The sequence below is a fragment of the Halichoerus grypus genome, chromosome 1 (assembly GCF_964656455.1).
Source record: "Halichoerus grypus chromosome 1, mHalGry1.hap1.1, whole genome shotgun sequence".
Taxonomy (NCBI): Eukaryota; Metazoa; Chordata; class Mammalia; order Carnivora; family Phocidae; genus Halichoerus; species Halichoerus grypus.
In genome coordinates, this window is record NC_135712.1 from 152,043,297 (window position 1) to 152,187,475 (window position 144,179).

General features: G+C 41.1%; 2 long non-coding RNA genes across 2 annotated transcripts; both read right to left on the reverse strand.

Moving 5' to 3' along the window:
- Positions 1 to 5,147: 5,147 nt before the first annotated feature.
- Positions 5,148 to 53,393, reverse strand: LOC118528507 (uncharacterized). The gene is made up of 3 exons (XR_004913698.2): positions 53,072 to 53,393; positions 21,650 to 21,817; positions 5,148 to 7,784 (listed from the first exon to the last, which is right to left on the reverse strand). It is a non-coding gene; the product is annotated as an uncharacterized LOC118528507 (long non-coding RNA).
- Positions 53,394 to 59,011: 5,618 nt separating this feature from the next.
- Positions 59,012 to 104,103, reverse strand: LOC144379993 (uncharacterized). Its single transcript, XR_013443628.1, has 3 exons — positions 104,018 to 104,103; positions 101,608 to 102,724; positions 59,012 to 59,240 (listed from the first exon to the last, which is right to left on the reverse strand). It is a non-coding gene; the product is annotated as an uncharacterized LOC144379993 (long non-coding RNA).
- Between the last annotated feature and the right edge of the window lie 40,076 nt (positions 104,104 to 144,179).

The window sequence follows — 144,179 nt, forward strand, 5'->3', positions numbered from 1 at the left end:
GAAGAAAACAATTGGCTCTTTGTACATAAATAAAGTCATTTCCTTCAATGAAATTGGTGAACACATTTACCCATGTAGTCTTTACGACAGATCTAAGGACATTCATTGACATGTTGCACTAGACTGTGAGTTCTTTTTTTTTATCATGTTATGTTAGTCACCACAGAGTACTTCATTAGTTTTTGATGTAGTGTTCCATGATTCATTGTTTGCATATAACACCCAGTTTTAATAAGGTGTCGGAAATGAATTCTCCTTTAAAAATTCTCTGGAAATACTTCTCTGACTCACATAGGATAAAATTCTAATCTGTATCCTTCCCAAAGTATTCATTCACACCATGCTGTGTATCATCATACAAACCATGACTGGTGTCCAAATACAAGACTTTCTTGAGAAATTTCTCTGGACTTTGCTAGGGAAAATGTGTCTTCTGCATTACTGGTCTACTTCTTTTATTGGACAATAAGAACTATACAAACTAGATGAATTGGATTTTTTGCCTGTTTATCTTTTGTTTGTTCACCTTGTCTTTTAAGAAATTCAAAGCCTGAGCATTAAACTCTATTTCATTAGCCCTCATCCCAGTTTTCTGGTATAATTACCCATCCCTGCTGACACTACATGATTTCTGATCTTCATTTAGCTTTATTTCAGCTTTCCCATTGTTATAAGCTTTACACTCATGTTCCGGGAAATTAAAGGATGGCTCCATGAGAAACAGAAAAAAAATTATGGTTAGTAAGCAAAGAGTTACGCGATGTACTGATCTAAAATGTGGGGTTCTGAGTCATGTAGACCTGAATTCAAATATCAGCTTCAACAATTACTCAAAGTGTGATCCTGATTGAGCAAATTGCTTAAATTTTCTAAACTTCAGTTTCTTCGTCTGATAAATAGGATGATGATAATATAATACCATAAGTATTAAATAAGATCACACACAGAAAATGCTTAGAATCTGATCTAGCACTTGGTAAATGTCCAATAAATGATATCCCCATGTGAACAAATAAAAGCCATTGAGAAGCAACTCTGATTTATACAATGTATGAAAGTGTTTCTTGAATATAGGAGAGTAGCTAAAAGTTCCCACTTTATAACTGGTTTGGTTTAAGTCCCAGCTCCATAATCTACTCTGTAACCTCAGGCAAGTTCCCCTACCTCTTTATGCCTCAGTTTCCTAACATTAAGTGAAAGTGAGAACAATGTCTACCTCACAGGGTTATTTTAAGGAGGTAACACAGTACAGGTGCTTTAAAAGGTGTCTGGCACACAGTAACCACTCAAGAAATGCTACTACCACTTTTACAACTGTAATAATAATAATAATAAGTAGTCGTAGTAGTAGTAGTAGTAGCAGCAGCAACAGATGACTCCTAGATTCAAATTAAAATTTCAGAAACAGAATCATGGAACACTACATCAAAATCAAAAAAAAAGAAAGAAAAAAGATTTCAGAAACATCTACTCCATTTTGGCCCCAAGAAAAACCTAGAACAATAAACACAGAAAACTGACTTGGTCTGGGAACACAGAGATATTTTTCCTGGGTTTGTCTTCACTTACACATTGGGAACTTTTTTGATAATAACACAAGAAACATATTTGTATGGAAATCCATGAGCAACACAAGCCCAGAAAGGTACACAGTGCAACTTCCCAATGACAGAAAGGAATTGTTGGGGAAGATGCCTCTCTCTTATATGTATCTCTTCTAGAGTCAAGAACCAAGTGAATTGAAATAGCCCAAAACTTCATCATTATTGAGTCCTTGTATTTTTATTTCATTTCACTCTTTGCACTGTTTTCATATTTAGCCACCATCTCTTTTGATTCTCAGGGTGAGCCAAAAATGAGAGCAGGACAGGTGCAATTATTATCAATAATAAAGTGAGTAATCAAGTGAATTGACTATCTTGGTCCCACCCAACTGGTAAGTGACTGGCATGACTTCAAAGCCAACTATCTCCTTTCCTCAAACTATGCATCTTGCCCTAAACCAGACCTCCACACCAGAGCAGGTTCATCTGCAAGAAAATCCACAGCAACCACATCTATAGAGAAGACTCCAGATGTTTTAGCATCAGTCAGCTTTCCCCCAGAAAGGTGCCTCCCTCTGTACCTCTCAGAAAAGGGGAACTTTGGGAGAACAGGGTGCCTCTTTCCTTTTGTTCCTTGTGCATCTTGTTTCCACATACAGCCCTGTTATCCCCAAGCTGTCGACTCAGCACCCACCAGCAGTAGTAAAGGAAGTGCGTCTTCATCCCTGGTACTTAAAATGGAAAACGGAAGCACATAATCACAGGATTAGGAACAGTTGAATCTAGGGATGCTGAAAAACCCTTCAGAACAAGTTGCCAAATCATTTGACTTCGTTGAAATCTTTTTTCTCTTATTTAAACCCTTCTGAATTATAGGAGAAATGTAATTAAAACCATGATTTTCTCTACTCTAATGAATAGCTTCTGCTGTCTAAGAAAAAAGGAGAGCCTCAAAAAGATACCTGTGGCTATTTTAGCCCTTGGGAGAAGGGAAAGGCCTCTGGTGCCATCCAGACCCAGATTGCTTGGAAACTGACCATGCACGTGGGTTGGGCTCTGGGCTGGTTATTAAGCTACTGTCTCTCAGCGCCACCCACCCTTCTGTTTCCTGTTTTATAATTCTGAGGCTGGACTCCACAGATAAAATTCTCCTTTGCCATCTGGCTTCCTGTTAGGATCTGCCAATAAAGGGTGTGAAAGGGAGACAGCAAGCCTGAAGAAAGAAGGGATTTGCTCCTTGCTTCTTGCTTCCTGTGCTGCCAGTCACCTGAGCAATGGCTCTCCACCCCAGCAGCAGCTGTGGGTTCCTGGTCCTTTTTTTCCATATTCCCACATGTCCAATCCAAGCTTCTAGGTTTTAATAAGCCCAACCTCTTCTTTTTGCTCCCCCTGCCCAAGGGTGGTAGATGTTACCTGCAGTTACTACATCTTTCTTCAGTTACAGTTCTCCAAATGCCTGTTTAGCAATTCAATTCCCTAAGTTAAATTATCTCTTTAAAATAACTGGTATGGTCAGTTCCTCTTCTCCTGAGGAGACATTGCATTCTGTAATGCAGTTACAGATCAAATGGGTGAAATCTAGTACCTTCCATGATACACGATTTCACTGAGGGCATGAATAAAGGACTCAGTAAATAACTTTGGGAAATGCTGGACTGAACAAAGAGACAGTTTCATTTACTGCAGGATTTCTCAGAGCTTTCGATCTCCTAATATGTTTGTGAATCCCAAAGACAGTTACAAATTTCAGCCAGCCCCCTAGATCACATTTGGTTCATCTTTTCACTTATCCACTATCTATACATCTAATCAGATATTTACATTCTCTCAAACCTCTTCCTCCCTGTTACCTCCTCCCACTAGGACCCTAGTCCTAGCCCTCATTACCTTCATCTGCCAGCCTCCAACCTGACCACCTTGCCTTTCTCTTCACCCCACACCCCCACCCTCAGTCAGCCCTCCAGAGCAGAGGTCAGAAAATTGCTGCCTGTTTCTTCGTATCTAACCAGCTACGAATATTTTTTAATTTGTTTTATGCAGTTACACTTAAATGGTTATATAAGTACTTACATAATAGCTTCTATGCTTCCTCTTGGCCTTGAAAGCCTCAAATATTTACTCTCTGGCCCTTTAAGAAAGTTTGCTAAGCAGGGATTAGCTGACCCTCCTGTCAGATGCATTTATCCTAAATCACTTATATTTTTTGTGATGGCTTCTCACAAGTTGCTTTCACTTGTTTAGCTTGAATGTTTAGAAAACTATGAACAAGGAAAATCATCTCATGAAACACTCTTACTCGCTCAAGTAGGGAAGTGAGGTCCTTCTTTTAGGTTTTGGAGAAGAAAATTGCTGTCACCTACTGACTCCAGAACAGAATCAGGGAACAATGTAAGTGTATAAAGTCCCTTTCTGGGGATACAACAATGTACACTAAATAGAGGTCAAAGAGAAAGAATGACTACTTTTGTCAAAGCAGAATCACTGGTCAAGAAGGGGTAGATACAGACGGGGATGTGCTCACAAATGTTTAACAACTGGCTTTCCAGGAAGCAGGGCATGGGAAGAAAGAAACCCTGCCCTGAACATCTGTAGGTTTCTATGGTATAAATCCTCCCAACATGCTGGTTTCAAGTTACCAGTGTGACATCACTGGATGCAGAGTTGGGAAGAGGCACACTATGGGCTTTCACTCTAGCATGCCAGGAATAGGGCAGGAACCAAAGCAGGAAGAGTAAAGTCCCATTTCTCTGAGCCTCCATACCCTGACCCTTGAGGGGAAAGACCAAGCACCTAGAGTGGTGATTTGGAGTCAAGTCCACAGCTGATCCTTGGTGCCAGTCTGAAGTTTGGGAAAGTACGTCATCTGCTCTCTTTGCAATGCCATTTCTTCTTGGGAACTGGGAAGGTCCACCTTGTCCCTCTGCTGAAATTCCTTCAATTTCTGCCACAGTAAGAAATACTCTTAAGAAAGAAATCAAGGAAGGGTGCCTGGGTGGTTCAGTCAGTTAAGTGTCTGCCTTCAGCTCAGGTCATGATCCCAGGGTCCTGGGATCGAGCCTTGTGTGGGACTCCTTGCTCAGCAGGGAGTCTGCTTCTCCCTCTGCCTGCCGCTCCCCCTGCTTGTGCTCTCTATCCCTCTCTGGCAAATAAATAAATAAAATCATTAAAAAAGAAAGAAATCAAGGAAATATAAACTTATCTACCCCATGGGCCAAATGCCTGACATCAGACCCTGTCCTGGAGTCATGTTTCGTTAGGAAGCAAAAAGGGAAGGAAACCTGAGGACAGTACTTGTTGGGACAGGCATCTGAAAGAGAAAATTAGAAGGAAGGGAACTAACCTCTATCAGATGTCTGCTTCTTGCTAGACAAGAGGTTCAGAAGTCCCTGAACTTGGAGGGAATAAAATTCACCGTTTTCTTCCCACTATTCCTTAACTAATGTCTAGCTTTTCTTCATTTCCAAACGTAGGCTGCAAGCCCACAATATGGCTTTGTCAACAACAGAAATCACAGATATTTTCATGTATTAGTTTGGTGGATAAATTAAAATATTGTTCACGTGCTTCACTACTTCAAAATTCTAGTAGTTACAGACCCTCAGCTTGATCTTTTAATTGTTAACATATTAACAAAGAAATACATATTATATTCTAACATTTGGCAACTGCAATATAATTGGCATCCTTTGTAATTCTATATTTTGTTTTATGAATCTAAAGTAATTGTTCTGAGAAGTCCATTAGGCTTCATGAGAGTGCCAAAAGCACACACGGACAATAAAAGTTTGAGATCTTCTGCCAAAGCATTTTAAATATGTTATTCCTTTTAATCCCCAAAATGATATGGATAGGCTTTCTTATTCCCCTTTCACTGATTTGAACACCGAGTGTCAGAGAAGTTAAACGACGATCCCAAGCTTATTCTGCCATTACCTGGCTGACCCAGCAACTGAACCCCACAAAGATAAACATGAAAAAAAATAAAAAATAAAAATAAAAAGTTTGTTGTATATATAGTCTCTGTTTTTTAACAGCTGGGTAGGTTCATTTAAAAAATACAAAGCAATAAGGAAAAAACAAACATCCCAAGAAAATGATTTGTGATTAAAAGTGATACATCACATTGCTTTACCTATTTATCCAACAATGGACATTTAGGTTGTTTCCATGTCTTGACTATTGTAAATAACGGGACAATGAACATAGGGGTGCAGCTATCTCTTCAAGACAGTGATTTCGTTTCCTTCAAATATATACCCAGAAATAGGATTGCTGGATCATATAGTAGTTCTGTTTTTAATTTTTTGAGGAACTGCCATGTTATTTTCCATAGAGGCTACACCAAGTTACATTCTGAAGTCTGATTATTCTGAATTCTTTGCCAGACAGTTCACAGATCTCCATTTCTTTAGGGTCTGTCTTTGGATCTTTATTATTTTCCTTTGGTTGTGTCATATTTACCCAATTCTTTGTGCTTCTTGATTCCTTGCCTTGGTATCTATCTGTGCATTTGAGTGAGTAGTCTCCTCTTTCAGACTTCACAGGTTCGCTTTGGCAGGGACAGTCCTCACCATCAGCTCAGCTTGGGGTCCTGAACAGATCAACCAGTAGTATCTGTGGGCAGGCTGGGCTTGCTGTCAGGGTTTCTAGTTGGGTGAGGCCACTGCCTGTGCTCCGAGGTTAGCTAAGGGTGCTGCTGACTGGGCTCCACAGTCAGGCGGGACCACCAGCGGGACTCTGTAATCATCTCTGTTCAGACAAGGACACAGGCTGTGTTCTCTAGCAGAGTGGTGCCACTGGGATGGACTATGTGATTGGGCAAGCCTATGGGTTGGGCTCCACATCACTCCTGGTCAGGTGTATTCTTAGGCTGTGCTCCCCAACTGGATGGTACTGCTGGCTGGACTCCATGTTCAGGCAGAGCTTAAGGCAGGGCTTCACGGTTGGACAGGGCCTCTGGCTGTGTTCTGCAATCAGGTGGGACCATAGACTGTGCCCCAAAGTTGGTTGGGGCCACAGGCTGGACTTTGTGATCAGATAGACCCATATCTGTGCTCTGCTCTTGGGCAAGGTTGGTGTAAAGCCTCCCTGGTCAAAAGGTGCCTCCAGCGGTAGCCTGCAGTTAGATGGGACTAGAGACTGCTACATAATTGAGCGTCCACCCAGGTGAGACCAGGCTGTGTTCAGCAATCAGGCAAGGCCATAGGCTAGGCTCTGTTGCAAGGCAGGGCTGTAGGCTGGGTTCCATGGCCAGGCAGTATCATAGGCTATGTTCACATGTGTGGTTAGAGACTTTGCTCAACAGTTGGACAGGGGCGCTGTCTTGTCTCCCCACCCAAGTGGGATTATAGGATGGGCTCTTTGGCTGTCCTGGTTCCCTGGCCAGCATTCCTCATCAGTTGGGACTGGAATCTATATTCAGTAGTTGGGTGGGGTTATGAATCTGATTCCCTGCTTAGGTGGGGCTCTAGAACACTTTCCTTAGATAGTAGAGCTCATTGACTGGGGACCCAAGTCAGGCAGAATTGCCAAATGAGTTGGACAGGGCTACCAGCTCAACTCTGCAGATGGGCAGAGCCACTGGATGGGATCTCTGCTCAGTGCCATGGCAAGCAGGAATGTAGTCTGCCAAGATATGGGCATTGGTTGTTGTAAGCCCCAGGCTTCTTCTCCATCCTTATCTGATCCCCAGTGGTCAAGATTCCCCCTGCAATCCTGCAGATTCTCCCAGTGATCCCCATGAGGCAAGACCTGAGTGGGCCCCCTGGAAGCATCCCACAATGTTGGGGTTGCTGGATGTCCACTTGGGCTCTCTTTTTCACAAAAACTTTAGGTCTGAAGAAGCCCTCTTGGTGTGTTGCTGTGCCATCCTGAGGCATGGGCAATGCAGTCAGAGTGTGGATGTTCCTCTTACCCTCTGAATGCAGTCTTTCTCAGTCTCTGTGATCCAGAGAGTTCTGGGATTTTTACAATGGTGTCTCACCTATGGATTATTGCTAGTTAGGCTTCTCATGAAAGGGATGAAAGCCAGGAATGACCTGTGTCATTCTGATGGTGTCACTCTTCTACAGGAACTAAAAATCTTCCACCACGATATTTCAGATCATCCTTCCCTGATTTATAACTGTGCCTGGAGATGAGGCTGTTTAGACAGTCCACTGCATTTATTCAACATATGAATAATTAGCTCATCAATATTCCATAACTTGCCTTTGTTAGCTGGTTGTTTTCCTCATCATCCTTAAAAGAAATATCAAGAGATTGAGTCCCAGATTATTTTTCTGTGGTTTGATAAGTTTTTCCAAGGAGTTAGATTCAAACATGTTCTCTACTTAACGTGTTATGATAAACAATACACTCACAAACACATGTACACACATACATATAATCATGTGGAAATACTTTATGTGGCCTCATTTTAATCATTCAGGACTATTAAGCATTATGTTAGAAATAAGAGATAATCACATTGGAATCTTGGTGGTGAGATTGACATTGATTGAATAAAAATGAATTTTGGTTTTACTAAATAAAAAATTGCTTTATAAAGAACCATAGTTAGTATACACTTAACCATGAACACAAACTATTTACCACTTAAATTAGGGTTTCAAAATGACCAGAATTTTGATAAAGAAAAACCCACAGGAAGAGGTCATGCCTAGAGGTTTTTTATTTTTGTTTTCTTGGGGGTTTTTAATGGATGCTTAAAATACAGATTTTAGAAATGGTGTGGTTCCTGATGATGACAAGGTCCAGAGTTTTCCATGGGCATGGTAGCTGGAAAGGTGTGTGATAATTATAGGCTACAGTGGAGGAAATGACCATCAGAAGACATCCAAGAACCCAGAGGATAAGGTATTCAAAGTTTGCACAGAGAGATGCTGATGTTACACATAATATTTGGGGTTGGAAGAACTGGTTCTTGGCCCCAGACCTGGCTTTTGGCTGCATAACCCTTTTCTTCAGCTGTAAAACAGCAACAACGATGATGACGATGGTGATACTGGTGGTGATGGCAAGGATGACGACTGACTTACCTACTCACAGTCCCAGGATTTAATAAAGATTATGTAAGTGAGTGCATTTTAAAATTATAAAGCTCAATACAAATGTAAGGTACTGCTTTCATAGTTTGAGAAGAAGTTACTTCTTGGTCACTGCATTGGCCAGGATTCAACCAGAGAAATTGAACCAGTAGAAAATATATACTAAGAGATTTAATGCAAGGAATTGGCTCATGAAATTGTGAGGAACAGCCAGGAACGTCTAAAATCCATAGACAGGGCCATAGGAGAGGGAGGCTGCACCCTCAGGCATGAGCTGAAGCAGTCTGCAAGCAAAATTCTTCTTCTGGGAAGCCTCAGTTCTGCTCTTATGGCCGTTCAACTGGTAGAACCAGGTCCATCCAGATTACCTAGAGTAAGCTCCCTTATTTAAAGTCAACTGATTATGGACATTAATTACATCTATAAAATACCTTCATAGCAACACCTAGATTTGATTGAATAGGTAGGGACAGTAGCCTAGACCAGTTGGCACATAAAACTGACCATCACAGACACATACAATTTGGTGATCAGGAGCCAGTCACTTAGCTTCTTTGAATCTGGGTTTCAGCGTCTCTGAAATGGGATGGCTGTCTCACAGGGCAGTCATGAGGATCCAGTGAAGTGCTATGTGTTTAAATAAACGTTAACCTTAAAGAGTTGCCAGCACAAGGAAATGGAATTTAGCTGGCTAACCTTGGCACCGTTTCTTAGTTAACAGGAACTAAATTGCTCCTTACCCATCTGTCTCACTAATAACGTATATAAATTTGTCAACTCACCTCTGAGACTGTGTTGTAATTAGTGTGATTCACACCACAATTCTTTAAAAATAATCCTTACCTAAACATCGTTTCAAAATGTTTCACTACTTCCAATCTGTCATCCAAGTGGACACCTTCCCAGGATCTTGGGCAAGACTCAGTTCCCCAGCTTTGTCCTTGGGAATCTGAGCAGAACAATTGTGTTGAGTCTCAGGATTTCCTGAACCAATTCAGCTTCTTAATAATGATATTTAAATCAGACTCACCTTGAGTAGATGGCTGAGCCTCTCTGTCATGAAGGAGAAAAATCCCCAGCACATATCATAAACTTCACATAAACCAAGCAATTTTAAAGATTCGGATCATAGATGAATAATCTCCAAAATAAAAATTTCTTCTGCACATGTAATAATGGTGCTTTGGAATTTTTTCAAAATTGTGTCTTAAAAGGATGTTCTCCAGGCCAAGAAAAATAATTGCAAATTCACCACAGCAGATTGAGAGAAATTCAGGGTTTTAGTCAGAGAAAATACTTTTGCCATTTGCAGAGGATGGCATTTGGGAGGATATTGGTTCTGCTGTGGTTAGAGTCAGGCATTAATAGCCACTTATAGGCAGAACCAAAATAATGCTACAATTGATGGTAGAGACAGGCTTCGTGAATTCTCAAGAATGCCAGTCTCCCCAAATAGAACTTCATTAACCTGCCCAATTTCCACTGGGTCAGATCACATCACATATTTTCTACTCATCAATTCCCAGTGAGCCAACCAAGTGAATATCATGAAGTGTTTAAATATTTCCCCTTGCCTGTGTCCTGTAATTTAACTCCATCTTTTCCTCTCTCTTATTTCCCTGTATACCTTGTCCCCAATCAAAGAACAACTGGCCTTAGAAAGGAACACAGACAATATACAGTAACAGTCACCTACAGGCAATACAATGGCAATAAATTCATATCTTTCAATAGTTACCCTGAATGTAAATGAGCTAAATGTCCCAATCAAAAGACAAAGGCTATCAGATTGGATTAAAAAACAAGACCCATTGATAAATGCTGTCTGCAAGAGACTCATTTTAGACCCAAAGACACCCCCACATTGAAAGTGAGGGGGTGGAAGACCATTTACCATGCTAATGGACACCAAAAGAAAGCTGGGGTGGCAATCCTTATATCAGACAAATTAGATTTTAAACCAAAGACTATAATAAGAGATGAGGAAGGACACTATATCCTACTTAAAGGGTCTATCCAACAAGAAGATCTAACAATGGTAAATATCTATGCCCCTAACATGGGAGCAGCCAATTATATAAGCCAATTAATAACAAAAGCAAAGAAACACATTGAAAACAATACAATCATAGTGGGGGACTTTAACAACCCCCTCACTGAAATGGACAGATCATCTAAGCAAAAGATCAACAAGGAAATAAAGACTTTAAATGACACACTGGACCAAATGGACTTCACAGATGACATTCCATCCCAAAGCAATGGAACACACATCCTTCTCTAGTGCCCATGGAACATTCTCCAGAATCAATCACATCCTAGGTCACAACTCAGGTCTCAACTGGTACCAAAAGATTGGGAACATTCCCTGCCTATTTTCAGACCACAATGCTTTGAAACTAGAACTCAATCACAAGAAGAAAGTCGGAAAGAACTCAAATCCATGGAGGCTAAAGAGCATCCTACTAAAGAATGAATGGGTCAAGCAAAAAATTAAAGAAGAATTAAAAAATTCATGGAAACAAATGAAAAGGAAAACACAACTGTTCAAAATCTTTGGGATGCAGCAAAGGCGGTCCTAAGAGGAAAGTATATAGCAATACAAGCCTTTCTCAAGAAACAAGAAAGGTCTCAAGTACACAACCTAACCCTACACCTAAAGGAGCTGGAGAAAGAACAGCATATAAAGCCTAAACCCAGCAGGAGAAGAGAAATAATAAAGATCAGAGCAGAAATCAATGAAATAGAAACTAAAAGAACAGTAGAACAAATCAACGAAACTAGGAGCTGGTTCTTTGAAAGCATTAACAAGATTGATAAACCCCTGGCCAGACTTATCAAAAAGAAATGAGAAAGGACCCAAATCAACAAAATCATGAATGAAAGAGGAGAGATCACAACCAACACCAAAAAATACAAACAATTATAGGAACATATTATGAGCAACTCTATGCCAGCAAATTAGATAACCTGGAAGAAATGGATGCATTCCTAGAGATGTATCAACTACCAAAACTGAACCAGGAAGAAATAGAAAACCTGAACAGACCTATAACCATTAAGGAAATTGAAGCAGTCATCAAAAATCTCCCAACAAACAAAAGCCCAGGGCCAGATGGCTTCCCAAGGGAAGCATTCCCAAACATTTAAAGAAGAATTAATACCTATTCGTCTGAAACTGTTCCAAAAAATAGAAATGGAAGGAAAACGTCCAAACTCGTTTTATGAGGCCAGCATTACCTTGATCCCAAAACCAGACAAAGACCCCATCAAAAAGAAGAATTACAGATCAATATCCTTGATGAACATGGATGCAAAAATTCTCACCAAAATACTAGCCAAAAGGATCCAACAGTACATTAAAAGGATTATTCACCACGACCAAGTGGGATTTATTCCTGGGCCGCAAGGTTGGTTCAACACCCACAAATCAATCAATGTGATACAATGCATTAACAAAAGAAAGAACAAGAATCATATGATCCTCTCAATAGATGCAGAAAAAGCATTTGACAAAGTACAGCATCCTTTCTTGATCAAAACTCTTCAGAGTATAGGGATAGAGGGTACATACCTCAATATCATAAAACCCATCTATGAAAAACCCACAGCGAATATCATTCTCAATGGGGAAAAACTGAGAGCTTTCCCCCTAAGGTCAGGAATGCGGCAGGGATGTCCACTATCACCACTGCTATTCAACATAGCATTAGAAGTCCTAGCCACAGCAATCAGACAACAAAAAGAAATAAAAGGCATCCAAATTGGCAAAGAAGAAGTCAAACTCTCACTCTTTGCAGATGATATGATACTTTATGTGGAAAACCCAAAAGACTCCACCCCAAAACTGTTAGAACTCATACAGGAATTCAGTCAAGTGGCAGGATATAAAATCAATGCACAGAAGTCAGTGGCATTCCTATACACCAACAACAAGACAGAAGAAAGAGAAATTAAGGAGTCGATCCCATTTACAATTGCACCCAAAACCATAAGATACCTAGGCATAAATCTAACCAGAGAGGCAAAGGATCTGTACTCAGAAAACTATAAAATACTCATGAAAGAAATTGAGGAAGACACAAAGAAATGGAAAAACGTTCCATGCTCATGGATTGGAAGAACAAATATTGTGAAGATGTCAATGCTACCTAGAGCAATCTACACATTCAATGCAATCCCCATCAAAATACCATCCACTTTTTTCAAAGAAATGGAACAAATAATCCTAAAATTTGTATGGAACCACAAAAGACTCCGAATAGCCAGAGGAATGTTGAAAAAGAAAAGCAAAGCTGGTGGCATCACGATTCCGGACTTCAAGCTCTATTACAAAGCTGTCATCATCAAGACACTATGGTACTGGCACAAAAACAGACACATAGATCAATGGAACAGAATAGAGAGCCCAGAAATGGACCCTCAACTCTATGGTCAACTCATCTTTGACAAAGCAGGAAAGAATGTCCAATGGAAAAAAGACAGTCTGTTCAACAAATGGTGTTAGGAAAATTGGACAGCCACATGCAGAAGAATGAAACTGGACCATTTCCTTACACCACACACAAAAATAGACTCCAAATGGTTGAAAGACCTCAATGTGAGACAGGAATTCATCAAAATCCTAAAGGAGATCACAGGCAGCAACCTCTTCGACCTCAGCCGCAGCAACTTCTTCCTAGACACATCACCAAAGGCAAGGGAAGCAAGGGCAAAAATGAACTATTGGGACTTCATCAAGATAAAAAGCTTTTGCAAAGCAAAGGAAACAGTCAACAAAACCAAAAGACAACCGACAGAATGGGAGAAGATATTTGCAAATGACATATCAGATAAAGGGCTAGTATCCAAAATCTATAAAGAACTTATCAAACTCAACACCCAAAGAACAAAGAATCCAATCAAGAAATGGGCAGAAGACATGAACACAAATTTTTCTAAAGAAGACATCCAATCGGCCAACAGACACATGAAAGTGCTCAACATCGCTCGGCATCAGGGAAATCCAAATCAAAACCTCAATGAGATACCACCTCACACCAGTGAGAATGACTAAAATTAACAAGTCAGGAAACAACAGATGTTGGTGAGGATGCGGAGAAAGGGGAACCCTCCTACACTGTTGGTGGGAATGCAAGCTGGTGCAACCACTCTGGAAAATAGTATGGAGGTTCCTCAAAAAGTTGAAAATAGAGCTACCATACGATCCAGCAATTGCACTACTGGGTATTTACCCCAAAGATACAAATGTAGGGATCCAAAGGGGTACATGTACCCCAATGTTTATAGCAGCAATGTCCACAATAGCCAAACTGTGGAAAGAGCCAAGATGTCCATCAACAGATGAATGGATAAAGAAGAAGTGGTATATATATACAATGGAATATTATGCAGCCATCAAAAGGAATGAGATCTTGCCATTTGCAACAATGTGGATGGAACTGGAGGGTGTTATGCTAAGCGAAATAAGTCAATCAGAGAAAGACATGTATCATATGATCTCACTGATATGAGGAATTCTTAATCTCAGGAAACAAACTGAGGGTTGCTGGAGTGGGGGGTGGGGTCGGAGGGATGGGGTGGCTGGGTGATAGACACTGGGGAGGGTATGTGCTATGGTGAGTGCTGTGAATTGTGCAAGACTGTTGAATCACAGATCTGTACCTCTGAAACAAATAATGCAATATATGTTAAGAAAAAAAAAAGAAGAATGTAGCAGGAGGGGAAGAATGAAGGGGGGGAAATCAGAGGGGGAGACAAACCATGAGAGATGATGGACTCTGAAAAACAAACTGAGGGTTCTGGGGGGGAGGGAGGTGGGAGGATGGGTTAGCCTGATGATGGTTATTAAAGAGGGCGCGTTCTGCATGGAGCACTGGGTGTTATGCACAAACAATGAATCATGGAACACTACATCAAAAACTAATGATGTAATGTATGGTGATTAACATAACAATAAAATTTTTTTTAAAAAGAGCAACTGGTCTTAATTATTTAATCAACTACAGTCTTTGAATGCCTACTATGTGCCAGGTACTTTTTTTTAAGATTTTATTTATTTGACAGAGAGAGAGAGAACACAAGCAGGGGGAGCGGCAGAGGGAGAAGCAGCCTCCCCACTGAGCCGGGAACCTGATACGAGGCTCAGTCCCAGGACCCTGGGATCATGACCTGAGCTGAAGGCAGCTGTTCAATAGACTGAGCCACCCAGGCGCATCCAGGTACTTTTACAATAGGCTGCAATTACAGTAAAATATAAAATAGAATTCTCACGATTTAAGAGACTAGTGCAGGAGTTAATTAAACAAATCGTTATAGTAAAATATGAGATGTGAAAGAAGAAAGATAAGTGCAGATGCTATAGGAGCCCAGAGGGAGAAAGACCAAATATAGCTGAGAAGGGGGTGGGAAAGCTTCATGGAGATGATGATGCTCAAATTGCTCCCTGAAGATGAGGAGGCACCTTCCACACATAAATGATACTCAATGAGTATTTAACATGTCCTAAACTAGGGAAGTGCTTTGTGTGTGTTGGGAAGGAACCATAGTTACCCTCACTTAGAGACTTAGAGAGATGTATAACTTGTCTAGTAATGGGGTGACACCAAGATAGTCACTAGAGTCCACTAAAGACTTCAGGGACTAGGAGCATTGCCCAGGCCAAACAGCAACAAAGAAAAACCACAGCACAAAAGAATGTGGTCAACTGGGGAGCAGTGCAGAACATTAGGAGTCCTGTTCTCTTGAAAGCAAGGAGTAAAAATTCAACAAACCTTTCAGCTCTTTCAGAGCCATGCAACCTGTTTGTGATCAGCTGGGCTAGTATGTCCCATTCCTATGGTTTTTCTCAGACCTTCCTACAGCCTGCTCATCCCAGAGTAGACATATCCATATCATTTCATGCAAGTCAGCCTACAGGACACAACCCTTAAGAAGAGAGACAGTGTTTTATGGATCTTTCATGTCCTCTGAGCACCAAGCCCATAGATATAAACAAAACACATTCAATACATGCTACTTAATTGAACTTTTTGGCCAATACTTTGCTTTTGGAATTCAACACCATAACTGACTTCCAAGGAAATAGTCACTTGGAAAAATTATCTAGCCAAATCAAAAGATAATCAAACAGTAAGCTCAATGCCTGGGATTAGGATGTAGAAGAACTAGGTTTTGATTTTAGACAATTTGCTCTTTTCCAAAAAGTGTCCTAATGGCAAAACAGAAATCTTACCTCCCTAGTTAGTTGTATTTAAATCCAACCACTAATTAGGTTAATTTTCATTATTCTTACCTCCATTTTTTCATTGATTCTTAGCACTAAGGAGTCATGATTTAGGGATGAGCATAGGCCATTAAGTTGATGCAAAGTTACAAAGATTAAAGAACATATTGAAACTACAGTAAGAACAAATCTCTTTGGAGAAGTGGAAGGTAGAGGTGAGTAGACAATATTATGTGAAGAATCTGCGGGGAAGTTCAGAACATGACAAGTGTAAAGACAGTTAAAACATGTTTTTCCACAGTACTTAACCTTGGACCCTTAATGAAGGTCAGAAATATTAGAAAATCACTTTTGGTTGCAATAGACTCTAAATAAGGGTGTCACAAAAATTTCTCCAAGAAAAACTTAGGGAGCTATATTAGTTTGCTAGGGCTGCCATAACAAATACTGCACACTGGGTGACTTAAATGTATTTTCTTACAGTTCTGGAAACTAGAAGTCCAAGATCAAGGTATTGGCAGGTTTGGTTTCTCATGAGGCCATTCTCCTTGATTTGCAGGTAGCCACCTTCTCAGTGTCTTCACATGGTTTTTTCCTGTGTATTCATGTGTCCCTGGTGTCTCTTTATTTTCTTATAAGAACACTAGTCCCATAAAGTCATGCCCTTTTCAAGGCAGCCTGTATCTGATGACTGAGAGAGGGAGGTATAAAGGCCCAGCCATTTCAGCCCAACACAAGATATTCATGGTAACACTCACTGCAGAGCACCTGCCATGTTGGCTGAGGCTTTGTCAGACCTACAAATCAGTTCCAATTCTCAGTTGGCTTAATCCTGCCCTCCCAGGTGTTGCTCCTTAATAAATATCTTGCTCTCCAAATTTCATCTCCACTTCTGAAGAACCCAACCTACAACAAATAGCTTTCAAAGCTCTGCAAGAAAATAAGCTTAAATATATAATTTTACGTCCAGCCAAATTGTCACTCAAACATTAAGGCTGAATGTTAAATCATACAAGACTCATAGAGTTACCTCCTTATGTCCCCTTTCTGGGGGGAAAAAAAAATTGCTTGAAAATATGCTTGAGGAGACAAAAAAATAAAAGTTCAAGAAAAAGGAAACCATGAAAACAGTGGGCCCAAAGCCGTAAGTGCATTAAAAAGGAAAACCTTTGCACAGTCCCAACTAGAACATTAAGTTAGAGTAGCAGGAGAAAAATCTTCACAAAAGGTAGATTCTTATTTGATAGGTAATGTGATCAAGTGAGAAAATCTTTGTAAAATGATGAAGGAATTATGTTTCAATAAAAAAAATCAAAGAAAATTAGAAACTTTAGACACAAAAACATCTATATTAATAAATTACATCTGTAAAGCACATTCAAAATGTCATCATTTTGAGAAGCTGAAGTAAATGAAAATAAGTGCTCATTTTAATATTTTGAAAGCTTATTTTGGAAAGGGCATGGCCTGAATCTACACGACACAGAATTTGTGTCATTTCCTACTCCCAGAAGGGCCACTCTGCTTGATCTTGGGGTGAATAATATGTAATCATAACATTGTTAATGACCCGTATTGGCGCTTGAATTTTCAATTCAAGCTACAGGCAAAGCAAGGAAGGCTTAAGCATATTTATAAAAGAGAATGAAAAAGTAATAAGCCTTGACGATGTTTAATGATGTAGCTGGAAGATCATGAGAATTGCAAGGAGAGAAAGTGAAAGGAAGTTCAGGGCTTCTCATTTCATCTTCTATCTCTCAGAACAGTGAGTCCAATTTGTCTAAATTTGATGGATCAAGATGAACCATTTAAAGTCTACTTTTAAAAACTCTTGATGTTCCAATAGAAGAACCCACCCAATAACAAAAAGGTAGGATGAAAGGTGGGAAAGTAGGGGAAGTGAGACAGTTCTTGTTTTCCTTTTTAATCATGCAGAACAGAGAGTCAGTAGCTAATGTTCAAAATTAATAATTGGAGAAATAAACATTTCACATACTATGGGGAATTTTGAAGATAACTAATGGAAGACTCAAAAGCAAGAAGAACCCATTTGTGGGAAATGAATCAGAGGAAAGCAAGGATGGGATAAGGAACAGGTGATTTTTACTGAACACCCTACTGCACTGTTTGAATTTAACTCTCTGCATCTATAAATATGTCCCCTGGCTTCCACTCTCCCTCTGCCCCCGCTGTCAGCCCCCATTCATGACTCTCTACCTGAACTCTGATGTTTCCTTCACCTTCAGAACACAGTTTTTCCTCTTTATGTCTACCTCAGCAGAACTCCAGGACTCAAGAATAAGGAGCCTCAGCTCTCCATCACCCCCTTTTCTGGGCACTAGCCTATGCCTGATAGGAGGCAACAGCTAATAAAATCTTATCTACCCAAATGGTTTACAAGTATTTTGACTAACTTCTTTTGTGCACCTAGAAAGTCCAGCCATGGGCCAATTCATATGTTTTAGGCGCACGGAGCCAGTCACTAGCCATGTGACCATGAGCAGGCCCCTTCACCTCCTGAAATCTCACTTTTCTCATCTGTAAAATGAACACATCTAAGGTCCAAACTCTGAAAGGAAACGATCCATTTGGTACATGTGGATAGACAAGATTCAAGACACACCCTTTTGGGAAAAAAATAGATCTTAAAGGCATTTTCTTTATTTATCCAATCACAAATCAGAGTAAAATTGTGGAAAAAACAAAAACAAAAACACTGGCAACTAGTTATAGATACCTGAGCATTCTACTATGTCACCTGAAAAGCCCAGGAGAGTAAACTTCCCCTGAACTAGACATCTTCAAGCTATGTGACCTCCAACAGGTCACTTCACTAGTCTGGGGCTCAGATCCCACATCCATTTTGTGGTAGGAATGAAAGAGATGCTCTTTGGAGTCTCCAACCAAAGCTGGGCTCTGCATCCTAATAGCCCCCAAGCTCATGGTCCAGCGGTACAGCCTGGCAGTCCAGAAAGAAACCACACCACTTCCTCTACCCCTGGCATGTCCAGAATTCTTCCTAAATCTGACCCAAAACATGAGATGTTGCCTCTGGCCATTTCTCTCACTGATCACCTCATGTCCAGATTTTTCTCTTTACCTGCTTCCTTGGACTCTATTCTCCAGGCCATCCCTCCTTCCCTGGCCACCATGTCCAAGACGTGGGTGCCAGTTCTGTTTTGCCCCATGCCTTGGCCCAGTGTCAGGGTCATGACATAAGGGAAGTGAAGCCCAACAGTTATATTAAATTAAATTAAAGGTATTTTTCAAGCAATGCGAATTGTAATAAAACACCCATCTAAAGAAAGCCAAAAGTGATGTGCTCAATGCATAATTGGTGTTATCATTAAAGGTCAAAAATCAGTCATCAGTGAGAAATGGAACAATCTATGTGGAACTAAATCTCCACCAGCCAATGAGGACCAGGAAAGGTGGCTGGCATGCCATCAGGGAGCAATTTGGCCTATAGAGCTCATTGCCCTGGCAAATGAGAATTAGACTCTAATTATCCCATTGGCAGGTTTTAGAAATTTTTAAAATATACTCTCTACAACTGTCACGGTGTCAAAACAATTATTTGCCTGCTTGAGCAGGTGTCAGGCATTGTAAAGTGTATATGTCCTTGTAAAACTAAATGAGAAACTTTCAGAAATTGGTGTAAGCTGGGGCCCTAATTATAGCATATACAGATACCTAAAGTCAGGAGGTGAAAAGGGAAGAACTCTGATTTTCCTTTTTCTTTTTCTTTACCCTAAGGCACTGAATTCTAAGCACACTCGTGGTAAAGGTAGAATGTGTCACTTGAACTTCAGGGAGGGATTCCAAGCCATTTTGCCTATCATTCTTGCCTTTGAGCCCTCACTGGTCCTTAAACATATACTACTTTTCTCTACACAGTCTGTGGATTTCACCTGCATTATCTCCCTTGGTCCTCCACACCAGCCCTGCATGTTCAGCCAGGCAGCATTTTTGCCCCATTTTACAGATGCAGAGCTGAGTGGTATTCCAAGTCTCCTAATTCCAAGACACTCACTCTTTCTCCCACATGCCTCCCTATGTGCCTTCCCTCCTGGTCCAGTAACTAAACCTCTGCTAGAATACCCTGATGCTCACACTTCTGTTGCTGTTTCATGGACTCTGAAATTCTTTGATAGATGGGTAGGTAGGAAGTAAAAGAGGCAGCCACCAACACGATGCCCCTTGAGCTATTCACAACTAGTAGACATTGAATTAATGGTGACTGATCAGTTGACTGAAATAATAACACCAGGAAGGGTATTCCCCTCAAATTGAAGGAGTACTCAGCTCAGTGTTGATTCATAGTCTACCTTAGACAAGGCATGTGTACAGTCAGGAATGTTACATGAAATAAGGCAAGATTTCTTCCCTAGGGAATCTAGCACTTGAATGCTAGACAGGAATGTTCTTACTTTGAAAATATAACAGCAGCTTTTGTGAAGGTACAACATGCTAAAGAATCAAAGGAGAGAAGGAAATAGTCACAGCTTGTTGTCAAGGGATTCTTCATCTTCTCCAACACTATGCACTGAATGTTTTATGCCCATTTTTGACAACCTTCACAACTCTACAAGAACAGAAGTGATCCAGCTGGGTCACCACCTGGGTCATCTTTAGATTCCAAAGGGAAGCAGTGTGGATTAATTGCAGATTAGTGGGTGTAGGTGGTACCCTACCAGAGCCTCTTTCCCGGGTAGTACAATTATCCCCAAGATACTGTGCGTATTGACTGTTATGAGCTCCAACTGGCCCCTTGCTTCAGAAAATTGCCCTTGGCTGATGAGAGCCTCCTGGCCTGAGGAGTCATGTCCTTACCTCCAGGGATGGCCCACAGCAGATGACTGATAAGGGCTCAATCAGCTTCTTGGCCTCAGGGTAGGGACCACTCTATGGTGTGGTTTATGCTCCAGAATGCCCTGTTCATCAGGCCAAGGCTGGGTTTCCTGAGATCACAACTTTATTTGCCCTTCCCTTTTCCTGCCTGCCCCACTGCCTCCTCCAGGCTTCTCCTAACAGCACCCCTCCATAAATCCCAGGAATCCAAATCATGGTCTCAGGCTCTGCTTCTTATATCTAAGACAGTTCCTTATTCTTTTGGAGCCCCATTTCCTCACCTGTAAAACCCTGGGAGTAGGTCACAAGCGGTCGTGAGAGCTAGTGAGATGATGTAACTTAATCTCTTTATAAATTCCTGGGCTCAATAAATCGTAGCAAGGATTTTTCCTCTTTAGTTATATTTAAGAGAACTTTCAGTCTCTGGGATCTAGAACAGAGACCGTGGGCAGCATCAGTTGGCCACAGAAACTGAAGAACTGGAAGTAGCCAGAAGTTTGTAAATGCAGGAGGAGCCAGTCCATCCTCAGGGGTATTGAGGACCAGTTAGGACTTGTCGCCAGTTTACCACAACAGGTGGGGGCAGGGAGCTGGTCAAGGACCTGGTGGAGGGGGACAGGTGGCAGGAGCAGCAGGGTGCCATTGGAGGAGTTTCAATTCAGTACATTTATAGGTTAGCTTTGCTGTTCACCTTTTAAGCAGAAGGGCAAATAGATCGCCCACCGGATAAAACAGCTTTCTCTGAAATATTGCTTCCTGACTCCACCGTTTCATCTCCATTGGCTGCGGCTTCCCTCCACCTTCTCCTTTCAGTCTGGCTTCCCACCATCGCTGCGGGGCGAGCCCGAGCTGATGAGGGCACCTGGCTTTTGTGGCAGCTCTTCAAAGCTAGAGGTCAGGTGTGTTTCTAGGATTTAATTAAGCTGGAAATGAAATCCAGCCCTGGAGTGGCTCATCGTCTTTATTATCACATTTCTTACCGCTTGTCAGGCCACAGTGGCTCTATGGGTCTTGAAAAGGAAGAAGCGGGATGCTTCCCAGGCAGGGCTCGGTTAATCTATTTCACACGGCATTTCAGGTACCTTCCTCCATTTTAGCAGGATGGAAAAAAACCAGCATGTTTGGAGTCTTCTGGGGAAAAGAATTACCTTAAAATGAACAAAAGCAAAATGCATTTTGAAATAACACATTATTTCAAATATATTTCCTTTTATAGTATAATAGAGTATGTGCCCACCATAAAAATGTATGCGATAAAAACATAAAGAATTAAAAAATCACTTGTAATCTCACCAGCTAGATAGATACAACCACTGTTAATATTACGGTCTCCTTCCTGCCAAGCACTGGTGTGTGTTCCTGGGCTTAACATGTAGGTAGTGAAAGACAGAGAAAGGAGCACTCCTCTCTTTAGGATGGGAAGAATCTGATCCTATAGGGGTTGTGATTCACTGTATAATCCTTTTTTAATATTATTTATGTATATATTCACTAACATTATTTCATATAGGACACTAATTCACCGAGACCAAGAAGGATTTTTCCCCCCCTTTTTCAAGCAAACTAGAGCCAGGAAAAAAAGTCAGGGCTTAAAAGAATTTCCATGCTCAGTAATACTACAGACTATCACATTGCAGTCATGTTTTTCTGGGCCTAATAAAATATTCTATAGTCATTCAGATTAATCAAATGAGATGAGGGGATTTATACACTGCTGTGCACTGAGAAAGGGGCTTAACAGTCTCCCAAAATAATATCATTTGACACCCGGAGCTATTAGACTGCATCGGCAGAGGGTATTCATTCTGTAGCCTGATTTGTGTTCAGCGGGTGGCAGTCCCCTTCACGTCCCCTTAGTGTGGTGAGAGTTGGCAGCTACAGGGCGCTGACCTTTCTCACTCTGGAGATGTGATTGCTTTCACACTGATCACATAGAAACACTTAGCAAATCTCATACTGTTAACTCCATCACACACTAGCAATACTGGCATTTTATGACTGTCATGTGGCATTAGCCAGCTGAAAACTCACTAAGATGCGGAAGCCATGCCGAATTAATAACCTTTAAGGTAGTAATTTAGTCAGTTTTCGCGCAATTAATAAGCACCACTTTAGCCAAAGACAAAAGTCACAAAATCATGGACTACTGAGCAAAGAAGGAAACTTCAAGAACTTCTCTTCCAGCACCCTCACTTTATGAATAAAGGAAACTGAGGACCAAAGAGGAGGAGGGATTTTTTTTTTCAAGGTCACAGAGCTAGGATTGGAGTAGTGGCTTTCAGCCTGCATGTCAGCAGCATCAGATCTTAAATGGAATCCTGCATATATAACTACAATATGCATGAAACATCTAAGAAAGGAGCATCATGCGTGAAACAGGGTTGGCATTCAAAGCTTTACCCTTTCTTGTCCATCTCAGCTATGAGATATTCAGAAAGCCCTGAATCTCCGTGAAGCAGAAATCAAAACCACCTTCCCTTAACATACTGGCTCCAGGAACATTTCTTGCACCTTCAATATTTTTTATATAAGCAAATAATCTGTGTTAGACTGATAAATGATTTAAATTAGAAAAGTGTGATCTCATAGTCTTCTCATTTGCAAAAGGAAAACATTAATGGTCTCTGCAACAGCAAGTGAATATCCATTAGAAGTTGAACAGAAAATGAAAATGAGTGGAGATTGTAATAGCCTCTCCCAGCATCAGTGCTAGCCATGATCCACTGTAGATGCTATGTAACCACTAGCCCCAGCCCCAGCCCCCCTCCCCCCACACCAATGGTTCAGGATTGGCCTTAGGCCAATTAGATATGGGTTATCACTGAACTGGCAAATGTCAACAGTTGACTCAGATCCACTGGGTAAGAACAAACATTGACTTTGGCTTGGGGGCAAAGCAAACAAAGTTTACAAATTGACGGATACAAAAGGAAGTCAAGATGGTAAAAACAAACTGGTGGTTGCCAGGGGAGAGGGGGCTGGGGGGATGGGTGAAATAGATGAAAGGGATTAAGAAGTACCAACTTCTAGTTATAAAATAAATGTCATGGAGATGAAAAGTACAGCATAAGACATTGTATGGTGACAGATGGTAACTATACTTATCGTGGTGAGCATTACATAATGTATAGAATTGCTGAGTCACTGTGCTATACACCTGAAATTAATATAACATTGTATGTCAACTACACTCAATAATAAAAAATTTTTTAAGCAATACAGCAGAGATCAACAATATTCTCCAAAGAAGTTGAAAGCTTCCAGGTTACAATAATTCTAAACAATAGGCCTGCAGTTACAGATAATAATTTGAGAGCAAGGTCACATTAGATTTCTAGAGAGCCAATTCCCTCCCTCCATAAGTAAGGTTGTAACTGTTCTGCAGTTTAGCTAGTCTGAAGAAGTCTTGGGACTTCCTCATTCGGGTCAGTTACACACCATCACTTTTGAGATTATATAATATATAACTGAAGGGTATGACCAAGTGCAATACACTTAGACACAAATATAACTCTATTTATTATGTTCAGTCTTCCCAAGCTAACATAACCCAGTCTAGTGAATGTCTGAACCAAGGACTAGCAAACCAAATGGGGCTTAGTTACCTTATCCTTAGGAGTCAGACCTAGATGCCATTAAACCAGCTATGAAGTTTTTCTTGTGGTTATAACTCATGGCCAGACTGATTGGTTCAAGGATAGATGCCCTAATTGGTCCAATTAGAGGAATGTCCAGGACTTTTGTTTGACAGTTTAGGTAGAGATATTCTTTCCCAGGGATATTATCAAACAAGCATTAATTGTTTTTTATACTGCCTGCCTTCTGAGAGTCACAAAGGGATTCACCTACCCAATGCCATAGCCTGTGTTAGACAGTGAGCTAAACAGGATCCCTGCTCTCTAGGAAGTCACATCTTACCAAATATTGACAGTAGCAAAGAAGTTAGAGGGGTCTGCAAGTTATTTTTCAATACCTCAAAAGGCCCAAGAGAAAAAAAACCACATCTTTAACCACAATAAGACTGACCTGACTGTGTATGGGGCTCTGATTACTTTTGAATGGGGTAACATTGGTTATTCCAAAGTGACAAATCTGATTGACAGTTAGAAATGGAAAAATGGATGCGAGCACAGCATAATATATAGAGTTGTCAATTCAGTATGTTGTATACCTTCTGGAACTAATATAACATTGTACATCAACTGTATATATACAGTCATATATATATATATATTTTAAGTATTAAAAAGAAATGGAAAAATATATTTAAAACTAATTAATTGTGTTTTTATGGCATGAAATCTAATATAGAGAGATTCCGTAAAAAAGAAGGAAAAGGAGAAAGAGAAAGGGAGGGAGGGAGGGAGGAGGAGGGGGGAGGAGAGAGGGAAGAAAAAGATGAAGGAGAAGGAGGAAGAGGAGGAGGAGGGGAAGGAAAGAAAGGAAGGAAGGAAAAGGAACAGAGAAAGAAAGAGAAAGAAAGAAAGAAAGAAAAGAAAGAAAGAAAGAAAGAAAGAAAGAAAGAAAGAAAGAAAGAAGAAAGAAAGAAAGAGAAGAAAGAGAAAAGAAGAACGAAAGAAAGAAAGAGAAAAAGAAAGAAAGAAAGAAAGGGAGAGGGAGGGAGGGAGGGAGGGAGGAAGGAAGGAAGAAAGGGAGTGAGGGAGGGAAGAATTAAATGGGGCAGGGGGGTAGATCAACCTATAATTCAATCACATTTACACTTACTAAGGTGTCCTAAACTTCATTTTTCTGAGCTACTTCATTCCCAGCTCTGCTGACTTGCAGGAAAAACCACCTTGAAAACACCCAGAAACAAGATGCTAATAAAGATAAATAAATAGCTTCATTTTCCCTCTACTTCACAACACAGGAACATCATTTGAAATATATATACTGAGCTCTCAGAAGAGGTGCTGCTTTAGCTTCCTAGAGCTGCCATAATAAATTTTCACAAACTGGGTGGCTTAAAACAACAGAAGTTTCTTCTCACACTTCAGGCGGCCCAAAGTCTGAAATCAGGTGTCAGTGGGACTCACTTGCGCCAAAGTCTCCTGTGGGGAATCCCCCAGGGTCTCTTCCAGCTTCTGGTGGCTCCTCAAGTTCCTTGGCCTGTGGCAGCATAACTCCAATCTCTGTCTTTGTCCTCATGTGGCCCTCTCTGTGTATCTCTGTATCAAATCTCCCTGTCTTTTTTCTTTTCTTGTAAGAATACTTATAAGGACATAATCATTCTAAATCCAGGATGATTTCATCTGGATGTCCTTAACTCAATTTCATCTTCAAAGACCTTATTTCCAAATGAGGCCACATTCACAAGTACCAGGGGTTAGAATTTGGATATATCTTTTTAAGGGACACTATTCGAGGCACCAAGTTGGTGAACACATACTCCTGATTTTTTGACAACCATATTTCTGACTGTGTGAGGAAATCACCACCCAAACCAACACCAGCCCCTCAAAAGCAGTATAACTGAAACTAAACTCATTCTTATTCTTCCCCAACATGTTTTGCTCCCTGAATCTCTCATTATTAATGCCCCACATTGAATCAAGGGCTATGTTCTGTTTTACACCTGAAATTTCTCTTGCATCCATTTCCTTCTCCATCCTACAACCACCCTTTCAGGTGTTGGCATCCCTTCCCATGCACCAGCCTTAGTGTTGGCCTCCCTGACTTTGGCTTTACCACCCGTTACCCCTAATCCAACATCCCCACTACTAAGAGAGTGATTTACTAAAATAACCGTCTGTTCAAAAGCCAACAATGGCTTTCCCCATTTATCTCTTGTTAAACCTCACAGTTATTGCAAGGATTATTTAAGCTGCTCAGATGCCACCCACTCCAAGAAACATTCTGTAATCTCCCCTATGTAGAAGTTTTCTCTTCTCTGAATTCCCATAGCTGCTCCTCTCCACCTCATCTTATTTTAGTAATTGGGAGTTTGGGCCAGCAATCTACAGTTATTTCCATCAGGGACTCACCTTTGCAACCCTAGTCATGGCCACAGATTGAGTCATTTATTGGCCACCTCTTGGATTTCTCTTCATCCCTGCTACTCTAAGAACTCAGGCTTACTCTTCGGTTGGGCCCTGATGTAATTTTACCTCCTCCACCCCACCATACTTGATTGGACACGGACAAAGTTTGGGACAATCAGACATTCTTCCTTGGATTGAAAATTGAGGCTGAGAAATCTTTCAGGAATTACTTATTTCAACAGAAGAGGAATTTATTTCCACTCACATTCACACTGGTGTGGTCAGTGGACCTGTCTGTTACTGGTCCACCACAAAATGAGTATAGAAATTGAGAGTATGCATTTAAAAACTTTTGTCAAAATTTGACAGAGTCATTTTATATCTGTTGACTTTAATAATTTAAAATTTAAGAATTATATTTGTATTTATTTTTATTTTCTAAGAATTTATTCTTAATAACATTTTGAAGTTCACTCACAAAAAGTTACAAAAAAGCACAGTGTTTCTATGTACCTCTTGCTCCACTTCCCCCAACGATAATATCTTACTTAACCATTGCACATTGGTCCAAACCAGGAAATTGACTCTATTATTTCATTTGAATTATGTTCTACAAAAGTATCCATGTATGACACATTAGAATTTTCTTAAAAAAAAAAAAAAAAACTGGTTATTCACCGCAGATCATTTGGAGAGAGCTAGTTTACATAATCTTATTACAAAAATAATTAAAGTAGCAACAGAAAATGATAAAAGAGTGGAAATGCCACAGGCTTGGGACCAGCCAACTTGATGAAGCCCTGCCTACCCCCAGTGGAGCTGTGGAAAAATTCCATACCTAGAAATGGGGTTAATAATTATTAACTGGAATATGGAGATAACAGTTATTCTGTATCACAGAACTATAAGGATCAGAGGCATTCTGAAAATATTTTCAAACGCAAGCCAGTATTATTTCTTATTTTACAAGCTCTAGATAATTTTCAAGCCCCTTCCACATACATTATAAACCTCTTTCATTTTAACAAGGGTGGTTTTCCCAGTTTTACCCATGAAGCTTAGGAATGTTGGAGAAGCCTACACAGAGTCAAATAGCCAGGATAAGAGTCGAGGTAGGAACTCAGGCCCTCTTTCCAGAACAAGCTACTCTTCACTCCCGACCTGATGCTATCTCAAATCTTCAGTAATCCAATAATCAAAGGGAAGAAAAAGATAATTTGTGCAGGTTTTACAGGTTACATTGCTAACTTAAAGAACTAGTTAAAAAAAATACTCAGTGTTTTATGACAGTTGGCCTTTGTCACATATGCTTTCTTTTCATTTATATGTAATTCTGTCCTTTCTTCCCCTTCCCCAAAAGTGGCACCATAGAGGTTGCTAAGCAATTGTCCCTGACAAGGTCTCAGCACCTGTCAATAAAATGGAATATTCTCCCATTCTCTCTTCCATTTTAGTGCTGAGGAGGGTGTCAATCAAAGAACATCGGTAAACGCTGGCTTTTGAGAGAAGGCAGAGAGGCCCTGACAGGCAGGGAATAAAAGATGACTATTTTTAAACTAACAAGTCCTTTCTTAAAGTAAGGCAGTTGAGTAAGACAGAGACAAGTTTCACTATTCCACTTTTCTGGGAGGTGAAAGGGCTTCTTCAGGTCAAGCCACCATCTTGATTTGAGAAGGATGTCTTGTTTGTCCAGAAAGCAATTTTCAAAAAAGCATCACCACTCTTTATAAATCAAAGAGAAAAAAAACACTCAAAAATGAGTATCTGAAAATAACATTTTTCACAAAGACTCAGAGATTTAGAAGATTCTCAAGAGTTTGGCCATAATATTTAACTAAAGAAGACCTTCAGAGAATAGAGAATTGACATGCAGTATTGAGTGCAATTAAATGGTATCAAATTTATCAATCTATATTTATATATTCAATAAATACAATCCAAGTCACTGGGTATACACCTCCACAACAGCTGCCATCTTTGTACACAGCACTGCACTATACAAAGACAAATACACAGAGATTAAGATAAAGGGGCATTTGCTCTCCTATAATACGTACAACTACTTTGACACAGAATTAATACTGCACATAAATGTGTGAGGTGGAGCATCTAGTCAAGCCAGAGAAAATTTGTCTTATAGTCAAGATTGAAATAATCAATCAAACCACTTTACTACCCACCACCTCCCTAAAAGGGAACCTTCAAATTGTCTTACCCAAAACTGACTTAGGGTCAGAACATACAACTCTGTTACTTTAGAATGTGTCAACTTGCTCCTAAGCCCATACCTGAATCATTTTTCTGAACAGACTCATTAACCTTTGCTCAAACATATGCATATGTTCCTAGCAGGTGGCAGCATTCTTTAATCCCTGGTAATATCAAGATAATTCTAGCGCAAACACAGAAATGTCAGTGTTGCTAACCTTTTTAATTACACAGCCATATTATCTTCATGTGACATAGGAAATGACACACTGCAAAGTTCTACTTCAAATATCCTGTGCTGAAAGCAAATGCATATGAGGAAGATAATATGGTGAATTCAACACAAAAGCCCTTGATGGTAAAATGTTAAGATAACTGACTTGGGGGGGGGCAGAGCAAAATGGCGGAGGAGTAGGAGACCTGGATTTCCTCTCCTCTCAGGAATTCAGCTGGATAGGGATCAAATCATTCTGAACACCTACGAACTCAACAAGAGATCGAAGAAAAGAATAGCAACAACTCTCTGAACAGAAAAGCAACCACTTTCTGGAAGGCAGGACGTGCGGAGAAGTGAATCCGAGGCGATATTCAGGAGGATAGACGGCGGGGGAGGGGCCTCCGTCTGCCGCTTCTGGCAAGTGAAAGAATCACGGAGCACAAAATCGGAACTTTTAGAAGTCGGCTCCGCTGTGGGACGTCACTCCGGTGGCTAAGCGGGGGGGTAGAACCCTCGTGGGACAGTGTGGTCTCAGGACCCTCGGGGTCACAGAAAGACCGGGGGTGCCTGAGTGCAGCAGAGCTCCCAGGTATCGGAGCGGGGAAGCCGGCTGCAGAGACTGAGCCCAGGTGTGGGCTCTCAGCTCCGGTTGCCATAGACCGTGATCTGCGGCACAGTCGGGCCACTGCTCCTCCAGCAGGGACCCAACAAGCGGCAGATCCGGGGAGACTCACCTTCTTCCCCCGGGAGGAGAGGTGTGGAAGCGCACCGCAGGAATCTGCTGGGTTTGGAGACTCCACACGGGGTCGGGTGCCAGAGATAGAAACGCGCGGTCACAGCCCGGGTGAACGCGGAGTGTGGCCGGAGACCAGGGAGATGGGAGTGACTGACTGCTTTTCTCTGGGGGCTCACTGAGGAGCGGGGCCCCGAGTTCTCGGCTCCTCCGAAGCAGAGATTGGGAGGCCGCCATTTTCACTCTCCGCCTCCAAAGCTGTACAGAAAGCTTGAAGGGAACAAAAGCTCCGGAGAGCAAACCCGAGCAGATTACTTAGTCTGGACCGGGCAAGGGCGGGGCAATTCCGCCTCCCGCAAAGACTTTTGGAAACCACGGCAACAGGCCCCTCCCCCAGAAGATCAGCGAGAACAGCCAGCCAAGACCAAGTTTACCGATCAATGAGAATGGCAGAACTCCAGCACTAGGGGAATAATGCACATAGAATTCATGGCTTTTTTACCATGACTCTTTAGTCTTTCAAAGTTAATTTTTTCTTAACTGTCTTTTTTTTTTTTTAATTTTTCTTTTTCCCTTTTTCAACCAACATCTTATCAATCCCTTTTTTAAAAAAACATTTTTATTTTTCATTTTTATTTTTCATTTTTAGAGTCATATTCTATCCCTTCATAGTAGTTACCAGTATTTTTGGCATATATATATATATAAGTTGTTCTCTCTTTAAAATTTTGAGATAGTTTCTTCTAACAGATCAAAATATAGCCTAAATCTCTATTGTATGGTTTTTTCTACTCCCCTGCCTGATCACATTCTCTCCCTTTTTTTTTCTCTTTTTTTTTAAAATCCTTTTCTTTCTTTTTTCAAACAACTTCTTATCAATTCCTTTTATAAAATTTTTTATAATTTCCATCTTTACATTCATATTCCATCCCTTCATCATATCAACCCTTATTTTTGTACATATATAAGTTTTTCTTTCTTTAAAATTTTGGGAGGCACTTTCTTCTAACAGACCAAATACACCCAAAATCTAGTGTGTGGCACTGATCTATAAACCAGCCTGATCATATTTGATCACATTCTGTTTTTTTGTTTTGTTTTGTTCTGTTTTTGTTTGTTTTTATCTTTATCTTTTTCTTTTCTTTCTTTTTTTTCTTTTTCTTTTTTCTCTCTTTCCCTTTCTTTTCCCACTGCTTCAGGTCTTTTCTGATTTGTTTAGAGTATATTTTCTGGAAACATTGTTACCCTGTCAGCACTTTGTTCTCTCATTAATCTATTCTCCTCTGCACAAAATGACAAGATGGAAAAAATCACCTCAACAAAAAGAACAAGAAGTAGTACCGACTGCCAGGGACCTACTCAATACGGACATTAGTACAATGTCAGATCTAGAGTTCAGAATCATCACTTTAAAGATACTAGCTGGGCTTGAAAAAAGCATGGAAGTTATTAGAGAAACCCTTTCTGGAGAAGTAAAAGAACTAAAATCTAACCAAGTAGAAATCAAAAAGGCTATTAGTGAGGTGCAATCAAATATGGGGGTGCTAACTGCTAGGATAAATGACGCAGAAGAAAGAATCAGTGATATAGAAGACCAAATGATGGAAAATAAAGAAGCTGAGAAAAAGAGAGATAAACAACTACTGGATCACGAGGGCAGAATTCGAGAGATAAGCGATACCATAAGATGAAACAACATTAGAATAATTGGGATCCCAGAAGAAGAAGAAAGACAGAGGGGCAGAAGGTATAACGGAGCAAATTATAGCAGAGAACTTCCCTAATTTGGGGAAGGAAACAGCCATCAAAATCCAGGAAGCACAGAGAACCCCTCTCAAAATCAATAAAAATAGGTCAACACCCCAACATCTAACAGTAAAATTTACGAGTCTCAGAGACAAAGAGAAAATCCTGAAAGCAGCTCGGGAGAAGAGATATGTAACCTACAATGGTAGAAATATTAGATTGGCAACAGACCTATCCACAGAGACCTGGCAGGCCAGAAAGGACTGGCAGGATATATTCAGAGCACTAAATGAGAAAAATATGCAGCCAAGAATACTATATCCAGCTAGGCTGTCATTGAAAATAGAAGGAGAGATAAAAAGCTTCCAGGACAAACAAAAGCTAAAGGAATTTGCAAACACGACACCAGCCCTACAAGAAATCTTGAAAGGGGTCCTCTAAGCAAAGAGAGACCCTAAGAGCAACATAGACCAGAAAGGAACAGAGACAATATACAGTAACAGTCACCTTACAGGCAATACAATGGCACTAAATTCCTATCTTTCAATAGTTACCCTGAATGTAAATGGGCTAAATGCCCCAATCAAAAGACACAGGCTATCAGATTGGATTAAAAAACAAGACCCATTGATATGCTCTCTGCAAGAGACGCATTTTAGACCCAAAGACACCCCCAGAATGAAAGTGAGGGGGTGGAAAACCATTTACCATGCTAATGGACACCAAGAGAAAGCTGGGGTGGCAATCCTTACATCAGACAAATTAGATTTTAAACCAAAGACTGTAATAAGAGATGAGGAAGGACACTATATCCTACTTAAAGGGTCTATCCAACAAGCAGATCTAACAATTGTAAATATCTATGCCCCTAACATGGGAGCAGCCAATTATATAAGGCAATTAATAACAAAAGCAAAGAAACACATCGACAACAATACAATAATAGTGGGGGACTTTAACAACCCCCTCACTGAAATGGACAGATCATCTAAGCAAAAGATCAACAAGGAAATAAAGACTTTAAATGACACACTGGACCAAATGGACTTCACAGACATATTCAGAACATTCCACCCCAAAGCAACAGAATACACATTCTTCTCTAGTGCCCATGGAACATTCTCCAGAATCGATCACATCCTAGGTCACAAATCAGGTCTCAACCGGTACCAAAAGATTGGGATCATTCCCTGCCTATTTTCAGACCACAATGCTTTGAAACTAGAACTCAATCACAAGAGGAAAGTTGGAAAAAACTCAAATACATGGAGGCTAAAGAGCATGAAAATGAATGGGTCAACCAGGAAATTAAAGAAGAATTTAAAAAATTCATGGAAACCAATGAAAATGAAAACACAACTATTCAAAATCTTTGGGATGCAGCAAAGGCAGTCCTAAGAGGCAAATATATAGCAATACAAGCCTTTCTCAAGAAACAAGAAAGGTCTCAAAGTACACAACCTAACCCCACACCTAAAGAAGCTGGAGAAAGAACAGCAAAGAAAGCCTAAACCCAGCAGGAGAAGAGAAATAATAAAGATCAGAGCAGAAATCAATGAAATAGAAACCAAAAGAACAGTAGAACAGATCAACGAAACTAGGAGCTGGTTCTTTGAAAGCATTAACAAGATTGATAAACCCCTGGCCAGACTTATCAAAAAGAAAAGAGAAATGACCCAAATCAATAAAATCATGAATGAAAGAGGAGAGATCACAACCAACACCAAAGAAATACAAACAATTCTAAGAACATATTATGAGCAACTCTATGCCAGCAAATTAGATAACCTGGAAGAAATGGATGCATGCCTAGAGATGTATCAACTACCAAAACTGAACCAGGAAGAAATAGAAAACCTGAACAGACCTATAGCCACTAAGGAAATTGAAGCAGTCATCAAAAATCTCCCAAAAAACAAAAGCCCAGGGCCAGATGGCTTCCCAGGGGAATTCTACCAAACATTTCAAGAAGAATTAATACCTATTCTTCTGAAACTGTTCCAAAAAATAGAAATGGAAGGAAAACTTCCAAACTCATTTTATGAGGTCAGCATTACCTTGATCCCAAAACCAGACAAAGACCCCATCAAAAAGGAGAATTACAGACCAATATTCCTGATGAACATGGATGCCAAAATTCTCACCAAAATACTAGCCAATAGGATCCAACAGTACATTAAAGGGATTATTCACCACGACCAAGTGGGATTTATCCCTGGGCTGCAAGCTTGGTTCAACATCCGCAAATCAATCAACGTGATACAATACATTAACAAAAGAAAGAACATGAATCATATGATCCTCTCAACAGACGCAGAAAAAGCATTTGACAAAGTACAGCATCCTTTCTTGATCAAAACTCTTCAGAGTATAGGCATAGAGGGTACATACCTAAATCCTAAAAGCCATCTATGAAAAACCTACAGCGAATATCATTCTCAATGGGGAAAAACTGAGAGCTTTCCCCCTAAGGTCAGGAACGCGGCAGGGATGTCCACTATCACCACTGCTATTCAACATAGTATTAGAAGTCCTAGCCACAGCAATCAGACAACAAAAAGAAATAAAAGGCATCCAAATCGGCAAAGAAGAAGTCAAACTCTCACTCTTTGCAGATGATATGATACTTTATGTGGAAAACCCAAAAGACTCCACCCCAAAACTGTTAGAACTCATACAGGAATTCAGTCAAGTGGCAGGATATAAAATCAATGCACAGAAGTCAGTGGCATTCCTATACACCAACAACAAGACAGAAGAAAGAGAAATTAAGGAGTCGATCCCATTTACAATTGCACCCAAAACCATAAGATACCTAGGCATAAAACTAACCAAAGAGGCAAAGGATCTGTACTCAGAAAACTATAAAATACTCATGAAAGAAATTGAGGAAGACACAAAGAAATGGAAAAACGTTCCATGCTCATGGATTGGAAGAACAAATATTGTGAAGATGTCAATGCTACCTAGAGCAATCTACACATTCAATGCAATCCCCATCAAAATACCATCCACTTTTTTCAAAGAAATGGAACAAATAATCCTAAAATTTGTATGGAACCACAAAGACCCCGAATAGCCAGAGGAATGTTGAAAAAGAAAAGCAAAGCTGGCGGCATCACGATTCCGGACTTCAAGCTCTATTACAAAGCTGTCATCATCAAGACAGTATGGTACTGGCACAAAAACAGACACATAGATCAATGGAACAGAATAGAGAGCCCAGAAATGGACCCTCAACTCTATGGTCAACTCATCTTTGACAAAGCAGGAAAGAATGTCCAATGGAAAAAAGACAGTCTGTTCAACAAATGGTGTTAGGAAAATTGGACAGCCACATGCAGAAGAATGAAACTGGACCATTTCCTTACACCACACACAAAAATAGACTCCAAATGGTTGAAAGACCTCAGTGTGAGACAGGAATTCTCAAAATCCTAAAGGAGATCACAGGCAGCAACCTCTTCGACCTCAGCCGCATCAACTTCTTCCTAGACACATCACCAAAGGCAAGGGAAGCAAGGGCAAAAATGAACTATTGGGGCTTCATCAAGATAAAAAGCTTTTGCAAAGCAAAGGAAACAGTCAACAAAACCAAAAGACAACCGACAGAATGGGAGAAGATATTTGCAAATGACATATCAGATAAAGGGCTAGTATCCAAAATCTATAAAGAACTTATCAAACTCAACACCCAAAGAACAAAGAATCCAATCAAGAAATGGGCAGAAGACATGAACAGATGTTTTTCCAAAGAAGACATCCAAATGGCCAACAGACACATGAAAAAGAGCTCAATATCGCTCGGCATCAGGGAAATCCAAATCCAAACCTCAATGAGATACCACCTCACACCAGTCAGAATGGCTAAAATTAACAAGTCAGGAAATCACAGATGTTGGCGGGGATGCGGAGAAAGGGGAACCCTCCTACACTGTTGGTGGGAATGCAAGCTGGTGCAGCCACTCTGGAAAACTGTATGGAGGTTCCTCAAAAAGTTGAAAATAGAGCTACCATATGATCCAGCAATTGCACTATTGGGTATTTACCCCAAAGATACAAAAGTAGGGATCCGAAAGGGTACGTGCACCTCGATGTTTATAGCAGCAATGTCCACAATAGCCAAACTGTGGAAAGAGCCAAGATGTCCATCGACAGATGAATGGATAAAGAAGAAGTGGTATATATATACAATGGAATATTATGCAGCCATCAAAAGGAATGAGATCTTGCCATTTGCAAAGACGTGGATGGAACTGGAGGGTATTATGCTGAGCGAAATAAGTCAAACAGAGAAAGATAAGTATCATATGACCTCACTGATATGAGGAATTCTTAATCTCAGGAAACAAACTGAGGGTTGCTGGAGTGGGGGGTGGAGTGGGAGGGATGGGGTGACTGGGTGATAGACACTGGGGAGGATATGTGCTCTGGTAAGCGCTGTGAATTGTGCAAGACTGTTGAATCTCAGATCTGTACCTCTGAAACAAATAATGCAATATATGTTAAGAAAAAAAAAAAGAAGAAGAAGAAGAAGATAGCAGGAGGGGAAGAACGAAGCGGGGGAAATCAGAGGGGTAGATGAACTATGAGAGATGATGGACTCTGAAAAACAAACTGAGGGTTCTAGAGGGGAGGGGGGTGGGAGGATGGGTTAGCCTGGTGATGGGTATTGAGGAGGGCACGTTCTGCATGGAGCACTGGGTGTTATGCACAAACAATGAATCATGGAACACTGCATCTAAAACTAATGATGTAATGTATGGGGATTAACATAACAATAAAAAAAAGTAAAAAAAAAAAAGATAACTGACTTGGTGAGTCCATGAGAATGAAGTTGATAGGAAAGAGCCAACCCAGTGACAGGTGTTGAACTCTCCACCAAAGTAGTGCAAAAGAGCATCTTATTTCCCACACTATACCAAACCAGAAAGTATGACACCAGCCACTGGGAATAAAAAGCATGGAACACATTTTTATAATCTTTCCCTTAAAGAATTGGTAGGAGACCTGCTGGCTTACATATTTTTCTTAGTAAGGAATAGTGCATTCTCAATAATATTTATGTTTGGTTATTAATTTTTAATCTTCCTAGTATTAAGCACCCCAAAAGTGCTTAATCCCTCAAAGCCTACTTCCCTTCCAGCCCACTCTCAGCCTCCTGATGCAGACAGAAATTCAAATAGTATCCATAATCTTAGGTCCTAGGTTTAGATGGCAACCTGGCACAGGTACTTAAATTGGGGCCCTGAGGCTGCCTGGTTTGATTTCCAGTCCCAACCCATCACTTCCATGTCAGGGAACTGTAGTCATGCTTGTTCCCTCCACAGAAATGTAATCAGTGTGGTGCAGTAGAAGGAGTCATTGATCCAAGTCTGGGCTCTACACCTTCATTGAGCCTCAGATGTCTCCTCTGTGTGATGGGGCTAACAGTGCCCACGTACTAGAGTTGTTTAAAAAAAAAAAAAAAAACTAAATAAAATGCCTGGCCCAATATTTGCCACATAATAGTTATTTAACAAATGGTGGTCTGCTTCCCTCCATTTGAATGTAAGGCAGATGATAAATCGTCTGCCCACCCTATTTTAAAACTAAATCAGAATTCTAGTATAAATACTTCTCCTGTAAATCTTACAAAAGAATTAATTAAATTGCACAAATTCCATTTTCAGTGCAATCAGGGCACATATAATCTGTAGACTCCAAAATTTTTTTAAAAGATTTTATTTATTTGACAGAGAGAGTGAGAACACAAGTAGGGGAAGCAGCAGGCAAATGGAGAAGTAGGCTCCCCACCAAGCATGGAGCCCAATGCGAGCCTCTATCCCAGGACTCCGGGATCATGACCCGAGCCGAAGGCACCCACTTAACGACTGAGCCACCCAGGCAACCCTCCAAAATTTTTGAAAGGGCTCCCAAAAGCACTCAAGACCAGGCAGAGGCTGCCCAAGAAGTAACAAGAAGAAGCATGAGGGAAAGTACAAAGGCCCAGCTGGCAGATCTCAGGAATTGCCAATAAAATGTACCTTTCCTGAAGATGAAGAGCTCATCCTACAATAAACTATTTCTCTTGAATGAATGCAAGAACTTGGGTAAACAAGACTGTAGGGAAAAGGCCTCCAGGACTCAATTTGATTTGGAAAGACAAAGGAAATGAGGCTACATGCAAAAAAAAAAAAAAAAAATGTAAAGCAGAGATGAGCTATAATTTCAAGAAACAGTCTGTCTCTGTGCCAGTAAAAATAAGAAAGCCTTTTGAGTGTAAATTCTGGAAGACTAGTCTGGGCATCCTGGCCCCCCTCCCACCCTCACCAAAGAACAGCCAATAAGGAGCTCATCCAGGAGAATAAAAGTGATTAAAATATAAATAATAAAAAGATATAGGAAAATATTGATACAAATTTAATATAAGAAAAACAGAAATCCTTACCAGAAAAATGGTGCCAGGGAGCAAATTGAAATTGAGACCAAGCATTTTGCCAGGATTTATTTTTCAATATTAATAAAATAAATACTTCCCTGAATGAGGACCACAATGCAGCAATGCAGACATTCAAGGAAAAGATGGCAAAGCAACAGAAATATTACTGTTCCTAGGAGTTCTTATTAAGGACATTAATAAGATACAAACCATGAACTAGAAGTAGAGGCACATTTAGCAATACAAACAAAGTACTTCCTTAATTTTATTGACTAATAGCAGGTGATAGAGAAAAGAAGAGGAAGTTTTAGGAAACAAGATCATATCAATTTATTTTTAGCTCATATTTGGGAACTAATAAATGCCTAAAAATGTAGAAGGCCACAGAATGTTACAATTACGGAAGTAACCACCAAAACAAAAATTCAAACCTTAATAAATTACAGAACTATGAACAAACAAAAAGAAAACAGAGCCAACCACATACTTATATAAAAACAGAAAAGCAAAAATAAACCATAAAATACAATTCAAACCAAAGGTATCTGCTAACATCAAAAAATGTAAATGTGTTTAACTTACATATTAAAAGAAAAAGATTTTCAGATTGCCTCACAAGGCAAAGTCAAATTCTGTGCCAAAATCAAAGAGACACATCTTTAAAAAGTGATTCAAAGAAATAGAAAGACTGAACAGAGTAATTGCTAAGACATAAACAAAACAGGGATCACAATATTAATACTAGACAAGTTAGAATTAAGGCTCCAAAGCACTAAATGAAACAAAGACGGGCACTTGGTAATACTAAATTTCCTGTTCAAACTGAAGGTTTTCAATTTATGAACATCTATGCACCAGATAACTTAGCAGAAATATTCATAAAGCAAAAATCTTGTAAGCTTTGATGAGAAAATAGAGATGCCTTAGTGGTAGGATATAAAGCCATTTTTCTTAGTCCTTGACAGCAGTCATTAGACAAAACAAACAAACAAGAGAACAAGAGCAAGGATATAGATCTAAATAACAAAGCTGATGAAGTGGAAATGGTCCTGGTCATGATTGATATATATCAAATTTATTACCCTGAAATAAAGAATGAATTTTTTTTCAGTTCCCATGAAATAGTCATAAAAATTGACTGTGTATTAGGCCACAAATAAAACCTCAATAGATTCCAAAAATAAAAAGAGAACAGATAGCTTTTTCCCATCACAGTGGAATTAAACTAGAATCTAATTACAAAAGAAGAAGACAAAATGGCCATTTCACCCCTAAATATTGTTTTTTTCTTAAACAGTTATGGAGTCAAAGAGAACTAAATGGAAGTGACAAAATTTCTAGAACGTATGGATGAGGAAAACTACAGTCATCAGAACTTAAAAAAAATCAACTAAAACAGTTTCGGAGAATAAATTAATAAGCTTAGCCACCTACTCAACTAAAAGTAGAATAAAATAATTGATTATATATTCTATTTTAAAATTATAGTAAAATAAACCAAAGGAAAAGTAATAAATAACAGAAATCAATGAATTAAAAACTAAGAAAAATTTTGAACCAATAAAGTAAAAATCATTCTTTGGTGGGGAAGGGAGGATGGTAAAAATATATAAATCATTCTCTATCTTACATTTTTAAAGGAGGTATAAATATTGAAAGGAAAAATAACAAGATGCACAGAAAATTAAAGAATCACAGAGATTGCTTCGTTAAATTCCATACAAACAAACTTGAAAATTTAAATAAAATAATATTCTAGGGAAATAGAATTTACCAAAACCTACCCCAGAAAAAAATCAAAAATTTAAAATATTGATTTCCAAAAAGGAAATAGAAAAGTTAAACTCACTATATGGGCAAAAATCCAGAAGTTTAATACACATGCTCTATTAAGAAATTTATATGGAGACAGACATTGTTGTGCATTACTAGTGGGACTATAACACTTGTGTTGAACAATGTTAAAATATCTTTCAAAAATATATTCTTATTTTTCTTCTCAAAATTTATCTCACAGATATACCTACTCAATGTTTGAATTGGTATATGTGTAAGGTTAATAATATAGGTTTGGAGACAACAAATGCCTTTCAATAGAGATTGGTTAAGTACGTGACAGCTCATGCTAACAATGGAATATCCTATAATAGTGAAAAAAATGAAGAGTTCTCTATGTACTAATATGGAAACATTACTGAGATATGTTATTAAATGAAAAAATAAGATGAAAAGCAGTATACGTAGTACAAATCTACATGTAAAAAAGGCAAGGCTTGTTTTTATTTTCCTGCATATGAACAAGAAAATTCCTGAAGAAAACAGGAGAAGCTAATAACAATAATAACAGTAATAAAAGATGAGGAACTAGAAAGAGAAATTGGGAAGTAAATTCCACTGTTTGCCTTCTTTTTTTTTAAAGATTTATCTATTTATTTGAGAGAGAGTGCCCACAAGCAGGCACACGTACACAGAACGGCCAAAGGGGGCAGAGGGAGAGAGAGAGAATCCCCAGTAGACTCCCAGCACAGCGCAGAGCCCAATGTGGGGCTCTATCTCAGAACCCTGAGCCAAAACCAAGAGTCAGACACTCAACTGACTGAGCCACCCAGGTGTCCCTGTATTTGTTATTTTTAACAAACAAAAAATGTTTTAAATGAAGAAATTAATTTGGATCATAAACAAATAAACTTGGGTCATCTAATAAAACTGGATTGTATAATTACAGCCCCAGATCTTTATAACAAATCACTCCAATAAAATGTTTTCTCAATATTGTATAAATCTGGGTTTTCTTTATAGCACCACATCATAGACCAAAATTTGTTCTAAAACAAAGAGCAATTTTTCCACCAACTTACTGAACTAAATCATATTTGAAACTGTTATATAGGCATTCACACATTTGCATACTTTTCTCAAAGGTAATTTTTTTCAAAAATCATAGAAATTTTAGATTTAGTACTTTAACCTTGATGTATCTTCATTAAAACTCTTCATTTTTGAAAGTGTTCATCACTAACACTTGTTTATATCTTTAAACTCCATTTTGAGTTGTCTGACAAAAGTTCTCTGCAAAAGAAATCTGAAATTGTGCAGAATACTTGCCAAGTTAAGACCGTGAAACTATGGAAATCTCTAGATTTGGAATCAGAAACTATGGGCTTGAATCTCAAAGCTCAATATAAATTTTTAACTTCCCTTTAGGAGCCAACAACAGAAGTGAACTGAGCTATTGCAGTTTCCCCAGAGTCCTTATTGCCCCTCCCTCCAGTCAAATCTCATCTCTCAAGAGCTATTGTCTCCAAGACCTAGAGAACAAGAGGTCTGCTGTCCATTGGCCTGCTTACCTAAAGCAAGATGTCTCAGCCTTGTCACCGACAATATTTTGAGTCTGATCATTCTTTGCTATGGGGACTGGCCTGTGCATTGTGCAATAGTTAGCAGAATCCCTGGCTTCTACTCCCTAGATGCCAGTAGTACTCACTCTAGTTGTAACAATAAAAAATGTCACCAGATATCATCAAATGACCCGTAGTGTAATAAAAGAGTGAGATTCTCATGAGTAAAGATCTTTCCCCAAACCTCTCACTAACACAGATGAAGAACTAGAAGCAAATTCTATCTCTGCCACTTACTGGCTAAATGACCTTGGACAAGTTATTTAATCTCTCTGAACCTCAGTTTCCTCAACAGTAAAATACCTGTAGCAATGTCTGCTCCCAGGAGTAAGAATTAAATGATCTATTTCATGCCAACACCTAGAAAGTACCTGTCCCTAAATAATCTATCGATATATATAGCTACATCTACCTTTGCAGCTTATTCTTTTTTCTTTATCTTAACACCATCTGAAAAGTGAGCCTATAGTATAGCTCTCCCCACTCCAAGGAATTGCTGTTTGAACAACTGAGCTACTTAAGCTGCATAATGGGCATTTTATTTTCATTCTATTTGTTTAACTGTACAAATATATGTGGTTAACATTAAATCACTAGAGAGTAGTGACATATGCAGCTTCGATGAGGATCACCGTAAACTTCTGCTCACTTTAAAGAGCAGAATGCCAAAATTTGAAAAGAGATGAAAACACAAAATGCAGCAGCTTTAATGAGAAGGAACTTGGAGACAATATAACCAAACCAAAGTAACTTGCTGCCCTAGTTCACTCCTCCTCACCCCTTCCCCCACATTTTAAAAAAGCAAATCAAAGACCCAAACAAAATCACCCCCACTGAAAGATGAGAAATCATTAGAAATGAAATAGCATGGACCATTGCTTAATATTCCAATAAAAATTAGAAGAGCTTTAAGGGCAAAAAGCAGGTATAATACAATTCAGAAAAAGAATTACTTTAGAAAACCTTTCAGACACATTGCTCTTTATTTTCAAATAAAGAGAACAAAAATTCCTCAAATAAAAAAATTTGAAGAGATGAAAGGAAATATAAGAACAGAAAGAGATAGAGAGCTGTCAGTTCTCAGGAAAGAAAGAGATAATGGCTTAGCACTTGATAGAATGGAACATTCATGATCCTTCCAGTAAGGTAGTTTTACTTTGGCTCTCCATACTACCATCTACTAGTTGTGTGAACCTGAGCAAAGTGAAATCCCTCTCTGACCTGTTTCCTCAGCTATAAAATCAAGATAAAATCTACTTCCACTAGGTTATGATAAAAATTAAACAAAATAACCTAGCCTAGTAATAGGCTCACAGGGCACAGTCAATAAATGTCTCTCCTTATACTCATCTGTTCTCTATTTGTGCCTTCCCTTGTGTGTCCCTCTCTGTCTGTCAGACTCTCTCTTAATTTTTCTTCTTTGTTGTTAAAGAAATATATACCTGACTCTTATTCATCTGTGATAAGAACGTGAATAAGAAAAACTGAAATCTACAAATTATTCAAAGGACTCCCTAAACCATTAATTTCAATCAACTTTCCCAACCAGAATTTTTCCACAGTCCATAATAGAATCTATACTAATGTACCAAATTCAGATATTCTACAAAGCCAATAGGAGAAAAGAGCAAAAAAAGTATATAATATACAAATGTGAGCCCATACATTTGGCTAATGGGGAAAAATCCCCTCTATTCTAAAATAATTGCATACACATGGTCTATTTGTACCAGCTCAATCAAAGCACTAATGATATAATGGGATGAGTAAAGCAAGGAGATAGAAAATGTCCTGATAACATTGCTCTGGAAAATAGACTGTTGACTTCATTCCTTGGGTCATTCTCTCTTTGTTATGCTCTAGACCAGTGCTATAGGAAATTCTGCTTATTCTGCAATGAAGGAACTGTTCTATATCTGTGTTGTCCATTATGGTGGCCCAATAACCATGTGTGGTTACTGAGCACCAGAAACATTACTAGTATAACTAAGGAACTAGATTTTTTTAATTTTGATTAATTCAGATATAAATGTAAATAGCCTCATGTGGCTAGTAGCTACCATATTGAACAGTGCAGATATGGGCTAATTAAGTCACATAATTTGGTAAATGGAAATAATTACATTTAGACTCATTTTCTCCATCTTAACAAGTTTCTTCTCATTAATGGTGATCATGTCTCTTTCTGGATAGTGACCAAGTCATAATAGTAGAAGATCTCAGTTTCCATTGCTCTCTCTGCTCCTGCCCATACTACCACAGGGGGATAAATAACACTGAAATGGCCAAAGATGGAGTTATTATCAATGAGCAAATCTAGACTATTGACTGGGTAACTTGCCCAATAAACTTAAATATCTCTCCATGCTTTGCACTATATGATAGAAGATATTCTCAAACATATTCTCTCCACAGCCTCAACAGGGTGTGTCCTAAGGCTGTTTCCCATACTGTTCCTCAACATAGGTTCATGACTCACCCCAGAGTACCAATCTTGAGGGAGGCATTATTATTCCATCCAAGTTCATAGCTTTTTGGGTATGCAAAAAAATATTTGGATTTCAAAAGAGGGAATTAAATGCAATCCTAAATCTTTAATGTTGCTTTTTCTCAGCTATGATTTTAATAACTATTGGACAGCTGTAAATTCTAGTATGTTCTCCTGGAAAGTTCTTGAGCACAGACATCTATATTTCCATGTAAGTATGGAGCTGTGACCCTGCAAAGGTAGCCAAATAGAAAATAAGAATAATAACTTCTTGGGAATTGAGGACCCTTCCAAGGGACTCATGCTTGAAGGCAACATCTTATCTCTTCTCAAAAGTAAATAGCACTGATGAACTTGCCTAACCTGCGTTAATGCTACCCTACACAGTTCCTGACCTCCAAGATGTTATCACAGTACTTCCCAATAGTAGATGTGCCACCCGCTGAGCACAAAGCACATATGGCTCTTGCTTGTAAATCATTCTTTGTTAGAGTGTTTTATTATGGGATTTAAAGCAAATGTCCCTTAAAGGAAAAGACCATTTTATTATGTTTATTCATAATGCCTAGCAGTCACCTCATACATAGTTAGTGCTCTTAGGTATCTGTCAATTATATAAAGATAAACACACCATAATTAGGATATACAGAACTCCAATCATGCCATATTACCCTTGAATTATTTGGAAAAAACTTCTAAAATATTTTTAAAAATAATAATGTTTAATTTACATGAGCCCTTCAAATTATTGTCATCCTTAAATGAAAATGATATTTCAGAACCATAGCTTCTCTCCCAGGAAATATTTCTTTTAGTGTGTTCTCTTGCTCAAAATAAAATACAAAAGCCAATCCTTCCTATATACTTCATTTCTTCTTTAATTAATTCTTATTTACAGAAATCTTTCTCCCAAATTCATCTAATATTAATTTTCTCTCCCTACAATCCAATCTCTAGCTAATGATTTTCCTAATTCCATTTCATTGCTGAATGTCAGGTCAGACTAAGTCAGCTCTATTGAGAAGGGTTTTCTGTGCCTCTAGTTGGTATATAGGGTCGTTACAGGAAGTTAACTTCAAACCTTGGAATAAGTGTGACATATAAGACTTACCCTAATGGAAAAGATCGGTCTTGGGTTTTCCACACTCAGAGCAGTAAAGTGAAGGGTTTTGTGGGGATCCAATTAAGGTGACTAGAGTACATATTTTTTAACTCTTGTTTACCAATTGAATTAGTGAATCTAAAAAAAGGAATAAGATCTATCTGGAGTCTAGGAAAAGTGGCACTAATGAACAAGAATCTAGCAGATGAGAATGTTCTAGTCACTAAACATAGCATAATCTCATCTGTGGCCTAGAGAAAATACCCCTCCATGGTCATTCAATTTCATTCCTGCTGTGTCTACTTCCAATTACAAAGTCTATATATTATCTTAGAAAAATGTCCTTGGGTGACAGGCACCATTATATCATCACAGGAAATGAAATCTTACTTTGTAAATTAATAAATAGTATACTCTAAACATGAGTCATTTCCCTGAGCCTCATCAAATCTGAGACACTGACAAGTTTGGTTTCTAGGATTGCCCACTACAGTTCTGACTCTACAAACCCTCTCTAAGAAGTCAACCAGTCCTTTTAGTATCTTCAACTCATCATCTTTATCCTCAATATTCTATCTGAAAACAACAAGTCCCACTCTTTTCACTACACTTGTAAATCTTTTCTTGTCTAAGATGCTAGAGAAGCCATGAGAGATGGCCATTTGCCAACTGTCAATAAATATGATGTTGAAAACTCCTCATTTCTTGATTTTGTGGATTACTGTTCTATATTCAAATAACCCTACATTTGGCTTTGAAGCAAAACATCTTCTGAATCAAATGCATTAACCCTACAGAGACCTGAATGATGGAAAGTGAATACATTTGGAGGCTAAAGAGACATGGTTTGAATTCTAGACCCATTTGCATTCATCTGCTATATGAGATTAGACAAATCCTTAATCTCTCCTACCCTCAATGTCCTTATCTGTAAAAATAATAATACTTACATCACAAGATTATTATAACTATTCAAGGAGAGAATATACATTTAAGTATCTGAAACTTGATGGTTATTCAAAAGTATTCATTTCCTTTTCCTCAAGTAATCTCCTCTGGCTGATAACTTCAGCATTCAGTAGCATTTGCAGAACTTGTAACATCTTACTGAAAGGAGTTCTAATCTAAACTTCTAGCAGGTTTTCCTGAAATTGCAAGCCATAAATTTATTGTCTTGTGTCCACTATTAGTTATATACTTATATATATAAGTATATATATATATATATATAAGTTATATACTTATATAGCTGATAAGTTATAACTCCAAAAACATGTGTTTTATTTTTGTGTATAATTAAAACTTTTCCTACACTCCTTTAAGGAGCCCTTGAATTTATTTCATGCATAGTCTATGTTTACTCATCTAATGCAGGGCCTGGCACAAAGCTAACTCTCCTTCTTTCCAATAATTACTATAATAAGGTTGTGAATATCAAGAACAGTAGTAATTTGTTATATATATATACACACACACACACACAGTGAGATCCAAGAGGAAACAGCACATTTGAACATCCATTTATAATTATTAGAATACTTCCCCTACTGGTTGCTCCACCTGAAATCTGTTCTCTAGCTCTGATCCTGGATAGTCTATGCCCAAGTTTTAGAATCCAGCTCTAGCTCTTGACTTACAGCCGTGTCCTTGAACAGAAAAGATTGCAGACTGTAAAATGCATAATAATGAAGACTTGCAGATAAGCACAAGTTCAAGATCTGGAGAAAAACTGGGTCAGAATGGAAAGAAATTATATTCTAGGCAAACAAGCACATTTCTTGCATTAATTTTAGATTTCATCCAGCCTTGACCTATCCCTGCTGCCAGCTATGTTATTTCTGAGCAAAGCACCAGGATTTGTGGGGAAAGCCACTAAATATTTTATAAGGTAATAAAAATGTTAGCAAGCCAAAGTATTCTTTAACCCATTTGGGGGGCAGAAGAGTCAGACCTAAAGATTGGATTTCCCAATGATTTGGTTAAATCAGTCTTGTTCCAATATCCAAAAGAGATTGTAAATAGAACCAATCACAAATGATGCACAACCTTAAAGGGAAAGCTAACCAGAGGTCAGTCTGCCACTGGAATACTCAGCTGAACTTGTCTGGACTCCCAGTTCCATTGCCCATAAAAATAAATATACCTCTCCAAAACAGCTGCAAGCTCAAAAGTTCATTTTCTCCTGTTTCTATTGCCTTTGAATCCCTGGCTCTCTTGAAATCCATACCACTCTCAGTTCCTTTACCAGTTTCTAAAGGAAAGCCATCATTCAAATCAAGTACTTTATCATATGGGAGCCTTCCTGAAAACTCAGGGTACACATGGGTATGTATTGCCTCCCAGAGCTCACATATTCCTGGAATCTCCTGGTTTCACCCTCAAACACCTCTGGGACAACCAATGAAACAACGTCTTCCATTAACCACATGAAATGGATTTAGAACATACCCTGGCCCCTTGGGTATGCTACCCTAAACTCTTATAAAAATGCTTTCCCTCAAAGATACCTTTCATTTTCTCAGGAGAATTCCAGTGAATTTCATTTTCTCCAGTTCAATACACTAGGACATTCAAAATGGCCTTCTTGGGCAGAGTTAGAAACCAACATTTGTGAGTGTTTATTATGTGCCAATCACTTTGTGTTTACCTTCTACACCCCTCACAAAGACAACCCTGTGCAGTCTGCATCATACAAAATAGGAAAATTAGGTTCAAAAAGGTTCTGTTATACTTCAGGTATCAACACAAGTAAATGACAGAACTGGAACCTACTCAACTCAGACGGATGGCAAAACCAAAACTTGCCCCTAACCTCCAACTGCCCCCACACTTAACCTCTTATCAAAAACCATCCACTCAACTAGTCCCAGATTAATGCCTCAAGCTGTGGAATACACCGAGGAGCTGGAAAGGTAGCAGAGGAAGTCCAAACCATATCAGGAGACAGCTCCACTCACTCTTCTTTTCTCTCCCCATAGAGAAATCCCAAATTCCAAGTGCCTCCTCTGAGCAACATTGCTACTGTCCTGTAAAAAGTTTGCAGATGACTCCAACAAGGCATGTCAAGAAAAGAAAAGCCTATACTTCACTGATCTGCAGTTAAAAAAAGCAAGGGAGTCCGATTGGACTTTTTGCTTAGAGCAAAGAAGAGGAAAAAGAGAAGGAGGAGAAGAAGAAGGAGGAGGAGGAGAGGGAGGAAGGGGGGAGGAGGAGGAAGGGGAGGAGAAGAAGAGGAAGGGGAGGGGAGGAGAGGGTAGGAGGAGGGGAAGGAGGAGGAAAAGAAGAAAAAGAGGAAGCAGGAGGAGGAGGAGGGCTTCATCCATGTACATACCATTTACAATCTTCATTTCCTCCATTTTGGAAACCTAACCAACTAACTGCCCAGCCCATTTTTATTTCACATTTATGCTGACATTTCCCAATTGCAAAAACCATAGGGGATATATTTACATACAACAGTGAGGGAAGGAAAACCTTCCATGTTTGGCCTAACCTACTTCCCACAGCATCTTTAAATATTTCTTTCTTGGAGGAGCAGATGTTTCTTGCCACCCTGTACAACAACTGAGAAAGAAAATCCTTACTTCCTTTTGAAAGCATCTAATCTCGGGGCACCTGGGTGGCTCAGTCGTTAAGCATCTGCCTTCGGCTCAGGTCATGATCCCAGGGTCCTGGGATCGAGCCCCACATCGGGCTTCCTGCTCCGCGGGAAGCCTGCTTCTCCCTCTCCCACTCCCCCTGCTTGTGTTCTCTCTCTCGCTGTGTCTCTCTCTGTCAAATAAATAAATAAAAAATCTTTAAAAAAACAAAAAAAGAAAGCATCTAATCTCAAGATGTCACAGCCATCTTCTGTGGAATTTCCCTGTGTGTTATGCATGTTCTCCCACCGAATTCCTGTGTGTATGTGTGTGTGTGTGTGTGTGTGTGTGTGTGTTCACAAATTTGTTGGGGGCAGGGGGAAGTGACCTAGAGAATAAGGGACAACCTGTTAGAAAAGTCCCTGGGATATACAAGATAAGAACTAACATCAGCCAACAGCCAGCTTGAATCACTTAAGCACTATCTTTAGGCAATACGACATGATTTATACAATAAAAGTATGGAAAAGGCGTAAATATCTATCAACAGGGAAAGTAGTAAGTTACAATGCAATCATACTGAATCTTGTGCAATCAGTGCAAATAAATAAATTAGAGCTTTAAATATAGGTGTGGAACAATGTCAACAATATTTTGGTAAAATGAAAAGTTAGAGAAAAAATATGTATGGTGGGAGAGTGTAATATATATAATATGTCTATGAGTTTTATTATAATTAAATACTTATTATATTATATTATATTATATTATATTATATTATATTATATTATTATATACCTGGGTCATGTGATTTATGCCCAGTAAAGGATGTTTGGGAGGTGTTAACAGCAATTGTCTCTGGATGTCTAGGACTATAGATGTCTTGACTTCTTCTATTGGCTTGTCTGTATTTTCAGTTCCTGCTATAATGAATATGTATTGCTCCTTTAAAAATATGTTGTAAAGTTATTTTAAAATTAAATGATATGCACACATGAGGCATCTTTGGCATTCTAGCAGCATTCAGAACCCAATCAAGGGCACTTTCTTCAAGGGATGTTTCTGACAACCCAAGTGTCTACAGACTGAGATTCCCACAGTAGGCAGAAACCGTCTCAGATCATCAAGCCAATAAAGGCAGTGTCACCTCAATACTCATGGCTTATGCTCCTGCACAGCCAATAGCAAGAAAGAGCTTCAATGGGCAAGGGAGCAGCAGGTTGGAACTCGGATGACTTAGGGGCTCCTGTGTCAGTTTTGTAATCAGAATGAAGCCTGACTTTCTGGACAAGAAGTACACACTCTTTCCACATTGTTCCAGTTACCTAGTGCTGAATAACAAACTGTTGCAAATTTAGTGACTTAAACAACGGGCATTTTATTATGCTCATGAATGCTGTAAGTCAGGAGTTTGAGCAAAACATGACAGGGATGGCTTGTCTCTGCTCCACAGTGTCCAGAGTCTCAGCTGGGAAGATTCAAATGGCTGAGGACCAACACATCTGGAGGCTTCTTCACTTACATGTCTGGTGCCCGGACCAGAATGGATCAAAGTCTGGGCTCTATGTGTGCACCCACACGTGGAAGCACCTACATGTGGCCTCTCCATATGTCTTGGGCTTCTCACAGCATGGTGACTGTGCTGCACAGGGGAGTGTCACAAGAATGAACATTCCAAGAGAACCAAGCAAAATCTGCATGGCCTTTTATGACCTAGCCTTGGGGCTCACATGGTGTCACTTCCATCATACTATTGGTCAAAATAGGGGCACCTGGATGGCTCAGTCATTAAGCGTCTGCCTTCAGCTCAGGTCATGATCCCAGGGTCCTGGGATCGAGCCCCGCATCGGGCTCCCTGCTCAGCGGGAAGCCTGCTTCTCCCTCTGCCTCTCCCCCTGCTTGTGTTCCCTCTCTCACTGTGTCTCTCTCTGTCAAATAAATAAATAAAATCTTTAAAAAAATTTAAAAAAACTATCAGTCAAAATAATCACAAGACTATCTAGATTCAAGGGGTAAGGACATGGATTCCACCTCTTGATGGGAAGAGTATCAACAAATTTGTGGCCGTTTTTCAAAACCCCCACATGAATTTATCAAGTTTTTATTCTGTGACAGCCACTGGCACTGGAGCTGGAGAGAGGAAAAACAGACACATCACTGTACTGAGAATCAGAAGGCATAGGTACCTCCCTGCCCTGTCTCACCAAAAATTCGTCTCAGTAAGAAATTCCATTTCTCCTTCAGCAAGATGGAAATAGTCATGTTAGTCATGTTAGGTCGAGCCATATGAACTTACCAGTACTCAACCATTTCTGACCTAAAAAATATTTCATTTGGTGCAGGCTAATACTTGACCTAATGCTACATTGAAATGTAAGGCTAATACATGATAAAATATGAAATGTTCCTGGAGGGGAAATATTTAATTCTCCTTAGGTTTTTTTAGCTTTCTTTTATGGGATTTTGTAATATTTCTACTAAGTTTAAAAAGAAATTGATATTCCCTGCTGGCTTATTTTTAATTAAATAATTAATGTCTAGTCTATCGCCAGAGTATATGTCCTGTGAATATGGTTCTACTCTAGTACATCCTGGTAAACATCTTTTCTAAAACCTTTTTAGGGTTTCATCTATGGTACTCTAATGATGCTTACTTTTTATTAACAAAATTCTGGATCCTTACCAATTTTACATCATATTGGAATAATGTGTCAAATGTTACACTATGCTAATATGTAGTGTCCTCAGTATTCAACAGGTGACTCTCTCTGGTTACACCATGAAATAATGGTGGCTGTGAAACACCATCTGCACTTAACAATCGACCACATTTTCTACTGTTATAGATATTTAACCACTGAAAAAAGTTGGTATAAGAATATAATAACATATATATATATATAGTATAAATAGAGGTAGGCAAGAAAATATTTCTGGGCAAAACTAAAAAATCAAGAGAGGTAAAACAATAAGCAAATTACTAAAAGGTAATTTTGCTGCAAAATATAACTGCAAAATAATAACACACTGTCTCGTGAATGGCCCTAAAAATTGGGTCTAATGACAAATTGCAAGATGGGGAATTTCCAAATGTGTTTTGAGCAATGGACTATTGAAGTATGCAGCCTCTCAAAGGCAATTTTTCAAAAGGTACAAGTCAGTATCAACATTTGGTATTTTCATTCTCCTGTATAGCCCTAGATCAGCCAGATTACTTCACTGGTAGGGTAGCTAGTATTCATGACCAAAATAATAAAAGCCTAAATAAAACCAATTAAAACAGTGCATATGCCAGGATCAGCTGTGAGGAAAAAGAAAAAATCCTGTCTTTGGATCTGAAGACCCAGAACTGAACTAATTAGTAGGGTGACCAACTCATTCCACTTTACCCAGGACCATCCTCATTTTAAAACTGAAAGTCCCATGCCCCATGAACTCCCTCAATCCCAAGAAAATAGGGCCAGTTCTTCAGCTTACTTACTAGTCAACCTTGAGTGAATCATTTCTCCTTTATAAAATTCAACTTCTCCAACTGCAAAATGATTTTTTAAAAAAACCTGATTTGTGTACTTGCTAGGAGAACAAAAGAAACAATGTTTCAAAGCACACTTTTTCATGTCTACAAGCCTTTTGTTACCTGACCCAAGAACATCCAGACAGCAGCCCAGCCTTCTAGAAACCTTACAGTCTTGGTCAGTAGCCTTTGTTATAAAAATTCCATAAATAATTCCATAAGTGAGAGATGCTGTTGTCCTTCTTTTTCCAAAAGGGTTCTGTGTGCTGCCTAAAGTCAGAAGAACCCAGAAGACCCATATCCCAGGAGAGGTGAACCAGAAAAGGTGTCTTGGAGGAGCCCCACATTTAAAAAATGTTTCCAAGGAGGACTTGCTTTGCATTTATTTCTCTTGCCAAACAAGAGTCTTAGTAACCACCCTTCATATTTAGAACTGAATCCCCTTTTCCTTCCACCCCAAACAAAAAAGCAATAGCTGGAGGGGCAGAAGGAAAAAAGTATGAAAGCTCTGTTTTCAGCAAATTTTGAAAATATTTTCCTTCCAAGAGCTATCAGACACATTTCTTTTTCCCAATGCAAATTAGTAATGGGAGAAAAAAGAAAATGCTTTCAGACTATTACACTAATAAAGAAGACATCAAGCCTCTACAGTCAGAAAGCTGAGCAGGAATAATAATGAAATTTTTCAGTATCCTCTAATTAAAAGTTGCCAAAATTAGCATATGTGCCCCTCTCTGGGCTCAGTAGTGGCTGAGCCCCTCCCTCACTGTCCCCCACCACACATCCTCCCCTGCCCTCCCCTCCCACTGCGCCCTTTCCTTCCTTCGCCCGTGTGCTCCCCCATCTCCTGCGCCTCTCTCTTTCTCTCTCTCTCTCTCTCTCTCTCTCACACCTGGAGACAGTAACAATACGCAGCTCCCAATGAACAGAGAAAATGAAAATCACCTTCCTAGAGGAAGGAAAGTGCATTTGACATCCCCCTTGTTCCAGGACTTGAGAGACTCTGATATAATTACCTCAGAGAGGCTGCAGGCAGATGGCAAGCTCGGCAGCCCCATGTCCTCAGTCAGCAGGACACTGCCGAGATGCTCTCCGTGACATTTTGTTCAAGATGTTTCCAGCACACAAAGCCGAGAGCTGGCAACCAGCAAAGGAGCCTGCGGAGCATTCGTTAGCCTGAAATTATGGCCATCTCACACTTCTGCTCCACGGGGCCATGCCTCCATCGCTCTGCCCAGGCCACAGGCAGAGATCAGGGACATGATCGATGGCCACGCACCTTATGGAGAAGCTGAAGAGCGAGCATATGGTGGGAGGGGGCACAGAGGAGACGTTGGTGAAGAGTGTGCAGTGCCTGACTCTGGCTCCTGCGGGATGTCATTCCCCTCCACTTCTCATCTGTGGGAGCCATCTAAGGAAGTCAGTGCAAGCTACTAACTGCTAGGCAGGAGCTGTGATTATTGTGAAAGGATAATGGAGGACTGAAGACAGTGTGGCCCCACCAACACTCTCCCCCTTGAATTCCAATCTCCTCAACACCCACTTTCCAGGAATTTCTCTGTCGGTGTTTATAGCTGTCAGGGTAATATACCAGCTGCTGTAACAAACAGCTCCAAATCCCAGCGGCCTCAGGTAGTAGGAGTCCATTTCTCTCTCCTGTGTTTATTTCAGTGTTATGCGGAGGTCAGCTCCCCTTGGTGCCTCTCCTCCCAGGGGATCCAGGCTCCTTCTCTCAAACACATGACCTCTGAGGGAGAAGTGAGAGCATGGACAATTGCACGGAAGGATTTGCAGTCAGGCCTGGAAGCATCCTTTGAATGTGAGGATACTGGGAAGTTGTTGGCCTTGAGGAGAGTAAAGGAGGTCAGGCATGAGAAGCCAGAAAACAGTGTGCTAAGTCTTCATGATTACTGCTTTAAAAAGACAACTAAGACTGCATTAATGTGTCCCTACTAATGAGGAACTTCCAATAATTGAGACAAAACTGAGCTTACTTTTGTCAGCACATCTACTCCTAGATGCAATTAGAGTGTAAATTATGCAGAACAGGGGTGTTCTCGGCTTTGTGTGCTGGAAACATCTAAGAGACCCTACCATTTTTAGCCAACCTCAGGATCCCCCCAAGAGGAGATCCTCTGAGTCCAGGTCCAAGTCACAGTGTATAATGCTTGCATGTGGGGAAAGTTAAGTTAGATGGAGCGTGGGCTCAGGAGTTGCCTTGAAGGGACAGCAAGCTCCTGAAGGGAGAGCTCAGCCAGAAGGAAGGGAGGAGGGAGGATGGGGAGGGGCATGGCCCATTGGGCTGACCATTGTCATGGCAGGCATTACTGAGCCATCTGTTTTAGTTACCACACCCAGAGACTTCATTCTCCCCCCACAAGCCGCCCCCATGGGTCCCTACCCAGCACTGGGGGGGGGGGGTAAAGGAAGTAAAGGAGTCAGAGCCCTCGGGTGGCAGTTGACTGGGGCAGAGGGCAGATTAGATCTGACTTCAGGCATCTCAGAAGCTTGTTTATGTACTAGAAATCAATAAACCTACTTAAAATCTCTTCTAGATATGAATCATATGTTATACATAAATTATATAAAGCAATCTCTTTTAATATCTACACATTCAAGCAACATTCATTAAGCACAAACCAACCATGAGCCACACTCTGTGCCAGGTGCCAGAGTGATTATTCACCTGATTGCTTCTAAGAGTTCACAGCCTGGGACCTTATTGCAAGCTGCATTGTGTTATATAATTAAAGTAGGAAAATAGGTGCTGCCTCTCATTGCACTAGGAGAATAAAGCACTATTAATCACTGTGCTGAGAGAGGCAAAGCAAATTTCTCAAGGTCACACAGCTAGGAAATGACAGAGGCAAAATTCACAATCAAAGTAGAATTGAACTTCCTGAAGTCTATTTCATTTTAGACTTGATACTACATCAGACACACATCTCCCATGGTTAATTTTGCTGCATTTTGTTTTGGTTTCTAGAGTTTTTCAGTCCATGTTTACTCCAACACACAGGGCCATAATTTGAAACATCCATTCCCTTTGCCAGAATGTCATGAAAGCTAACAAGATCATGTCTTCCAGTGCTTTGATCATATAGAAGACAAACTCAAGCAGAAGTTCATATTGTTATAGTGATTATAGTGATTATAATTAATATGAGACAACATAATGATAAGAACATGATGTATTTATAATGCCTAATTAGAGTCATTTTATCATTATTTTCTTCCTATGCCTAATGATCATGATCATCATTATTAATAATGATCATAACCACAGGAAGACAATAACAACAATGATGACAAACGGCTCAGTGTTCTCAGAGAAGAAGACTCCTCCAACAGTCTCTTGCCGGTCAGAATGACTTTGTTAGTTATGAAGTGATAGTTTAATTATAAAAGACAAGCAGCATTGCTCTACAGAAGGAAGAAAAGGCAACTCAAGCCACCAACACAATACTGGGACTGTGCCTCCCCCTTCTCCACCACAACTGTTATGCAAACATACACTCAGCCATAACTCCCAGGCCAGCCTCCAAGCCAGCACCAAGGTTCATCTGTCAAGAAGCTGTGCAGTAGGAAGGCGCATGTCTGAGGTCCCTGTCTCCCACTGGGTCTGGTTTCTGGGACCATGAAGAAGGGGCTATTCTATTTTCATACAGACTTGTGATAAGACCCAGCTTGGTGGTTAATTTTTAGTTTGGAGGCTCAAGTGTGAACTTGACAGGGCTAAGGGATGTCCAGTATATATGTATATATACACATATATATGAGATATATATATTACATACACATACACACACGCACACACACACACACACACACATCACCGGTTCTGTTTCTCTGAAGAATACTAATATACCTGGCCTACCTTAGAGACTAAAAGAAGATACTTTAGGTTTCAATCCATATATGCCTGAGATGTGTCCAAATATATTAGGGCCTAGAAAATGTTAACTATGGCTTGGACCCCACAATGGAAGTTCACAGCACACTTCAAAAGAGAAAAATGATGCTTATTTGCTTGGCAGATGCTACATACATTGTCCACTTTGAGCAATGGTAAGGCCATAGTGCTCTAGCTGAAGACCTCCCTAGCACTTGTCACTTCTGAAACGTGGGCCCTTCTATTCCTGCCCTCCTCCACAGCTGCCCCACTTGTGCTGCTGGAAGTCCTTCTCTCCCTTTTTGCTGAACAGCCATCCCTGCCCCTGCTTCTCTCACCAAAGAGGCAAAACTGGTGTGAACATTAAAATAATCACCAGCCTCTAGCTCTCTAATGACACTCTCACCCAAAAGCAGGCTACAGAGAAAGACAATAAGACCATCTGTGAAAGAAGAAGGGGAACAGAAGGTGGAGAGAGAAAATGGCAGCCATGTCCGGCAAGAGGAGGAGACCAACACAAACACCCACAGAACCTTTATTCCTGTGGTCCGGAACATAGTAAACACAAAACAGTGACCTTATAAATCCTGGAGGTACACAGACATGAAACAATACATATTCATGGACTCAGAAAAGTGTCATTGAAATTCATTCATTCATTCATTCATTCAACAAATATGCATTGAAAGTACCAGACCCTGGGCTAGACCATGAGTATAAAGCAGTAGACAAGACACACAGCCCAGTCCCAGGAAACTCACAGTCTAGATAAGACAGGCAATAAAAAAACAAGTTATAAATCGTGGCAAGCACTCTAAGGAAAGAGTTTGAAACCCAACCCTGTAGAACAAGCAATCTGAGCATTGACAGTTTAGTCTGGATCCACTGTGCACCACGATAAACATTTGAACCTCATACTCTGAGTCCAGCGTGGTTATTTCCAAATAGCAAGACTCATAAGTATAATTTTTGGAGCAAATACCAAGTAATGTTCAATGTACAAAACCAGAAACAGTATCAGCCATGGTGAGCACCAAGCTGACTCTAATATCTTGGACTTTGTGGTGAGTTTGCCAGTGCTCTCCAGCACTAAAACTTGGGGCAGAACTGGTTTGAAGAAATAGGAAGCTGTCATATTTCCCATTCATCCAAGAATATTCTTAGGCTATGAAGAGGCCAAAAATGTGAAACATGCAACAGTATCATGCAATTTTAACACCTGCCCCCAAATTAATCCCAGAGCTTTGTCGACAATGCAGAAGAGATGCACGGGTAGAGGCCATAATGGGGAGTAAGTAGACAGTCATAAACAATCCCAGGATTCAGGAGATGGCTCTATTTTGCCATCAATTTGCGCTTCATGTCACACACAACTCACCTTCTATAAACACCCAAGATGTCCTCTCTAATGTCCCTTCTCCTTCCTGTCTCCATTTCTACTCTCCAGCCCTCTATTCTCACCCCCAGGGTCTTGGGTCTGCCCTTGGTAACCACAGGGAAATGCATACTGCCATTTGTAAGAGGAGGCTTAAAGCTTTCAGAGTCTTCAAACTGGAGCACCTACAAGTTCTTTCTCATGATAATGTTGACCCCTCCTTCAATATATAACTTGGATGAATTCCTATGAGTCTCCTCCTCTTTGCCAAGAGTGAGGTGAAAAAGAAACCTACCCTGCCACACTTGGTTTTGTGGAGCTAAGATTGTTTTTCAATGAAATTAATCACTAATGGGCCCTTTCACACCTGAGACTATACACTTTCCCATTCCCCAAAGGCTGGGGTAGCTAGAACCCACATACTCTTTAGTTTGCTTCCTAAACAGGCCCTGCCCAGAGCTAAGGCTGTGGCACTCCGAAAATTGTGGACCAGCCATATACCATCCTTATTTTCCTGAGGTTTAAATCCCAGTTACAGAGAGAAAAGTAAATTTAATGGGGACTTGGAAGCCAACATCTATGCCATTCTAAAGTCCAAGCTCTAGTCTGAAAAAAACAAACTGTTGAGTTCTTTCAAAGGAAAGAAGGAAGATGTGATAGAAAGACTACAGGAAGCCATGGTACATCCAACTCACCATTCGCTTTCCACCTCTGGGTCTTTGATCATCAATAGCTCTTCTATCTGGAATCTTCCCATATTCCCCCAATTAAATACCTAGCAATAATTTTAGGCTTAGTTAAAAGGTTGTCTTGTACAGGAAGACTTCCCTTATTTATTTCCTTCATAAAAAATAATATTACAATAGTAACATATATTGAGTGTTTACTATAATGTCAGTACCGTGTGTATTTGTTCCCATACAATTCTCAAAACTATATTATCAATATTATTGTTATCTTTATCATTGTCCTTATTCATTATTATCATTGTTGTCATTATTGTTAAGCTCACTTTTCAGATGAAGCCTATGAAGGTAACTTTTGTAAAGTCACACAATCAGAGAATCATGGAGCCACAACCCTTTGCTATCTGTTATAACACTTGACCATTTATAATAGCTATTAGAGTAGATGGCTATTGAAATTTCTGGAGGACTGTATGCCCTTGACTTTGATTCTGCTCCCCACTCTATTATCATTAATAACACCCCCTTCCTGTCCCAGCCTTAAAGGAAGCCTGTAATATAGCAAATGCTCAACAAATGTTTTACTTGAACTGAACTATTTAACTAACAAGAGGCAGGATGCAGATAAAGAGATGGCTACAACCCTAACATAAGCTTAGTCATTACTTTGAAAGCGTGGTCTTGGGTGAGTCACACCATTTCAGTTGTTCCACTGAAAAGGCAAAGAAGCCTGGCTAGCTAAACAGGTGGTAATTTCAAGATCAGAAACAAGGCCATCCATACTAGCCATCCATCCCTTTGGAGACATCCTCAAACAGATAAGAGCCTGGAATGGCATCTAACTGGGTGCAGAAATGTGTATGTGACACCCGTGTTGTCAATCCCATTGCCCTGCTCTCCCACTAGAAAGGCTAATGTGCATTGCAGAGCTCCAATTCACTTATTTAAGAATAAATTTCTGTATTTGTTTTCTATTGCTAAGCAATAAATTACCACAAACTCAGTGGCTATAAACAACACTCATTTTATTATCTCAGTTTCTGTGGGTCAGAAGTCCATGCATGGCTTAGCTGGATTCTCTGATCAAGGTCTCAGGGTTGAAATCAAGATGTTGACCAGGGCTGTGGTTTCATCTGGGAGCTCAACAAGGGAAGAATCTGCTTCCAGATTCCCTTGGGTTATTGTCAGAAGTCACTTCCTTGAAGCTGTCATGGTGGTTTCTTCAAAGTCAGCTATGGAAAAAGAGAATCTCTGTTGCTTGGAGTCTCTGACTTCAAAGAAGGCCTAAGCTCTCTTTTGAGAGGCCCATCCAATTAGGTCAGGCACACCCATAAAAATCTTCTCTAGGATAAACTCAGTCAATTGATGGGCCTTAATTACCTATGCAAAATCCCTTTACCTTTGCCATATAAAGTAGCACAATCATGGGAGTTATCCCATTAGAAGCAAGACACAAGTTCTGCCCATATTCAAAAGGAAGAAATCATATAAGGCATAACACCAGGAGATTATAAGAGCTATCTTAGAATTTTGCTTACTACAACTTGCCTCCATTTTCTCCCAGAACAACTTCTGTTGCCTCAAAATAAAAGAAATTAGGCTCAAGTTTGGGTCAGGCTAATATAACCTTATTTCCCCCAGGAAATTCAATTTCCAAGTTGAGGTGTCTTCTAAATGACTGATTCTATCACCCAGATACTAATTCTCTCCTATGTTAACCATCAAGACACAAAAATGTTTTATTTGGAGTCCTTATTTTTATCTTTGACTTTTCTTTTTAGATGTTCCCATTATTTCTCAATAATGATTTGGGTCATACACCAGATTTCCTTTCCCTCCCTCCTGTTGTTTCCAACACAATAACAGTAATGACAATGACAGCAGTGGTAATGACAATGTCAGACAGTTCTGACAGAAGGGAATCGCCCCCACCCCCAAAGACTTCCACAATTGCACATCTGTCAGGGACTGATGGAAAAACAAACCAAATTAAGTTTAATGTCAAGTTGTATCACCTCCTACTTGTGAACTCTCTCTTTCTTTGTCTCAGAATCTGTTGAACGTGATGGACAGCAGTGAACCTCTGATTAGCATATTTCCCATTGCCATTTCAGGTAAATGAATCTTCCCTCACCAGGATTTGAGATTCCAGTCAGATTCTCAATTCCATCTGGTGAGTGATTCTCATTATTATGCAAATGTCAGCTTTACCTGAAGGCAAGAGCTTTCTTCTTAATATTTAAATTCCATCTCATTTTCATTGATCTCTAAACAACAGCTCATCTTTAAACTTTCCTTGGAGAACTTTTTAGGGATGAAATGTCCCCTGACATTGTTCAGTTCCCTCTTTAAAAAAGATTGGCATGATTTGGAGAAAGGTGGATAGGACTATTGGAGAGAGGCAAGGGAGGACTATTGCCCCATCTCTGCTTCCAGAACAGGGTTTTGAGTGGCTTTGGCTGAAATTTGATACAGGGCATCCTTCTGCTAGGGCAAGTCACTCAGGGAAAAATCAACTGGCAGAGATAAGACAAAGTCGACACGCCATGCAAGCCTCTATTTTAAAGAAGGCACAGGAACCAACAATAGACACCAATTGTCAAGGCAAACAGTCTATGTCAGACAAGTAAAAGGAACCAAGGGTCTGGCAGCAAATGGACTAAACTGGGAATTCAGGCCAGTAGGCTCAGGGACTGGGTTGGGAACTAGAGGAGGGATGATAGATGCTGGTTTCCACAGGCTCTGAGACTCTCGAGTTCAGAGTTCATTGCCACATGAGGGTACCAGTTACAAGATTGGGGCCTGATGTGGCAATTTAGTGGCCAAGAGATATCATTCATTCTCTCCACTGATCATTTTCTCCTTTGTCCAAGTCCTCCTTCTCAGAAGGGCTGTACCCTCAGCAAGTACATCATCAACTTAGCGACCTTTAATTGTACCCATGTGGACACCTGACCAAAGCCAAACCAATCAGATTCTCCAGCAGGAAATGTGGAATTAGAGTTCAGCCACTAGTTGGTCTCCCTCCCTCCCTACCTACCTCCCTCCCTCTATCTATCTATCTATCTATCTATCATCTATCTATCTATCTATCATCATCTATCATCTATCTATCCCTTCCTCCCCCTCTCTTCTCTTTCTCCATCTTTACAAGGAAAGTTAATACAGAAGCAGACCAATGAGTCCATTTTCTAGTCCGTTCCCCCTTCTCCTCTAAGAAAAAATCTGCAGAGTGAAGCAAACACATAGAGAAAAACATGAAGAATGGGAAGGATGACTTATAAACATTGGTCACAACTCTCCACTTTATGACCTATTCTAATATTTAAAACCTAGAAGCAGAAACCAGGATGAGGTAAGTAGACAGCTCTCACCATTACAGAGGATAGCCAGGACACCCAACACCACTTCACCTTCCTCTTTTCACTTACCAACTGGCTCAGGGGATCATGTCCCAGTGCCTCAGAGAGGTTCAGTGGCTGCTTCCCAAAGTGATTAGGTTCCTTCCTTTCTACTTCATCTATAGCTTCTAAAGACATTGAGATATTTTTTTTTTTTTTTTTTTTTTTTAAAGATTTTATTTATTTATTTGAGAGAGAGAGAATGAGAGAGAGCACATGAGAGGGGGTACGGTCAGAGGGAGAAGCAGACTCCCTGCCGAGCAGGGAGCCCGATGTGGGACTCGATCCAGGGACTCCAGGATCATGACCTGAGCCGAAGGCAGTCGCTTAACCAACTGAGCCACCCAGGCGCCCAAGACATTGAGATATTTTTGAAAACTGGCCCAAAGACTAAAAGATAACATTTCCTTATCATTTTCTCATTTATTTCCAATACAAAGGTCAGTATTTCAAATTTTTCTTCAGAAGAAAAAAATGTTTTCAAATGCTTGGGCTATTTGGGACATTTTTGTCAAATAAAATGTCAAACCATCACTTTCTCCTACCATATCACTAAGGGGTATGAACACAGGAAGGAGAAAGATGAGAAATAGGAAGATAAGGAGTAGAGAGGAAAAGGAGAAGCTTCTTACTTTCCATGTGCAGTGTTCTTGGTACTTAATGTATAGTATCATTTCAATCCTCTCAACAGCCTCATGGGGTAAGTACTGAACACCAGAGAGATTATTGTGTAGTGGACAAGCACAGGATCTAGAACCAGATGGCCTAGGTTTGAATCTCAGCTCTGTCATTTATTTGAACCTTTGCTTCATTTTCCTCACCTGTAAAATGGGAATGATGACAATAGGTGAGACTTACATGAGTTAATACATGCAACAATGTCAGAACAGTGCCTCTCACAGAATGGGCACCCTACAACACTTTGACTATCACTATTACTACCATTTTACAAATGAAGTAAACCAAGACACAGAAGAGTTAAATTACTTGCCCAGGATCACATAGCCAGTAAGTGACAGAGTCAGAAGTCCACTATATAACCATTCTGTTCCATAAATTCCATGTAGTTTTTGCTCTCCCAGTGCTCTATTCTGTATTTTAGGAAAATGAGAGGCCATTAAGCTACTCAAAAAAAAGAAAAGAAGTATAAAATTAAAGTAAATACAACCACCCAGACTCCTGCCTCATTTTCCCTAGAAGTCACCCCAGTCAAAGAGAATGGGGAAACAGAAACCCAAATTCCACCTTCAACAAACTAGAATAGACTTTTGAAACTCTGAACCATACTAAAAGAGAAGGAGCTGTCAAATCTAGTGAAGAAGTTCACAAGGACATAAGCAGGTAGAGATCTTGGACAAAACTGGCAAAGCACAGTTGTCCAAACAAGATGGTGCCTCCAGAGAGAAAAACAATTTCTTATTTGGAGCAACATGAGAGGATCAGTGAGCTGTCAGAGGAAGTTTTCTAGGACCTATTTAGCACCAAGTGTTACACAGGAAAGGAGCTCAATGAGGAAACACAGACTCTGCAAGAAGAAGACTGCAACTTATATAGATAGAAGATAGACTCTTGATTGTGAGCAACCATGCATTGGTTCTTTTGTCTGGGGATAACTAAGAGCTAAAATAACTTATCCATGCTCAGGTGCATACAACCCTGTATCATAAGGTCCTTCCTCTCCCAAACCTATTGGAAAAAATAGATCCATAATTAATTTGTTTTATTCAAAGAGGACCTAATAAAAAAGAATCAACACAAATTTATATTAAAAGAACATATAAAAATAAAAAGAAGGCATAAATTTAAAAAAAAAAAAAACAGGAAATGAAATATTGACCAGAAAAAAATACAAAAATTATTGACAAAGAACAGGGGGAAAAAATGACTAACATCACTAAGCATTTAAATTTAAAGTAGAAGAAAACATAGGGGGAAATCTTCATGACATTGAATTTGGCAAAGGTTTCTTGACTAAGACACTAAATAGTACAGGCAACAAGGGAAAAGTAGAAAGTTGGACTACATCAAAATTTAAAACTTCTGTTCATCAAAGAAAACAAATCAAAAGACAACCCATGGAATGGGAGAAAATATTTGCAAATCATATATCTGATAAGGTGTTAATATCCAGAATATATAAAGAACTCCTACAGCCTTTTGATGGGAACCTCCATCTTACAGTAATTGGCTGAAATGACCAACACAAAGGGAAAGAGGAGATGTACCCACTCTATATTCCCTAGGCCTTTTAGAAAATATAGAGTTGTTCCTTTGGCCATGTACATGTGAATCTACAATAAAAGTGATATTGCAGACATCAAGGGAATAGGTACCATTCAAAAAGAAATGTTCCACAAATGTCATCATAGCAAAACTAGAAAAGTCTACAATGTCACTCAGCATGCTGTTGGCATTGTTGTAAACAGAAAAGTTAAGATTCTTGCCAAGAGAATTAATGTATGTGTTAAGCATATTAAGCACTCTAAGAGCCAAGATAGCTTCCTGAAGTATGTGAAGGAAAATGATCCAAAAAAGAAGGAAGTCAAAGAGAGAAAGGTACTTGGGTTTAACTGAAGTGCCAGTCTGCTCCACCCAGAGAAGCACACTTGGTGAGAACAAATGGAAAAGAGCCTGAGCTGTTGGAGCCCATCTCTTATGAATTAATGGCATAATAGGTGTTAAATAAGTGAATAAGTAAATAACCTCTGGATTATTTAAAAAGAGAGAGAGAATTCCTATAATTCAACAACAAAAAAACAACTCAATTAAAAAATGGGCAAAAAACTTGAATAGACTTTCTCCAAAGAAGATACACAAATGGGCAATAAACACATGAAAGATCAACGTCACTAATCATAAGGGAAAAGCCACTCAAAAGACAACATTTGCACCCATAACAATGAGGTAACATTTTACACCCATTAGGATAGCTGCAATTAAAAAAAAGAAAGAAAGTGTTGACAAGGGTGTGAAGAAATTGGAACCTTGTTGGTAGGAATGTAAATTGGTGCAGTAGCTGTGGAAAACAATATGGCAGTTCCTCAAAAAATTAAAAACAGAATTACCATATGATCCAGTGATTCAATTTCTGGGTATATACCCAAAAGAAATGAAAGCAGGTTCTCAAAGACATATTTGCACAGCACACCATGTTCATAGCAACATTATTCACAATAGCCAAAAGGTGGAAGGAGCTCAAGTGTCCATCAGTGGATGAATGGGTAACAAAGTGTGCTCTATATGTGCGATGGAATGTTCATCCTTAAAAAGGAAGGAAATCCTGACACAGGCTACAACATGCATGAACCTTGAGGACATTATGTTTTGTGAAATAAGCTAGTTGCAAAAGGACAAAATACCGTATGATCCCACTTAAATGAAGTCCCAAAAGTAATAAAATTCTGAGACAGAATGTAGAACGGTAGTTGCCAGAGGCTGGGGAGTTGTTTAAATGGATATAGAGATTCTATTTTGTGAGATAAAAAGAGTTCTGGAGATTGGTTGCACAACAATGTGAGTATACTTAATACTAATGAGCTGTATACTTAGAAATGACTAAAATGTTAAATTTTGTGTTATATGTATTTTACTACAACTAAAAATAATTTTATTTTAAAAGAATTTTTATAATCTTATAAGAAAGATAGCTCAAAGCAGAATTACAAAGTTTCTGCCAAATATATAATAGAAGATAAGAGGAAACAAAGCATGCAGTGACAGAGCTCAGGAAACACATGGAAAATCATCACAAATAGTAAATCATTACAAATGTGATGTCTATATTGAAAGCAGCACAAAGGAGAAAAGACTTTAGTGCAACACAGAAAGCAACAAGTAGGACAAGATGGCAGAAATGACTAAAACAAACAAAATTTTAAAGGATTCAAGAAAAAAAATGATATGGAAGACATACTGGCAATTCAACACATGTGTAATTGCAATATTTACTCTGATGGAGAGAACCAAGTAACTAGAAACCAAAAAAATTAAAGATCTACTTTTAGAAACTTTTTCATCAATAAAAGAAAATGAACATATAGATTGAAAGGGCCCACTGTATCCATGGAGGAAATTGTTACAGAATGGCCCATACCAAGTTGTATCCTGGTATAACTGCTGCCCTTGAAAAATAAAAGATACCTTGAGCAACTAGGCCAAAGTTCCAGTCACCTTAAAGTAAAGAAAAAGTCTGATACTTCAAACTACCCAGCAACACAAAATAAAGAAAGACCATAGGAAAATGCTAATCAAGTCTCAGAGAAAGTGCAACCCAAGAATGTTCTATCCAGCCTTACTATTGTTTAAGGATAGAGACAACAGGTAGATATTTTTCAAACTTACAAGAACTCAAGGAACAAATTCCCATGAGCCTCTTGGAGAAACTACTAGAGGTCAGCGTTCAACCAGCCAAGAAAGGACAAGAGAAACTACTATAAAAGGGCTAACAATGAGCATTGATCCATTTTGCTGAAACACTAAGAACTATGGGGACTACATTTAGAAAATAGAATGTATGTGTTATACAATAATGTAGAAATAATATTACTAACAAAAATTGGGAGGAAATGGGGGAAAACAAAGGTAGAAGGTGATGTAGGGATGCTGACTTTGTCATCTTTTCTAGGTTGGGGTCAAAATATACAATTTTGATCTGGTAAAGCAACTAGGAGTAAGATAAATATATTGAAGACTATGAATGTGAACCCTAGAAATTTCATAAAAAAAGAGAACCAACAAAAACTGGGTATAAGAGGGGGGAAGGATGGAGAGAGAGAGGAGAGATGGAAGCAGAAGTGATTGCAACAAAGCCAACAGGGTCTAAATGAAGAGAAAAGCGAAATTATCAATGAAACACTAGAAGAAATTCAAACAGATCACAAACGTTCCAAATCATCAAAAAGTACACAGACCACCCCACCACCACACACGCAAGCAAAACTGATCATATAATAAAGGATTATGAAAAAACAAACAAAAATAGGAGGCATGACATCAAATATGATAACAGAAGTATCATGCGACTTCCTTTTTTTAAAAAAAAAATATTTATTTTATTTATTTTAGAGAGCGAGAGAGAGCAGGGAGAGAGAGAATCCCAAGCAGGCTCCATGCTCAGTGCAGAGCCTGGAAGGCAGCTTGATCTCATGACCTTGAGATCATGACCTGAGCTGAAACCAAGAGTTGAACGCTTAACCGACTGAGCCACCCAGGTGACCCTGCAACTTCTTTTTTTAACAATAAATATAAAGTATCTAAAAATCTATTAAAAGACCATATTCTTATATTGGGTCATGAAGCAAAAAAAACTATGTGTACCCCAGAGACATATCTAAGACAATCTAACTCAGAAAAGTTGAAAATGAAAGGCTGCATAGAGCTATGCAGGCAAGTGCAAACTAGAAGAAAGTAGAGGCTCTGAAACTTACTCTCAGACTGGGCTGAATTCAGGGCAAAATAGTAGCCAATGGGTAATAGGATGAAGCATCAAAAACAAGGAAAAATAAACAGATGCCCATTAATAGGAGACTTTAATCCACTTCTCTCAACCCATGACTTAAAGTGAAAAAAAATATAGGCAGGATATTAAAAAAAAAAAAAACCTAAAGACACAAATTAATCACATTAGGACTAATTGATAGACTAAACTCTATACTTTAAAAGATAAAAATGCACACTTTTGCAGGTATTTGATTGGCTCAAACCAAAAGCTTTGAGAACAACCAATCTTTGCAGACTTAGAACAGACTAAGGAGTTAAGTCTGGAAGCTGAAGCAGCCGACATGTGAATCCCCCTTGTGAGTCCCTCGTCAAAGAGGAAGAGTGGAAGAATCACCTACAGGGACATGTACCCTCCACCCTTCAGCCTGCTGCTATAGTAGCCTCTTGACCTCATAGACACTACCAGTTCACCTGTAGACCCGGGCACTCCAGGCAGTGCCCATCTTAATGGGTACACCACAGCCCTTCCCAGAATGGGTCCTTCCGCTACTACACCACACCCTCGTGCCTATATGGATTCTGGTCAGAGCCAGACAGGATCCTATAGTCAGTTTGTTGTTTGCTGGCTTGTTTTTGGTAGGGGAAGCACTTATGGGGGATAGACTACAGATTTTAGATTCAGACCACAAGTGTTTAAAGCATAACTCTAACACTTACAAGCTTTGTGAGCTTGAATAAGTCACACAACCTCTCTGGACTTCAGTTTCACAAGTCTCCAGGCAGAGAGACATCATAAGATGGAGGTACTTCTTTTTTTTTTTTTTTTTTTTTGATGTAGTGTTCCATGATTCATTGTTTGTGCACAACACCCAGTGCTCCATGCAGAATGCACCCTCTTCAATACCCATCACCAGGCTAACCCATCCTCCCACCCCCCTCCCCTCTAGAACCCTCAGTTTGTTTTTCAGAGTCCATCGTCTCTCATGGCTCTTCTCCCCCTCCGATTTCCCCCCCCTTCATTCTTCTCCTCCTGCTATCTTCTTCTTTTTTTTTTCTTAACATATATTGCATTATTTGTTTCAGAGGTACAGATCTGTGATTCAACAGTCTTGCACAATTCACAGCGCTCACCATAGCACATGCCCTCCCCAATGTCTATCACCCATCCACCCCATCACTCCCACCCCACCACCCACTCCAGCAACCCTCAGTTTGTTTCCTGAGATTAAGAATTCCTCATATCAGTGAGGTCATATGATACATGTCTTTCTCTGTTTGACTTATTTCACTCAGCATAATACCCTCCAGTTCCATCCACGTCATTGCAAATGGCAAGATCTCATTCCTTTTGATGGCTGCATAATATTCCATTGTATATATATATACCACTTCTTCTTTATCTATTCATCTGTCGATGGACATCTTGGCTCTTTCCACAGTTTGGCTATTGTGGATACTGCTGCTATAAACATTAGGGTGCACATACCCCTTCAGATCCCTACATTTGTATCTTTGGGGTAAATACCCAGTAGTGCAATTGCTGGATCGTATGGTAGCTCTATTTTCAACTTTTTGAGGAACTTCCATACTGTTTTCCAGAGTGGTTGCACCAGCTTGCATTCCCACCAACAGTGTAGGAGGGTTCCAGTTTCTCCGCATCCCCGCCGACATCTGTTGTTCCCTGACTTGTTAATTCTAGCCATTCTGACTGGTGTGAGGTGGTATCTCACTGAGGTTTTGATTTGGATTTCCCTGATGCCGAGTGATGTTGAGCACTTTTTCATGTGTCTGTTGGCCATTTGGATGTCTTCTTTGGAAAAATATCTGTTCATGTCTTCTGCCCATTTCTTGATTGGATTCTTTGTTCTTTGGGTGTTGAGTTTGATAAGTTCTTTATAGATTTTGGAGACTAGCCCTTTATCTGATATGTCATTTGCAATATCTTCTCCTATTCTGTCGGTTGTCTTTTGGTTTTGTTGACTGTTTCCTTTGCTGTGTAAAAGCTTTTTATCTTGATGAAGTCCCAATAGTTCATTTTTGCCCTTGCTTCCCTTGCCTTTGGCAATGTTTCTAGGAAGAAGTTGCTGTGGCTGAGGTCGAAGAGGTTGCTGCCTGTGTTCTCCTTTAGGATTTTGATGGACTCCTGTCTCACATTTAGGTCTTTCAACCATTTGGAGTCTATTTCTGTGTGTGGTGTAAGGAAATGGTCCAGTTTCATTCTTCTGCATGTGGCTGTCCAATTTTCCCAATACCATTTGTTGAAGAGACTGTCTTTTCTCCATTGGACATTCTTTCCTGCTTTGTCAAAGATGAGTTGACCATAGAGTTGAGGGTCCATTTCTGGGCTCTCTATTCTGTTCCATTGATCTATGTGTCTGTTTTTGTGCCAGTACCATAGTGTCTTGATGATGACAGCTTTGTAATAGAGCTGGAAGTCCGGAATTGTGATGCCGCCAGCTTTGCTTTTCTTTTTCAACATTCCTCTGGCTATTCGGGGTATTTTCTGGTTCCATACAAATTTTAGGATTATTTGTTCCATTTCTTTGAAAAAAGTGGATGGTATTTTGATGGGGATTGCATTGAATGTGTAGATTGCTCTAGGTAGCATTGACATCTTCACAATATTTGTTCTAAGATGGAGGTACTTCTGAGGGCTGCTGTCTCTCTTGTCCACATGTGGATACAGTGAGAGGCAGCTATCCAAAAGTGAGAGCTCTCACCAGAACCCAACCATGCCAGCACCTTACTCTCAGACTTCCCAGCCTCCAGAACTACAAGAGAAAAATATCTGTTGTTTAAACCATCCAGTCTCTGCTATTTTGTTACAGCAGCCTGAGCTGACTAAGACAGCAATCTCTTTAAGAGTCTGCCTGAAAAACAACAAGCGTTGGTGAGGATGTAGAGAAAGGGGAACCCTCTTACACTGTTGGTGGGAATGCAAGCTGGTACAGCCCCTCTGGAAAACAGTATGGAGGTTCCTCAAGATGTTAAAAATAAAACTACCCTATGACCCAGCAATTGCACTACTAGGTATTTACCCCCAAAATACAGCTGTAGTGAAAAGAAGGGGCACATGCACTCCAATGTTCATAGCAGCAATGTCCACAGTAGCCAAACTGTGGAAAGAACCAAGATGTCCTTCAACAGATGAATGGATAAAGAAGATGTGGTCCATATATACAATGGAATATTACTCAGCCATCAGAAAGGATGAATACCCACCATTTGCATTGACATGGATGGAGCTGGAAGAGATTATGCTAAGTGAAATAAATGAAGCAGAGAAAGACAATTATCATATGGTTTCACTCATATGTGGAACATAAGGAATAGCGCGAAGGACCAAAGGCGAAGGGAGGGAAATTGAATGGGAAGAAATCAGAGAGGGAGACAAACCATGAAAGACTCTGGACTCCAGGAACCAAACTGAGGGTTACAGAAGGGAGGGGGATGGAGGAATGGGGTAACAGGGTGATGGGTATTAAGGAGGGCAGGTGTCATAATGAGCACTGGGTGTTATACGCAACTAATGAATCATTGAACACTACATCAAAAACTAATGATGTACAATATGTTGGCTAACTGAACATAATTTAAAAAAAAAAAGAGTCTGCCTGAAGACTCTCAACATTCCCAGGAACAGTTTATAAGCTGTGTGCCTGGCCACAAACAAGGTTTGGCACAGGTGGGGAATGACCTCCAGGACAGAGGTGGGCATGTTCCTTCTAACTCGGGAGGGTTTCTCCAAAACAGAGGAAGAATAGGCAAGCCAATTCCCAAGAAAAGAAAAAGTCATCTGCAAAACTCCAGGGAATTGAAACAAATGCCTAAGTGAATTTATAATGAAAGATACCTGTTCCTAATGCCTGTCCTCAGAGGCAATTTCTTTCCTCCAACTTCCACTTAGGTAAGATGTTTTCACATGCTGACCTTTCAATCCTCATTTCTACCACCACCAGCCTCTTTTAAAAATGCTTTTAAGGGGGTCCTTTGCTAATGCCCATATTCCTACATTCAGTTTAATGCAGCTATGTAAGGAAGCCTAAAGCCTGATCCACCCATGTTCACAGCTTGGGAGGAAGGCAGGCAGCCTGCTGGCTCAGCCATCTGCTACATCTGGTACCTCTGAATCCCGATCTGGCCTGGCAGCTGAAGCCCTGGCTCAGCCCAGCCTGGGCCACTCTCTCTGACCCTCTGGTCCTCAGATTGAGTTCTTATCCCGCTCCTGCAGGCTATGAGGTAGTCCCTCTTCAAAAGTCAGTGATGTATAACAGCACCAATATTTCCCTTTTCTTCTCCATGGACGCTAGGGATTTCCACCTCTGAAGTGCAGTTCAGAGGGCTTCCCTGCCCTCCAGACTTGATTGCATTCCAGGCCACAGGCCAGGGCACCCTGCCAGTCTGTGGTCTGAGGCTCTGAGCCCTCCCTCTGAAGTTCACAGTTTCTCTGTGACCATGCCAGCTCTTGACTTTCCAAAACACTAGGATGACTTTCTGTAACGGTTCCCGCCACTGAATAATCATCCAACTGGATTGTCAGATTGAGGTTCAAAATATCAGTTCCCTTTGTCACATGGCTCTGATTTTCAAAGTAACAGTAATAACAATAGCAATAATGAGAGCTGATGTTTAAGTGCCGGACAAGTAGCTAAGATCACCATGTACATAGCTCAATGAATCTTCACAGAGAAAATGAGGCTCAGAGAGATTAAGAAGTTTCTCCAAAGACCACAAAGCTAGTAAGTAAGAGAGCTGGGATCCTAAACTAAATCTGCCTGGCCCCAAATATTTAAATATAAATAATAAAATAGTGTAGTTATATAATGTTTAAAAAGAGAGAGAAAGAAAGAAAACTTTTTCCCCCACTCTCCACTAAACCTTCAAAAAAGAATACCACACAAGTTGTGTTTTCCTAAACTTTGGGGCCTCTCTCAATCACTAGGCTAGCTGGCCTCTCAGAAATTAATTTCTCAACCCAGCAAGTCAACAGCAAGATATGTGCCCTATTGTTATCATTCTGGAATTAACTGTTTCTATGCCTGAATTCCAAATGAGATTCTGCGCACTTCAAGATGAACCCACAGGGTCTGGTTTGTAAAGACTCTCAATAAGGGGTGTCATCATTGCCATAACTGCAAATTCTGCCATGCTATCCATGCTAGGACATGGTTCCTGGGACTTTAAGGTTCATGGTCCACTCCCTTGTTCAACCCTTGTTCACTGTTAGGGGTGATCAGGATGCCTCTGACAACAGCAACTTATAAGCTTGATCAGAGAAGTCAGCTTTCACCTCCAGCAGCAGTCTGGATGCTTCCTACAACAAGAGACAAAGGGACAATTTCAGAGAAGGGGAGGAAGGAAAACTCATATTTGAAGAAGGTCTACTGATGCCAGTGCTTTGCTGGCCCTCCATGTGGGACTGGACCTCATCCACCAGGCTTTATACAGGAAGAACTGATACTAAGTAGAAGATGGGCCACAAGCAGAATTTCAGTGAAAAGCACTATGATCTGATCATTTGGGGCTGAGATCATTGCTTCTCCAAGCCACGCTCTGGATCCTATTGGCCACTCCCTTCTCTTCAGACATCAGAGTCCCTGATCTGCAGAAGAAGGAACAGTGGCTGGTGAAGAGACAAAATATCAAGACATGTCAATGCATAAAACAGAATGGGAGGGGATCATTTCAACAGGATCCATAAAGGAGGATTTCCTGAGCAAGCCAAATCATTGAACTTTATCTGGGTCCTAGAGACAAGCCTGTGAGGTTTCTTCTCTTGGCCTATACAGCAAAGGCTTCCTGTAGAACACAGCCGGGAAGATCCAGTGTCAGAAGACCAGTGTCTTTTGAAACATAAGCCTATCATTTAGAAGGGGTGTCAGGGCCAACTATCACTACTTCAAGAACTCTGACACTGCTCGAGAGCTCATAGGCTGAGATGAGAGTTAGCTCACAAGGTCAGAGATGTTTCTAGAGTGAAGGGTCAAAAAGATCTTCTGCTTCCTAAGTGTTACCCCAGAGTCAATACAGAGAGGGGGAAAGTGGGAACTGAAATTATTGGTGCTTTGTTCCTTCTTCAAATGGAATTTGCCTTCTTTCAAATCTCTATCAGTTTATAGGCTGACAGATCTAGTCCAACTCCTCATATTAGAAATAAGAGAACTGATCCCCTAAGAAATCACATCACCTCCTCACTACCATAGGCTCAATTCAGCTCTCCATTGAAGCTGGAACCAGGCCTCCTGTTTCCCAATTCAAAGATCCTTCTTCTGCATCACGAATCTCTTAAATATGAATATCAAACTCAGAAGGAAGTGGTCACAAACTGCAACCTGCTGAAGTAGAAATTAATCAATCATTTGGAGAGAAGGGCTGTGCAGGGTCCCTAAGCAAAGCCTTGCCTCTCCACCCCAGGCCCATATGTCACTTCCCTTTGCCAGGGCAGCTCCTGGACTGCTGGTTGTCCTTCTGCTCAGGACACTGAGCAAACTAGGTCAAATGTAGTATTCAGCAACCTTTCATAAGCTTTGAAGGTCATCTCAATGCTCAGCATTTTTGCATCTTTCCAAATAAGTAGTGAAAATGGAGATTTCTCAATATGGCATAGCTGGGCTGATTTCCCTGGGAGCTGCATTCACACTGCACCATGTATTGCGAGCATATGTTTCTCCTTGTAGTGTGGATGCCAAATTAAGATTACATTAGGGAACAAATTTTCACGAAGAATTAAGGACATCAAGCAATAACTTGTTAGAAAAAATGTTCTAGGGAGGAATATGGGCAAACAGAAGTCCTGCTCACAATAGAATCCCGCAAACTAGAAGTTTAAGGAGTGCAATTAAGGAGAAATGGTCTTTAAAACCACTAAGTAATCCTCAAAATGTCGCCAGGTGATCACTTACTGATGGATGGAAAGTGAAATACTGCACAAATACCAATTCTGCCAAAATCATTTAACATCTATTTAACAGAATCCCCCCAAAATTCTGATGTTATTTTTTGTGGGCAAATTTAATGCCCCCCAAACATGCCTAAAGCCTAATCTCAGTACCTATGAATATGTTACCTTACATGGTAAAAAAGACTTTGCAGATGTGACCAAGGGTGAAGCCCCTGCAATGGGAAGAAATTATCCTAGATTATCCAGAGCCTGATCTATTCACCTAGGTCCTTAAAATTAGAGAATATTTTCTGGCTCTGCTCACAGAGAAAAACAGTCAGGGAGATGCATCATTGTTTTCTTTGAAGATGGAGGCGGGGCCCACCACCCAAGGGACACAGGCAACCCCTAGAAGCTGGAAAGGGCAAGAAAATGAATTGTCTCCTAAGAGTCTCCACAAAGGAACCACAGCCCTACTGACACTCTGATATTAAGCAGGTGAGACTAGCCTCAGACTTCTAACCTGCAGAACTATAAGGTAATTAATCTGCATGGCTTTAAACCATTAAGTTTGTGGTGGTATTTTACAGCAGCAAAAGAAAACCAGTACACTATTTTTAAATCTAGCCAAATTTTGAAGTTGTAAAATATTATTTAATTGGCCTAATAAGAAAAATATGGGGCCAAAAATGGGGTGGGGGAGATATTTTAAATGTTCTCAAATTTTAAAAATTGAGTAGAGGAGACCATCCTGTCAGGTATTAAAATATAACTGGCACATAAAAAAAAAAAAAAAGTGAAACCAAATAAAGGCTCCAGAAATAGACTCTATCACATTAAATGTTTTTACACTCTTAGACTTTCTCTATACAACAGAGAAAGAAAAACATACTTGAGAAATAGTTTGGAGATATCTGATTAGCAAATTTAAAACAAAATTAGTTTATATCCTCAACTTATACCATAAATCAAAATAAATTCTGCATCACTAAAAAAGTAAATATTTTGAAATCATATAAAATATGGCAAAGACTAAAATGAAATATACTGAAATACATGCAGGAATTAAAACTTTCTAAGCTTTAATTGACAGGAAAAATTCAGATTTTTCTATTAAAGATTTATTTTGTAACTTCTAAAATAATATAATGAAACTTAAGAGAAAAAGGATTAAAATGCCTTTAAAAGAAGATAAAGAGTTACTGTTATATAAGATGCACAATGATCATATGCAAATAAGATGCCCCATAGATGAATAAGCAAAGAATATGATCTGATCATCTATGCAGGAGGAATTGAAATTAGTAAACAAACATGTGAAAATGCTCCACCTTGCTGTGATCAAAGACAAACAAGTTAAAATATTCATTAAGTACCATTTTACACCTATTATATTATCAGAAATAATAACAATACTCAAGGCTAACCAGGTTCTGATGAGGTTAGTACATTTATACACTATTGATTGCAATTTAAAAAGATTCTGTCTATAACATAATTTAAGTATATATATCAAAAGCCATAAAATATTAATTTCCTTTAATCCAGTCATTTCCATCACTAGGAATTTATCCTAATGAAATAACCCAGAGAGAGAAATATTTGTGTAGGATGATATTTGTTTACTATAGTAAAAAAACTCAGGATAATAGAAAAGAATAGTTAAGTGAACTTATTGTTAAGTTAAGTGAACATTGGATGTTGAGATGACAAGAAGACTACATAACAACATGGAAAGGTTAACACAAAGTGTTGAATTAAAGCTGAAAAAAATATTAAGGTTGAACCATATCAATTACCATTTTCATAAGAAAACTGTAAAATATTGAAAATTCCACATGGTTCAACCTAATATATCTGTCATGGACAGATAAGTAAAAATAATACTTTCTAGGGACGAGACCTATGAGGAAACACAAAAAGAAAAATAGTTGAAGGGATGGTAGTATCAAGGACTTTTTAGCCTGTTATTATTTGAAAATCAGTTTTAATGTTAAGACATTAAAGACATGATTGCTCTACAGATGGAGATATCTCACGAAATAAGTTAAAAGATATAATTTCAGTATATCTTCCATTTCAAATTCTTTGAGTCACCATACAAGAATCAATGAATTAAGTTTTCAACTAAGGTAAGAATTTGTTTTGAACAGACCTCGTCAAAAAATGTCAACATTAGTAATAAGGCAACATAGCAGAACATCAGGTTTTAAAGTCAAATCCCATTTATTACCTATAAGACACTGGAAAAATTACCGCATTTAACCTCAGTTTCCTTATCTGTCAAATGGGGACAGTGATAGGACTTATGTCAGGGTTGTCATAAGGAATGCTTGGATGACTGCTTCTTTGAGTATCTGGCAAGTAGTGAGCATTCAACAAATATGAGCAAGTACATCATTATTAATGGACCAGTATAAATCTTTAAACAATGACTGAAGTTAGAAAATAATATTCACAGGAGAGTACTTCTATATATGTTAGGTTGGAAATTATTCCAACCTAATTTTTTTCACTTGTCTTTTCTAAAAACATTCTTAATCAAAATGGACCAGCCCACACTATGCTATATGTAGAGTTATCTCCAAAATTAAAACGTAGAATATAGATTTAGTAGTGAGTGCAAATGTAAATTAGAAACAAGATTTTCTTCTCTGTCTTAACGTATACAAGAAGACTAAGCGGTCCCAGGCCATAAAATCTTCAATCTAGTAATCATCACTTGTGGATGTGCTTTCTCGTTCTCTGGCTCAAGAAGATTCTGAAGGCTATGGTTGACACTGGTTCCCTTTTTTGTCTATGCAGCACATATTCCTTTTGGGGACTGCCCCTCCCACGGATGGTGGATCTGTCAATCACATGACCTCCACCTCCTCCATCACAGGGGCAGTAGGGACCCAAGCTAGACAGTGAAATTCCCTCTTCATAAACATTACCTGAAAAGAAAGTCTTTCTCCTTCTGAAATACTGAATAAGAAGGTTTGGACTTGAGCTGGTGGGACCCTGTTGGTTGATTATGGCCATGTGGTGCTCTGTCCAGCTACCCTTTCCAGGGCTGACACACTCATTTCCCCAGCTGCCAGAAGTATTGGTGGCTGGTAGCTAAGAACTGAATCTCTCACTGGGACTTACTTTCTGCCACAAGGAAATACATCATCAGGTTATGCTCCCTTCCAGAGAGTGGCCCTAGACACTACTATGGGGTTGTGCTGTGACCTCTGATGAAGGAACACAAAGGCATAGACTCTTTGCTTCCATGTGGGGACAACTCTGAAGGGCTCCAGAGTTTCCTGTAGAATTAGCTGAGGCTTCAGCTGCAACCACTTCAGGGCTCAGCTTCTTCTGCTGCCCAGTCATGTCCTTCTTACTTCCTCACAGGTGTAATGCCCAAGAGCTCTCTCCAGTAAATCTTCATGTAACTTTCCATTCAGGAGTCTGTTTCCTGGGAACCCAGTTCAAAGACACTGGCACATGAATAGAGCCTGTCCCATAATGATACCAAGAAGTTCATTCAACAATGAACACCATGCTTGTGCCACATCTAAAGCTAGCCCACTTCTTGATCTTCCAAGATACATGAATCAACATATTCCATGTTTCATTTGAACTAGCTAAAACTGGGTCTTAATCTCATACAACTATAGGAGTCCTGACTGTACACAAATGCTGTCTGATCACCTGCAATACTTAACACAGTCCTATGTACATGAGCAGTGCTGAACAGTATTTGTCACATTTAACTCCTGCGTGGTTATATCAGTGTTTCATATAATGGCAGCATCATAAGATGTTCAACTAAAAGAGAAAGCTGGAAAAGAGATTGTATCATAAAACAAGCTTGGTAAGAGTGCCACATACTATATGTACCTCCAGATTTTATATATATTAGCATATTAAAAATTCTGACCAATGTTGCAGAATATTTTTAAGTTATAAATAAAACCTGTTTAACTTCCTTTTAGGCAGAGTTTAGTCTAACTATTTGGCCACAGAACTTTGTGAATACAGGTAGAGCACCCAAATGGGTTTAGTTTGGCTTACAGTTTGGAGACCACCAAATTTCAAACTTCTCCTTTAGTTTATCCACTGGCCCTCTTGTGTAGTGGGAATTAGCACAGCTTGCACAATATTTATTACCAGGGACAGAGGAATAGAGCAGTCTTCACCTTCTTCAACTGATTATTTATTCCAACTATCATGTCCAAGACTCTGACAAGCCTTACTCCCCCTACATTAAATTCTTTACAGTCCACAATTCATTAGAAAGGTAGGAAGTAAGGAAAAAGAAAGAAAGAGAGAGAGAGACAGAGAAGAAAGAAGAAAAAGAAAGAAAGAAAGAAAGAAAGAAAGAAAGAAAGAAAGAAAGAAAGAAAGAAAGAAAGAAAGATGCCTGAGTGGCTCAGTTGGTTAAGCATCTGCCTTTGGCTCAGGTCATGATCCTGGGGTCCTGGGATCAAGCCTGCACTGGGCTCCTTGATCAGCGGGGAGCCTGCTTCTCCCTCTGCCTGCCGCTCTCCCTGCTTGTGCTCTCTCTATCTCTCTCTTTGACAAATAAATAAATAAAATCTTTAAAAGAAAAAGAAAAGAAACTGAGCCTGGAGGTTTAATAATTTTCCCCAAAAAGTCTTCTTTTAAGCTTAATTCTCCTGCCTCTAGATGCCCAAATAATATCAAAAATGCTATTCCTTAACAATTCCTTAAAGCCCTACATCCAGATGTCCAAATAGCAACATCAATCTTGACAACATCAATCTCACCACATATGAACCTCAAACACAATTTTTTTTTTCTTATCTGATGGCCCAGTAATTCAGGGCACCCTGAGTTGAAAGATACACTAGTTTACTGGTTGGAGGCAATAAGGTATTCCTGGACTTGTTTGCATCATACGCCCAAAATGAGCATAGGAAACTTGACTCTATAAATGTGTTCCCTAGGAAATTACATTGGGTAATCAGAGAAGAAAAAATAGAAGCGTGCAAAGATTATAGATAAAAACAAACCAGAAGCCTTTCTGACTTCACAGTTATGGTCTTTCTACTCCACACCATTTCTGGATACTTGCAAATCCATGAAAGCAATTCCCTGGGGAAGAGTTGAAGGATAGAAGACCCAGCCAGAGTCTAAAGCCCAATCTCTAATGCATGTAGTTAGAGCTACTCCCTCCAGAGATGCCAGTTCAGGACAAAGCATACTATTTGCCCAGAATTGCTTTTGTAAAAGTTAACCTGTTTGAAACACCTGAAAGTTGAGCCATACCCTTGCTGAGTTACCAGTTGGTTTCTATTTGAGATCCTATGTGTGAGGCTGCTTTGCTGGATTGAAAGACACTAAGGCTGGAGATGAGACGAAGAAGTTGGAGTTGGTACAGGGCCAAGGTGGACATCAGACTCCGTGGGGACGGAAGCCTTGGAGAACTGACTGTCCATGGCTTCAGCTATTCACATCACTCCCAGCTGCAGTGGTCCTGATAAGCAAATTACAAAACTATGATTTTGTCCCTTCTTTAGTAGTCAGTCAATTTACCTACCCTTCCCACATCCCTTTTCAGATACTCCATTCCAACCAACAGCCTCAGGCCAAGTGACTTTTTCCCCTTAGCAACAGTGAATTGAATCAATTCAAAGCTAGCCATTCCATTGGCTGGCCAAGAACCAATAAATTTCCTAGATAATTTGAACTGAGACCCAGGGACTGTTGAAAGTCAGACACTGGCACTGCAGCATGTGCCAAGGACAGATGCATGACTTAAAGCTGGGTGCCAGCCAAAGCTATGGAGCTTCAGAGGCCAAGAGCCTCACAGAGAAAGCTGGTATACAAGAAAAGAAAAAAGATATGCAGATAGGGAAAGACAAGAAAGAATGAAGTTCCAGAGAAAGACAAACAGAACAACTGCCTTACAACTTTCTAATACTCTGCAAAGCCTAGCTGTACTGCGTTCAGTTGGGCTTCATGAGATTTCCCAGGAGCCTCAACGTAAATCCTGTTTACATAAATTAGCCTAAGTGGGTGGGTTCCTGTGGCTGACAAACAATTACCTCATTTGTTGAAAACGTACCCATATATTTAAAAATCTTTTATTGAGTGCCAGCCATGCACGACTGTGCTAAGCATTGCAGATACCCAGGTAAAGCAATGGACCCCCTCTCCCGGGACTCCAAACTCAAATATAGTCCTTACTTTAGAACAAGTGTATAAACTGTGTTCTGGGGACTTAAAAGAAGCAGTGTGTATTCTGCCTAAAGGGAGGGGAGCAAGAAAGGCTTCCTAGAAGAAGGAGGTGATGTCAGGCTGCTAAGCTGGAAGGACAGGAAAACAGTTGCTAGGTGGGCCAGGAGACCATCCAGGGAAGAATGAAGAACATGAACAAAAATGTGGGCACAAGCAAGCCTGGCAACACGTGAGCACTAGGGGAAGGGCATTCAATATGTCAGGAACAAAGAAACAGAGGAGAGAGAACAAAGAGGAAGAGGGGATCGAACTTGTTAGCAACAATCAGCATGAAAGGAATACAAAGGAGTTTACATTTTATCTTTCAATCCAAATAGGAAACCATTGAAATTTTGAGAAGGAAAAATATGCCTCTGAGTATTTTAGAACAGTGACTCCAACATGGAAAGGGAAAGGGAATTAGGAGACAGTGTTGGTGTCAGAAACACAAATTAGAAGTTGTTGCAGTATTTCAAGCAAAAGAATTTCTTTATTAAGACAGGTAGGGTTCAAGAGAAGGGTGCACATCCAAGCAATATTGAGGGAGAATCTATAGGACTTTAGTGACTAAGTGTGGTAGGAAATGGAACAATCAAGGATGATTCTTAGATTTCTAGTGGAGTGACTGGGTAGATAACTAGGTCATTGACCTCAATGGGAAATTCCAGAGTAAGGAGGGAAGGGCACAGGTTAAGGGAGAAAAGATTAGCCTTCAAGATATTCATTCATGTGAAGAGGACCAATATCCACCTGTATATATTTCATAGTCAACAAACATTTGTCAAGTGCCTATAATGCATCAGGCACTCTGTTAGGTCCCAGGAGCCAACATAAGTAAAAACAGTCACCAGCCCTTACTCTTAGATAGAGCATACAGTCAAATACGAATTGTTTGATTACAAACAAATACAATTGTTTGATTAATCAAACAATCACATAAACATAAAATTCAAACCATGAGAAGGGCTACATAGGGAACAAAGCTGGAATTATGAAGGCCTGTGAATGGGGGATCATACATGGTGGGTCAGGGAGGCACCTCTGTGAGAGCCGCCTGTGAGCTGGGTGTGCTAAGATAAGGAAGAGTTAAATACGTGAGGACTGGGGAAGAATTCTATGCAAAGGAGAAAGCGTAGGAAGGAGGTGGGAAAGAGCTCGAGTGGAAAGAACAGAGACACAGAGCAAGATGAGGCTGCACAGACTGGCAAGAGACAAATGGTGGAGTGGAGCCATCTGAAAGACTGTGACTTAGGCAAACAGGCCTTTGAAATATTGAAGGGCTTTTAACAAAGACTGAGATGATTAAAGGTCACTTCAGTTTAGTGTAAAAATGAACTGAGGGTGACAAAAGTGAATCAGGAAAAGACCAATTTGGAATTTTTTGGATAATCAGGCAAGACACAGCTATGACTTAGTGGTTGCATTGGAAATAGGGCAAAGTGGGTGGATTTAAGAGCTATTTTGAAGATAATGGTGGCTAGGATAAGATATGGTATACAAGATAGGTATAGTCAAGGAAGACATGTACAAGTCCTGGCTTAAATTTATTGACTAGAATAGGGAATTAGAGGAACACCACATTTGAAATTAAAAATTATGAGTTCACTCTTGGACATGTTATATGCTTGGGGACTCTTGAAACCATCCAAGGAGAAAAGTTTGTTAATAAGTAGGCTGTGAGGATCTGGGGATCTGAAGAAACATATAGACTAGATATGTAAATGTGAGAGTGGCCTCTACATAGCTGGTCACTGAAGATTTGAATGTAGATGATTATGAATAGAGTGAGGAGAGAAGGCATGAGTGAAACCATTTAATCATTTTGTATCAGAGGATGAGCAAGGGAAAAAGAGAAAGAACTTCCACAGAGGTTGAATGAAAACCAAAAGAGTATTGTGTCACAGAAGCCAAGGTAAAAGTGTTCCAAGAATAATAGAGTAGTTCGCCATGTTGACTTCTGCTGAGAAGACCCATAAGGTAAGCACAGAAAGTGTCACTAGATTTAGTGATATGGAGGTCTCTGGGGGTCCTAGCCAGACTTATTATGGTGGGGGCCAGATTAGTGAGCTGAGAAGTGTGGGTGGGAGTTGGAAAATGGAGAGAGCAAGCACAAGAAATGCTCTGGAAAAGTCTGTACATGAAGGAGCGAGGAAAAATGGGGCTGTGGTTGCAGAAGGAAGTGGGTTCAAAGATAATTTGAGAAAGGTGTTTCTTATTTTAATTTTTCAGTCAGAGAAATTTGAGCATTTTCATTGTTACTGAGAAGGATTCATGGGAAAGGGAGAATTTAGGGTTCAGGAGCAGGAAGGAACAAAGGCCAGTGTGTGATTCCAGAGACAAAGAGAAAGGGTGAGAGTTGTGAGTCAAGAGAGTGTCTTTAAATGGATCTTGATCTGGGGAGTGAGTGTGGCTGCAGATGTGAATTTGGAATTGACAACAAAAGCCATGGTGGAAAGGGACAGGTGTCACGATGGAGCATGAAGAGTGAGAAGAGAATAGAGACCATGGGAGATTTCAATGTTTAAGGAGTGCATCAAAGAAAGGAGGCCCCACAGGAGACTGAGATACAATGCCCAGAGAGGTCCTGAGAGAGGGAGAGGGTCTAGAATCATGCAGTCCCTGCTCCCCTCACGTCTGGGTCACCAAAATAACCTTCCAACTAGTCTCCCAAATACTTAATCCCTAACCAAGTGTCTTGGAAGACAGGACCAGGGCAGGGGTGAGCAGAGCAAGAGTCAAGAGGAGTAGACACAGAAGAGGTGTTTGATGGGTAAAAACACGACAAGCCACCTGAGTCTCCATTTACCCCACCATTTGCTTGCTGTGTGACTTTGGGCAAGCCTTCTTTTTCTTTCCATTTCAGCTCTCTCATGTGTAAAATAAGGACAACATTTTCTTTAACAACCTCATAGGGTTGTCCTAAAAATTACATGAGTTACTGGCTGTGAGAGCGTTCCAAACTCTGCTAAATCACAACACAGGCATGAGGAGTTATTATTAATCTTGAATCGCTGTTGCTTCATGGCTCATCTTTTCTCAAATAGTTCTACTGGCTCCCTATCTTGGCTCCCAGCAAGGTAATGGATGGTTCTGTCACCACCCAAACACTATTGCCCTTTCCTTTTTAGGTCGTTCCAAATCTGAGTCACAGTTAAGCAAATGCAATGCATTTTGCAGGTAGACTTGGCAAGATGTGCTCCATTTGCTTTTTGGCCCAGTCCTTTAATTGCACTTGGAAGTAAACAGCACACTGTAGAACAAAGAGAAGAGTGTAATTTGGAAAAAGAGAGGAAAAGGGGAAATGAAGTGAATCTGGGCAGGGGTAAAAGTTACATCACACAAACTTAAAATAATTGGGAATATGGTTAGTTTCCCAAAGGCATTCAGAGCTTAAGCCTCCTTGCTAAGGACACTCCTGTGTCTGGGTTTTGTCACCTTCCATGATGTGACCCCAGCACTGGTCACCATGTCTTCCATGCACATCACGTAAATCTCCCCAATGCCCCGCAACGTGCCTATTACCGCCTCCGTGCGCTCCCTCATAAGATGCCTCCCAAGAACAGCCTCTCAGCCCCTTCTGCCTGCCCCAGCTACACCAGCCCAAGCCTCCCCTTACTCCGGAAGCCCAACCACCTATTCTGAATTTCTCCAGAACCCAGAGTCCAAACCACAGTTTAGCGCACCACTGAAGTCTCCCTCACTGCCATTACATGCGCACTGGTCTTTTCTAATATCTTTGACATTAAACAACTGTTATGTTCTGGCTGCTTTATACCCACTATCTTACTCAAGGTGCAGACATTTCCCAGTTTACACATGAGGAAATTAAGTCTGACAGAGCTAAACTGTTTGCCCAAAGTTGGCAAGTGTTGAGGCCTCCTGGGTATGACGGTAAAGTTCAGCCTCATATTTCCCCTGACCGGCAGGGTCCATCTCTTTGCCTTCCCTGTGGTGCTTTCCGCAGCACCAGTTACTGAGGAGGTGTCTAGGATCAGGGAAAGAAGATGCCAAGGTAAAAAAAAAAAAAAAAAAGCTGTTGAGAGGAAGACAAGAGGACCCCAAAAATCGATACTCTATTTCCAGTATCTCTCAATTACAGAGCATGCCAACCACATTCCAGTCCCTCACACCATAATACTAAACCAGAGTCTCAAATAGCTCTGGGGGAAATGAAGATTTTCTTCTTCTATTCACCATTAAATAATATTTAATTGGCTAATATTTCAAATGTTATTTTAATCAGAGCAGACTGTGATTTTCACAACATTTTAAACAGAACAATACTTTCTGTATCTTAGCACTTTAGCCTACCGGAGTGTTATTTGTGTTACTGTGAACTAATATATGCAAATTCACCACAATTAGCCAACACCATGGTAATTTTATGCCTTTTGTGTTCAATTTCTGTTGCATATGCTCATCAAGGAGATTGAAGGTTTACTGATGAAGCAAAATTCATTACCTGCCTTTGGATTTAAGTGCATCAAATTTAAAGAAATGTTTTCAAATCCTGATGGCATTCCATTTCTGGCTTACTTCTCAGAGAGAAATAAATGTGCTATTTTTTACTTCTTCTTCCTTGAGCTGGGACTGGCAGATTCTCTGGTCAAAAAGTCATGGTTTCAGTAGGAACATAAGCCCCTGAGAGCTGACAGAGTCTTCAAACCCTCAAGGGGATCCCTTCTATTTGCTTGACTGAACTCAACTGCTGCATGGTTCCCCTGAATCTTGCTTTTTCATCAAGCATGAGGACAAGTGTGCAGCTGTGGTAGATTGTCTGCACTGATGGCATCCCAGTATACATGTGCCACTCCTCCCAGTAAGGAGTCTACTTCCCCTAACCTTGAATCTGGCCCTGGCACTTGTTTCAACTAATAGAATATGGGAAACACGGTGTTGTACAAATTCTAGAGTCAGGCCTTAGGAGACCTGACAGTTTCCATTTTTACTCTTTGAGAATCCAGAAACTATGTAGAAATATGATGAGGGCCCATCTGGAGATTGAGACCTAGCCAGCTGCCAGCCATTCTAGACACCTGAACTGTCAGCCCCAGACATGTCAGCAAAGCCATCTTGGACATTCTAGCTCCAGCCAAACTCCCCGTTGAATGCAGACACAGGATTGACCCCAGCCAACATCATGTAGAGCAGGAGAACCCCCCAGCTGCGTTCAGCCAGTCCACAAAATCATAAGAAAATAAATGGTTAAGTATCATGGTGGTTGCCTGAGGATGGGGGAAGGAGAAAATGGGAACTTGCTGTTCTATGGGTATAAAGTTACAGTTATATAAGATAAATAAATTCTAGAGACTTGCCATACAACATAGGGCCTATGGTTAATAACACAGTGTCGTGCACTTAAAAATTTGTTAAGAGGATGATGTCATCTTAAGTGTTTTCACAAAAACAACAACAAAAAGCAAAGAGACACAAGGAAACTAAACTTTTGGATATGTTTACTACCTTGATTGTGGTAGTGATGGTATCATGGGTGCATGATATGTCCAAACTCATCAAATTGTAGATATTCAATATGTTTTTTATATATTAATTACACCTCCATAAAACTAAAAAGAAAGAAAGAAAGAAGAAAAGGAAAGGAAAAAGGAAAGGAAAGGAAAGAAAAGAAAAAAGAAAAGGAAAGGAAAGAAAAAAGAAAAGGAAAGGAAAGGAAAGAAAAGAAAAGAAAAGCAATGGTGGTGTTTTAAGCCACTTCATCTGGGGCTGGTTTGTTACACAGCAATAGCTAACTGATATAGCAGCTAAGGGAAGGCAGATGCAACAGGATCCCTGATCATCACCACTGTTATTGGGTACAGAATGGACAGTCTCTGCTTCTTCCTTGCACAAAACTTTCACCTCCAACCAAACCTCATCCATTGCCTCCAAAACCTGCTTTGTTTGACCTGCAAGACACATCGTGGATCCTACTCATGTGGTCTTCTCTGTATTGTTGTTGTTGTTGATGATATTGTTGTTGTTGTTGTTTACTCTTTTCCTCCCTCCTTCCTCTCTCCAGTGGGATTAACCCCTCTACTCCTTTAGGCTACTTCTGAACTCTGTACCTATTTTAATTACTTCTTGGGTCATTGTATAGTTAAGCTATGTGTTGCATTCATCTGCCTCTTCCATTTGTCCATGCTGTTATTTTTAGTTCCACATTTTCAGTTTAAGAGCTGGCATAGAGTCAGCTCTTGATTCATGATTGTTGAATGAATAAATCAATGCATCCTACTCTGCACCTTTTCCCTCACCTGGCCTCCCTCTGCTTATCAGCATCCTATATTTCATTTTCTCACAAGATCTTTCCTGGCTCCTCTGACCACAGTAACCTCTTATCCTGGAGCTTATTTTATGTATATGTATGACTCACTTAAAAATTAAATATTAAAATACTGTTTACCATACCTGGTTCAGTCACATAAACTCTCCCATTTAGCCTTCACAGTCACCAGGCAACAAGGCTCAGTCCTTCTTCCTATAAGGCCACCTCTGTTCTTCCCACTGCTGGCAACCCTACCATGTAAGGGAGTTGCTAATCTAACTGATCAGAGCCCACATCATTCATTTGGCATGTTACTGTGTTGCAAATGGGGATCCCAGGCTCAGTCCTTTCCTCCTTCCTCCTGTCTTAGCCTGGTCCCTGGGGTAGACCTGCCCAGTCCACCTCTTTCTTCCATCAAACATGCCAGAGATGGATGGGTGGACCACTTGAAGGCTTACACCTCCCTCTATAGGTATACCTCAGTGAGTGGGACTCAAGATTTAGATTTTATAGAGTGGGTGAGGGAAGGATAAGTGAAAGTCCCCACATATCCCAGCCCAGGTCCCAGCCATATTCTTTATCCAGCTTATATCAAAGAGCCCTACTGTGGTAAGCAGCTTCTAAGATGGCCCCCAATGATGTCCACTGCTTAGCATTTACACTATGATGTAATCCCCTCCCAGTGAGGATGGTTTGTCTTAATGATGACTTGCCACTAGCCAGCAGCAAATGGCAAAGGTGATAAGATGCTACTTCCATGATTAGGCTACATAAGTGTTACATCCATCTTGCTAACAGACTCTGCCCTTTGGTGGCTTTGATGAAGCCAGCTGCCATATTGGAGAAGTCCATGTGACAAGGAAGTGAGGGTGACTTCGGGCCAGCAGCCAGCAAGGAACTGAGGCTCTCAGTCTAACAGCATATAAGAAGCTGAATCCTGCCATCAGCCATGTAAGGTGAGCCAAGCAGACCCCTGCCAGCCAAACCTTCAGATGAGAACCCAGCCTTGGTCAGCCCTTTGATCATAGCCTCATGAAAGACCATGAAACAGGGGACCCAGCTAAACCAAAGCCCAAATTTCCAACCCACAGAAACTGTGAGATAATAGATGTGTGCTGTATTAGGCCACTAAGCAATATACAATCAATGCAACTACATTGAGGGTTTGAGGTACCTGCTTAGAAATCAGTAAAGTACTACTTTGATTCTCATTGTGCTATTTCGGGTATACCTTCCTTGAGATGGTATGAGGGCTACCCCAGTGGATATGGTTTAATAGGAAAGGTAGGATTTGGCCATGCATTGATCCTAATATTTTCAAAATCACTCCCTAATCTATGACAGTATTATTAGTATCCCCATTTTAAAACTAAGCAAATTGAGGATCACATAGGTTGGTATTTGCTCAAATTTCTCACTTCTACCAGTCTTCTAACTCCAAATACAGTGCTCCTTCCCCTCCGATATGGTTGCAGCATTGTACTGTTGCTGCAGAATCTTTAAGCAAAGCTCCGGTTTCATTAATTATGCTATAAGCAGTCTGAGAGCAGGGACTCCATCAGGCATGTCTCTGTCCTCAGCAGCAGCACACAGGTGGCGCGGGGTGACACTAAGGTAGATAGATGTCTGCAGTTGCCTTTCTAGCACCCCACAACCCAGGCACACCTCTCCAGTGCCACCCAGCAATACCTTTTACGGGAATACTTCAGTCGCCATCCAAGTAAAGCAGTTCTGATTGGAGCTGTTTTGTGAACGTGCAATGATCCCGCTATTTAACCGAGATTGTTTTATAGTATTAATAAAATTGAGTGTTCTGGGAAATGCCTTTTAAGTGAACCAGGTCTAAGTCCAAGGTTCTAGAAAGCTTTTAGTTTAAATGCAAACTCACTAGAAATGTTAGACATGCCAGCATTAAGGAGACACCCAGCAGAATACAGAGGATCTGGAAAGCCGAGTTCCCCTGGCCCGTGCCTCCCTGGGGTCCATTTAGCCAGTAGAGATAGACAAGGTTCAAAGCCTAAGGTCCAAGAGGAGGCACAGACATGGTGGAAAGCAAAGGCGAAAATGGAAGGTAACTACTGCTTACCCGCTGTTGGATTCAACTCAAGAAAGGCTACAAGGTGAAAAGAGGAAGAACTGGGATTAAAACAATGAGTTTGAGGGGTGCCTGAGTGGCGCAGTCTGCTGAGCATCGGACTCTCGGGTTCGGCTCAGGTCATCTCGTGGGCTGTGAGATCGAACCCTGCATCGGGCTCTGCACTCGGCGTGGTCTGCCTGGCATTCTCTCTCTCTGCCCTCCCCCCACTCGTGTGCTCGCGCTCTCGCCCGCGTGCTCTCTCCATCAAATAAATAAATCTTTTAAAAATTGAGTTTGACACTCAGCGATCTGTGACTAGCTGTGACCGTGGGCAAGTCACTCTTCTCTGTGAATTCCGTGGCGTTGCTAGCACTTACCCCACAGAGCTGCTGTGGAAAACAAGCCAGGAGAGGTGGCCAGAGTGTTTTGGGACTGGTGAGAAGCTATACGTATGTGAGGTATTGTTATCACCCGGAGCAGCAGCTGCTGCTATTGCTGTAGTGATCAAAATAGCAGCAATAAAATAAGGTAATACTCCTTAGTGGGACACTTTGGATTTCCCCCACAAGTAACGGATACTCTCTGATTTAACACCGCTTCCGAAGCATTAGACATGAGGATGCATCAAGTTCCAGTCACGATACGGAAATCACACCAGCATTCTCACTGGGTAATATTATTGTAAAGAACTGTTATCTTAATATAAAATTGGTAATGAGGTGACTGAGGTAGCAAGTGCAGGAAGCGGGTGACTCACCTTCCTCATTGGCCTGAGACTGCGCTGGTAGCCGGGAAATGGCGTTTTTAGTACTCCAAAACCCAGGATCACCGGGGCCAGGCGGTCGCCCTGTCAACTACTAGGGATGGAGCAACACAGGAGAAATGTTGGAATTGTTAAAACTCCGCGAAGTTTGGAGGAGGAGCCCCACAGAGATGGGGCCCAGGCCCCTGAGGAGGCAACGCCCCCTGGCTGGCGCTGGTGTCTCCAAGGGGGTACCGTGATGCTGGCTCTGAGCACCGGCAAAGCTACTCTCTGCATTCAGCTGAGGCTACGGGGAGGAGCTAGCGCTGCGGGGGAGGGGAGGCGTTGCTGGGGCGCTGCTCGCCCCCAGCAGGAAACAACAGCGAACAAACCCTTTCTCCCTCTTCTGCCCCCTACTGGCAAAGCTTAGCAGGGAGCCAGCTGGCAAGGCAGAAATGGGGTTTGCTGAGTCCCCAGCGTCGCCAAGCGGAGTGCAGAATATGGGCTTCAGAGCTGAGGGTCCTCAGCTTAGTAACTGGCACAGCGGCTATCAAGCATACGTGGGGAAGAAAATGCCTCTGGTAACGGATTTCATCAAAGAACTTGCCTTTTTCAGAATTCTCACCAAGCTCCTGAGTCTAGTCCATGTGGGAGCTCCGGACGAAGGGAATTCCTACAAGGCCCTATTCTCTTGGCTCCTGCATTGTGACCCAGTGACATATCTGTCCCCTCCCCAGCACAGTGACACCACCCGGGAACAGTCCAGGGTGCCAGATGCCGCCGCAGCCGACCTGACACCGGGTTCGAGTCTTGTGGCCTTCTCCTGGGGAGCCATGTTGCCTGCTTTGCAAACTTTTCGACAGCTGGGCTGTGAGGAGAATTAAGCAGCTTTAAAAATTGATGTGGGTCATTATTCTTTCATGAGCCACCGCTACCCAACAGCACAAGGCCAAAGGCATGCCCGTGGGAATCGCTGCGCCACTCGGCTCCATTCCTAGCGGATTTGAGCCTTTAAAAGAGGGTTTAGAGAGGGCCCCGCAGATACTACACATGGCTCTCGCCACCAAAGGAGGCACCATGTGACAACAGCAGCAAACGTGGGCCCGGTCACGTGGCTCAGCGCGGCCAGCAGCAGGCCGGCGCCCTCCTCCGCTCACACCCCCGCAAACACCTGTGCCGGTCGCCGCGGCTCCAAGCGGGTGGCACAGCTCACAGCTGCAGCTCCATCTGGGTCCCCGCTGCCCTGACGCATGCACATCCGCCTTCCAGGGCTTCTCATCCACTGCTTTCCCGGTAGCACATTACTGGACCTTCTCCCACCCTGTGTTTCTTCCCCTTCTCTCTCTCTTCTTTTCTCCTTGTCCTCCGTTCCTGCCTCCGTCAGTCCACTGTTCCCTTTCTTGTGGGTCCAGTCCCTTCCCGTCTGTCTGTTGCACTACCTCTCTCTTTTCCCTGTCTGCGTGTGGACGTTCTGTCCACATTTCTCTGCGCATGCATGCACAAGTGTGTGTGTGTGTGTGTGTGTGTGTGCGCACGCGCTTCACTAATGCTTTCTACTCTTACGGCTTCTGTGCCTCCCCTTGGTCACCACTTTCAGCTCGTCTCTCTGGATAGAAGAAGAAAGTGCCCGTTTTCCCTGGCATAAGAGGGAGTCAGTTTTATTCCCTTGCTCCCTCTGCCAATGAAAAGAGAAAGTGGGGCAAAAACGAGTTCAATTCAGGACCCAAGTATAGAGTCCCAACCATGTGCTAAACAATTAAGCACAGATGCATAGTTCAGTCCAACACTATTTACTATGCACCAGGCCACATGCTCACTCATCACTAGGGACTTGAAGAGGAATCACAGGGGGAGGATGTGCCACAGATCCCACGGTCTGGTGAGGGAAGCATCTCTGTGAAAGATGCTACAAAACGACATCTACACCAGGCTGGGGAAGGGGTTAATCAAGAAAGGCTTCCTGGAGGAGGTGATGCTGAATTTTGAGAAATACGTAGATGGTAACCAGATGGAGAAATGAGAGAAGGGCATCCAAGACAGAAGGCGCATCACAAGCAACAGCATGGAGGCAAAAAACAAACAACGCAGCTAGGGTGTGTAGGCGCCTGCAGGCAGCGTGGGGCTACCCAAGCACGAGGACTAGTGCAGGTGGAAAAGCCAGAGAGTTGGGAAGCGGCTGGGTCATGCAAGGCCTCACAGGCCAGGATGAGGGGATCCTGCCAGTGCCCTCAGCACTCCCTGCTCCCCAGACAGCTTCTTCCTACATGCACCTGCACTCTCTTGCCTGGAGGCAGCCTCTGGCCAGTGGAGCTTGCTGGGCCCCTATGTAGGGCAGCCCTCGGTGTCAGATAATTAACACTCCTGGGAGCAAATGCAGCCAATGACCAGTGGGAGTTTCTGGAGAAAACCTGGGTTTATAACTCCATTCATGGGTAATTCTGAGGCACTTTCTACAGTCTCTCAAGGACTCTGCGGGGTTGAGCTCCAGTCATCCCTGGTGGTCATCTGCTCCCTGGCACACCTTGTATTGCCTGCCTTTCCTTCCCTATCTGTGGTCCCCACCCTGTCTTGTGTTCCCTTCAGCTTTCAAATAAACTCCTGAGTCAGACTGATGCAGTCTCCTAAGGGCATGAGGAGACCCATAAAAGCCTCTAAGAGGAGTGGCACAGTCAGATTTGCATTCTAGGACACTCAGGTAACTGGTTTGGAGTAGATAACAGGCTGCTACAATAACCTATCCTAGAGATGAGGAGGACCGCCCTGGGACACCCACGGCAGGGAGGAGAGTAAGGGAGAGATGCAGAATACAGAGAAGAAGCGCTCGGTTTGACAAGTCTCAAGCCCTTAAGGAAGTTAACACACTTTCATAATGCAGTGTGACGAAAACCAAGAAAAGGTGAGATCTGCACCAAGGAGACTCAGAGCAAGCTGCCTTATGTAGAAGTGGCCAGGAAGGAGGAAGCAAAACCACCCTAGGGATGGTAATGCCCAGATGAGCTGTGAAGAATGAGCTAGATCCTAGCAGCGTAAGGGGGTGGGAGGGATTTGGGGCAAGGTAGGTGTGACTGCTCAGGATCCACAAGTAGTCAGGATGGTTGGGGCATAGAACAAAGAGTGGGGAGACCCTGGTGAGGGAGGAAGGCACATGCCACAGGACCCCCTCCCTAGCTGTTCTATTCATCTGAGTCCAAGCCTGCCCTGGACTCTATCTCGGCACAGGCAGGGTTGAATGAGGGTTGAGTGCCAGGAAGCCACAGGCCAAACCACCAGAGAGGCCTAAGAGTCTCCACTGCCTGCGTGGGGAGGTGTGTACATGTCTGCCATGCCGAATCCTCCCCACATCAGAGCCTGCCACCCAGCCAGTGGAGACGGCTCCATCCCCCAGTTTGTGGGGGACAAGTCTGCCAATAGATGTCAGGGAAGTTCCCAGAGCTCTTGACAGAGGTGAGGACAGGAGTCTACAGGGGAAAGCTGCGTAGTCTAAAATGTTCAGACACGCAAACAATGAATCATGGAACACTACATCAAAAACTAATGGTGACTAACATAACATAATAAAATAAAATTTTTAAAAAATGTTCAGACAAACATATAAAACTCCTGTCCACCAAACCTTCCCTCAGGGTGGCTAAAATAGAGCAAAACTGATTTGTTGATTTGTCTCTCATCATTTCTTTGCTCAGCTTCTATGGAGGTGATGTAATGGACTGAGATGGCCAGTAAAGGGGAAAGCAAAGAGAAAGTTAGCTGTCAGGTGGGTCAAGGGTACAGAAACCATCCCCTAGAGGAAATTCCACAGGTTCATTGTCCTCCATTGGTGTTCTAGCAAATGGCTCTTCACACTCTCACCGGACTTAGAAAACTTGCTTCTGAGAAGCAAGGAATACTGAGAAAGGAAGGAACTAACATCTGTTGACACCTTACCACACTAACAAAATGGGGCTTATTCTTTTGGGTTTATAGATGCAGAAACTGCCCCGGAGAGGTTCAAGAACTTGTCTTAGGCCAGTAGCAGTAGAATTCACTCACACCTGGTTGATTCCATTCTTCAATATTGTTTTTACCTAGAAGAATCAATTTGACTTGCTTTGGGTTTGGAACATTCTTGACTATCTTTCCCACCTTGTTTAAAATGGCTTGTATAAACCAGCTGATTGTTTAGTGGATTTTACAATTTTTAAAAAGTCTTTTTTTTTTTCTAAAAATAAGTTTTAAGTACCTCAAGTGGTCTTCCCTACTTTGAAAGGAAAACCTGTAGGGAGATATATTTAGGTATATGGTGGTATCTCCTAATGTCCTCCAATAGTAGAATCTTCTAGGAATTTGTTTTAAACTCCTCATTCTCCTTCCTGGAATATTCTAAGAAAACTGTGGGCTTTGGAGTAAGACTTGGATAAGATACTGGCTGTGGTACTTAATAACTGTGAGAGACATGGGACAAGTCACTTACCCACTCATGTGTAATTCTAGTACTTTAGAAGATTTGTTACAAGAATTAAATACAATGGCATAAGTATGGTGCTTGGCACATAGGTGACAATCCACCAATCCCTTCCTGGCCCCCTCCTTCTTCCCAGACAACTTTGCCCTCCCTGGACAACGTTATCACTTCCATTAGCCGGCAACCTCCAAACAAAGATGACACATGTCTTCATTGACTTGTCCATGAATTTAAGATCTTGGCTCAATCCCCTGTTCCACTCTGTGCCTAAATGTGTCTAGAAGGTGTTTCCTTAAATTCTATTTGATTGACCTAATATTGGTTGGGTGGCAGAAAAGAAAAGCAGATGTCAGCCTGAGTGGGTGGGAGGGAGACTACCTCTTTGCCGAGAATTGTTGTGCATCCCTGGGGCCATACAAAAAAAGTACAAGATCAGGTAATAAGCTTGTTTTGGCTTCAAAGAGAAAATGAATCACATAATTTTGTACCAAACAGTAAAATCTAATAGAGAAAGTTTAATTTAGGTGATTGGTTAAATACTGTTTGATTAAGTAATATAAATAAGTTGGGTCAAAGAAAATGAAGTTGTCCACAGAGGTGCACTAGCCTTGGAGAGGTGGGGTGGGAATACTGGTCGTGCCCTGGTGAGCTGGAGGGTTAGGGTGCACTCCAGAGGACGGAGCCCTGTCAGGGTGGGGCTGCTCATGGACACCGCAAACTTGGGGGGAAGCTTTGAGACCCATTTGAACCCAGATAACTTCCCCCAAAAACTAGCCAAAAATTAGGAACCTAGCAGCTTGCAGGCCATAGTCAAATGGGCCACTATGTCACATGCATTCCTGGCTATCCCACTTTCTCAGACCTCACAAACTCCCAAATTGACTCGAGATCAGAAAGATGAGGAAGAGCAGTGATTGCAAGTACCTCTATCACTGTCTTTTCATCAGCAATACCTAAATACATAGGCTTTCCTGTTCTCAGCCTAAATCAGCTGGACCATGCAGGCAGGCTGGGGGGGGGGGGGGAGCATCTGAGCCTATCTACAAATCAAGCTAACCTCCAGACTGTTCCCCATCATCTCCTGCATTGCCTGTGCCCCTCTCAGAGGCAGCTCTGGCACGCATGTCTTAGGCTGCCAAGCCAATCCTTCAAAGTACCTTCGAAATCATTTTATTTATACATTTGTTTTTTAGAGAGGGAGAGAGAGGTGGAGGGGGGCCACACCCAGCATGGAGCCCAACGTGGGGCTCGATCTCACCACCCTGAGATCATAACCTGAGCTGAAATCAAGAGTCAGACGCTTAACCGACTGAGCCTCCCATGGCTCCCCACTTCTAAATCATTTTAAACTAACACCTAGGAAATTCAATATCAGAGAGCCAGAAGAACACCACTGTGGGAACCTGTGGGAACCAGAGAGACAGGAGTTCAAATCTCAACCCAGGACCTTCCTGGCTTATAACCTTAGGCAAGTCGTTTAACCTTCATGTGACCAACTGTCCCTGTTTGCCCAGGAGGGATGGGGTTCCTGGGACCCAGGACTTTGGGTGATTGCTAAAACTGGAAGAATCCTAGGAAAACTGGATGAGTTAGTCACCTTACTTAAACTCAGAGCTTCTGTTTGCTTAATCTGCATGTCGACTGTGAAGGGAAAGGGCCCTGTTTTTGCCAACAGCACTCTGTAAATCCTGTTACGTTCTCCAAAAGACGAGTCCTTGCTTTAAAAAGCAAATCAAGGGGCACCTGGGTGGCTCAGTCGGTTAAGCAGCTGCCTTCGGCTCAGGTCATGATCCCAGGGTCCTGGGATCGAGTCCCGCATCGGGCTCCCTGCTCTGCGGGGAGCCTGCTTCTCCCTCTCCCTCTGCCTGCTTCTCTGCCTACTTGTGTTCTCTCTCTATCTCTCTGTCAAATAAATAAATAAAATCTTTAAAAAAAATAAAAAAATAAAAATAAAAAAAATAAAAAGCAAATCAAGAATAATGAGAGAAAAGAAAAATGAGCAGGAAGGCAATAGAGATAATGGGGGGAAAGGAGAACAATGAGGACGGGAGAAGAGCAGAGGGGGCAACCACAGCCAGCAGAGCCCATTATCAGTGGGCCTGCCTCAGCCCTGCAGGAATCCAGTGTGGCCATGATCTGCAAAGCATGTGGCAGAGTGACAGAATGAAAGCGGCTCCTTCTCTGGGCACTCAGCTCAGAAATCACCAGAAGCGATGCTCAGGGCACCGTCTGTTCTGAGGCCTTCTTTTCATCCTTCTCCCTAAATCCTGACACCTTCCCCCCACCAGCACCTGCTCCTGAGAGCCGGCAGGAGGGGGTGGGCTGCATCCTGTCGATTTTGCCAAACCTCCTGGAGTGGGGGCCATTGCGTTGACAACATCTAAGCCCACGTGTCCTTAGAGGTGACATCCACGCCGCCTGTTCTTGCTCCCTGCTTATGCCTGACAGGCATAAGTTTCTGCTATTACTGCTTAGTTGCCAGGCCCTGTCAAGTGGGGATTTCAGCTGCTTCCTTTTGGAAGAGACTTAATTGTTGCTGCTACCCAAGTGTCGAGTGCATCTCTCTATGCTGAAGGGCTACTGGGGAAACTGCACTTGTTCAAACATGAACGGGTTCCAGCTAAATGAGGTGCCTCAGCAGGGTTTCAGCAATCGGGAGGGCAGTTTTTGTTACCAGCCCAGGGGTGGAGAGGTCCCCTAACTTGGGCTCTGCATGTCAAGAATTTCAGTGACAATGCTAGCAGGGATCTGGGAAAAGTCACTGGACCAGCAATGGAGAGACCAAAGTTCTAGTCCTAGCTCTGTCTCCACATGGCTGTGTGACCTTAGCTAAGTCCCTGAAACTCCCTCTAAAGGTTCATCATCTATACAGTGAAGATAAGGATACAAAACACTATCCTGTATAGTGTGCAGCCTTTTTGTGGGAAAAGGGTATTAAATAAGTTTATAGACACTAAGACAGTTTTGATAATATAAGGTAGCCAGAAATCAGAAGCAATCCAGTAGGATTAGAATCAATAAATTGTGGTACACTCACACAGTGGACTACTACATGGAAATTCTTAAAGAACAAGCTACTGCAATATACAACTCACATGGATGAATTTTACTGACAAAATAATAGATCAAGGAAGTCAGATGCTCAAGACTACAGATTGTATGATTCCATTTATATAAAGTTCAAGAACAGGAAAAGTAATCTATGGTGATAGAAATGAGAATAGTGGTCACTTAGGGTAGAGACAAGGACTGACAGGGAAGTGGCAAAAGGAACATTCTACGTTGTTGAAAATGTTCTATATCTTGATCTGGGTAGTGGCCACATGGACATCCACATACTTAAAAATACCTACAGTTTCCTACTTCATTTCAGGGCACTTCAGCGTATGTCCTGTAATACTTCAATTTGAAAGAAAAGTAGAAAAGATCAAACAGATACCTGAATCACTCCCCTAGCTAGAATTCATAGAACTTTGTTCAATGCTGATTCATCCTTCTCCCTGACCTCAATTATTCTTGAAAATTAAAAGTGCAAAGCATACAGCATTTCAAAATAGGAGGCAGTGCCATCCACTATTTAAAAGCAAAATGCACACGTGTATTTACACACAAATGGCAAAAGATGCTGCCAACCCTTGGCTACTAATAGAGATGAAAATCTCTAAATGATCTACTGCCAGGTTTGATCATGCTGATTTGTTTCTGATCTGAGTGGAAGGAAAGCAGAGACTCTGCAGTAAGATGGAAAGTGCTGCCCGGTTTGACAGAGGGAAATATGATTAGAATGCACCAAGGCAGAAATAATGACTCACCTCCCCCCCAGGACCAGCCCACCCTTCCGCTGGTACCCACAACAAGCCTTGCATTGCTAACGACAGGGTGTTGGGAGGCCAGTGGCATCTCAAATCCATCCTGACTCATCATGCAGTCAGATAATATGCAACCTGAAAAGCCCAGACACTTCCAGAAGAATGGCTTGCACAGGCATGGAGCACAAACATCCCCACACTCCAGGAACTTAAAGGAATTCTCTCCTTAGATTAAGTTCCCTAGAAAAGCCTGGGAGAGAGACTTAGGGGGTGCAGTTTATTGAGAGGGTGCTCTGGAGAGAAACCAGTAGGGAGTGAGGAGCAGAGGGGTCAGGGGAAGAAAGAGTGTCTGTGCTCTCAGCTTGAGACAAGCTCCAGCCTGACCCCATGGAAAGCTCTAGAGCATGAATGGTGTTGCAGCTGGTTAATCATTCACTGCAGACTATTCCCTGGCAGGGCTGGGAAGGGTGGGCTCCTTCTCTACCAAATGAGGTGGCCACATCAGCAGAGGCAGTTTTCCAGAAGAGGGGCAGCTGTGAGCCATTAGCAGCAACACTCACAGAAATTTGGGAGGTGTTCACCTGTCCAGCAAGGGGATCTAGGCGGGGTGCCAGACTACCTTAAATACCCCCTCTATGATGACAACCCCAACTTCACATCTCTAGCCAGGTCTCTCCCCCCAGGTCCAGACTCATACATCCAATTGCCTGCCCGACATTTCCTTGTAATGTCTAATTGGCATCACAAACTCCATTTGAACCACACTGAGCTCCTGAGATTCACTCCGAAGCCAGGTCCCTTTGTGGTCTCTCCTTGGCCATAAATGCCTGACTCTACTCTTTCCAGCTTCTTGCTCCTGATTCCTCTCTTTCCCTCATTCTCCAGTCCAGCAGCAAATCCTTCTGGATCTACCTTCAAAATATAATCCAGAATTGGACGACTTCTCATTATTCCCATCATCACCATCCTGGTCCAAACCACTATTGTACCTTGCCTAGAATAATGCGGTAGCTTCCTGACTGGTCTCCTTGATCTAACTTTGTCCCCCTAAGGTCAATCCTTAACACAGCTGCTAGAGGGGTTCCTGTTAAGGAAATCGAATAATGGAATGGTACCACTTCTCTGTTCCACTGGTCCCCCCTCATGCAGAGAAAAGCCAAAGCCCTCACTATGACCCATAAAGGCCTGTGTGATCTGATGCCTTACCCCTCAGCCTGCTCCCCCCACCGCTGTCCAGCCAGCCACCCTGCCCTCCTGCTGTTCCTCAGACACACCAGGCGTAGTCCCTCTTCAAGGCCTTTGCCCTGCCTAGAATCCTCTTACCCAAGGCCCTTACCTCCTATAGCTCTCAACTTAAAAATCACCTCAGAAACAAATTCCCTCATCATCCCAAGCTCTCCCCCCTGACATTTCATATCCTCCTTTCTTGATTTAACTTTTTTATCCTCCGTATTTATCTCTATCTAAAATACTATATATTTTACTTATATTCTTGCATATGGTCTGTTTCTGCCATGAGGGTGGGGATCTTTGGGGCCTTTCCCCCCATTACTATAACCCTAGTGCCCAGGGCAGCGCCTGGCACAGAGGAAGCACCCCATAAATGTTGGTCGAGCAAGTGCATGAATGAATAAATGAATGAAATATAGAAATACATTTATACGTGAGTATATAAAATATGTGGAGGAACTATACCAATAGAATTATGAACATTTTTTATCTTAGTTTTCTACATGTTCCACAATCAAATTTTATAACATATATAATTTTAATGTTTATTTATAAGATTTTTTAAAATGTCCCTTCCCAGAAAAACTTCTTTTCTAATACTTCCACTGGTTAACCAGGAAATCCTACTCTCAAAAGAGCTCCTGGGAGCTGCTAAATATCAGAATAGCCTGCTTCACCCTCAGCTCTAGGGAATCCAGAGGGAGAGACGTGAGGTTGACAGGCCAGAGACATCCCTGGGGCAGAGAGAGTGATTCCTCTTCCAGAACCTTGTAGGAACCCCATCATCTAAGACCCTTGTTCTCACCATTGGCCTCATGTAGGAACATGTTAGAAAAGTAAATTCTTGGTCCTCACCCCAAACCATGGTTTAGCAAACCCTCTGGGTGATTCTGATATACCCCGAGCTTTGAGATCAATGCATCTAAGCCATTCAAAACAGGATTGCAGGCAGGAGCAGGGCGGTGGGAAACAATCTGGGGTCAGTAAGAGTGGAGGAGGATGAGGAGAGAGAAAGTAAGTGTTCTCCTTGGTTCAGGCAGGGAAAATAGGACAACAGCCAGAAATGTGATAAATCTGTCAAAAGTATGTGAAAACATCTTAAGAATCACCCCGATTCTGTGTTTGCTCACATTGTATACGCTGTGCCTGGCCTGGAGCCCAGAGGCATATTCAATATTTGTTGACTGAATTAAAGGGGAATATATGAATGAATTAGCCATATAAATTGTGTAACATAGCATGGTTTCATTTGTGCTATAAGAGTAAAAATTGCAAATTTTCCTTCAGGATTGGAAAAGAGAACCTCAGAAAACCTCTGAGAACTTATCTTGCCAAGTAACTCACCCCCAGGACATCCAAGCCCTTGGGACCTCTTCAAACTCCTTAGGCCTAAGTGCCTGTAGTTTAGGTTGCCAGATAAAATACAAGGCACTCAGTTAAATTTGAATTTCAGTTAAGCAAAGGATCATTTTTTATGCTATATCTCAGATATTGCATAGGACATACTTATACTAAAAAAATTATTCGTAGTTCACCTAAAATTCAAATTTAACTGGGTATTTTGCATTTTTATTTGCTAGATCTGGCAACTTTATTGTGGACTTACCTCTGTCTTTGGAGCAGGCCAAGAAAAGCCTCTTTATACCCACTCCTCTCATGGGTTCAGTGATGGGTTACCGGCTTCCGCTGCTCCTTCTTTGCCCCCAGAAATGTATAGGATCGTCTTCAAAGTCTCAAGGCTTTGCTCATTTGGATAACATGCTCTTGTGCTGCCATGCAGATTTGCTTTATTCTCTTTGCTTTCGCTCTTCGTTCTATCCCTACCTTCAGCCTCCGTCCTCCTTTTAACTCCATCTTGCCCTTTGAGACTCATTACCTCTCTGTGGAAAACTTTCTTGGAAAACACACACACACAGAGTCTGAGTTAAATTCTTCTCTTCATGTGTGCAAACACCTTTCCTAGGAATTAGCACCCTCAGGTGGGAAGCACCTATAGATGCGCCTGTCTCCCCAACCAGGCACCAAAGCCCTCAGCAGGACTGTGTTTGTTTGTGGCTCTTTGCCGTACTCTGTCCAGTACCTGGCTTCCAAAGAGTGTTGGATAAATAAATGAACAAGTGAATGCACAGAAACTTCTCAGGAAACAAAAAGGTGTCCAGCTCTTTGGAAAGCAATCAAGAACTAGGGGGCAAGAGGGGAGTCCTTGCATGTGTCTGCCTTAAAAATGTCTCTCCCCCAGGACCAGCCAGTGGCCTCGCAGCCACAGAGAGCACACATGTCCCTACATGGCAGCCCAGGGTCTAGCAAAGCAGTTGGCAGACAGGTATGACTTGGGTCATTCTCCCTGGCCAGTCAGACTGTGGACCAGGGGCCTGACAACCAATCTTGGCCACACCCATTGGCCAGCACTTTGCCAGGGCCCTCTCAGAAATGGTCTTGAACTACATGTGGCTTTTCTCCCCCGTTTCATATGTTCTCCAATTCACTCTACTAAATTTAGCCTAACTTGGTGCCCATTAAACTGGGAACCAAGATCTCGTCACTCTGCCTCATCTCAATCCCCAATCTGAGGGGCCATCTCTTTGTTGGATGGTAACTTTGGATTTCCCTCCTCATTGCTGCATGTGTCCTTCTAACACCTGCACTTCATGCTATTCCATGACATGCTCCCCAATAAAAGCTGAGGAGAACAATGAAAACAAAGCCCATCTGCAAGTGGAGAATTATACACTCAATTGCAACAGCAATACTAGATCACGGGCTGCATATACATCTAGTGCAGAAAACACACACACACACTTCTGAAACATTTATGCTAAGACTTAAAATGACTGGAGTTGAGTCATCCAGGGCAAGTGTCCCAGGACAGCTTTCAGCCTGGCTCCAATGTGTCAGCTCAGAGCCAGGGAAGGCAGCTTTCAGCACTCTCCAGGTAATACCCAGGACCGAAATATGTCTCAAGAGATAACAGAACAATCTGTGTGACTTCAGTATGAGGCTAGAGAATGCAGAGAAAATTTGCTTCCTCTTCGAAACTTTGAGTATTAATTCTAGCCTACAAGGAGGAGGAAGGGCATGGTTATCAGCAAACAGAATTATGCTTACCTTCTTTTGCATCTACCCTGTGCTTAGAATGGGGTGTCCATGAGATGGTCTCGCTGCCGAGGGTGGCTCATTGGGACTGAGGGAAATATCCTGCACTCTTTTTAAATGACAGGTTGTCCCCAAGATCAAGCAACATGACAGCCACTTCTTAGTCACATCTTTTTATCTCCAGACCCACCTGCTGATGCTCCACCATCTCTTCTGCCCTGGCATCATCTGCCTTTGTCTTTTCACCAGCTGATGTGTGCAAGCCATGTAAATCCAAAAGTCACTTGCTCTAAGATGCAGGACAAGAGGAGGTAAATCCAAGTGACACCATCGATGGCAAGATGTCTAGCACAACCCTCATAGCTCCGGGGTGCCAAAGATAGATGAGCTCAGGGAAGGGGACCAAAAGGGACCACAGACCTCAGGCCTCTGGCTGCAAGTCAACAGCTTCTGTCTCTCATAGTCATCCCATAGATTCTCAAGGATGGGCAGGGCCTAAAATGTGTAGGGAACTGACAGAGGAACTTACAGAAGGCTCCTTCTCTTCCTTACCCAAGTCTTGTTCAGAATGTGCAGAGGGGGAGCCTGGATAAGAGCCATGCACGCCCTGGCTTCCCACACTGGTCGGTTGAGAGGACCCCTGTAGAGCCCCTAAGGATCCTTCGGTTGTAGAAGTTCTTCCTTTCCTCTTCTCTGTATGACTTTAAGTCCCTAAAGGCCGTGGCTGCTAAAGAGCTTTACTGGCAACACTCATCCTTATTTGTGGGTCTTGAGAGAAAAATCTCTCAAGCCATGCCCTACCCTAAAATTGGGAATCTGCTGCCACTCTGGAGTGCTCCAAACCAGGCACAGGCCAAGGGCCTTCTCACAGAGGTTTCCTCTTCCAGTGGGAGCCAAAAGGAAGATTGGTATCACTGGCTGAGAAACGTAAACCTCCACAAACGACTCAACCCCCCCCCAAAGACAAGGGGCAGAGACATTTTTTTTCATCACTAATTAACACTAAAACTGCTTCAAATCTCTATTTCACTTTCATTCAGGGATGTGTTCTCCTTTTGTTCCAGATGTGGTAGAGGGAGGGTCAGTCTTCTCACAAAAACCAGTTTGTAGACTCTGGATGTCAGAGTTTCTAGAAAAGAGAAATGGTCACCGTCCCGTCATGCCCAGACAACCTCCACTATCCCTACTCTTTGTCATGTTCAGCAGTGTACAAGACACGCAGCTCACCAGCCCCCTCCCACCAGTCCACCAGGACAATAGCCTGTGGCTCCCTAAGGATGGGGGGGGCAGAAGGGGGGGCAAAATTCACCAAGCATTAATGATAGGCCAAGCAGTGCACTGCCTTCTTTACCCCTTTACCTTACTAAATACCACCACAACGCCAAGAAGTAAAATTTCTTGTCCCATTTTACAATGAGGATGGTAAGCCACAGAGGTCCAGCTGCCCCAGCTCACAGTGGCACCAGCTGGGTGTCTGAGGCGGCGTAAAGAGACCACTTTCTGGATGGCTCCCTCAATACTTGTTTTGTGATTTTCTAAAACTCACTTAAACTCCCTGTTGGAGCTATTCATATTATCAGTTTTCCTAAATTGGAATAATCTTGTCTGTTCATCCCCTCCCTGTCTCCTGTTCCCTCATCCTGTGGTGCTGCTGAATTAGATAATGTCTACAAAGCTCCCCAAGTTCCTTGAAGGCGAGTTTTGATAAACAGGAGTTATTAATCTTCAAAGCACCCAGAGTTTTGAATGAAGTTATAAAAATTATCATAAAGTCCTGCTGGGGTTTGATAATGAACAGAAGCGTTATTGAGACTTCAAATATTTCCTTTTCTTCCCAAGAGCAGAGGTGAACCCCTCTAGCTAGAATGGGCACTCATTCCAACACTAGTCCCCAGCTCTTCTCTCTTCCGAACTGAGGGAAGGTCAAGTGCCTCTTTCCACAGCCTTCTGCAGGGGATTCATAAAGATTCTGAGCAGCAGGTGCCCGAGGCTCCTGAGCAACACAGCTCCATCATTCTCTGGCTCTGACTACCCCCCACTGCGCCCAGTGCAGCTGAAATGATGCTGTGACTGCCCAACAGGAGAGAAGGTGCCACCGCTGAGGAGTCAAGACCCAGAAATTCAGTATTCAGAAGGTGTCTCGTTTCTCACCGCTCTGCCCTACTGACACTGACAGTGTGATTATCAGGGGCAAGCAGGACTCAAGCTGTGCCTCTCCTCTGAGACTCTGCTGAGCCTGGCAGAGGCAGAGAGAAGGGAGGAGGGAGCTGAGGAGACACTCCACCTCCTCCGTGGGATCTAGACAGCATGGCTGTTCTGGATATTTAAGTGCTGAGCCAGGAGCAGGAATGGAGGGAAGGGTGTGAGGCTCAATGGCAAAGTAGTCATCTCACTCTTGATGACCTCCTACCACACTGCATACCTCAGCCTTCAGCTTTGCTCTGGGTTCATAGTACGCCGATGGGGTTGGTGGTTACTGTCCTGTCCATGCACAGCCCGGTGCTCAGGACTGTGGTGGCTACAAAAGAGCCTGGCTCCTTGCCCCACTTTCAAGGTTCTGTCAAGCCAAACAAGACAATAAACTTGAGGTGAGCGTATGACTAATCGTCACAGGTCTTCAAAATCTTCAAAAGGTGTCCCGTTAGACTTGGTAGGTCTGACCTACCTGCACTAACCGCCACAATCTTATTTGCATAAAACCTCTCTGCCCTCCCAGGAAGAATGGCAAAGGGTAATTTTGAACTCTAGAACTCCAGAATGAAGACTCTTAAAAAGAGAGAAAGAACAAAAATGTCTTGTGTCGTTGAGAGAAATATAAAGAAGAGAGGGAATTTGTCTAGAGGGAAGAGAAACCTGCATTGAGGGGCCTGGGGTCTTTCCAAAACACTGGTTTAGGGTTGGTAGACAGGACCACTTTTGAGGGCAGTATTTGTAAATGTCCCCTGATCCCATCCCAGAGCAATTTGACCCAAGTTCCTTGAGCAAGGGAAAGCTATAAGAAAACCTAATGACCCAAGACTTTCCCTTTAAAAGCTACAACACAGAAGGGGAGTCAGTTCTTTGCCAAACATAGCCCAACTATGCCCTCTCTGGTCCCTACCAAATGAGGTCCCCAGAGGCCCTGTCCCAGAGATCTGTGCTCACAGTAGCTACAGGATTGCTGTTCCGGTCTCCAGTGAATGTGCTGGTGTTTTAGAGACAAAAAGAAATGGTTTCCCAAGTCATTCTACCTGAGAAGGTCCCAGGGTCAAAGATCATGGCTGCTAAGCTCTATGTTGTACTAACTTGACTGTGCCATGTGGCTGCAAAAACAGTTTATTTTCATTACCATCATGATTACTATTCATCTTTGATTATGCATGCTAAAACCTAAGAATTCTGTAATCACACACGTATGGATCCAAATACCTTTGTGCCTCGAGCAAGGTGTTTAGCCTCATTTCCTCATCAGTAAAACGGGGAGGTCATAGCACCAACTTCATAGTAACACTGTGAGGTTTGACTTTGTTAATTGCTGGTGCATGATACATGGTGTCTGGCACGTGGTGAGCCTTCAATAAAGGCTAGTAGCTCTAATTAGTGACTAAGCGATAAGCAAGACAATACTGACAGTACAGGAATCTAGAGGAAGGAGAAAGATGGTAGCTGAAAAGTCTGCCTTTCCTCAGCTGACGGCAGCTTTTTAAAGTAAGAAGAAAAAGAGGACCAAAAATCAGAAAGCGTGGTGGCCCAGCTATGTGGAAGACGAGTCAGGTCGGAATAGAAAGTGTTAAGAGGCAGGAGAAATGGAGCTGCCTTGCAAAAAACCACCTTGAACTTCAGGCAGAAGGTTTGGACCAGCTACAATGGCCATGGGGGGCCCCTGCTGATGTCCAGGTTTTGGGACCTCTATATTCATCAATTGATGGTGGTGCACATCCTGGGATGGAAGCATTCACCTCTGGGGCACCACCCCTCTGACCCCACTCTGACCTTACTGATGGAGGGCAGAGCCCTCAGAACACTATGCTACCCAAGCTCTGACTCATCCAGGGACAGGAGGACCCCTCCACATCCCACCCCACACAGAGATCTGAAACTCCTCGAGTCTTTGCTTGACCCAAAAATAATTGCCAAGCTGCCTTTTCTAAAACACCAGCCCAGAGAGTGGGCCATGTGTCTTCTCCATTAACTACACAGCTCACCTTGAAACCCCACTCCTGGAGAAGCAACTCATTTTTCTCCACCTCCAATAAAGAAAGCCCTTGCATATTAAGAGAAATGTCCTGCAGACGAGGGTGCTCGGGAGGGGGCCGTCTTGATGAAAGCAGGTTGTTCTGCCAAGAAGTCTTGAATATGCTCTCTTGGTTTGGGGCTGTTAGTGCAGTGCGGAGGCAGCAGGCGACATGAATTGCCTTTTATCTAATTGGAAAACTCCCACCGAGTTTAGAAGTACTCATTAGACAGGCAGATCAATAAAAGAAATGGGGAGAGGATGGCTGTGGAGATGTTATGGAGACAACCTGGTCCTCTATACATCTGCTTAATAAAGATTAATTCATCCTGGTTGCAGCAAAAACCGGAATACCCTCTTGGCTCCAGACTGCAGCAAGTTCCATTTATTTTCAATGAGCAGACATTTCTCATGAGTGGCGGGCAAGAGACCCCTTCCCTTGTCTCTTTATCTGGATTCAAGAGCTCTGATGGGAGGGAAGGGAGAGGCAAGAAGAGGGAATTTGACTAAGATTGTTCTAGCGCCTACCCAAAATGGCGTTCCCCCGACCCAGACTAAAGTGGAATAGAACAAAAAGCAGAGATCCGAGGAAAGGGATAGAAAAAAGAGAGAGACTAGTGAGGAGAGGTATCAGGCTCCCAGGCCATCTTATATGGTTTCATCGTGTATAAGTCACACAGCCCGATAATGTGCACTTATGAGCTGTTTCAGGAAGTCCCCAGTTGAAAAAAACCTGTGTTCTCCCTCTCTCTCTCCCATTTGTCGTTGGGTCAAGGGCTCTGAGATTTCTTCCTCTTTCCCACATCACCGACCTCATAACCTTTTATTTGCTCCTGTCTTTGCTCTTGTCCCCACTCTCTCCCCCACCCCCATTCTATACTGCTGCCAAGCCCATCTCTGGTTTCGAACACCAGCTTTTGTTTCAGGCCACAGCATTGGAGCTGATTCCCTTCAAAGGGAAAACTGCTCCGTGGCTGAGGGCCAGAAAGAGAAGTAGGGTGTGCATATGTGTGTGCATGCGCATGCATGAATGTGTGCTGGGCTGCAGGCATTTCATTTACACTGGGGAAATTTGAGCAAGCTGGGAACCCTGCTTTTGATTCATGTGTCCCTCCTTTGACTCCTGCAGAAGTTCCTCTCTGGGCAAGGGCTGTGGGAGGAAACCTGCTGACACTCTGTTTTAATAATGGCCTTTTCTCTTGCACAGTCCTACGGTGAAGACACAGACTCATACCTGGGCCATGGGTCGGTTGCCATGGAAATCACTGCAGAGTCACAAATAAGGCTGTATTATGTTCTCTCAGCAGGACCAGAGGAGAGCTAGAAGCTAAAGAGAGAAAAAGGAAGAGGGAGACAGAGCTAGAGAGAGAGCGAGAAAGAGAGAGAGCGAGAGAGAATAGAAATGCTTGCTATCAATAGCAAACCAGAAAGGAAACAAATAAAGCCATGGGGTTCTATTTGGGATAAAGCAGGTTTCAGACAAGGTGGGGCCAGAGTAGGGGAATGGCATTGTTTTCTTTAAGGGAAGTCTTCCATTTTCTGAGAGAGGGAGGGAAACCCATTCCAAATGAACCTCCAGGACCTCCCTCTCGTCTGCTGGCTTTATGCTCACCCTCCTCATCGGGTAATGGTGCAAAAAGCCTGCAAAGGAAGGGTTGGGAGGATAAGAAAGAGCAGGAAGTAGAAAGGAGGAGGAGGTGAGTCAAGCCATTTCTCTTTCCCTCTCTGCCCCAAGATACAGAGAGGCCCTGCTCTAGTCCTTAGCAGAAACACTGTAGCCTCTCAGCCCCTGGGTCTCTAACAAGTTCATGCCAAGCCTCCACCCTTTTCAAAACCTTAACTCCTCCAGGATCTCAGCACCATTATTAAGATTTTTCTCCCAAGTTGGGTGCCTCTGGAGGGAGAGTATCTGCATTGTCTTCCTAAGGTCACTTTTCATTCAGAGCATCATTGCTTTCCTCACTGTTGACAAAAGACTGAGAATCAAGACCTTGATCCAGATTCAACAAGTGAATAAAAAGCACCAAGCTTATTTCAACTAAGCCATGAGACTTTATATAGGGCAAGGAATTCTAAAATTCTGTCTTTTCCATGCTTGTTTTTTTAATAGATGCATATATATAGATTTCAGTGAACACAATGCTTTTGGAGAACACATAAAAAGTTTTCTATGATCTTTCAATCCATTATCAAGATAACCAGATTTTCAAAATCATTACAACTTTACCTGCTTCCTCTGAGCCTCACACCTTGTATGGTGATCACTTCAGCTAGCTCTGCCCAGTCTAGAATCTATGCAAACTGAACAGCTTCCTGGAGCACCTGGGTGACTCAGTCAGTTAAGCTTCTGACTCTTGATTTCAACTCAGGTCATGATCTCTGGGTCGTGGGATCACGCCCTGCACCAGGCTCCACGTTCAGTGGGGAGTCTGCTTGAGATTCTCTCTCTCCCTCTGCCCCTTTCCCTGCTCATGCTCTCTCTCTCTCTCTCCCTCAAATAAACAAATAAATCTTTAAAAAGAAACTGAGCAGCTTCCTCTTAATATGGTTTGGGTAGCACTAAAAGTCTTACAGACCTAAAATTTTCTTCCCCATCAACTAACATCAGTGCCTAAAATCTCACATTCATGTTATCCCTTTTAACAAAATGTTAGGACAATCTTTCCTAACGTTTCAGTATGAATGTATTTTCAGATTAACTGAGTAAGTGAAACTTGGGATGAATACATACTGGTGCATACAGTGGAGGACAGGATAATCCTGTCTGTCTCCTTGGTAGTGGGAAATATTTGATATGGAATCCAGATGCATGATTTATTGTATACATGACCCAATTACATGACTGCCAAATATTTGAGGGTTATCACAGGTGCCTGAGGGAAAGAGGAAGAGAAAATAATATTCTGGGTGAATGCATTACCACAGGTTTTCAGCCTTGAACTCCCATCTAAAGGCACTGCCTTGGTGCGTTGAGCTAGACCACATGTCCCATGTCACTCAAAGAGTTTCTTCAGTGTTCTGGATGCAGATTCTTGGTTAGTCTGTCTCTAAATCTTCAACCACCAACTAATCTTGACCCTAATAGACAAAGTCAAGGAAATGATACTATTCCTCCCTAATGTATAAAGCTGCTCACTCCTGTCTTCCCAGGATGGGCATAGTTCTCAACAGTAGCAGTCTCAGACTCCCTCAAAGCATTATCAACATGGAAGTCTCAAGAGTTCCCAAACAGACAAAAGAGCTTGAAGTTCTCCGCTCGACTGTCTAAAGATTTCCTGACATGCACAATGGCTTCCACACTAGCCATGGTCCCCACCCAAACCTCTACTCCTTTCCCTCCACTATGGAGTGGGAGATGGTGGAGTGTGCCTTGAGCTAACTCAAGAGGCCAACTGCAGAGTCTGGGGGAGCATCCCAGGCAGGCAGCCGGCAACCAGCCTATCCAAGGTCTCCCCAGGTGCCTAGAGTAATGAAAGAGTAGAGAAACCACTTTCTTTTTTTATTGGAACTGATAATAATTTGGTTAATCAAAAGCGATGCATAACATCATAGTTTATTGCAACTTAAAATATAAATGTGTTTTATTCTTCTAACATTATGGAGGGTCAAGATGTTTTCTTTGATGTTAGAACATTGATAAAAGTTCATGCTCATCTTTCTTCAAAAGCCACATTCATAACTCACCATGTACAATTTCTAGTTTCTATTTCTTTAAAGCAAAGTAAAAATTTAAGGACAATTAAGAGGTAATCTGAATGTAAAAATCATTCCATATCTTTCTATTTCTCTGTAATCATTGATAGTCATCCTACCCATCCTTAATTCAACAGCAGTGTTTTAGCAACTCACATTTACTGAGTCTTTTCAAAGCATGTGATTTTGTTTTCACAGAAATAGCCCTCTTTTCATACTCAATGTTCATTGGTTTACATAATACTTAATTAAATTATATAATTACATCAGTTAATGTAGTGAATTGATTTAGTAGGGGTTGGTTAAGAGAGGTTCAACTGTTATTTTTTCTCTGAGGGCCAACTATCAACCTAAGACCTTTGCCTGGAATTTACGTTTAAAGCAAATCACATTTAAATATAAGAGGTCAATTATCATAGATTGAAAACTGTGTCACAAATAAGAAAATAATTTGTGGATAGAAAAACAATTGAGGTAAGTTGGGACCTCCGGCATGACAGGAGGAGGAGGTCACCAAATCGCCTCCCTGGAAGCAACTGAAATACTGGACAGTATTACCAAAACAGCTCTTTCAGGACTCTGGAAATCAACCAAAGGCATCCAACAAACTGAGAAGATTTATTCATAAAAAATGACAAACTTTGGAGGGGGAGACGAACCATGAGAGACAATGGACTCTGAAAAACAAACTGAGGGTTCTAGAGGGGAGGGGGTGGGAAGATGGGTTAGCCTGGTGATGGGCATTAAAGAGGGCACGTTCTCCATGCAGCACTGGGTGTTATGCACAAACAATGAATCATGGAACACTACATCTAAAACTAATGATGTAATGTATGGTGATTAACATAACAATAAAAAATTAATTTAAAAAATGAGAAAGAAAAAAATTTTTTAAAAAATGACAAACTTTGGGTAAGAACAGTAGGAATTCTTCAGCCTAGCTGCCTGGGGCTGATCCCATCAACCCACCCTCACCTCTGAGATCTGTTAGTATAGGAGTTCTAACAGCTAGACCAGGTTGTGTGTGACCGGCATCTCCACTGCCATAAAGGGGTGACTTGACTTGGAGCTAAAGGGGAAAATCTGATACTCAGTGTGTGATAAGTATCAACCTCAGTGGTGAACAAACAAGGAAAACCAATCATCACAATAGTCTGAGATAGGGTCTTATTTGGAACAAACATTAGACTGAAGAACTAGCCACAAATTTAAGAGGGAAATACAAGAAATGAGACTCTCCTGGAGGTACCTGATAACCTTTCCATATGGCTTTCTGGCTGACCTGGAGTTGGTACTCACGTGCAGGACAGACCAGAGAGAGCACTATGAAAAGTATATGTGTGCCTGTGTGTGTGTATTTATTTTACTTTTATATATTTATATATAATATATATTATATACACACACGTATGTATACACTTTTTTTTTTAAGTAAGCAGATATTAGCAGCCACACACCACAAGGGAGACCCATTTCATAGGAAAGTTACTAAACAAACAAAAACCCCCTGGCGGTTAAAATCAGAATCCAGACTTGCTACAATATATTATCTAAAATTTCAAGTTTTTGACCAAAAAAAATGTGACATATAAAAAGTAATAGAAAAGTGTGACCCATATGCAGGGAAACAGCAGACAAGAGACATTGCCTCTGAGTATCCCCAATGTTGGATTTAGCAGACAAAAATTGCAAAGTAGTTATTATAAGTATATCAAAGAATGAAAGGAAATTGTGTTTAAAAAGCTAAAGAAAAGTATGACAATAAACCAAAAGTAGAGAATCTCAATAAATGGATAGAAAATATTTTAAAAGAACCAAATAAAAATTCTGGAGGTAAAGAATACAATAATAAAAGTAAAAATTTACCAGAAGGGTAAACAGCAGATACGAGATGGAAGAAGAAAGAATTGGTAAATTTGAAGAGAGAACAATAGCAATTATTCAATCTAAAGAAGACAGATAACAAAGACTGAAGAAAAATTAAGTCTCAAAGACCTATGGGACCACATCAAGCACAATAGTATAGGTGTGATAGGAATCCCTTAAAAAGAAAAAAGAGAAACTCAATAAAACCGCAAAATATAAAAATAAAAAAGGAGGAAGAAGAAGGAGGAGGAGGAGAAGGAGGAGAAAAGAGAAATGGGTAGAGAAGTTTTTGATAAAATAATGGCCAAAACTTCCCAAATTTAATTAAAAGCATTAACCTACAGATCCAAGAACCTCAAAAAATTAGGAGAAATCTTCATGACCTTCAGTTAGGCAATGAGTTCTTGGACATAATACCAAATGCAATCTCAAAAAAGAAAAAAAATATATATTAGACTTTTTTAAAATTTAAAACTTTTCCACTTCAAAAGACACCCCTAAGTGAATGAAAAGACAAGCCACAGCCTGGGAGAAAAGCTCAATAACAAGAAGACAACATAGTTTAAAAAAAGAAAAAGAGGGACACCTCGGTGGCTCATTTGGTTAAGTGTCTGCCTTTGGCTCAGGTCATGATCCCAGGGTCCTGGGATCAAGTTCTGCATCAGGCTCCTTGCTCACCAGAGAGTCTGCTTCTCCCTCTGCCTGCTGCTCCCCCTGCTTGTGCTTGCTCTCTCTCTCTCTCTGGCAAATAAATAAATAAAATCTTTAAAAATAAATAAATAAATAAAAACAGGAAAAAGATTTGAAAATACGTCACAAAAGATATGCAAATGACTAATAATCACATGAAAAGATGCTGAATATTTTTACTCATTGAGGAACTGAAAATTAAAACCACAATTAAATACCACTACACACTCACTAGGATTTCTACAATCAAAAAAAAAAAGTGGTAATGAGGATGTAGAGGGACAAACACCTTCATATGTTGCTGGTGGAGATGTAAAATAATACAGTTCTACTCCTAGGAATCTACCCAAGAGAAATAAAAACATAAGTCCACACAAAGACTTGTACACAAATGTTCATAACAGCATTATTCATAACAGCTAAAAAGCTGGAAGAATTTCTTTTTTTTTAAGATTTTATTTATTTGAGAGAGAGAGAGAGTGAGCGAGAGAGAGAGAGCAGAAGCAGGGGGAGAGACAGAGGGAGAGGGAGAAGCAGACTCCCCGCTGAGCAGGGAGCCTGATGCAGGGCTCAATCCCAGGACCCTGGGATCATGACCTGAGCCAGAGGCAGACGCTTAACTGATTGAGCCACCCAGGCACCCCTGGAAACATTTCAAGTATCCATCAACTAGTAAATGAATAAACAAATTGTGACATATCCATACTATGGAATTGTATTCAGAAATAAAAATGACCAAACTATTGATTCATCTTAATATACGGATAAACCTCAAAATCATTATGCTGAAAGACCAACACAAAAGAAATCATATTACTTGTTTCCATTTATACGAAATGTCCAGAAAAGACAAACGTATAGAGACAGACACATTAGATAACGTGGCTGTCCGAAGCTGGAGGCAGGTGGAGAAACTGACTGCAAACTGGCACAGGGAGAATTTTAGGGGGAAATGTTCTAAAACTGGTCTGTTGGTGTTTGCATAAATTCTATAAATTTATTTTAAAAACACTGAATTGTAAACTTGTAACAGGTGACTTTTATGGTATGTAAATTACACCTCCAAATAACTATTTTAAAAGATGAGACCTGAGCAATTTCCCCATCAATGGTGTGAAGAGAGGGACAGCAATGAGCAAGAGCACTGTAAGTCCATAGCAGTGATACAACAACGGGCTCTGGGAAAACATAGGGTGGGGGTGGGGAAGCAAAATACAGACACACACACACACACACACACACACACACACACACACACAGGAATATTACTCAGCCATAAAAAAGAATGAAATCTTGCCATTTGCAACAACGTGGATCGAACTAGAGGGTATTGTGCTAAGGGAAATAAGTCATTCAGAGAAAGACAAATACCATATGATTTCACTCGCATGTGGAATTTAAAAAACAAAACGGGGGGCACCTGGGTGGCTCAGTCGTTAAGCGTCTGCCTTCAGCTCAGGTCATGATCCCAGGGTCCTTGGATTGGATCCCGCATCAGGCTCCCTGCTCTGTGGGAAGCCTGCTTCTCCCTCTCCCACTCCCCCTGCTTGTGTTCCCTCTCTCGCTGTGCCTCTCTCTGTCAAATATATAAATAAAATCTTTTAAAAAATTAAATAAAATAAATAAATAATAAAAAACAAATAAAAACAAAGTGGACGAACATATTGGGTTGGGGAAGAGAAGGAAACAAACCACAAGAGACTCTTAAAGACAAAGAATAAACCAAGGGGTGATGGAGGGAGGTGGATGGGTGATGGGCGGCATGCGTATGGGTATTAAGAAGGGCACTTCATGTGATGAGCACTGGGTGTTGTATGTAGGTGATGAATCACTGAATTGTATTCCTGAAACCAATATTGCACTGTATGTTAACTAAATAGAATTTAAATAAAAATTAGGGAAAAGGGAGGAAGGAAGGAGAGAGAGAAAGGAAGAAAGAGAAAGAAAGAAAGAAAGAAAGAAAGAAAGAAAGAAAGAAAGAAAGAAAGAAAGAAAGGAAGAAAGAAAGGAAGGAAGGAAGGAAGGAAGGAAGGAAGGAAGGAAGGAAGGAAGGAAGGAAGGAAGAAGGAAGAAGGAAGAAGAAAGAAAGAAAGAAAGAAAGAAAGAAAGAAAGAAAGAAAGAAAGCAAGCAAGCAAGCTTTACCAAAACAGTCATATAGAAGCTGAGGCTCAAAGACACCCTTAGTTTTTAAAATATTACATCAAGCTCAAGTAGGGTTTATTCCAGGCGTAAAAGGATAGTTCAACATCAGAAACAACAGCAACAAAATTGACCTCATTAATAGACTGAAAGGGAAAGAAAAATACACAATTGTCTCAGTTGACATAGGAAAAGAATTTAATAAAGTTCAGTAACTATTTCTGGAAAATTAAGTCTCCTAGCAAACCAGAAAGAGAAGAAAACTATGAGTAGACAGAAATGCATTTCAAGTATGCCATCTCTATTATTGTTTCACATAATACTGGAAGCGTTGATACATAGTACTGGAAGTCAAGGTGGGGAGGGAGTAAGATGTTAAGATCAGAAGGAAAGAGACAAAAACTAATTATCTGTGGGTGATGTGATCACTGGCATAGAAAAAGCAACAGTGGGGCGCCTGGGTGGCTCAGTCATTAAGCGTTGTCTGCCTTCAGCTCAGGTCATGATCCCAGCGTCCTGGGATGGAGGCCCGCATCGGGCTCCCTGCTCAGCGGGAGGCCTGCTTCTCCCTCTCCCACTCCCCCTGCTTGTGTTCCCTCTCTAGCTGTCTCTCTCTGTGTGTCAAATAAATAAATAAAATCTTTAAAAAAAAAAAAAAGAAAGAAAAAGCAACAGTAACACAGTTGACCAAGGTTGCTGGATACAAGATCAACTTACAAAAGTAAAAATCAGGGCACCTGGCTGGTTCAGTCCACAGAGCCTGCAAGTCTTGACCTTGGAGTTGTGAGTTCAAGCCAATGTTGGAGGTACAGGTTACTTAAAAAAGAAAAAGTTTAAAAAATTTCTTTAAGTCAAAATAAGTTCTTTCTAACTTAGTAATCAACTAAAAAATATAATAAAAAAATAAGATAACCTTCATAATAGCAACAAAAAGCATAAAACATCTAGAGATTTTTACTAACAATTCACTATGGAGGAAATTTTCAAGTTTTCATAAAGGATAAAGAGTTACAGGAATGGAGTGACGTTCCACAGTTTTGAATAGGCTCACATTTTAAGCATGTCAATTCTCTACCAAATAATTTATAAAATCTCTGTAATCACAATACAAATTATATTTGATTTTTTAAGTTACTTACTCACCTCGATCGACTCTATGAAAGAAGAGAAGTCCATGAGAAAGCTAAATCAACTTTGAAAAAGAAGAAAGAAAAAGATCGAGAATTTACTAAAGCTATAATTACAAAATACAACTCATGTTAGAGAAAAAGTAGACAAATAAAAATGGAGCAAGTGTATCTCTGGGACAAGTATATACACACACACTCCGCACTTAATAAAGGTGACACCATAAATCAGTGAGAAAAGATCGCTTAGGAGGTGGTATTGGTAAAATGGACTTATTATTTTAATTTTTTTTTTATTTGAGAGAAAGAGTGAGAGAGAGAGAGCCCAAGAGGGATAGGGTCACAGGGAGAAGCAGACTCCCTGCTGGGCAGGGAGCCTGATGTGGGACTCGATTCTGGGACTCCGGGATCATGACCTGAGCTGAAGGCAGTCGCTTAACCAACTGAGCCAGCCAGGTGCCCTGGACTTATTATTTTAGAAAAGAAAACTGGGACTCTATATAACACCACATCCAAAGATGGATGTTATATATGGATGCCATGTGGATGAGTACTGAATTGTGAAAGATAAAATTATGAAGTTAATAGATGAAAATTAGAATACTTTGTCACCTAAAGGATAGGCCTTCTTAAATAAACCCCAAGTGTACAAACCACAAGGCAAAAAATTATTAAAAAATCATGAATTTGCCTTGCTTTAAACATGAATTCTTTCTGGTCCACGAAGAATACCATGGATAAACTTGACAGTAGATTGGGAGAAGAAACTTGTACTGTCCAAACTGACCAGGGACTAATATATGTACAGGGAGCATTTGCAAAGAAAAAGAAAAAGATCGCAATCCCAGCAGAGAAATGGACAGAAATATGAATGAGGTGATTTATACAAAAGGAAATTAAAAATACTGTTGTTGAAGTGATGTTCAAACTCAATCATCAGAGAATACAAATTAAAGCAACAATAAAATATCATTTCACCTCAGTTAAGATTAGAAAAACTTGACATCTGGATAAATTCTCTCACAAAGGTCCATAATATCAAAATACTCCAGGGAGTGGGAGGCCACCTGAGCATCCATCATTGCCACAGTGGGTAAGTACAACAAAGGGAAGAGTTCCATGCAGTAAAACACAACATTAGCAGCAACAGATAGAATGTAAATGGCAGATACAGGTGGGTCTTTTAAAAACGGCCTTAGTGAGAAAAGTAAGGAAAAGATTGAGATCTAGTCCAAAGCACCACTTACATAAACTTAAAATACAAGTGCATAAAACAATAATGCAGAGAATAGAGGGTGTGGCAACAGACAAAAAGATATACTGTAAAATCTGGGAATTTTTTTTATGGACAGAGAATGGAATTAGGAAAGTGAGACTAAAGAGAATAAAATAAGTAAAATAAATAAATGCATGAATGGGAGAAACAGAATGTCTTCAAATCATTTGGTAATTTGCTATTTTTCCTTCCCATTAAGTGATGCCACAGGCCACTAATAATTTCCGAGGAAAAATTTTACATCTTTATTTTAAGTTACTAAATCATGGATGATGTGTCTGTGATGAGCGAGGTGTCACCAAATAACAAAACATAAACCTTTAATTGAAATGTAATTTTCAGTTTCGTGTGAAATAGAATGATATGTGGCCCTAGAGCCTTCACTGTAACATGGGGAATACTTTGAACTAGGCCTTAGGAATTCTACAAACTTTGCAAGAAAATTAAAAGGAAAAACCAACACTTTCTTTCCTCATCAATTTGTTATCCTGATTTTTTTCAAGTATTTTTAATCCTATATTTTCAAACTCTGGACCTAGATTTTTTTTTTTAAAACTTGACTGCAAGTCGAAGATACACATGTACTCCCTACAGTGTCCCTCCCTTGGAATATGCAAAAAGATTAAACAGATTGCAAAATAAAAACCCCATGTGTGCCAAACACGTGGGTGTATCCACTTCTTAATTCTGCATAACCAACATTATTTTGTCTAAGGCGCAATTTCAATGTGGAGAAAATACAAGTGAGAACTTCAAAGACACTCTGTAAATGCTCATCAGTTTACTAATATTGAATATTTCTTATGCCTTCTGCTGCCTAGAATAGGAAGACTTTTACTTTCTTTGTAGTGCTTGTTGGTAAAGAAGAGAATATACTCTTACCAGTACGTGTTAGAAGCTTTGTGACCAGAGATGGATATCCTGAGAGCACCAGGAGGTCCAGAGAGTCCCTCAAGACCCACAGTGGCAACCTGCTTCTGCTTCTGTTTCCTGGTGGCTTCCACCTGTGCCCTGCTGGGCCTGATTCCCACTCTGTCTGCTTCCATGAGCATCCCTGTTGCGAACTGCTACCACCAGAGCTCTGCACGCCCACAAGGGTCCCGAGCTGGGGGCAGCTCTCTGATGATCTCCTGAGGAGCGTACCAGCTTCTACAACTACTGATCATTCGACTGGGGTAGAGAAAGTTTCTCTTCTGTGATTTCTGATCATTTATAAAGAGTGTTCTAAAATATAAAGTTGCCAGACAAATGTTTAAGAACATTCTCATTTGTAAGCAGATAAAGAACATCATTTGAATTCAAAAGGTAAATGTACTCATGTCAAACGAGTTCTATGTATCATTAAAGGAAGCCTGGCAGCTCTTTACCAACTATTAGAAACGCTCACAGGTTAGAAATTTCAGCTTTTTTTAAAACATGTCTCATCGTTCAAAGTGTTCACCAAGGTGGGCCCTTCCCACAGCCCTCATTCCACCACACAGCCCCCAAAACTGGGTGAATTAACCATGTCTGTGGGTAGAGAGCCGCCAAGGTGAATAAATTCACCAGCCTGATAGGTAGAGAGCCTTCCCCAGTCTCCCTCACAGAAGCTCTGTCCAGTCTTACACTTGCCAACTTTGTGGAGCCCTCAAGTCACCTACGCTCTCAGAATTCTCAGACCTTGGGACAGCTGCCAGCTCAGAAAGAATAAAAGTTGAATATGCAATCTAATTATGTTTTTATTTAAATTCCAGTGTTCTGCTCTGCTCAGAGCCCTCCTGTCCCCCCTAGGCCCTCCAGAGGCAATCTGAACAAACCCCAGGGCAACAATACCCTGGGCCACCTACCCGAGTTACTACCCCCTTCACGGCTTCCACAAACCTTTGGGGTAAGGTGAATTTACCAGGGCATTTAAAAAAACAGGGTTTTTTTACACTTTTCAGATGTCCTTGCAACTCTCATTCCAAATATTCTCTAAGAAGACTAATCTCATTCATTTACAAATGGAAATTATAAAAAGCTTGAACTCTTTAAGTTTACAGAACTCCCAGGAAGGATGAGGCCTCCTGGGAGACAAACTCACAGGCCTGACTCCCTACTCTGGCCCCTCTGTCACAGGATTACTGGTCTCTCCTCCCCTCTCAGTTTATGATTAATACAAGTATGCATGGGCATTGTTCAAATCTAAAGAAAGAAAAGCCACCAATATACCTACCATCTAACAATAACCATTATTAATATTAATGATTAATTTAGCAAATAATATTAATATATGTAATATTTCATTCCATGTGCATATATGCATTTTCATATACTCTATCATATAGAAAGCTTATTAGGTTTTGTTTTGTTTTTTTACTATAAGTGTAGTTGCCACCTGTTACCAACAATATGTTATCACATTGTTGAGTATATTTCCTGTGCTGTACTTCTCATCTCCATGACTTATTAATTGTATAACTACAAATTTGTATCCCTTAATCCCCATCACCTATTCTTTGTATCCTGCTTTGCTTTATGTCAATATTATTTTCTAAGCATCACATATTCTTATCACATAATCACAGATTTTAATAGCCACAAAAAAATTCATTCTATGGATATACTGTAATGATTAACTTCATTCAATTATAGAAACAATATGTGAAGTACAGGCTTTTAAAAATAGAAAGAAGAAATAAGGATCACCCACCCTACCAACACCAAGTTAATATATTGGCATTTGCCTCTCTAGATTTTTTTAAGAGTACATAAATATAAATAAATAAAGAGGAATGTGGATTCTACTGGATCTCTTACTTTGTCATCCAGTTTTAATTAAAAATTATGTTAAATGTTTTTAATTTTAGTGAATATTTTTCTGTTATTATTTTAATTAATTGTTATATTTCATTGTATAGATATACCATGAATTTCTTACTTAGACATTTAATGAGTTTCAATTACTAGCCATTATTAATAATACTTAATCTTAATACATATAACTTCATATGCATACCCAAGTAGTTCATTAATAAAAAGTCCTAGAAGTGATAGTGCCAAAGATCACTCTAAAAGTTGAGACTTTTCATTCATATTGACCAATTTTCCTTCCAAAAAATTACTCAGCACAGCCATCAACAGTTTTTAAGCATGCTCATATCTCACATTTTAAACAACCCTTGACATAATATATTTAGTTTTTCAATATCATAGCCAAAATAAAGTATTTCATTATTAGAATTTGTATTTGTTTAATTACCACAAAGGTTGAGTTTTTTCATACTTTTCTTAAAATCATCCAATTTGTTCTTCCATTGTTCACCTTTTCTCATTGATTTATAGGATTATTTTTTCTATTAAAGATATTAATATCCTATAGCATGTATAACTATTTCTTTAATTTATCATTTCTCCTCTAGTTTTTTACTATTTCTTTTTTTTTTAATGTTTCCATACTAAAATATAAATTTCAGGACCTTGGGTTCTGGAAACATGGTAGACTGGGCTAACACAACCCTCTCCCACCTCTAATCAGTACAACCACACAGAAATAATAGAGCAAAAGAAAAAAATTAAATACATTGCTTAGATTAAAAGAAAAGAGAAATTCCTTGTAGCTAAAAGCAAAGGGGCAAAATAAAGCCATGTGCCAATATCATGACACTCCAAAAGAATGACAGAATGAACACAAGCAATATAGAACATGTATCTTAATAGTTCCATAGGAATGGCAGATATGACTTTGGATCCAAAGAAGGTGAAGAGCAAAACAGAAATTGCTCCCTAACCACCAGATTATGGAAAAGTTATCATCTTCATGAAAAAGAAGACTAGCTCAATCAAATGAAAACCCACTCAGTAGTAACTCTCTCACAATCCAGTGCACATGGATTTCCCACATGAAAAAAGAAAGAAAAAGTAAGGAAAAAAAATCTCTGCTGAAGATGAGCTCACAATTCAAAATTACAAACCACACTCACTACTCACTATGACAGTGACCCTGTGTATACCAAAAATGGGCATAATAGAACTTGTGAAAAACAAACAATGTTAGAAGACTCCTAGATTATTGATTATCTTTAAAATGATTAAAGACATAAAAGAAAATCATATGGAAAACAACAGAAAAATGTGAAAAAGAATTGGCAAATGAACTTTCAGAAATTAAGATTTCACTGTACAAGATCAACAAACATGACTGAAAATTTAATTAATTGGAGAATAGAGATGAAATTAATGAGACAGAGAGGTGCAAAATGTCAAACAGAACTTTTAAAAAAGAGAAAAGTAATATTCCAAAAGATAATGGATGAGACTCTTCCAGAATTAATGAAAGACATGAATCATCAGTTAAGGTATCATAAGATCTAAAAATTATAAATTTTTAAACTCTAGCTCTAGGCCCATTTAGTGGAACTCCAGAACATCAAAGTCAAAAAGAAGCACCATAAAAGGAACTTGAGAAAAAAATAGATTATCTATAACATCAACAAGAAATTGACAGCTAACTTCTTACCAGTGACAATAGAAGAAAAGAACACAATAGACCAATACCTTTAAGGGATTAAGGGAAAATAAATATCATCCCATCTAATGACCTAGAGTTCTATATGCAGCTAATACATGACTCAAGGAAGAGAGGGAAATAGTCATTATCAGACAAAAACCAAGGAAGTGAAAATTCACCTGTCATAACAGAAATATATATTAAAGGAAATAATGCAAGAAAAGAAAGAGTGAACCCTAAGTCAGGAGTGGGATGTAAGAAGCAAGGGTAAGCAAGGAAACTGGCAAATATATGGGTAAAGCTATGCAAGCACTGAATGAAAAATAAAATTAATAACAATAATGACTTATTTTGTTGGATCCAAGACAGGTAGAACTAAAATACTATAAAAAAGAAACATAGGTATGAGAACAGGAAAGATCAAAATTAAAATGTTCTAAAGATCTTGAATTATTCAAGATAAGGTTGTTGTTGTAGTTGTTGTTTTAATTAACCATGCACCTTAAAAATTAAAATCTAACCAATAAAAGAATAGAAATAGAGTGAATAAATTTCAAACACGGCTGAAGCTAAAAAAGGGCAATAAAGAATATTTTATTAACCTAAGAGACAGTAGGAAAAAAAAATGCAGAGAAAAAGCATGGTAAATAGGAAACATTAAATAAGATGGTAGATGTAACTTCAAACCCATTCATAATCATATAAATTAATTGGACCTAATGTATTAATTTAAACAAAAACAAAAGTTCTCATATTGAATATTTATAAATCTAGCCATATGCTATTTATCAAAGATTCACCTGAAACATAATGACATATAAATGTTAGAAGCACATGGATGAAAAAAGATATTCTGGGCATATCCAACTAAGGAGGGAGGGGGAAAGCCTGGTGTAGCATCATGAATATCATAAAAGGAAGACTAAACAAAAAATACAGACAGAGATATATATCCATGTAGATAGAGATATACTACCCTTATATAAAGATAGAAGGAGCAATTCACCAATAAGAATAATAACTCATACTTGTGAAGCACTGTGTCAGACACTGTTCTTGGTGCTTTTTACAGATATTAATTTATTTAATCTTCACAGTGATCTTCACAGCATAGCCCATTTTACAGATAAGAATACTGAATTACAGGAAATAAATCACTTTCCCAAGGTACATAGCCATAATTCAAACCCAGGCAGTCTGACTCCAGCGTCTAAACTCTGTATTTTTTGCTAGTAACACAGCTTCCAAATATATGAAGCACACATTGACAGAACTGCAAAGAAAAATTAGCAAATCCACAGTCATAATAGGAGTTTAATATGCATGCCTCAGTATCAAATTAGGCAAATAAAAAATTAGTGAAGATATAGAACACAATTAAAATACTTGATCTAATGACTCTATATAAAACTCTATCTCCTACAATTAGAGAATACATATTCTTTTTAAGCAGCATGAAACATTTATAAAAATAGATCACATAAAAGGTTGTAAAGCAGTTTGCTATAAATCCCAGAGAATGAAAAGCATAGAGGCCATGATCTCTGACTACAATGTAATTAAATTAGAAATCAATGACACAATCAGAGAAAGACATGTATCATATGACCTCACTGATATGAGGAATTCTTAATCTCAGGAAACAAACTGAGGGTTGCTGGAGTGGGGGGTGGGGTGGGAGGGATGGGATGGCTGGGTGATAGACATTGGGGAGGGTATGTGCTATGGTGAGCGCTGTGAATTGTGCAAGACTGTTGAATCTCAGATCTGTACCTCTGAAACAAATAATGCAATATATGTTAAGAAAAAAAAAAAGAAGAAGAAGATAGCAGGAGGGGAAGAATGAAGGGGGGGAAATCGGAGGGGGAGACAAACCATGGGAGATGATGGACTCTGAAAAACAAACTCAGGGTTCTAGAGGGGAGGGGGGTGGGAGGATCAGTTAGCCTGGTGATGGGTATTAAAGAGGGCACATTCTGCATGGAGCACTGGGTGTTATGCACAAACAATGAATCATGGAACACTACATCAAAAACTAATGATGTAATGTATGGTGATTAAGATAACAATAAAAATTTAAAAAAAAGAAATCAGTGACACAAAGATAACCCCAAATAACCCATATATTTGGATTTTTAAAACACACTTTTAAGTATATTAAGGGTCAAAGGACAAATCATAATGTACATAATAAAATCTTTAGAAAAAAATGATGACAAAATCCTGCATGTCAAAATACTGTTACGGAAGTTGGCTAACATAGTATGTAAATGAGAGTTTTATATTCTTAAATGTGTATATTAGAAACGAAGGAAGATTCCAAATTTATGAGCTCCGTTGTGCAACTAAAGATAGAAGAAGAACAACTCAAGAAGATATAAGAAGGGAGAAAATGACCAAGTAAGAGTAACATAAAATAGAAAAATTCTGGTAAGTTGTCATTTCTAGAAGTTGTTACAAAATTAATTCTGAGGAAGAAGAGTGCGAGCTACCCCATACACGAGGCTGGGAGATCAGAGGTCTTCATTCCCCACTGTGTGATCTTCAGCAGGGTTCTTAATCTCTCTGGGCTGCTGTTTGCTCAATTAGTCAGTCAGATGAACTCAGTGTGTCCTCCTTCAGAGACCATTCACCACAAGGGATGGATGTGAAATCGTAAAGCAAGTGACAGCTAAGGTGTTGCTGATAGGAGAAATCTCTTTGGTCTTGATGCAATAACTTCACAATATCACCAGAAGTGAGGTGACATATTCTAAGGACAGCTCCTCTCTTGTGCCACCTGAGACTGGTCTAGGAAAATGCTAGAAAATTCCCAACTGAGCAAGGAGACCATTGTTATTCAAAAATCTGTTCCTGGGGAATTTGTAACTAGCAGCTGTAGAGGTTCTAAGTCTACTGGATGCCATGGGAGTCTGAAGTCCCAAGTGTATGGCAAGTTCAAGGCATATATACAGGTCCCAGTAAATAGTAAATATTCAAAAATATTTTTTGAATAAATGAATTAAGATGAAAATGCAAGGTGATGTATGAAAGGAAGTATTAATCTAGATTTTAGAATAAGGCTAGTTTAATTAATCACTTAGTTCATTAAAAAAAAAGTTGAAATAAACACCTAGAAGCGTAAGTCTTTAAATTCGATTAAATCATGACTGACAATGATGGATATGCTGAGTAACTAGAAAAATAGACTTCATCCTTCCTCACGTGCCTATGAGTAGTAAGCCAGGAAAGAGTCACAAAAATTACAGGTGGTGTAAACAGAGTCCAAAGGTTTCCTATGCCCTGTCTCCCTAGAAAATACCTACAGACTGCTAATAGCACTAAAGGTACCCAGTGCCCCCGTTATACAGATCGGTGCATAGGAATGTAAAGAGCTCTAAAAAGGCAAATCTATCATCTTAAATTCCTAAAGTAATAATAGCAAGAATCAAAAACGTAGGACTCTCTACAGACACAAGGGGACTCCTGCCCACTTCAAAAGCATGAGGAAGCTCATGTCAGCCGGAAAATCTTCGCTAATGGGGCTCTTCCCCTGTATGACTTACACATGCGTGTTTTTCCAGACAGACCACTCTCCAGCTGTCAGTATTAACCATGGAAGGTTGGAGACGCCAAGCTCCTTGTACCCTTAATGCCACTTTCCCCGTGTCAGCTCATCCCTCGTGACGGGTGAACTAATATTATAGTAGAACATTTGGGGTAGATCTAGAAGAATCAATCTGAGAAACAGTTTTCAGTTTCCTGTCTCAGACCAAAACCAGAAAGTCAGAAAAATTCTCTCAGGAAAAGAAGGCTGTGTAATTGTTTTGGAGATAGGGTGGCAAGCCTCCCAGAGACTTAACAGTTTAAAAGAACATCTCCAACAGGCCTTGGCCGTGCTGAGCTTTCCTGAGCACTCCAGGTACAAATAGGTCAACTTGTCTGGAATATTAAGCAGGGGCCAAAGCCTTTGCACGCTACCCATGCCACACTGCCCTTTCCAGGAGCCCCAGGACCAGCTGCTGCTTGGTGACATGGGTGTTGGCTAAGAAACCTGAGAAAATCCTTCTTCCCTGCTCCCTTTTTCTTTATGAGCTTATCTCTGTCTTACTGCCTGTCAGTTTTGCCATCTCCCCAAGGGAAGGGTTCCCCATAGCCAATGGTAAGCCACCTCCTCCTAAACTCTGCCAAGCCAGCCAGAGAAAACAAGATCCAAGACCCAAAGGACGTGGCGACAACAAGAAAACCCCTTATATTTTCTTCTCCAATAAAAGTTCGGGAGTCCCCATTTACCTTCAATTCCCTCCATATCCTTTCAAATGCCAGAAACTCACTTGAAATCATTTTTACAAGGCTCATGTTCTCATGCCAAGAAAAAAGTTAAGTGTGAAAACACAAAAGAAGAATATTTCTTTGTGTCTCTATTACCTCCTTTGAGGCTCTTGCCCTCTCCCCCTCTCTCTCTCTTTTTTCCTCTCTCTCTCCCTCCACCTCTTTTATATCCAGATGTGTGTTGGGCAGCCAGAACAGCTCCAAATTCCATAATAATGTATTTTGAAAATGTCGGTCTTTAAAGGGCACCGCTGCCAATGGTTCAGTCGCATTGCAGGGGTTTAAAATGAAATACACTCAAAGAAATGCATGTTGGGGCTTTTTCTTTCCCCAACTTCACTTCAATTTGTATTTTTCCCCTTCTAATTGAAATTAATTTCCCTTGCTGTTTTGTGTTACAAAACACCTGGATGGGGTTATTATTCTGGAAAGGTAATTATAAAATTAGAAGGCTAACCACGAGGCAGATTTCCTAAATCGCAGGTGGCAATGGTACCAAGCACTGACAACAGGGAAAATACTCACAAATGCAGGCTAAATTCACTTGTAAAAAGACACCCACAGGCCTAGTAATACCCCAAACCAGGCAATGCCAGAAGGCTTCCACTGCCAAAGAGAAAGTGCCGGACACTTGTGACACACTGTCCAGATCCCCCTGTAGGACTAACCAATGCATTCCCCCACCTGCTTGGAGTGCTTTTGGCAGACTGCCCTCAGCTGTCAGCCGCTTTGGCCATTGTCTTGCCCAGGGTCACACCTGCTTCTGTGAGCAGCTAGCTCCATTGACTGATCCTCTAGGACCTTTTCACCCCAATTTGGGACAACTTTGAAGGGCCAGCCTAGCTTCAGAGCTCCCTGTGGAACCATCTTGAGGACTCCATCAAGACTGCATCACAGCCCAGCTTCTCTCTCTGCCTGGTCCTGTCTCCTTCCCTTCCCTTCTACAGGTGTGGATCCCAAGATCCTAAGAAGTGTCCTGCATGCTGTTTCAGGGTTGGCTTCCAAGAGAATCCAACCTGCCACAGAGGGGAAAAGGAGTTGGATTAAAAAAAAAAAAATTAGTCTTGTATTCACTGTGCCTTCCAGTCAAGTGAATACTAACCCAGTCACTTCATTGCTAAGAGTTTGTTAAGACCCACTAGTACCTGCTCACTGGTGCTCAGTGGCTTTTCACATTAGCCCCAGCCTAAAATCCAGGAAAAAAATAGATGACAATCCTAGGAAGCAATAATGGAAAGCAAAGTTCATTCGGCAGTATGTATTAACAGCCTCAAAAACATTCACATTTTTCACCCAATAAATTACATTTTTCTTCATGAGATATGCTTGTATCTCAACTAATTCCCAAAATTACTGGACAGAGCTTACAAAATTGCTTATTACTCAGCAAATCAAACTACATAAATAAACAATGTGTGGCAAAATAAAAACAATATAAAGGCAGAGCTAAGGTGAGTCCAAAAGAGTGGCCATGAGGTCAAGACAGATTAGGCCTTTAGAGGTCTCCATCCCCATGTAAGCAATTTAACAAAAGCAATACTAGACCAAACACAAAATATATATCTGCACTGAAATTAAATTAGCTTTTTCCCTAGATTTCCTAATAGTAAAATTCTCCATAGGTATATTGAAAATGAAAAAGTAAATGTTTGGGGCACCTAATCATGTGTTTGAACTGCCTGCTGGGTAATCCAGACTGCAGAGATTTTATACTATTGCTGAGGATGAACTGATAGTTTGGCTTTGGGAAGAACTCTGGCTAATTAAGCAGCACTGTTTATGATCAGTGAAAAACAAGATGGCGCCTGAGAAGCAGTGAAGCTGCTCCTGGGACTGTGACCTAGAAGAAAGCTGTGAAGAGCTCTGTGTGAGGTGGTATAGAGAGCTACAGAGAGCACACTCCTGTCCTGCCAGTTTCTAGAGCATCCCCTCCCCCAAGGAGGCTGAGAGCAATATTCCAAACCCAATTCATAAAAAGTCATTTTAAAGAGCCCAGAGTAAGTTGGTCTAAGCTCTGATAGGTCTGGTCCAGCTAGATCCAAAGATAAAATGGAGGCCTAAAGGAGTGGAAGGCTTGTATCTGCCGTAGTTGCCTCAGGCTCTTCTAACAAAATACCAAGACTGGGTGGCTTAACCAACAAACATTTATTTCTCACAGCTCTGGAGGCCTGGAAAGTCTGAGAGCGAGGCGCTGACACATTTGGTTCTTGGAGAGGGCCCTCTTCCCTCTTCCTGGCTTGTAGATGGTTGCCTTCTCACTGTGTCCCCACATAGCAGAGAGAAAGGGGTCTGGTTTCTCTTTCTCTTCTTCTATGGGCACTAAACCCATCATGGGGACTCCACTCCCATAACCTCATCTAATTGTAATAACCTCCCAAAGGCCCCACCTCCAAATATCATCACATCGGGACTTAGGGTTTCAATTTATGAATTTTGGAGGGACACAAACATTCAGTCCATAACAATACATTCCAAGCAATCCTCTGAAGGTTACTCGCCACACCAGACCTTTGACAGGAGTTGGGCTGCAGAATTTGCAATTACATTCTCTGCCAAATAGCTGGAGAGCAAAGCTGTATGTTGAGAGAGAGTCCTGTGCATTGACATCAATTGACATGCGGGAGGGCTTGGGGATACCAAGAGGAAGAGCCACCTGGTCAAGAAAGGGCTCTCCTCGGAAGGAATTTTTCCAGCACAAGAATGAATGGACAATCAAGGTCTTGACATATTCAGTCATGGAGTTCTATGTCACTGTGATTCTTAGTCTAAAAAAAACTTTTTTTTAAAACATTTTATGTATTTATTTTACAGAGAGGGTGAGAGAGCACAAGCAGGGGGAGCAGTAGAAGGAGAGGGAGAAGCAGGCTCTCCATCAAACAGAGAGCCTGATGCGGGGCTTGATCCCAGGACCCTGGGATCATGACCTAAGCCGAAGGCAGATGCTTAACCATCTGAGCCATGCTGGTGCCCCTAAAAAAACTTTTTAAGCAGGACTTACAAATTATTAAACATGGACTTCTTAAAAAAATGTTTAGAGCCCCAGTAAAGCACCTATAACCCATAGAATATCAAATTTTAGAAGGATATATTCCTTCTAAAAACAATCTTAAATGTCATAAAATGGTGGGCACAAAGACATTCACTACAGGTTCTTTTTTTTTTTTTTTTTTAAAGATTTTATTCATTTATTCATGAGAGACAGAGAGAGAGAGGCAGAGGGAGAAGCAGGCTCCCAAGGAGCAGGGAGCCCGATGCGGGACTCGATCCCAGGACCCTGGGACCATGACCTGAGCCGAAGGCAGACGCTCAACCATCTGAGCCACCCAGGCGCCCCAGGTTCTTTATAATAATGGAAGCAATGTGAATGACTGTCTGCAGAGGAACACTAAGGAAGTAATGACTAGTAATCAAGAATCATCGATAACAAATATTAATTGCTAATTATGTTATAATGTTTAATAAAAAGGTTAAAATGAAAATTGCATTTACTGTAGGGAATATAACTGTGTTTTGAAAGCTAACAAAGAGTCACACACATAAAAATGACTAGAAGGACATATATAAAAATGATAATATTTGGTAACAATAATTGTATTATTATTTTTATTTCTTTATTTTTTGAAAAAAAATTACATTATCTTTCTTAAACTTTTATTGTAAAAATATTTATATAATCAGTTTGCAAAGGGAAAAACAAAACAAGATGTGGAGAATATTCAAAGGCCTGACAGACTCACAGAATTTCCAAAATGGCATCCAAAGCAGAACACAACATAGAGTTCAGGAACGGATCTACTGATTGCCCGAGGTCAGCCCCACTGCCAATGCCAGCCACCACCACAATGAGAGAGCCCACGTTCAAGTAAGAGCTGACATGCTGACCGAGAGAGGAAGCTTCCTTCCCAAAGAAATTTGAGTCTTACTTCATTTCTTAAGTCAGGGTCTGAATGGAACCACTACTGCAGCACAGCCTCACCAAAGCCCCTGTCCTTTAGGGAAAAATGCAGTAACTATAGAAGAAAAAATAATAAATGAAAAGGACAAGTCTCACTTTCCCTGCGTGAAATCTCACAGCAATTTCTGGAATGGAAGTGGTACTGCCTCTAATTTCCCCTGGGGAGCCTGAAACTGGAATGAAGTCCTTGTCCCTACAAAAAACTAACTGCCTCCCAGCCACGAAGATATATTTTCAAAACCAAAATTCAAAACCTGTGGGTTTGACTGTTGGGACAGAACATTTGCAGTCACAGCTGTTCTGAACAAGCAGGACCTGAGATTCACCACAAATGCCCTTCCTTCTCCGGCGATCAGTGCACTGCCACGCGGCACTCGATAGTGAGTAACCCAGGAGCTGTATGTCTCAAACTCTTCAGAAAACATAAATGGACAAAATAGTTCTTAATTCATTCTAGGCATGAGACAATGAGTAAAGTAAGACTTACATGCCAAAATGGTGGCGTTTGTACGTATTTTAGTGGTTTGCATGGATGAAGCAGAATCTTGGAGAGAGAGTTATTTAAGGAAATCATTGCTGAGATTTGTGTCGGTCACAGCTCTGGCTGCGGTGTGTGCTGTGAAGGAGGCAAGGAACTCAGGAGATCCTTGAAATGCCTCCTTCGGGCTGAATTTCTGAGGCAATTTATGTGTGGTAAGCAATACTTATCCTGTGGGCCTCCCCATTTTACATCCAGGGTTTTCCTGCAAACAAACTATTCCCCCCAAATTCTCTCCTAACCACGGTCTGAGAAGCCAGTGTTGGTGTCAGTTCCTTTGATTCAGGCTTGGATCTTTCTGGTGATGTAAATCCCATGGTTAGGGTACTAGCTCAAGCTGTTACTAGCCCCTTTTGTGTGTGCTCTGGAAACTTCCAGATTCAAGCTTTGTGAGAGGGGATGAGGAGGTACACTGAGGACACTGATTGCCTGAGAGGGGTGGTGGAGAGAGAATCACCTGGCAGATACAGGGTCCTGGGGGTGGGGGGTGGCTCAGACACAGACAGACCCAGGATGCTGGCCTCCATCACCCACCTCCTTCACTCATCACTAGCTGGGGAAGAACAGCAGACTCCATTACCCACCTCTGCAAAGACTCTGTGATGCTCCCTTCAAACCCCAGAGGAGCATCTACATTAAGGGGCAAAGTAAAGAGGACAACCAAGAAAACCTCTAGTGATTCTGGAGTGGGTCAGTGAAGGTGACAAGGACTCCTCCCCAAAGGATTGAGCTGGGCAGGACTAGATGGGGGTCACAGCCCTTCTTGGGGTCCTATGGCCCCAGGCCCACATGCCTGCAGTCAAGCATGAGGATATGCATAAACAAAGCTGACATAAACTAAACCGTCCATGGGGACAGGCATCACACTCATTCACTCACCACTGCATCCCCAGCACAGGGCCTAGTGTGGAGCACCCCTAAGGACTTAAAGAAAAGAATAAGTCGTGTTGGTCTTCGAGGTTGATTATGATGTCCCTGTCCTCCCCTGTGGTCCCTGCAAGCCCTCCAGAAGCTGCTGGTGTTGGAGAAAATAGATGATCTTTGCAGAACACAAGTCTGCCTTTTAGCCCCCAAGGAGAAACCAAGTCTTTTGGGGGGATCAGAGGAACTCAGATACTATAATGTAAAGTTACAGGGACAGGCTGGTAGCACGGACCTCGCCTCAAGCCCCACACGGAGCCAGCAGCCTTCAGAAGACAGCCCCATACTCAGAGCTGCCCCAGAAGTGTCCTCAAGGCTCCAGTCTCCCACCGTCTCCAGGGTCATCCCTGTGGCCATCAACCAGCACCCCACTGAGGCTCTGCAAAGTTCACTCAACAAGCCTTTTTTGTGTTTTCCCAATTTTCTGTAATAGGCCTATCCTGGTTTTATATTGTTTAAAATAAATTCAGGTTTTCTAAGGTGAAAGAGAAACTTTGCTCCAGCCTCGCTGCTCATGGCTGCGAATCCAAGGGTTTATTTTGGCACCATGAACACCCACTCCAAAATCCCATATGGCTTGTGCGGAAGTAAATGCATTCTACTTCTTTAAAGGGCCGTACACAGTTTCACTCTGCATTTCAAACAGAAATATAAACTTGTCAGTCTTTGTGAGGGAGAAAAAAAAAAAAAAAAAAAAAAAAGACCTACCCAGGATCCGTGGAACTAACCCTTTCCCCTATGTTTCATCCTCGGGACATGGAAATCATTTTTTAAGGAATGGGCCATCAATTATCTGAACCCCTTCAGTCTTGCCCCACAGAGCCATTTACAAATTTGTGAAATGCCCAAGGTTGGCTCTCCGTGCTCCCCGCCTACCTGTCTCCCTTACGATGCCCCCTGCATTCTTACATCCGGGCAACACGTGGGCGAGTGTCGCGTGCAGCCGCGAGGCTAGCCTCTGGAGATGCAGCAAGGGACAGACCAATCAAACACTTCCAAACCCTAGGGGCACCTGGGTGGCTCAGTCCTTAAGCGTCTGCCTTCGGCTCAGGTCATAATCTCGGTCCTGGGATCGAGCCTCTCATGGGGCTCCCTGCTCAGTGGGGAGCCTGCTTCTCTTTCCCTCTGCCTGTGCTCTCTCTCTCTGGCAAATAAATAAAATCTTAAAAAAAAAACAAAACTTCCAAACCCTGATGGAGCCCAGGTCAGAAACAAAGGGAATCGCCCAGAGATCAGTCCTCAGGCATATTCAACAGGTCAGCAGGCAGCTGGGCAAGACCCAGGTCCGGCCAAGGGGGCTGGGGACTTGGGGGAAATCCTCACCCAAAAAACTGTCTGCAAGGGAGGAATCTCAGGGCCAGCAGCTTCCATCAGGGCTAGCTTTGGGGACAGCAGGTCTTACACACACTTCCAGGCTACTCTCCAGGCCAGCCAAGCCCAGATGTAAGTCTCCCACAAAGCAAGGGCACCAAAACACTATTTCTGAAAACATTCACGGTTTCTATTTCATCTTCTTTCATGAAGCATCAAAGCATCATGGGAAAAATCAGAACCTTGCTTGACTTCTTAACACTAATTTTATAATTTAATTTTTTGGCTTTTTAATAAACCACATGAGGTTAAGAACCATAAACATTTTGATTCTCAGGGCCTCCAGAACTACTCTTTTTTTTTTTTTTTTTTTTTAAGATTTTATTCATTTGACAGAGAGAAAGAGAGAGAGCACAAGCAGAGGGAGCGGCAGAGGCAGAGGGAGAAGCAGGCTCCCTGCAGAGCAAGGAGCCCGACACGGGACTCCATCCCAGGACCCTGGGATCGTGACCCGAGCCAAAGGCAGACGCCTAACCGACTGAGCCACCCAGGGGTCCCCAGAACTCCTCTTGATGCGGCCTTGGCGTCATATACCCCAGGTGTGTGTCACTCTCCACTCTGAAGTGTACAGTTGACATCCCCAACCACTGACGTTGAAAACACAACGCTTCTGTCTCCACACATCCAGGCCCCTCCCAGTTTAAGCTTTGCCCTTTGACTGGCAGGAAAGGCTGGGTGCTTTCCAGCCTGAAATGAGGACTATAAACCCTTCTCCCCCTCAAAGTCCCTCCTCTAAGGAGCTTATATCCTGGTTGTTTTCATTTGCATGCAAATCTTAAATAAATAGCTTGCCTAGAATAAATTTGGCCTTTAAAATTACACACCCACCCACACATTTTCTCTCGGTCTCTCTGCCTCACCTCCTCTTCCTCCTCCAAACACCTTTTCTCCATCTCCTCGTCCTTCACACACGCATGTCTCCCCGCTCCGTGCCACCCCCACACCTGAGCCATCCCCCTGGGAGAACAATCCTCTGGCTGGCCTTGCTGCCCCTCTCCCCTGCCCACCCACAACTAACCCGATTTCTCTCTGTCTTTCTGCATTTGAACTTCTCAAGCCCGTGTGCTGCTTTCCTGGAGCCACCACCCACTCACTCCTTATCTCTGCACATAGGCTGCCCCATCACCCCACAGCCATGAAAACAAGGCCCCTACTGTCCCTATCAGATCACCTTTTTTCAATCCCTAATCTCGCTCTGATAATTCTGACACTACCTCTAATAAAGACAACAGCTCCCATTTATTGGGCTCTTACGATGTTCCAGGTGGTATGCTAAGACCTTCATGTTCATTATCTTATTTAATCTCCAACGATTCCATGAACCAGCAGTTAAAGAGGCCCGCTTCATTGACAGGTGGGGTCTCCTTCCCCTGAATCTAGAAGTGTTTTGACCAGTAGAAGGCCATGGAAGTATAGCTGTGCCAGTTTCCAGGCCTCGGACCTAATAGGCCAGCAGCCTCCACTTTCTGTTGCCTAGAACACTCGCCGTTGGAAGTGTGAGCCACACGATGGAGAGAGCACGTGGGGAGACCACACAGAGAGGCCCTGAGAGAGGGATGGCCGGCCGGTGGCCACCCTTCAAGCCATTCCAACAGGTCCCAGGCCTCCTGGGACGCACACAAGTTGTCCCCACCGGTCCTGCCCAAACTACAGATTCACAAGTAAAACAAATGAGCATTCGCCTTTTGGGACATTAAACTGTGAGCAGTTTGTCATGTGGCAACAAATAACAGAACATAAGGATGATTATTATGATCCTTATTTTACAGCTGAGAAAATGGATGCTCTGAGAGGTGAAGTTGGGTCCCGAGGTCGTACAGCTAGCCCTCTCCACCATGCAGCCCTGTTCCTGCAAACACCTCCCCACTTGGAACCTTTCCCTCTCTTCAACTGTCCTTCTTTCGTAGCTGGTGTGCTGCACTCCACGGTGGTGGTTTTGGTGAAGAATAAGCAAGAGAATGCATGGAGACGATTCAGCACTGTTTCCGACACGTAATTAGCAATGGACAAGAGGTTTGCAAATAATTGCTGTCCTGGCCCTTTTTGATTGCATACTGTCACTTGGCAATCAGATTCTAGTGACAGACAAAGTACGTGTACATTCAGGTGCCTGTGCTGATCACTGTCAGCCAGCTACCTCCAGTCCCGCTTTTTTTCTTTTTTTTTTTTTTTTGAGATAATGTAGTGTTTAATGTTGAGCAACCTTGTCTTGACTCTCAAAGGTGATAATTAAAGAGTTCTTCATTCTGACTGTCAGAACCTCAAAACATCCCAAACCAGTTAGATTAACAAAGCATTTAGAGCACATAGAAAAGATAGAAAGATGGGGCTCTGGCTTTCTGTCCCCCACCCCAATTCATTAGGTGCAGTATTTTCACATATGCTCCTGTCTCAGGAAAACATATGCTCATGTCTCAGGAAAACATTTGAGATTAGTTAGAAACCAGGTGATTGTACCTCATTGGTAGAAGGCTTGGGATGGTTCGATCTCATGGCTTTGCCTAATGTTCACATAAATCCCACTGTCCCCACCCCAGTTGATAGTATGTTAGTGTGTGTATGTTCTATGGCTACTTACTTCCAAAATGCAAAACTTAATATAAAAAAAAGTAAGTTGCTATGCATATCTCTTTATCATAACCCTCTACTGCCAATCACCCACTGAACAGATCCTCAAGGTGGTCTGTTCTTGGCACACAGACAAGAGGCTCCAAACTGAAGGTGTCAGCCCCCATCCTAGTCAGACTGGAGCCCTTCTATCTGGTCCATTTCTCCAAGTGGCAGTACTAACCTTCCCATTTCCATGCATAAAAAGGAAGTAAATTGAGCTCTTATATTTTATTCAGCCCTGACATCAGCCCAAGGCCCCGTTTGTACCTTCCTTGGTGCAGTCCACCCCTCCCTGTCTGTCCATCTATGGCCACCACACTGCTCAGGCCACATTTACCCCCACCTGGGGTGCCTGGATCTCCATGCTCCTCTCTCTGCCTGGCCAAACCCAGTCACTACACAGTGCCACATGACTAATCTTACTAAAGCTTAAGGTTCCAACATTGTGGCTGTCCTCTAAAATCCCTAAAGCCATACTCATTCACTGTAGGTTCAAATTCACAGTCCTCAGCTTGGCCCTGAAGTGACTCCAATATGTGGGCCCCTCCTATCTCACTGCCCACCTGAGCCTCCACCAGTCCCCAGCATGCCCCTTCTGCCCCTCCTGATGTCTCACTCTTTGGCAGGGTGCTCTTTCCCACCAGTATAAGGATGAGGTAGAGAGGATAAGAGCAGGGTGGAGCCCAACATCCAAGAAACCTGTCTACCTCATCCATGAGGCCTGCCACCCATACTGCAGCTCCCCAGTCAACCTGCCCTGGGACCTCAGGGAATGTCCAGTGCCTGAAATCACTCATTTTGCCATTTGGTCTACACTGTCTTACATTGTCAATTACCTGGGCCACATGCACTAGTCTTATCTCTCCAGACAGACTGCAACTCATTGCTTTCTCAACACAGTATTAGCATCTCCAACAAAAGAACTATGCAGACAGCAGGTGGTCAATATTAAATGAAATAGTCCATTCCTAGTCTTGTCCTGACCCCTAGTCTTTCTTATTTAGGGATGTGAAACAAGTGCATGGATGTGTGTGCATCAGGTCCCAACAGAGAAGACTGTGTATCTGGGAAATTTCCCAGGTGTTTTGCCAGAGGTGTTAGGTTGATAATGGAGCATGCTTTGGAAAGAAGTATGGTGTGCTGTTGTTTTTTAACCACTTTATCATCTCAAGGGTAAAGTGGTTATCATTGGGAACCAAAATGCATCAACAGGGATACAGAGCAGTAACCAAGGGAACTTCAGTAAGATGCATCGTAGGTAAGAATCCTCAAAGGCAATTTTGGCAAAATCTCTTAGATCCAGAGTATGTGGCATGGCTAGTATCTCTTCCCAACTCCGTGTTCATTGTTACAATGTTGACAGCTTGAAATCAGCCAGGATGAGAGTGTTTATAGAACAGAAATTGGCAAATGCCCAAAGTCAGGACTATTATTCAGAAAGCCAGTTGTTAAAGTACCACCAGCACAATTCTGACAGCCCAGTACCGGTCCCTGCACAGCCCGATTGCTCCACAGCAATGACTGAGTGAACAATTCGAAAACAGATAAATGGGGGAATGAAGAATGAGGAATATCCTTCCAAGGCAGGGGCAGCACCTCCATGTAACTCAATTTGCATTGGTATTTCAGTGCACTTGTCCCTTTTGAGGGCAATCACCTCATCAAAAGCTCAAAAGCCATCAAAAATCCAAGTCCTCAGTTCCACACACAAACACAATATAATTTCACAACCCAGTGAAAACACAGTTCCCTGGCATCACTGTGGAATACACATTCCAGATTGTTTTTAACAGCCCTTTGGATGCTGAGGATGTATCATTGGGTAAAATCTCAAGCACCGTAGGGGGCCAGGTAAATAATGCAGATGTGTGGAGTGGCCTGCTGAGAGCCCACGAGGGTGCACATGCCCCACATACAGGCATGCAAAGTCAGAATAGTATTATTAAATTGATCACTGTGTTGACCAAACAGGAAGCATCCATGGGCCTTTCTGAGCCGGCCAGCAACCCCTATAGCCTTGGAGGTGACTTCAGGCTATTTGCCTAACATTCTCATTTCTCTTTCTTCAAAGTCCTGTTCTTCCTCAGCCATCTGGTCAACGTCTGGTCTCGGGGCTTTTCTTCCTTTTCCGTTCCTCCACTTGTCTCTCTCTCCTCTTCCCTTTCTCTCCCTTTGTTCCTTTCATATTCCATAGCACTTAAGAAAATGAAGTCAGGGGGTCACGGCTGGCCACAGAGCTCTCCCCACTGCTTGGTAACAAGGCAAGGATTCTTGCCACTCCGTTTCTATTCAAGATTGTACTGAAGATTTTAACCAGCTCAAGAATACAAGAGAAAGAAACAAAAGGCATAAATATTAGAATGGAAGAAATAATATGGTCATTGTTCACAAGTGCTATGGTTGTATACCTGAAAAATTATCTATAAACTTTAGAATTACTAAATGAATTTAGCAAGATTACTAGATTAAAGGTCAATATTCAATTGCATTTATTTATGCCAACAACAAACAATTAAAAATAAAATTTTAAGAGATACTGTTTTCAATAGTACCAAAAACATTAAATACCTAGGAAAAAATCTAAAGAAATATATGTGAGACCTTTAACAGAGAAGTACAAACATTACTGAGAGAAATTAAAGAAGCCCTAAAGAAATGGAGGTATATACCATGCTCGTGGATTAGAAGCTTCAATATTGTAAGATTTCAATTTCCTCCAAAATGATCTATGGATCTAATACCATCCTTATCAAAATTTGTGTGTGTGTATGAAAATTGACAAACCGATTCTAAAATTTATATGAAAAAACAAAGGACCAAAAATAGCCAAAATAGTCGTGAAGAAGAACAAAGATGGAGAATTTATACACTAATTATCAAGATTTATCATGAAGCTACAATAATGAAGATAGAGTGGTATTTGTGCAAGGATGGAAAATAGACCAATGGAACAAAATAGTCTAGAAACATACAACAATAAGTAGTCTAGAAACAGGTCTATGACAGAGGTGTGATAAGAGAGCGGTGGGGAAAAGATCTTTTCAATAAACGGTGCAGGGTCAAGTGGATATCCATATGGGGAACAAAGTAAATCTTGACCCCAACTATAGAGAAAATCAATTCCAGGTGGATTAGAGATCTAAATGTAAAAGGTAAAACAACATATACATTCATATATACTCCATAAGGGATCCCCACACTGGTCTCCCAGAGTCACATGTTCTCCTTCAGTTTATTTCCACACAGCTAACCAAGTGATCTTAAATCATAAATCATATTAGACTACGTTCAACAGTTCCCCAATGCTCTAAAAATAAAGACTAAAATACTTGGAATGGCTCATAAGGCTCCAAGCAATCTGGCTTCTGCCCCATTCTCCAGCCTCATCTGCCTGTTTTCCTCCTTGCTCATTCACCGTATAGCCTGACTTCTTTCATCCCTCAAATACACAAAGCTCTTTTCTATCTCAGGACCTTTACACCCATTGTTTCTTCTGCTTAGAGTGCTGTTCTCTCCATCTACCTTAACTCTTAGCCTAGCTAATTCTTTTTCCTCCTTTGAATTCAACTAAAATACCATTTCCACAAAGAGATCTTCCCTAAGTTCCCAATCTAAAACAGGTAACCCTACTATACTTCTTTATACTCCCTGAAATTTTCTCTAATTGTCTTTCTGACTCTATGTCTGTGTTCCTTAGTAGACAATTAGCACCATGAGGACAGGGACTGGGTCCTTTGCACAGCACCAACCTTAACCTACATGCTGAGTAAATTTGTGTCAATAAGTGAATGGTCATATCATTCTTACTCTGGAATAAGATAAAAGGTAGAATTAGTTACAATTCAATTTAGCCCTGAGGGACAGAAAACACAAAATAGTGTCTCAAGGCAGATGTTAATTTCTCTCTCATATAAAAGAAGTCCAAAGATAAGTCTTCTCCAAATCATTCTCCAAATCTTACAGCCATATGGATGTATTTCTCACTCACATAGTGGTTGATTGGCTGCTATGGCCTGGCTCCATATATTTTTTTCTGCCAGGACCCCTATCTGAGACATGCTGTCTTGTGACAGAGAGAAAGAGCAAGAGAATTGGAGAAATGTGCAATGGCTTTTAGAGCTTCTGATTGGATGTGGCATACATCACTCTGCTCATATCTCATTGACCAAAACAAGTCACATACTCGGGCCTAAAAAGAGAGCAGAGATGTCTATAGGGAGGTAATGTGAATCACATGGCAATGAATGAGAATAAATGATTCTCCTACAGGTAAGGGGGCGTGAATAATTAAGAACACTGATGGCAGAAATTTTCATAAAGGCATCAGGGACCCAAGATCCATATTGCTGCTGTGGGACCCTCAGCATATGTTTTCTACCCCCTTTTCCAGCATGGTTGCCCATCTGCATCCCAACCAGCAAGAGTGAGGGAGGAGGAAAAATGTATACTCCCTCCCTTTCACTTCCACCCCATTGACCAGAATGTACTCATATGGATAGCTATGGAAGAGGCCAGAAAATGTAATCTTTATTCCTGGAAGTCATATGTCCAATTAAAATCTAAGGGTCTAGAACTAAGGAGGAAGAATTAAGAGCAGATATTATGGAACAATTAGCATCTCTGCTACAGAATCCATTCCTCTCCTAAAGAAATCCCATGGTCTGTGATACCATCCTTCTAGCTGTGCCACCAGAAAGGCCTCCAACCCAGGAAACCAAACAAATCACATGGGACTCATAAATTTAATACACATTTAATAATAAACACCTATTGTGTGCTAGAACTCCTAACTACTAGAGAATCAGATGTGAACCCTTCCCTCAGGAAGCTCACTTTCTTATGATCCTATCTGTCTCAGTTAGTTATTGCTACATAACAAACCACCCCACCACTTAGTGCTTTAAAACAACAAGTATTTATTATTGCTCATGAATTTCTAGCTTAGATGAGTGGTTCTGCAGATCTGACCAAACTTAGCTATTCTCAACTGGGCTCACTCATGTATCTGCAGTCACCTGCCAAGGAAAGCTTTGTTGGTCTCTGGAGGCCTTATCTGAGACATTTGGACTGACTTGGTTCTGGTCCACATTATCTCTCACCCTCCAGGAAGTTAGCTTGGCATGATCACACTGGTAGAGGATGCAATCCCGAGAGAGAGAGGTGAATGCACAAGACCTCGTGAGGTCTACGTTCAAAACCACAACAGTCATTTCCACCAAATTCTACTAGCAAAGGAAATCACAAGGCCAGCCCAGATTCAGAGGCAGGGAAATTAACTTTATCTCTTGATAACAGGAGTTGCAAAGTCACTTTGTGAAGGGCACAGACACAGATTAAATTAGATAAGAGGGAGCATTTTTGCAATCTCCCACAGTGCCATATTTCTTCATTTTAAAGGTCTTCCACCATAATAACATAATAGAACCAAAAGACTTGTCTGCCCCTCTAGGAACCAACTTTTTTTTTAATTTGTTCTCTGCCATATATAACAGTTACTAGAATTCTCGGGGGAATTGTAGAACAAAAAAAAAAATTGGGAATCATTGTTGTGTGTAGTGTGACCTCCTATGCAGGAAAAAAATACACTGGAGTGGAACTAATGATTTCTTCTGGAAGTCACTTAGATATTTCAACCAAGACTATTATGTTCCACCAGGGAACAGTTTTCAAGTTCATACATTTTATGCATGCTTATTAAACATATTTTATTCATGTACACATATATAAGTAACCATATTCAGTACAAAAGTCTAAATATACAATCAATATGAAAGCCAAAGGAATAAACAGAAAATCGATCTTTGGTGCTAAACCTTGACCAAAATAACTATTGTTAAGATTCTGGAATAAAGACGAACACTTGGGTTCAAGATACACTTTGTTGCTATAAAAATCCTATTAAAGTTGGCATCCATAATGAAATATTCATTCCAGTTTCAAAGATGGGATAATAATTTTTCCAAAGAAACCATTTAAACACTAAGATTAGCAGGCCCAGCACAATGCCTGTATATATAAACATTCCAGAGAAAACTCTTTACCCTACTTCACCCTGGGTCACATCATCATCATCTTTTTTGACAAATACTCTATTGATTGTAAAAGGAAAGGACAATACATAAATTTTAAATCTGTAAGGGATGAAGTCTGCTTAGAGAAGTGACTGGCTTCTGGGCACAAGCAGTATTAAGAGAGTACATTCTAGAAGGAACAAACTAGCCCAGAGGAAGTAGAGAGAATACTTGTATTTGAAGGTGAACCTCCAAAGTGCCCCAAATCAGAAGTTAAAACATAGAGAAATGGGAGTTTGGGGAAAGACTTTACAAGTTGCCTACATTAGCCAGAACTCAGTACTTGCTTGGACCCCTTCTCCGAGCCATCCTGATACAGAGTAGAACATGCACTGCCTCCTACATCAACCCTTCTTTCCAAACATGAACTGAAATGATGCATTGTTGATTATTGGCAGTAATGATCCTATTTGTTCGCATAACCTTTGAGTAAGAGCTTCCCCTCCCACACAAGTTGTGGGTCCAGCCATGGGACTTGCTTCAGCAAATGAGACAAAGCAAATGTGGTGCAAGTAGAGACTTGAAAAGCCCTTTCTCACGGAAGCTTGTTCTCTTGCTCTTCTTGCCACCACGTAAACGAGCCCAGGCTAGCCTCCTAAAGTATGATCACCCCCATTGTCCCAGCTAAGAGCCATCCAATGGCCAGATGTGTAAATGAGACCATATAAAACCAGCTGGGCCCCAGCTGACCCACCAATTGACCATAGACTAATGTGCAAACCCAGAAAGCCCAGTCTGGGTCAGAATAACAACCCTCACAGGACTGTGAGTTTAAAAAAAAAAAAAAAAAGTTTATTGTTTTAAGTGAAGAAGTTCAGGTTTGTTATGCAGCAAACGCTAACTGATACAGACTATTAAGTTGTGTTGTAGGCCATCCATGAGGGGACACCCGCCACCCCATTGCCCATGCAACTGCGCAGACTGGGATGGAGGCCTGCTCAGGTACATACTGTGGGTGAAGGGGCTTGGGGTGGCTTCTCCACAAGCCCAGTTGTGACAGAGCTCACTGCTGTTACACACGGCTGCTCACCTATGCTTCACTTTAGCCTTTTCAGCCACATCACGAATCTCCAGGATGCATCTTTAGGTCCACCACACCGATGGGGCTAAAAGGAGTCCTCTTAGCTGCCTGGAGAATTTTATCTTCCAACCATCCCTAGACTCAAGCCCCTGAGAGCCAGACCAGCTCTGTCTTACTCACCAGGTACACAACAGGAGCTCCCTCCTACTCATGGTATCTGGCAAGCTCACGTTCACATTGCTTCTTTGCAAACTGTATTTAGTCCTTGCTGGCTACCACAACTGTGATGGCGCTCATAAATTCTTGCCTCAGCTTAGGGCCTTCCGTGGCAGTGAGTCTCCCAGTCATCCTCCAGCCACCAATCTGGCCACTCCTTCTTCTCCCCAAGATTCCACCTCTGCCAAGTGCACCAGGGGTTAGAATGACATGCTCCTCAATTCGTCCTGGCCAAGAACCCATGGTCAGCATCCTCATCACCATGGACTTCAAGTTCTTGTGTTTGCCCAGTTCAGTCCTGAATTGAGTTCTGCTTGCCAAGTGCCTTTCCCCCAACCCTGAACTCCATCTACCTGACCCTAAATTGACTCTGACTCCTGATTGCTCTCTTTCTTTGGTGTTGACCTAGGACCCCTGACCCTGAGCTTGTACCTTCATCCTAATTAATCCAGCCAGAACTTCTCCAGCAGGAAGCTTTTAAGCAGATTGACCTACAATACCTCCCAATTTATTTCACACCATGGTACAAATGAAAAATGAAGCCATTTGGCACCCTAGAATAAACCTGAGGAGTTTGGTGGATGGCATACATTTATATGGGACTTGCAGGGAAATCAATGCCTTGTTATATAAATATAAAAAAAATTAAAATATGAAGTGTCATAGAAGATACTAAGTATGAATGTATATAAATAAGTTCCAAGACTTTTTAGGCATGAAAGGGCTATGCTCAATTCCTGATCAAGGCAATTTAGTGATGCTTGTTTCAAATTCTTGATGGTCAACGATGATAAAAATCTTTGTTCATATAGGGAGTTACACAAGTTCACACAAATGATGAAGAACGATGCAAAACTATTTCTTACAATTATTCACGACAGTTATAACAGTTGAAATTATGTTTTAGCAATCTAAGATCACTCCCTTTTCTTTCACTGACAAATGTAATATTGAAATTTCTTCGGACAATGTGAATAGATTTCACATCCAGTTAAACATTTTCATACCAACTGTAAAGGCCCTATTTGCATCATGCACTCACATCATCAGAAGAACCTTCTGGCAGCTTGGACTCCAGCAGGGCACATCACCTACAAATAGGCAGAAGTAACTGATACCTATAGAGGCAGAGATTCAGGGCCCTGCCTGGAGCTATCCCCACCCTTGACCACCCATATGTGAACTGTGTGCCGTGGCTCCTGGGCATCCTGTCCACCATGGGTAGGGAGTCCTCCAGCCACACTCACCATGACACCTGAGTTTCTTGCAGGGATTGGGGGTTGAGCCCGCAGATCTCACTATACTCTCATGCTCAGAACCCCTTAAAAAAAAAAAAAAACCCAGATAAAGCTACTAATGACCGAAGACAACCCACCCAGGGGGTAAGTCACTCCAGGCCCTCTGCCAGGCTATCTTGAGGGCATCCTTGACAACCACTGTGGCACAGCCAAATTCCCAGGTAAACCCACACTAAGCCTCTGCTGCCCTGATCTCCTAGAAGTACAGCAGGCTAGGGCCAAATCCCAGCAGCCCCCAGTCGAGTTATTGAATATCTCTGAACCTGTTTTTCTTCTTCCTGAAGGTGGGCTACCTATGTGATACCTTTCTGGCAACAATGTTGCAAGTATGATTAATTCCAGAGAGGATCTGAGGTGGCAGTTGTGAAGGCTAAAGGAGATTATTGTGTCTAACATACCTCTCTGCACATAGTAGATACAATGTGTTAGGGCTTCCTCTTCCCACTTCCCTAATGTGGGAGCTGTAGGATTTAAACCTTCTCTATTAACATATGACAGGATTGATTTATCAAATTAGCATAAAGGTTAACAGCATAGACTCTGAGAACGGACACATTTTGGTTTCAAATCCTAGTACCACCATTAAATTAAGTATTTGACCTTGGAAAAACCACTTAATCTCTACCCTTAGTTTTCTTGTCTGCAAAATCAACTTAATGATAGTTTCCGTGTTTTGAGGATTTAATGATCTAAATACCACACAGCAATTTGCGTAATGCCAGGCATATGGTAAGGATTCATTTTATAAAAGTGTACTTTTCACTGCTGTTATTAGTCTCACTTTTATTATTTTAGTTAT